Source organism: Cupressus sempervirens, chromosome 2, assembly GCF_028749045.1.
Source record: "Cupressus sempervirens isolate cs-2001-9-10 chromosome 2, ASM2874904v1, whole genome shotgun sequence".
In the NCBI taxonomy this organism is placed as follows: Eukaryota; Viridiplantae; Streptophyta; class Pinopsida; order Cupressales; family Cupressaceae; genus Cupressus; species Cupressus sempervirens.
In genome coordinates this window covers 246,097,234-246,236,946 of record NC_143119.1, presented here as the reverse complement: position 1 = coordinate 246,236,946, position 139,713 = coordinate 246,097,234, and the positions used below count along the sequence as shown (strand labels likewise).

General features: G+C 34.3%; 1 protein-coding gene and 1 pseudogene across 1 annotated transcript; both read right to left on the bottom strand.

The window, feature by feature from the left end:
- Positions 1-2,088: 2,088 nt before the first annotated feature.
- LOC149571961 (GDT1-like protein 4) lies at positions 2,089-3,349 on the bottom strand. Its single transcript, XM_089815753.1, has 4 exons — positions 3,203-3,349; positions 2,976-3,074; positions 2,739-2,811; positions 2,089-2,171 (listed from the first exon to the last, which is right to left on the bottom strand). Exons 1-4 carry the CDS (start codon positions 3,347-3,349, stop codon positions 2,089-2,091), a joined length of 402 nt encoding a protein of 133 aa, XP_089671879.1.
- Positions 3,350-30,780: 27,431 nt separating this feature from the next.
- Positions 30,781-86,789, bottom strand: LOC149571960 (plastidial pyruvate kinase 2-like; annotated as a pseudogene).
- Between the last annotated feature and the right edge of the window lie 52,924 nt (positions 86,790-139,713).

Here is a 139,713-nt window from a genome sequence, read left to right as displayed (position 1 = left end):
AAAATTCAAAGATAATTTACTGAAGCTAGTTGTTCACTTCCAAGTAGTATCATCGCAATCACCACCACACATGTTCACTTGTGCAATTGTGTAATATACCCAATTGTTATTTCTTTAGTTACATAGTGAAAATTATTCAAATCTACATAGTGATTTCTATGTGAGATCACTCTTAAGGAATTGTGCATTTTCATTCAACTCTAGAGCTAGTTTTTTGTCATTAGCTTGAGTGAACCGAAGCCCCATTCTCCAACAAGGAGTAGATACTAGAATCAGACTAAAAAACAAAGTCTGCAAAACACAAACATTTTTGTTAACTTGCTTGCGACCTATTATTGAGACAATAATTTATAAATAAAGGAGGAAATGACAAATGATCTAACACTCTCAGTGCTTCCAACTATGGAAGCTCATTTTTACTGTTAGAGGATCATTTTTACTATCAGATTTAGACAATATCACTGGTTGATTGTCATAAAACAGTACTCCATATTTTAATGTATAGGTAGAGGTTATTGACCCTCCCATAACCAACACTCATAATTCCCCATCTTAGATATAGCCAACCTTAATATTTATAAGAATACTACTGGTAGCTACTAAAATTCCTTGCAATTTTACCAATTTAGGTAATTTTGATAGCAATGTTCCATAGGGATACATGATCCCTAAATCTCATCATTTCTAAGAGGAGGGGATCCTCAGAAGGCCAATATGCCAAGGAAATGCCATCTCCTCTCCTGGGATGTGTTCCTCAAAGAGGGGATATTTCTGAGGTGCCCTCCCCTAATGACAATATTAAAAAATAAATCAGCAATCAATATGATAATACAGTTGCTTTTGCAAGTGTGTAATACTGGTGCATGGAGCTAGATATGATGAGGAACAACAAAGAGCAAAGAATACTTAGGAAAGACTAGTGGAATGTTCAAAATACAGACAAATGAATACTTAGTGCACAAACTTTTTTACATATAAGGTGCAGAAAAAAATCTAGATAGCTTGGAGTGTTCCATAGACCCATAGAGCTTCGAGTGCATGTACATCATCTTGTACAGTGTTTTTGGTAGGAAATTTATATAACAGTAATACAAATTTATCATTCTTACTAACTATTATTATATATTGTAGATTATAATTTATTTATTTTATTATCATCATTACCATTATATATATAGTGTGTGCCACTGTCGTAGTTTACGTCTTTGATTCCCCTTCCAACCATGTCCTCATTGAGTGGAGCTCTACTTGGCAGTTTACCCCTTCTTATAATTAATGGAGAAGTCATATTGAATTTTGTTTTTATAAACCCATCTTGGAGAGATTTCATATTCAAATTTTCATGATATATTGTTGTAAACTTAGGACCAAGTAAGTATATCAATGCATGCATGATTACCAAAATGTAATGTTTACAAAATGATCCTCTAACAGTAAAAATGAGCTTCCAAGATGTAATGTTTAAAAATGTTTTAATAGTACAAGAGAATTATTTAAATTGAATTAAAAATGCCTTAAAAGAGGAAAACAAATATTTAACCATCAGCTTATCAAGCAAGTACAACAAAAGTACAACTGCTGTAAAGTGTAAATAGCTAGCAACATGTGAAATAATTCTAAAGATTTTTTATCTTGATCATCAAAAAACATAATGATAAGAGTAAATCCAAGGGACAACTTACTGCAATTGTGGCTATTTGGCTATGATCTCCCCACTCCACCAAAAATGTCAAAATAAATGCCTGCACCAAACACATTAAAACTGTAGCTGTCACAAAAGGAAAACCAGTAGAACCCATGAAAACACATAAACATTGCTAATGATCTCATGAGCCAACAAAACTTATAAACTACACGTAGAAATTATACAAGATTTAAAAAAGGTTGGATTGCAGAGATGATGTTGAGTTACAAAAAATGTGGAGTATATAAATCACATCAACAGAAACTAAGATAAAAAATGTTTTAAATAATCCAAAGTGCTATGGCAACTTAATTTCTTAGAAAATCTATTAAAAATGATCCTCTAACCAATTGATATCAAGAGTTCATAGTCTAGTAAAGAGAGAGAAAACACTAACATACCTCCTACATCTCTTTTTTTTGTGAATTCTTTGAGTCTAACCTCCAGGCAATATAAAGTAAACTCAAGCCAAAAAAAGCATATAAAACTGCAAAGAGACATCACTTGTTAACAATCATAATATAATGCCATATATTAGCTAGTCGAACATGACCACCACATACAAAGGAATAAAGTCTCCATATATCATAGGACGTAAATTTTGCTAGACAGGGTCTTCTACATTCTGAGAAAGAATGTGAATCCAACAATTATCCTTCTTAATTTGTTTAAGATCATAAATCAGTCAAAAAGTGTAGTCACAAAAGAATTCTGACCAATTTCTAACTCTGGTTTCATTTCTGACATTTGATGGAAAATGTTTCCTCTATGATTATATTTGTGATCCTCTAACACCCACTGCATTCAAATGGCAAATGATGAATACCACAGGACATAGGTGTCTTAAGTTTTTTGAAGGAAATATCAAATAAGTAAGGAACACAGAGTATGCAATCAAACAAATAATAGAGAACTAAGTATAATAGATCTCTAGACGTGGTGAGATTGTAATTCAGAGCACTAAGAAATTCTGATATGATAAAATATTAAAAAAGCTCTATGCAAAAAGGAAGTCGAATAGTATCTCATCGAAATAGTATGTACACTTCCCTACCTGTAGCAGCACTTTTTGTGTGCTTCCTTGAGATCAAATTTGGAACTATTCGCCCTAATCCAGTTGATAGCACCTTCACTCACAACATCATACAAATTAAATCAATTTAGTATTTTCTCAAGCCTGACCCTATATGAATGAGACAAAGATGTCTTTACCAAAACCACTTCCATTAAGAACACTGTATTCCAAAATTGAAGCTAGAAATATACAATGCTAGAGTAATTGTCTACTTACAGTAATAACAATAAGTGCACTAAGAGCACCAGACAAGACAATGGACTTTGGATGATGCATTTCCTTGAGTGCAGCAATAATGAAAGTCTCATCTCCAATCTTGTAGGGAAAAAAACATGTAATCAGCATACTAGAAGTCTTAAAACTCATACTGCAAGAAGCAATTATGGTGCAATGATCCCAGTGAATTCAATTTAAAAGCAAAATGTTCAAAAATAGAATACTACCTCACTAACAATGATCATAGAAAAACTTGCAAAAAAACCATCAAGAACACCCAGTCCAGGGGATTCCAAAGCACTGTTAATTATATCTTGCTTCTTTATAATCGAGCCCTTTTGCATAAAGTCTATATCCAACTGCAAAGTATCCATCACAAATCGCATTCAAAGGAAAGAGAAAAACAATGGTTTCAATATATCATCAACTAATATATGAAGGTAAGAACCTTGAGGGAACCTGCTTGTAGTCTATTTCATGCCCCCTTGGCATAGTAAATCTATCATCCTTCTTAAGGTTAGTGACTAGAAAAGAAGTAAGGAATTAGGAAATATGTATTATGAATCAATGACTGTTCCTTAATTTGATTTAAAAGCATAGTGACATACGATTACTCATTGGGAATTAGAATTTTCTACTAGGGAATGTGACAAAATGCCATTCCAAAGTGATCAAAAGCTTTTTTGTATCTGAGTTTCAATACATTCTATGCCTTTGCTCATGCAAGAGGCAGTAATAGAAAGAACATAAGAAAAATGGGAAACACAATTGCCTTATAGAAAGGTCTTCAATTGATCTGAAATGGAACTGAAGATTTATAGAGAGACCATCATCCACACAAACACCCTAGCAAACTCTATAATTGATGTAAAGGAAGAAGGCCCAGTCAAGTTTCAATAACTCTAAACAAGTATTAGCATACTGTAGAATACCATTTACCATACCCTCTACGACTTGTGAGGTTCAGTCATGAGAAGGTGGTAATGGCTACCTTTGGCACAATATAATGCAAAGGAGGCATCCTCTTATAGCCACCTCAAGTCTACAAATGCCTTCCAGTCAATCCATTTCAAAATTCAAGCAATATGTGAAGATAGAAAAACTAGATACATCAACCAAACTGGTGGCAAAAAATAAGGTAGAAGCCTTCTTTGGAGATACCACAGATTTAAGACTGAAAAAATGTCTTCAAGGCTAATGTTATTAAAATGCTTGACACCATAAACATAACTCTCAAGGAGCACTTACATCAACCACTCACATGTGCAAGTTTAACACAGATGTTTTATCAATGTTTTGTTGATCAAAAAATAATGCCATGGTAACTGATTTTGGGCTCCCTTCTATTAAAGTGTAGCTTCAGTAGAAGTGAAGCACACATTATATTAAGTATATGAAAATCTGTGACTACTACATATATATATATATATATATATATATATATATATATATATTCTCACTGTTATGTACTCTGGAATAATTCTCATATACTTATATTAATCATTATATAATATACAATGTACATTATTTCTCATTGTGAATCGATAGTTCTTGATCGGGTCTTTTAATTACACATTTGTTGGCTTAACTAATCAAGTTCATGGCCCCATAAGGCCATGACTCTACGTGGCCCAAAGGCCATGTAGAGTCATGTCCCTATGGGAACATGACACACACACACACACACACACACACACTCTCTCTCTCTCTCTCTATATATATATATATATCAATTGTTGGAGACTGTCATCAATAACAAAAGGTAATGCATTAGTCTCAGCAGCAATCATATCTACAACACAATTTGTCTACATTCAACTCACTTACATAATATAAATTATAGTTTGGAAGTAAAAGATAATATAGAATACCTTGAGTATTCATATAACTGTCATATATTAGAAGTCTGAATTTATTTCAGTCTTCCATAAGATTTACATTTCAGTGTCTTGTCTTTCATATTAATATTAAAAGGATATCACTATATCTCTATCAAAGATCCTATTGAACTTTTACACCTTCTAGTGTAGGCTTATATAAGAAATATAGGCTATGCAGCATAGCCTCCTCAAGTACCTAAATGCCTTTTAACTGCTAGAGGTCAAAATGACACAATTTACAAACAAGAAGCTAAATGGGGATTTGAATTTCTCAAATATATACAACTGGAGCAAAACCCTCCAGCACTGATTGGTCCTTCACAATGGGCAAGGACACCATAGGCAAGAATGAGGACAAACAAGAACCGTAAAGCATAGACAACCAAATAAATGCTATAAACAAAAAAATGTGTAATGGGATGATTGTGTACAGATACTTCCTTTTAGATAGTACTTAACAAGCTATACCACTGCTAATAGTGTTGTCCATATGAAAACAAATACCACAATGGAGTTTTGCATTCTGGTCCCCCTCTAGATAGTTCATAACAAGCTATACAACTATTAATAGTGTTGTCTGTATTAAGACAAATATCAGAATGGAGTTTGGCATTCTGGCTGTCCTTAAGGGAGCGACCTTTTCTTTTATACTTCTAACAAAGTTAATGGCCCACTGCTCATAACTGAAAACAAAAAAGAAATTAGATATTAAAGTTTATATAAAATATAACAACTTCCATGACCAATAGCAAAACAATAAATACACCAAGGCAGCTATGTAATGTACCTCTCATGTTTACATTATATTTGTGGAGCATAAGTATTGTTTGCCAATTTGTGTCCAATTGCAAACTTTATCCATCAAAATCATCATGAGACATGTATCCAACAGCCACCTCAAATGAATAAAAGCCTCCCAGTCATTCCATTTCAAATTTCAAGCAATTTGTGAAGATGAGCAAACTGTATACATTGGTTAGACTGGAAGCAAAAAAGAAGTAGAAGCCTTCTTAAGGAGATACCATAAATTTAAAATTGAAAAAATGTCGTTATGGGTAATGTTAAAATGTTTCACACCATCAACATAACTCTAAAGGAGCACTTATATCGACCTCTCGCATATGCAAGTTTAACACATATGTTTTGTCAATGTTCTGTTGATCAAAAAACAATCCCATGGTAACTGGTTTTGGGCTCCCTTCAAGTGTAGGATTATATGAGTGATATGGGTTGTGCAACATAGCTTACTCAAGTACCTAAATGACTTTTATAATAATTGCTAGAGGTCGGAATGACACTCTTTGCAAACAAGAAGCTAAATGGAGATTTGAATTCCTCAGATATATGCAACTGGAGCAAAACCCTCCAGTACTGATTGGTCCTTCAAAATGGGCATAGACAGCACAGGCAGGAATGAAGGCAAAGAAGAACCATAAAGCATATACATATAAATAAATTCTATAAACAAAAAAAATGTACAGTAGGGCCATTGTAGGGGGTAGGGGAAGAATATTGGCTGGTGCCCCGAATGGAGGAAGGTTCCAACACCAATAGAAGGTGGGTTCTCGTCGCATTAAATGAAACTTCCAAAAATTGATTTTGTTGAAGTAGTGAGCGTGCTTATGATGAACTTGCAATCCAAATTTTACTATTGAGTGTGCTTATGATGAAATTTCTTTACCTACTTCATGGCCAAATCTTAGGCAACAAAGACTATGCAAGAAAGGTATAATCACTAGCACACAATGGCTACATACCAGAAAGAGTGGATACAAGCATAGACTATGACAAGCTAGATGATCATAAATGTCAATCCTTTAGGTTTCCCCATGAACAATCAAACCCTAGATGAATATTTGTTGGAGTTGATAATTGATGTACTTTGTGCTTGCTTAATAAGATATCCAAAATAATTTTGCATTGCTGTGGAACTACGTTCATCTTAGATCATATAACCATTTTAAAGATTTTAAAAGAAAAAAATTTAAAAAGGCAAGAAAGGACTGAACCACATCATATTCATCAAGAAGATCCTAATGTGGTTCGTCCTTAAAAGACCAAGTGAGTTATCTCAGAAAAGGTTTCATAAATGAAGGAATATTACTGCAGTCCTTGATTTTACTAGTCGATCTTAAAATTTTCATTTTCTAGGTGTCCTAAACTTCAGTTCTATTTTGTATACCATCCTCTCGTTAGTTCTACTTTATGTTGCATTATTGCAAGCATGAATGATTGTATTTTGTACATGGTTCAGTAAATCATTTAAGAGAACTATAAACACAAGTTAAGAAAAATGTTCAAATATGAAACTCATCATTCTTTAACACTGATCATAAACAACTCCCATGTTTTTTAAGACACAACTCACAACAAAATAACTAAAGCAAAAAACCAAATGCATCAATAGGTAGTGCTTATCATGGCACAAAATATACTGCTTTATTGAAGATTGAGTTAGTAGCAACTATTAAGAAAAAAAAGGTCTGAAATCTAGCTAGAAACAAATCCTAGACGAGGCTCCAATATGCAATTAAATACCACTATAAATTAGTAAATTACACATGGATAAATTTAAGGGGATGTTGTGCAATCCATCAATGTGAGATTAAAAAATCTAGCATAGCTATGTTATACAATAAATTGAGGGAGATACCTATAATCCACTATACTAAAGAGTAAATACCAAGCAATTCCACATAATTTCTGCCCAGAGTCCATTAAAATACTCACCAAAGTCCATTAAAATACTCATGAAATGAATATAATGCTTGAAATTTCACATTAGACATGATGGAAAGGTAGGATATACATCAGTTGAATGCAGAATCAAAATCAAAATCAAGTTGAATGTAGCAATTAGCTGAAATTCCACCAAAATTTTGGTATGACCATGCAATATTATTTGAAAATAATCCCTGAAGGTGCTACTATTGGAAACAATAGGCCAAAAATAGGAATTGGAAATCCAAAGGCCATCTATAACATTCATACATGAGAATCATGTTGCGATACCATGGATTTTAGAAAAAATTAGTTGTACCACAGATTTTCTCCAAAACTTGCATTGTGGCTTCAAATGGATCTTCAGGTCACAAGAAGGTCAAGCTTAGGAGTGAACTCAATCGGAGAGAGGAGGAAACCTTTGCACAAAGCCAGATCAAATCATCAGAATGAAATTGGAGTGATAGTTCATTACACAAAAAAGGATAATTAGGGAACTTGGTCCAATTTTCCATAAATACATAAGTTTGGCAGTAGTGAAACTTGCATCCATTTTCCTCAAAATTTGTGATCAAGCACAAGATAGTAATAAATAGACAGACAATGTAGATATGGTGTTGATCATGTTATTGATAGTTATTATCATTTTGAAAGGACAACTCAAATTTACAAATAGTAACAAACGGACAAACAGTGCAATTTTAGCACTGATTAAGTTCTTGAGTTATTGCCATTTTTTTAAGACAAAACTCAATTCAAAGATTTTTGACATTTGATTCTTATGTATGGTGAAGGATGGCTGGCATTGAAATGGCTAATGGGTTTGCAACACTTATCAGCAACCTTGTAAAGTTAAATGCAATGAACGTGTGAAGGGTCTCTTTGCTCTTATGTATTGTATCGCTAATGTGTAATTCAAGATTAAAATTCATTGATTAGTCCAAAAAACATAAACTTGACTCTTATAAGTGCAAGGTTAAGTAAGGACTTTGAAAGCTCACCGCATTACTGAATGAGGAAATAGCAGGCTCCATGTTAGCTTCTGATGGAAACGAAACAAATCCGTAGCCACATGACTTTCTTGTTTGCGGTATGCAAATGAATTTTCCATCTAAAACATTCCCCTTCTCCACAAATTTCTTTTTCAGGGTTTCAGTGGTTACAGTCTTTGCCAGATTACCAACGTATATTTTATATGGGCTTTCAATGAATGGGACTTCTTCTGTCAACCGATTTAAAGTGGATATATCCAACTAAATTGAGTTTACGGTGAGTTTACAAAGCAATTTGGGGTGAGTACTTGGCATCTATGTAGGAGAAATTCATGCATGCCAAATTATTTCCAAGATTTTACCAAGTTTTGAATGTAAATCTTTTTTAAAGTTGCTGAGCCCAAGTCAATTTAGGTCAGCCAAATTTTTCCTGAGTCTTTGGGAACCATGATTTCCTCACAACTAAATGCTCTTATTTAATGTAGCACTGTTGGAATGTTTATTACTATTATCATTTGTGATATTTTTTTGCACAACATTTTCTGAATGCTCTATATATGGCATAATAGAAGCTAAACAAGGATGACTGTAACAGAAACCCAGTAAATAAAACTGCTTGAACCAGAATAGTACATTATCTACATAAGACGTGTTGAACTCTTGAGAGATGGGTTCTTGTGAGATATGGACCAAAAGATCAATTCAAAGCTACACAGAAAGCAAAAATACCATATCATATAATTTGATGCACTACAGAAACACCACGAGTAACATTTTAATTATTATATATGAACGTCCATATCTGGCCTCATGAGAGATGTTTTTTTGTCAAATATGACCTAAAACTCAAAACTACACAAATGAACCACAAAAAACGTGTCACAAAAGTTGATGAGTGTAGAAAAACCACCTATGTCATTTTTATTGTTATTATTATTTGGTCATGTTACATGATCCCCTTGTTGAGTTTGTATTTTCAATATAGGTAATGATAATCCCTCTAACATTTTGTTTGAAATTTCCAATTTGTAGTCATCTTATTTTGATCCTCTTAAAAGGCTTGAGAATTTGCCATCAACACACTTCCTTTGGGAAGACCACTAGCCAACTTTGACCTTTAAGTTGTCCCTTTCATCTTGCATTTCAATAAGTTCCATTTCTAACTATGGATGATATTTGGTATATAACACACTATATGCTTCAATTCCTCCAACCTTTCCATTAAATCACATCCCTCAACTTTTCCAACAACCCACTTCACAGGTCAATTAAAATTAATTTTGCAGGTATTGACAGGTTATAGTTTTACAATGTGACTTTTGTAACAAAGTTCCATTTTTCCACATATTGTTATGTGCCTCCAGTGTACTTTCATGAACCCTCACTTGAAAAAGCCCTCTGGTAAAATGATCTCCAAGATGCTTATATCCCACTCCCCCACTCTCTCTCAACCCATCAATCAATAGTAAGACACTCTCCCCACTCAACTAATTCCTAGCATACAACCTCTGGCTTTTTCCATCTACAAAACTTGTAGTAAATTTTGAATTAGTGAGATGGAGATATGTAAGGGCTGTAGATGGGCACAAGAGGATGTAGAGGGAAGAATGCTAGCGTACGAATTTGCCTGATCAACTAGATCGCTACTGGCAACTGTAGATGGTGTCATCTCCCCCTACTATGGTGCAAACTCAGGTAGTTTATTCAATATTTGTTGCTTCAGAATGCATGCACAAGTTGAATGGGAAGGCCATAGCCATATGGTAATACATATCGAGACCTAGAGAAAGCATAAAAACCTTTTACCTCAACCAGTCGATGAGGTTCGGGTACAGATGATCGAGAGGAATCATTTTGCCAGATTTAGAGCTAGATGCGAGAGATGAAGAGTCCAGTATTCCAGATGAGGAACCAGTGGCGGGAAAGCAAGGTTCTGTAGCTCCATCTCCTTCGTGCAACAATGGAATAAAAAATGATATTTCATTTTAAAGTTAAGTCTGTGTTGGTCGAAATTTTGACCAACACGAGCTTAGATTTTATTTTATTCCTTCTACAATCCGACCAACCTAAACCATTTTAATTGATGGTCAAAAATTTTGGTAGAAAAATGAGGTCAAATGTAGTAGTGCACTTTTAGTGCTAGTCAGCTAGTGATACACCTCATGGCCACGTGGCGATTTACAAACATTTCCAATGGTCTTGATTTGTTTGAAATGGATGATTTGTTGATATTTGGTGTTTTGACATTTTTACCTATGGGTTGGTGTTAAACACATGGTTTGACTTGGCCATTGGTTTTTAACCTAGCATTGGCCCTTTGATCCGACTCTTATTTCCAATGGTTGGACTTTTTCTCCAGTAGGGGTCTTTTTTTGGCATTTTTTTGCCTTGATAGTCATTTGACCATCAAATTCGAGCTTGTCACTTGCTGAAATTAGCGCCATGTTAGCATTGCATCAACATTTTTATCACCTCTTTAGGCTCTATTTGGACCTACCTTCACATTTTTGCTCATATCTCGAGCATATAGACTCCTTTTTCCAAAAACAAGATATTGTCGTAAAGCTGATTTTGAGTCGTCATAGTGGCACTGGCAATTTTTAGTTTTGATGCCTTTTTTATGGCTTTTTCTTCTATCAAAGTCAAGGGTATAACTTTACACTCTGGGAGACATATCTTGAGCATTTCGATCTCTAATTTGGGAATTCTTTATATTCTTGGAAAGGTCTTTCTGATCTCTTTCCACTGATGCTAATTGTTTTTCCATATTCTACTCCAGACACATTCTATTCAGTCTTTTTCTTTTTTACATTTTGGTAGATATCTTGGTTGTTTCAGGTTTGGGGATCAATTTCATTGCCTTAGATGATTTGTCATGACTTGTACTATCTATTGTATTAGTCTTATGTCTCTTCTGGTCTATTTAGACATCATTTGTATGCATTCTTGCAAACACACTGAGATAAAGTGTCATATTGCATCTGTATTTTTATTTTAGTTGTTTGCCTTATTTTTCCTTTTGATTCGAGTAGTGTCATCTTAGGACACTCATGCAGATTATTGTATTCTTGGGATTCACTATATCTTGTGCCTTTTTGTACATGCACTACTCTAATTAAAGTGCCATGAGTGGGTTGATGTTTTGCCTTTGTTTTCCATCTTCCTTTGTCTAATGAGTGTCCCTTCCATGACATTAGCCTCATGATGTGTTTGAGACTGATCACCTTAGTACACACATATGTACTCTTTTGTGCATCTTGATCGTGGTTCCTTGACATGTAGTTATTTTAGCCCATTTTTTAGTTGCTTGTCAATTCACCCTTATCTGCATTAGGGGGGGAGGGGGTTCTTCTGTTGTTACTCATGCTTCCTTGGTTCAATTGATCAATTCTTCAGACTTTGGTGTTTCATGTCATCTATATCTTCGAATTTAGTTGTTTGCCTTTATGTGCCTCTTGATTCGATGCTTATCAGAGTCTTCTCTACTTGGTCAGGTTGTATTTCAGTGGAGGTTCTTCAAATTAGTAGTCACTTTTGATAAATCTTTGCAACTTCTACATGCTTCAGTGGTGTTCTTCATGATCATCTTTTGTTCCTTTCTTCTGGGACATTCCCTAGTTTGGAGGCTTCTTTAGTCCTTCACTAGTTTCTTTCAACATGTTTTTCCATCTCTTTTTGGAGTAGGGTTTTTCCCATGTGGGTTTCTCTATTTCTCCTATTTTTAGAGATTTGGTTGTGCTTGGATAGCTCATTAGGCCTTGTTTGTCGAGACCCAATTCTACTTTGTGTAGTAGTTTTTGGGTTTTTAGTTGCTCCCTAGGTTTATCTTAAGGGGGGTGTTAGATTAATTAGATATTTCCTAATTAACTCTAGTTTACTTAAGCTAAAATTTAGACATCTAATAATTAATTCTTTTATTAATTATTATAATGCAACCTAGGTTAGACCTTTTTAGGGTTTTGATCTCCTTTATAAGGATGATCTCTATTTGTAATTCACTTTTGATAATAACAATTTCTCTTTTTGCTTATTAAGAATGTCTCATCTATGGATCTGGCAATTTCAGCCTCCATAGCCTTTTGCTTCTCTCTTTTGTGACAAGTGTTTGCATGCAGGTGATTCTTGGGAGTTGTGGGGTTGATCCTTTATCAATTTCAATAGTGGAATGCTTAGGATACTCCCCCAAAGGAATACCATCAACATTCATGTTAACAATCTCCCCCTTTGGCATTGATGACAACATAGATGAAAAACATCTAAGTTCCAAGAATACAAAATAACACTCTACTGTTTCTCTTTCTTTCAAATCCTCTTCATTGCTCAAATCTGAAATCCTTTGGAACACTACTCTGGTGTGCATACTAAACAACTTGCATCAGTTGTTCACACAATAATAACTCTCAATTTCTCCCCCATACATAGGAGATCTCAATCTCTCACATGGTACTACTCTATGTAATAACTCCCCCATAGTACTAAGGATAGGTTTTTTTATGCATTCTCTCCCCCATTGACATCAATGACAAAGGTTTCATTATGTCAATCATTTGCTCCAAGTCTTTAATCAGCTCAAGTATCCAAAGATACTATTCAAGACCAATTACCAAAAGTTATTAATGACTCTGCTCATCTCAGATACTTCCCCATACAGGAAGCATCAACATTCAGTCCAATCAAACAATAGTGCTCTATACCACTAGACTGATTCAATCTCTACACCATCTACTTAGAAGTAGGCAGGGGCATAACCCCAAGCATGCCTCTCAAGTACTCAAATTTATCTTTAGGGAAAGGCTTTGTAAATATATCTGCAATTTGATCTTTTGTACTGACATACTCCAATCTAATATCTTTCTCTGCAACTTTCTCTCTTAAAACATGATACTTAATAGATAAATGCTTAGTCTTAGTTCATGCAATACAAGATTCTTAGACATACTTGATGTATTTGTGTTGTCACAATGTATGAGAACAAGATTTGAAAGTTCTATCCCTATATACTTCAGCATTTACTTCATCCACATGATCTGAGTACAATTATTTGCTGCTACTATGTACTCTACTTCTTTTGTACTATGTGAAATATAATCTTGTTTCTTGCTTAGCCAAGAAACCAATCTTCCTCCAAGGAAAAATGCTCCACCACTTTTTTATTTCATCCATATTTCCTGCCCAGTCCACATTAGTATAAGCACATAAAATGAATTCACTTAATCTGTGATGCTGTAATCCATTATCAGGTGTACCCTTCAAATATCTGAATATCTTTGTCATTGCTGCATAATAATGCTCTTTAGGATCAACTTGAAATCTAGCTATGATCGCAACTACATTTTCTATATATGGTCTAGCATGAGTCAGATATTGCAAACCTCTAATCATTAAACTATACTTCTTCTGCTCAATTGTAGACATCTCATCTTTGCTAGATAACTTGTGACTAGTTACCATAGGCCTACTAACAAGCTTACAATTTTCCAAACCAAATATTTTCAACAAGTCTTTCAAGTACTTAGTTTGTGAAATGAAAATACCATCACCGCTTTGTACAATTTGTAAACCTAAGAAAAGCTTCATCTTGCCAATCATGCTCATCTCAAATTCATTCTTCATCTCTTTAACAAACTTATCACTTGCTTCATCATTACCTCCAATGATTATGTCATCAACAAATATCACAATGATCAACAAACCATTCTCAATTTCTTTCAAATATAAGTTAGCATATGTCATACCTTAAGTAAATCCAAGTTTTTCAAAATACTTATCCAATATTGCATACCACATTCTAGGTGCTTGCTTTAAACCATATAGTGCTTTCTTCAGTCTGCATACCATATCCTTGCCTTTAATTATAGGAAATCCTTCAGGCTACTCAATGTAAAATTTTTCTTTCAGTTCTCCATTTAGAAAGGATGATTCGACGTACATTTGATATGCTTGAAGTTTTTATTTGCTGCATAAGCCAAAAACTTTCTTACTACTTCTGTTTTGGCTACAAGGGCATATGTTTCTTCATAATCTATTCCTTCTTGCTATGAGTAACCTTTTCATACTAGTCTAACTTTGTTTCTCACAACTTCACCTTGTTCATTCATCTTGTTTTTGAATACCCATTTAGTTCCTATGATATTCTTGTCTTTAAGCCTAGGAACCAATTCCCATGTTTCATTCTTCACAATATGATCTAGTTCTTCCGTTATTGCTTGAATCCAATGATCATCCTTGCATGCCTCATCTACACTCTTAGGTTCAACTTGAGAAATCAAACATAATTCCTCATTTACTTTGTTTCTTGGCATTACTCCTTTGCCTTCACTCCCAATAATCTATTCTACATGGTGATTCTTTGCCAAATTCCTATTAGGTGTAGGAGTTGCTATTTCAACTCTTATCTCTTCTCTTGGTTCAGTTCTTTGTTCTCCTATTTGCTAAATAATTTGAAGACTATTCTTCAAATCATTGTTAGTCTCAAAGAAAACTTCTACATTCTCTCTAACAATTCTAGGATTATCTTCTTCCTCATTAGAATTATAATCCATCATTCTCTCTTTAACTCCAAACTTTTCATGAACTTTCACATTTGCACACTCAACAATTGTCTTAGTTCTATGATTAAAATATTTGTAAGCTTTTCTTTTAAATGAATAACCAAGGAACATACCTTCATTGCTTCTTGGATCAAACTTACCAATATCATCATCTCTCTTTACGTAACACTTACTTCCAAATTTTTTGAAATACTTCACTGAGGGCCCATTTGGTTGCTGGAATATCATTTAGGAATTGGAATCTAAAATCCTTGATTTGGGATTTTGGAACTCGAAATCCATATTATGATTTTTGGAACTTATTTAGGGACTATTTGGTTCAAACCCAAAAATATTTGATATTCAAAATTTGTTATTCCAAGCATGTTTGGTTCAAATTATGAATATATGGTTCAAAAAATGAATATAAAAGTTATAGTGAGAAAGGCGATTCATATCTCCAATTTGTTCAAGGACTTGTTAATGGTGCTTCCAACTCCACACATGTCGAAAATGTTGATCTTCATTGCAAAATAAAAATTTAAGAAAAAGTTAAAAGAAAGATGAAAGAAATTAGATATGTGCGGTACTAGTTATTTTATTTAATCCAAACATATGAGAAGGTGCAACAATAGCCAAAAATTTTCCCCCAATTAAAAAAAATTGTATTCATACAATTTTTTGCAATAATATTTTTGATTTCTTCAAGCAACACCTACTAATTTTTACAAAATGGTGTTCAAAGGGTGCCTGAAGTAGATGCAAAGGGTATCATTTCTTGAAATGCTTCACTCTCTTGGTTACAACTCAATTAAATTTAAAAAATATGTGCAAAAATAGGTGCTACCAAATGGGCATCCAGATGTCAAACCCAATTAAATTTCACTTTAGTTGAAATCCTCATTTTCAAAAAATGGGAGTTAAAATGGGAATTAAAACAGGAATTCCAAATAACAAGTATTTTGAGGGGAGACCAGTTTTTAAGAGTTCTAAATTCAAATTCCTACTCAAATCCATGATCCAAATTGAGGGTGTATGACCAAACCATAATTCATAAGGAGTCTTATTTGTACCTTTTCTAATTTTCTCTTTATTCATGGTGTATACTGTTGTATTGACTACTTCTCTCCAAAATGTCTTGGATACGTCAATTTCAAACATCATTGTTCTTGTTGCCTCTGATACTGATATTTTTCTCCTTTTTGCTATCCCATTATGCTTAGGGGTCTTGGGTGATGATAATTGTCTCTTAATTCCATTTTCTTCACAAAATATATTAGACTCTTTAGAAGTAAATTCTCCACCTCTATCCGATCTCAAACATTTGATCTTTACACCAGATTCATTTTCAACTCTATTCTTAAATATCTTGAACTTCTCAAATGCTTGAAGTTTTTCTTTAAGAAATTCTACCCACATAATTCTAGTGAAATCATCAACAAAAAACATAAAGTACCTTTCTCCATAGAATCCTCTTATTCTGGTAGGGCCACTCAGATATGTACGAACAATCTCCAACTTCTCTATGGTAGTGAACTTCTAGCTGGGAAATGATACCTTTTTTTTATATTTAGCCATGATACATTCTTTGCAAACAACATTAGTAGGCTTCATGATTCTACGCAAATCTCTAACTGCAAATGTACTACTTGCCTTCACAATGTTATCAAAGTTTATATGACAAAACCTTCTATGCTATAACTAATTGCTATCCACTTTTGCAACCAAACAAGTCATCTCATTAGGATTTAATTGAAATACATTACCTCTGGATCTTGTACCTATTCCTATCAGCTTACCATCCTTATCTTTGTTAATACAAGTCTTCTCTATGTACTCCAATTGATAACCTTTATCCACCATCTATCAAACACTCAACAAGTTATACTTTAAACCATCAACAAAGTAAACATCGCCAATGTTAGTATTTCCATCAAGAGTAATAGATCATATCCTTATGATATGACAAGACAAATTGTTTCCAAATCTAACAATACCTCCATCACGATTTCTAAATTTAGCAAATTTGTTCATATCACCAGCCATATGATGTGAACATCCACCATCTATAATCTAATCATATTTATTTGTAACTTGAGAAATTAGAGATTTTTCTTCTCTAATTTCGATTTCAAAAATTTCTTCTTTTATAGCCAAAAATCCTAATTCATCATCACTTTCACTCTAAACTCTTTCCTCAAATTCATCATCCTCATTTGCATACAAAAAATCTCTAGGTTTTCTAGGCTTGGAATTTCCCTTATACGTTTTCTCACTTTTAGGACACTTAGAAGCATAATGACCAAATTCATTGCAAGTCCAACATTTAAAGATTTTCTTACCATCTGGTTCTCTTCTCATGAGCAAGATTATACTTTCTTCAATCTTTATGTCATCTTTAGATATGGATCTGCTACTGCTAGTATAATTTCCATGGGTACTTGCACTTCTGGATAAGGAAGGACAAGCACTCAAATCACTAAAAGCTGTCTCCACTCTTGTAAATTCTCTAGACTGCCTTAAACTTGATTTTACTACTTCCAATCTTCCAAGCAAAGTCTCCCTAGTGAACTTGTCAATACAGGGTATGAAAATCTCAATTATCTAAGCTACTTGCTTGAATGGTGGTGTCAAAGTTCTCAAAATCTTCCATACAATTTTATCTTCTTCTTTAAATCCTTTACAAGACTTAATTCCTATAACAATCTTTGATATTCTACTAATATAGCTTCTCACAGATTCATCTTCCATTATTTTAGCATTTTGAAACAAACATATCCAATTCTATAATCTCATTCTTTTTGCATGTTTATCTCCTTTAAAAGTAGATTCTAAGGCTTTCCAAATCTTATGAGATGTTTCAAGTGATTTTACCCGACTGTATTCATTTTTAGGAAGAGCTATTAGTAGGGCTTCTTTGGCTCTCATATTGCACATAAATAGATCTCTTTCTACTTCACTACATTCCTTAAGCTCACTTTCCTTCACAATTGCTTTGTTACTCTTTGTCAAGGGCCAATATCCTGGACCCATACATAGTAGACAAGTCTTCATCTTTTTCTTCCAACTATCATAGTTAACTCCATTAAACTTAGGACTTAATTTTCTGAGGTGACTTGCCATTAATCTCCTAAAGCTGTTAAGCTTTTCTTTCAAGAACCTAATGGTCAGATACCAATTGTTAGAATGTAAAGTCCACCAACATAACTAAGAGGGGGGTGGGGGTGTGAATTAGTTATACAACTATTATAACAATTATTAGCCTTATTAATCCTTAACCATATGAGCAATATAATTAGCAACCATGAAAAGATACTCATACACAATAACACCAGATATGTTAACTAGGGAAACCCTTAATCAAAGAGAAAATTTTTGTGGGGATGGTACCCACAAAATGATGTGCTAATATAAATATTCCTTGTTAGAGGATGGACCTTGTTAGGATTCAATGAAATAAAAATTCTCACACGTGCGACTCCAAACCTTGCACAATTGCTAACATCACTATAAGGCTATTTACTATCACTATACAACTTTGTATATCACGATTCCATCTTTGTTAGGAGATGCAATCCATTCATCAAAAACTACTTCTTAGATACTCTGTTTGTATACTACTCTCTGTAAATAAAGCATATCTTTTTCATGTCTTCAACTTACTTCATGCACATTTAACCTCATCATTGGGACATAGTGTAGAAAACATCCTTATCAATGCTTCACCAGATTATTTGTACATTATCTGTATGAATTTGTTCTTTGTTTGCTACTCATCCAGTCTTTACAGAAACCATACTATGTTGTCATCAATGAAAAACACAACCATGAATGCAACATGTTAATAATGCTTACAATCTCCACATGCTTTGGCAATGCTTAGGATACTCCCCCAAAGGAATACCATCTTGACATTCATGCTAACAGTGTCATTGCATGGTCAAACTACTTGAGTTACCCTAGAATGGTCTCTCATTAGACCTTAGAACGTCAAGAGTTGAGTTACCCTAGAATGGTCACTATGGACCCTAGACCCTCAATGTGATACATGAATAACCATAATACCCTATCATGAAGAAGAGGAAAACCATTCATACCTCTCACTAGGTATCATCCCATTCCCATCCTTAGCCTATACAAGCTCTCAAGGCATGAGCAAGATAAACATCTTTAACTTGTCTTTTTAATGTGTGTCTAAATATTTTAAATTACTATGTTATCACTTATTACATAACTTACAATAGGTTACCCTAATACAGATCACTTTGGGCCTCGAGCCCCTATTACAAGCCACTTCCATAGACATGTACCTAGACAACCTCCCCTAAGCGCATAAACAACAATTGTGTCCCATACCACAACATCCATATGTTGAAAATATGAGGTAGGCAAGGTTATTGAGAAGGGAGGGGTGAATCAGGAACCAATAAATTTTTATCTAACTTCACCTATTAATTTTTCATATACTATTCTAATCTAATTGCATACATGAAAGAATGAAAACAAATAAACATTCACAACACTTTGACACAAAATATGGTGACCCAAAAACCTTCAAATTAGAAAGTAAAATTGGGGTGGGATGATACCCACAAGCTTTAGTACTATAGTATAAAGTTAACTTGTTAAGGCTTACAATTGACCACTTCTAGTGATTTGCCTTGTTAGGAGCAATAAGGACTATGAGGTCCACCTCGTAAAAGGATTTACAAACATACAATAAGTATGCACTCGGTTAAGAGATTTAGCAAGTCTACCCTGTTAAAGGATTTGTTGATTCACTTGTTAGGATGAACTAGTGGTTGATCTCTAATCTATAACTCTGATTTGCTTGTTGAGATTCCTTGAATTACAATAATCACCTGACTGTGATAGATAATGCTTTGTTGTCCCGTATGCTACTTGTAGCCTTCTTTTAATTCACACTTCTACTCATCATATATTCTCCATATGTCTCTTTGGATATGATACAATGCATTACATATATACCAATCCAAATTATAACTTGCTAAAGTCAGATACAATACCAATTACATCATAATCCAAAAAGTCGGCCCAACTACTGTAACTCAGGTTCTGAAGACAAACTTGGTGATGTTTTGATACACGAAAAAAACTGTCAACACTTGGAAATGTTTGGTACTTGGTTGAACTTGAAGCTCAGTCCATACTAATCACTTCTAAGTGGCTTGAACTTGGTCAACACTGTGTGACTCAGTGAACTCTGAGAAACTTGGTAGCAACTGGATCACTTGGTTGACACTACATGACTCGATCAACACTAGATCCACTTCGTTAACACTATGAGCTCGGTAGATACTGTTGGACTTGGTTGACATTGCAGAGCTCATTTAACACTACGATCCTCTTCACTTCTACTGACTAGCTTGATAACCTTTGCTATGCTTAGTTTGCACTGAACTTTGTCTCTGAAGCTCGGTAAACACTAGGTAGCTTGGTAGACATTGCAAACTAACTACTTAGCTTAGGAACAACTAAATCACTTGGTTAACACTACAAAATGAATGATAAGATCGGTAGAAACTGTAGAGATTAGTAGCAATGTAATTAATTGACTAAGTGTTGAGTCACTGATAGACAATTTGACCTTAATTTCAACACCATAATAAATTTGATTCCTTAACAGGAAATCTGAGAGATAAGTTGGTTCTCTAAACCCAAGTAATCATAAATGCTCCACAAAGTAAATGTCATAAATGAAATTATCCATTTAAATCACAAAGCATGTCATGACATCCAGTCAGATAAACAATATGTAAAAGAAAAATGCAGAAGCCTCTAGTGTATGTCCTAGTTGACCAGCTAAACACTACACAACTTACATAAAACCATCACAAAATAAATATCACAAGGCTTTAATAAAATATAAAGAAAGACATAGTTTCAACCATATGATTTAATTCTATCATTTTTTTTATTGTTTAGTTTGTCCATAACGATGTGTTTAGCAATAAAGAATATGATATTTACATAAATTGTTAAATTAATATACTTATTTAAATTAATAAGTATTTAAATATCAAATTTCTTTGTTCATATAAAATGTCGTGCAATATTATCATGTTATTAATTTAAATAATCTTAAATCATAAATGAATTATATTGTTAGATTCAAAATTGATATCAATTTCATTTTTTTAAATATTAATTTGACTTCAATTTAAATCCAATATTAATAATTAGTTTCTTTTAATTCATAGTGCAACTACAACTAACTCAAACTTTAAATAATAATAATAATAAAATTATTTATAATTTCTTTCATAATAATAATTAATCTTAATAGGATGATTACATAGTGAACTCCACCATAACTTCTCTTAGAATATAACAAATTACAAATATTTATCTATTAACTTCTCATTTGCATTAATAAATATAAAATCTATTATGTGCAACTAATAGTTTAACTAGACTTAATAAATCATTAATACTAACATCCACTTTATAAATAAATGAGTAATATTTATTTAATTTTCACACACACACACACACACACACACACACACACACACACACACACACACACACACACACACACACAAGTTTTCTTTTTAAAATTTTAGAATTAATAAAAATAATAATTTTTTAAAATATAAATTCAAAAATTAAATAATATTTTTATAAAATAAAAATAAGCATGCAATTAGTATTTTCACATATCTTTGATCTCTGAAATCGTGCAAGCATAATATACTTATTTTTCTATCTTTAGTATATTTGTTTTCACATGCATGTATCAGTTTAGTTACAACACACTTTCTTCTCAATTAATCTTTTGCTTTTTCAATAAATTTTACAACTAAATTATTTTAGATATAAGAAAAATATTTATCTTTATTTAGAAAAATCATGATAATCATATGGTTCTAAAGGCAAATTTAAAGTTGAAACCCTAGTAGTTCAATTTGTTATTTTCGTACAATTTTCTATAATTGAATTTTTCTTATATTAGAAAGGGTTTTAAAAGAATAGAGTCATAATAATTTTCTAGAATTTTTTTCAATTTTTCTCAGTTAAGTTTTCTTGATCAATAAGTTTTCCTTTTCAAAATCTACAACATAATGCTTTATACAAAAATCAATACAGTAAATTAATAAGCATTATGCAAGCACTCGGAAAGACACGAAGTAGACATATCTTTCAATAAAATTCTACAATGAGTTTTCAAAGCCTGCCTCAAAATAACAACTAAAATTTAAGACAATCTGTAAATGCATGCAAATCCAAAATCTTCTAAAACTTTCAACAATTATTTTGCTCCAATTCCAAATTTTGCTCCCCAAAACTTGTATGTGAAATAATGAACCAAAACCTCTAATATAGAGCCCTAACTCCCTTTAGGGTTTTTATTTCTAAAAGCTCTAAAATATAATTATTTTATTTAATTAATTATTTTATGCATTTTTAACTCACTTTTTAATTAAAGAAGCTCTTTTATTTATTTTTCCCACTTTATTACTTAATGCAAGCATGTTAAAAGTAATTATTTATTATTTTAATCAATAAAGATAATTAGAGTTTTTTATTTAAATGCAACTCCAATTTTAATCAATATTAATTTAATATTCACACTAAAACAATATTTATACTTAATTTTCTACTTTAGAACTTTAAATTAAATCTTTTAAATTAATTATATATTTAAATAATTCCAATGAATTAACTATGAATCTTATTTTATTATTTTCCCTTTTTAAATCAAATAACATTTAATTATTCAAATATCAATGATTATTCAAAAAATCATGAACACGTATTCTACCAAGCAAATCATAGAGTCAAAGCCACATAAATCACATAAGGAAAACCAACCAAAGCGAAAGTCAAATGATGTATATGCAGAGAGAATCATGAGTTTAAAAATGATAGATGGTCAGATATGAGTCCTCCTTATAGTAAAAGTATTTAGACTATGACAGAGATTGTATCTAATCATTAACTTCCCATTCTTACCATTGAGTTATTGCGATAGGACACACTCATCCTGACAATTTAAAGAAGTCAATGCCTGGTACTTGCAACCTGCATAAAAGATGAACATATACACACATACACACATGTGTATTGATAGACATACATACATACATATATATATATATGTATATAAATATATGTATGTATGTATGTATGTATGTATCTATCTACACACACACACACACATATGTGCATGTACATATATATAGATATATACAGACATATATATGTATGTAAGTATATATATGTATATATATGTACATATATATGTACACACACACACGCACACACACATGCACATGCATACGCACACGCACATGCACACGCACAGGCACACGCACACGCACACGCGCACGCACACACACACACACACACACACACACACACACACATATGTACACACACACACACACATAAGCTAAACATGCAATGGCGGGGAGTGGTACATTATGTAGATCCCAAATCGTAAGTAATTATGATTGCCTCCCTCAACTACATCATACACATCAAACACAAAGTAAAACAAATGTACACACACCATACACATGCAAGTATGGCATAAGTACCATAATAAATCTTGTATACAGATCATTGCATAGTTAGATATACAAATACATCAACATGAATATAAAATAATCATCATTTAAAGACCTATCTTACGACATTATCATGAAAGCAACTATATTTACTAAGAATCATTAAAGCATCATTAATGCACAAGTAACCAAAATCATCAAATGACATGTTAACTATAATCAACTAAGTAATTATTTATTGATATATATGTAATCCAAGTTATGTAATAATGCTATATAACTATAAATCATATACCTCTAAAACTAACACATGCATGAAATAAGCCTAAAAGAGTTTGACAGATAGAACATAAAAAAAAACTATGGGTGGGCAAAATATCCACCCCCCCTAGAATTAGGCTTATCCGTGGAAGCCCACTACAATGACTAGGGTAACTAAAAGTCAAAATGTACTATCCACAATGTCAAACAAAATGGTAATTTAAGAAACTAATACAAATAAGTTGACTAAGTATATACTTCCAATCACTAAGAGCAATATGATAATGATTTAAGAATTAATTGAAAGTCATATTTATCTGACATACATCTCTATAAAAATTACTGAAATAGATCCCCTGTAATGCCCCAAACAAAATAACATCTCACAATCCATCAGAAAACATAAGGGTATATGCATAGACATAAAGCATGAGTCTAGAACAAAAGTGTTATGAGATTCCAAGTTTCATGATCAAAAGCTCAACTATTTTTAAATTTATTACTCTACTTTTTTTGATTAGAGTTTGATGTTGATAAATGTTTGTTGCTCAGTCTTGTTGCAAGTCTAACTAATTCTTTAATTGATTGCACACAATATGCCTAGAGTTCGCAGTGTTGAAACTCAAGCTCTGATACTAAATGTAATGCCCCACTCGGGAACCCAAGAGAAATTAGCCTAATATGTCACAATGTTTACTGAACCATTTAATTTTTTAAAAAAACAATATCAAGGTAACAGTGCAGAAGTGATATAAATAGACACATCAATTACACATATGCAAATACAATACATATTTCATTCCTCAAGGATTCCTTCATGTTGAGTCAAGTTTAAGAAGTTTATATTAATTAGATTAAGTATCAAGTACAATGCCACGATCACAAGGAAATAACAAATACATCATCTCATAAGAAAATGCATAAGTACAACCGATACAATGAAGTGCATCTAATGACTAACATTCACTGCACATTACACAAGGCATACAAGAATGGATACAAATACATCAAAATCCAAGATACATGATAATATAAATACATCAACTAAATAGAAGTCTCTAATATAAGAATAAGAATGATAATGATACAACTGCATCAACAAACTTCCAACATTTGTCAAACTAAAGGGGATCCAAATGGTAAGAAGTCACTACCTCCCAACCTCGTGGTCACTTAGTTAAGCTTCCACTCTCACCGTGTAGGAAAGACAATGAACCATCCATATATGAATATTCAATCATAAAACAATCCTAGGTAAGGAATCCTAATAGCCAAAACTACCTTAAAGGTACACAATTACTAGAGAAGAAAAGATAGTCAAAATAAAAAGGACATTCAATCCAATACCAACACCACATACCAAGTCAACATTTAGATACTAAGTATAACTCAAGTATCATAAAATCAGGAGATAAAATCAATGATAAATATCCACTTCAAGTCAAAAGCCACTCGTCAAAGTATCATAACTATCAATACACCAACTGCCATCAATGAAAGTAAATCATCAACAATAAATACATCTCATAATAAAACACCACCAATAAATACACCACTAGAGGAAAATACAAAATCTATGGAGGAGACTCTGGCTACATACTAGGGAGTGTCATCACATGGTCGATCTAATTGAGTTACCTTGGACTAGTCTCTCATTAGACCCCAGATCCTCAAGTGTTGAGTTACCCTGGATTGGTCACTCTAGACCCCTGACCCTCAATGTGATACATGTAAAACTAGGGTACTTCTAAATTGGTGTTAGATCTTTCATTTAGTATTGTCTTTTATTTCTTGTATGATGTATATTCTATTAGTTTTAAGCTCATATCATAAGGTTAGATCTCTTAGTATCTTCTTGCTTTATTTGTTGTATGAGCTTTATTACTTTTAGTCCTACTTATAACATTCCCGTTAGGAGAAGTTGTTTTAGAAACTTAGGGTATCCCATAGTTTTTCATGATCCTAATCTTAGTATGGAGCATGACTCTTCTCACTCATCTCACAATGAGGGTGAGGCTTTAAGATTTCCTCCTGAAAAAGTTGATAAACTTGCCACTGAGATTGATAAAATGCATGAATGGATTTTACAAGAAAATCACAATATTGAAATGATGCTCTTAAAAAAGTGATTTGTAATGATGAACGTGGTGTTAATATTTTGTGTGGTCTTACTCACCTTGTCCATACTAATATTAAGCCATTGACTCAAACTATCACTGAAGAAGGAATGACTCCTCCTATTTCTACCCTTGAGCCCATTCTGTCTACCTATGTGCACATCTACAGTGTTTCCACTTATGTCACTCCTATTATGATTACTTTTGTTTAGGTGTCTAATCCTCTTAGTGGTCTTCCTATTCCTTCCTTGTCTGTGAGTGTTCTGCATATTTCATTTTCGACTTCACAACGTTCTTATAATAGTGTCCCTTTCACTTATCTTAACCCTTCTACTATGTTTTTGAACATTCCACTTGTAGTTGCTTCCATTCTAGCTAATTCATACACTTTTCCTAGTGCATTGAATATTCCCATTCCTTTCATCCCTTCTAATGATTCCACTATCCTTAGTTTGGCTCAGACAATGTCTTCTTTGCAGCAACAAAAATGCTTATTCACTCAAACTAAATTCAATGTTCATACATGTGATATGGGTAGTCCTTTGTCTTTTGATATTATCTGTATTGCTTCTCCTTTTCAAGCTGATATGCCTTGCCTTGATACTTATAATGGTAAAGGTGATCATGTGATACTTCTTAAGACTTTCCAAGTTCTATGTAGTGACTATGCTCATGACCATATAATTTTAGCTAAGTTGGTTGCTCACATTTTTGTGACAAAGATTTGTAATGGCATTTCTCTTTTCCACCTTATTCTTGTTGGTATCTCTACTTATTTTTGTCTATTTGTGTCAAACACTTAATTATTTACAAGGAAAAGTTAGACAGTCATCACTACAATCGAGCTACTCTATATAGGCTAAGTTATGTACATAAGTAAGTATGTACCAAGCTTTATAGGAGCTGAGTAAGTGTATGGTCACCGAAGATTTTCTATACTAGCTAAGCTCAACACCTACTGAGCAGTTTCAAACATACAAGTGTCAAGTTACATTTTATGTGCCAAGTATAATATAGATCGAGCAACAACAATGTCAAGTATTAGAAAATAGTAAGTGCCGAGCAATGCATAGTTTACATGAAAGTTAGAGATGATACAAATTTTGAGGTAAATTATTTCAAGATGACTTGGAAAAAGAATTTAATATATGTAGAGGTTGTTATAGAGAGTTTTATGTGTTTATGATGTGGATCATAGATCCCTATTTTTTGTGATCAATGGTTCAAATGAAGAGGAAAAATATGGAAGCATCTAGAAAACTCTTTACAAAATTATTTAAAGAGAGAATATCTTAACCTAGATTGTATGATGATGATTATTACTGTGGAGATGAAAGGAGAAGATTGTGTATGTACTAGTAAATTTAGCCCTAAATTTTGATGAGAAAAGGTCAAAATTATGACTAGAGTTGGTCAAATAGATGACTAAACCTGTCGTCAATCTTTTTTAGTTGATTTTTCATCACAGTCATTATGCATTGAAATTTTTACTTCAAAAAGGTTGACTTATCGACAAGAGGTTCGTCAATTTCCTTAGTCCAGCCTGAATTCTTATTTCCTCATTTGTGTCCATTGTTGGTCAAAATTTTGATGTACACCTCTTGACTTTTTCGATGGTGAAGCCAAACATTCGACAACAAAAATGACCAACTATCATCAAAAACTTGGTTGAAAATTTTCAGCATTGGTCAAAATTTAGACCAATGCTTGGTCGAAATTTTTTTTTAAGCATTCCATAAAACAGTTCACATGCCTTGCCTATGATTTGACATTTTGCATCATCGTTTTAGATCACTCTCTGTAATCCATCATCAGTTGGATGAGAGAGTATAGAATGTATGCAAAATGTCAAATCATAGGTAAGGCATGTGAGTTGTTTTATAGAATGCCTCAAAGAAATGTCATAAACTGGTCATATAGAGCTTAAACCTAAAACAAGGCAATACAAAGATCAAGCTTTGCATGGTGATAGTAAAATACTGCATAGCTTCATACCTTCCATATAAGCACACGTCTTGGTTGGATCTAGAAAGATAGTCACCACTTATAGAGGCAGATCCTTCATGTTGATTAACATTATTGTGATCATAACCCATTATTGGAAGAATGGGTTGTATAGAAGTTGCACTTGTGTTTCCTCTTGGGGATGAAGGAGGAATATAGAGATTAAATCCTTCATAGACACACCAACCATAGTTCCCACCTTTTGTTATCAAATCCACCTCCTCATATACTTCCTGCAAATGCATACCATTCAATGTTAGAATCAAAGACATTAAGGTCCTAAGATTTCCAAATATTCTCAGTAAAGAATGTATAATTTATTAATATAAATTTTCTCATCCTAAAGAAATATGTAATCATCCAATTCATATACACAATCTTGCTAATCTAAATTTTCATTGAACTTTTATGAGTGTTTCACACGATTTTAATATAGCTTTAGAATGATCTTTTTGAGGCTTTCATCAAGTTTAGTACACATCCCCTAAAGCTTAGTATTTAAGACTAATGTCCTAGAATATCTCCATATTATAGAGATCCATTCCTATTCCCAAAAGCCACACTACATGTACACTATGAAAACTTTGGCCAAAACATAGGCTATGAAAATCTTGCCCCTAAATTCCCTAGAATTTGAAATATTGGATCACAACCAATTAGTAGCTCTACATTCTAGCTTCACTTTTTCCTACATAAAGATTAGACCAAGTTTTGTCCCATGCTTCCCCCTTTCCCACTTCCCATAGATATTTACCTCCTAAAATGTAAATCTATATGCTTCCATTTCATGGGTTCCCTTGTATCCAATGTTCTTGTTTGGTTTTCAATGTATCTTCTTATAATAAACTTACACAATTAGTTTGTTCTTCTGCTCACTAACAATTCCATTTGAAATGAGAACCAAAAACATTTTGCTTCTACAATTTTGCTTTTGCGACAAGGAAATGATAGCTTCCTAAGACAAAATCTTCAAATTTCTTTAACTAAGTTTGAAATGCATTTGAAAACATCATATGGTAATAAGGCTTATTAAGCCCTGAGATACTACTTTCATTTATGGCACCCTAATTTTCTCCAATGAAGGCACTGAAGAATATCTAGGACTAGCATAATGCTCTTTTGTCTGTTGTCCATTACTCCATTTGTGTTTCACTGTGATGCTTCTTTGTGCCATTTTCATTCACCTGATACAAACAATTCAATATTGCTTTCTGGAGTTGGCTACTCATACCTTTCCACACAATCAAACTAGCTTTTTATGCATTATTTTAAATTTACATGAATGCCTTGGATAACATACAATTGAGAGGCTGCATTTAATTTCTCTGTAGGAAATATAATAGACCTCTTGAGTTGAGACAAGAAGCATGCATTGGTTGAAAATTTTTATTACTTGCCAACGCTGGCATCAAAGTGAAGTCACTATTTTTAGTCAACAGAATAATTCTTCATAGTAACAAAAGCTGTCAAATAAATATTTATGATAACTTCCAATTTGGAATGTTTTCAGTAGACTCCTTTATTTTTCCTGAATTGGAATTATTAAACACGTAGGTTCAAATCATAACAATTACAAAAGGAAAAGATAAGTTTACAACACCTGACCAATTTTTGCACAGAAAAAATAAGTTGGATTCAATGTATCAAAGCTGCATCACCAAGGATTACACACTAATTACCTTGAAGAGAATTTATTAGATCCACAAGGGTCACCCTTTGAAACATCCTACACTTCTATTGTTTTTTGTATCAATGCCACAAGCCAACTTGCCAGAAACCTTCATTCTGATGGATTTATATATTAGAGGCAGTGACAGTGGTAATTTGAAATGAAATTTCTTCAATTCATGAAAGTATTGATATAGCCACTCTTTTGTTTGAGCCCATATGTTGCCCAGGTAGTCATGATTTATCATGAGCCTTGTCAAGACAAATTCCATGGACTGAAATGCACTTTGGACATTACAGCCATGGCTACAATGCTGAGAATGAGAAGCCAGGGGAGAGCTACCTTCAATGAAGTGAACTGTAGCTTAAATATTGAGGGCATGTCTACATTGCTGAGATTGAGTGGTCATGGAAGAGTCACATTCAATGGAGTCCATTCTGCGACTATCATGGATCCATTGAATAGAAAAAACTTGTGAGCTAATGTCTTTTACAACTCTTCTGATATTTTTGGTACAGATGAATGGACATGCTTCACTACTATGGTTGCAAGCTGACGAACCTCGCAAGAAGAGTGACAAAGAAAAAAAGTGCCAGCTGTATAAATCTCAAGATATCAGCAAGAAATGACTATAAATGCTGCCTAGATTTGAGATTCATCACAAATAGCATAAACATCACAAATAGCATAAACACCAATCTTACTTGTAAGAGTTGTTTTGATTGTGTAGATTCTGCCACTCTAGAGATGATTGAGGAATTTGTGGCACAAAGAGCTCATATAAAGATGATTACAAAATGAGATGGATTATCAAAATCAATTTTCTAGTGGGTAGACTATTCAAGTTCTGCATTAATAAGGGAATTAATCTCCCTAATAGTGCAAAGAAAGAAACAATAACCCTAACAACCCACAACCTAATTAGATTAATCTAACACAAATTGAGCTATAATTTATCAAATTTTAAATTCCAATCACTTATACTTACTAGCTTTTGTACTAACAATTTTAAAGGATATTTGCAGAAAAGAATAGGATGATGTGGATTTATATTTTCATTATGACAACATGAGAGAAGTAGCATGGAGAAATGAAACTCATTCAAAATCTTCTTGAACTGTGCCTTCCAAAAAAGAAATCCAAAACTTCAATTTTGTCAAAAGAAATACACACTTTCCATGTGTTGTTTCTCTTGAGAGCATGATAGCATCTGCATCTTCTCGTACAACAATAACAATGTCTGAAACCTCTGCTTGAGTTGGCGTTGGGTAAATTATCATACTTTCCAACATGTTTGTTGCTACTATAACTGGCTTGCCCATGTTTCGACATATGTTAATTATTTCTTCCTACAAAGTAAAAGATAAATATTAAATCACCAATCCATTCTAATTAATAGTATATCAATATCCTCTCATAAGTTCAATAACATAGCAACCATGAAATCTATCTAGTTTGGCAGATTGATTTTTTGATATTAACATGAGACAAGAAAAGAATAATGTTGCATTCCTTTTTGGAAACTTGCATTGATTAAATTATGAAAATAAAGTTAGAAGGTTGGCAAGCAAAAGTTCCATTAGTTATAAAAGGGGGCAAAGCTTATATTTATCCAAAATAATGCTAAAAATATGCTTTTATGACACTCCTTCACTGCAAAATATATGAACAACAGTATAATATACATACAAATCTCTCCTAATGCAATTAAAGGAATATTACTTGAATAAGGTCAATTCATAGCTTTGAAAAATGTTCCTCTTGCACCATTCTAAGGGCTAAGTTAAAATCATTGTTTGAAGGGTGCCATGTTCTTTGGGGAGAAATTGAATAGCTGTCCCTACCAGCAGCTAAGAATGAGCAATTGGAAGCCAAGAAACTTTCCTTCATCACTGATACAATACTCTGTGGGTAAAGCTATCCAGAGCGAAAGTATACTTCCCCTTGTTAATCATTTGTGTTGAATGCCCTCCTATCATTATCAAAAGGTTAAAATCAAAGATCCAAAATAGAAATGGTTTTGGAAATAGGTGCCTTTGGATACAACCATCAAACACCTATTAGTCTCTTGGGGAGGGTTTGACCAGGCATCAATACTTTGAGGACTGTTTACAAGTTAGAAAATATGAGTATTGGAAGATATATTAGACACACTGTAACTATACACAACTTCTTTGTTTCAGTGATTATGGAGGGTTCAACTATATCATTTAAACTAGGCATTCAAAGATTGTTGTAGTGATAAACATGACTAGTGTTAGCATAACCACATACGCATAAGTGGTCAAATGTTACATCCCAATTTTTGATTTAGCTTGTAATATAGATGTTGAGGTTTAGATGAAGTCAATTGGCAGTTTAATTTGATATAATCTAGCGAAATGGTAAGTTAGTTGGTCGTTATGATTTCAAGTGCAGATGACATGTTAGTTGATCGTTAATTATGAATTCATGGAATTAGGATGGAAGGTTAATTGTTATGATTATTTATCGTTATATAATTTATAATTTAATTACAGAGAAATTCCTTGCAGGGAGCATGTCAAAGGGCTGGAAGCATTATTAGAAAAGAATTAGGCAGGGCATCACCATCACTAGGCAGACAGGTAGAGGACCTAGCGATTTGAAACATGATACATCTGTGGAACTGCATGAGTTATTTAAATAAATAATTTAATTAAATAATTGGGTAAAAATATATAAACATATCTCTAAGGATTTTAATATATCTTTCACCATATTATTTTAATTAATATTTATAAATGTTTGTATATGTATAAATGATTTGGCACCATTATATTTAATTAATAAGGTGATGTTGTTTGTACATATAAGATTTTAATAATGTTCATATTTTAACAACATTTGAATTATTATTTTTGAGTTATAATCTTTCAAACTCTCTCTTTCCATTATTTTATGCTTTCCTTGTTTTTAATTGATTAAATAATTGGAAATTAGAATCCATTGTAATCTTTTAACTTCATGCTCTTGCTTTACATCAAATTTATAATTGGAATTCGTATAGTTTCTTGTAACGGATAGAAGCCATAGAGTCGGGTTCTTTATTATTTTTCCTCCTTGTTTCTTTTTCATATATTTTTATAATTGTGATGCTTTCAAATGAGCAATTAATCTTCTTGTAACTGGTGGGAGCCTAGGATTCATGTTTGCTCTTCTTTTAAAGGAAGCCATGAGAGGAGCCGGGAGGATTATTATTCCATCCTTTCTCCTTCAACTTTCATTTCTTTTGGCAATCAAACTCCTTTGCGTTAGATGTCCCTATATTTGCAGAGTCAGTTGATAACATATTGTTCTCATCGATTAAGAAGATCTTAGAGCCGATTGGTAGAATTCATTCCAAACGCTACAGCTTCAATCAGACTATCATGCAGTAAGGAATGCCTATTTTTGGGCCACCAAATGAAATGCATCTCATTTAGGGAAGTAGTGCATTAGTTTACTTTGAGATTGTGTATTTGTTTGAGCTAAGTAAAATACTTGTACATGTACTTTGTATTTGAGATGGAATATGTTATTTACCATTGAGGATAAAACATGAACGTTTGTATGCATGAACATGTCTTATATTTCATATATTATTTGCTTGAACATGTCTATTAAGAGGTTAGTCTTGCTTATTAATTTGGTTTGCCTATGATTAAATGGTGCATAATTATTGGATTTGAATAATCAATTATGTCTTTGCTACTTTATTTGTGTTGCTAATTGTTGAAGAAGTTCTACAGTAGTATACATGGCACAAAACCCGTGAACCCTCTTTCATACTCCTTTTACTATTAAGTTTGATCATAGAGTTTATTCCTTAAGTCGTTGAAGATATGACATTGCTATATAGTTTGTGGTTTTTCTTGAGACATTGTATATTGCATAAGTTTGTCATTTTCTTTTAGAGTTTAAATCTTGTGCCGATAGATCATACATAATTTCATATAATATTAGTATGTGGAAGTAAAACTCGATTACATGTAAGACCACTGTCTTTCATTGCAAGGAATATCGTTTCTTTTCCCTATGGTATATGACTATGGTAAAGGCTCGAATCCTATTATTTATCCTTTTAAAAGTTGTCATGTTCTATGAAGGTCTGCCTTATTTAAAACACTACAATGATTTATACTTAAATCTGATGTCTTCTTATATCTGATTATGAAATTTCTCTAAATTTCTTTTAAAGAAAGTTATCTTTTCAAGTAAAATCTCTTACATCGTGTTATAAAATTAGATAACTAAAATTGAGATTAATGTAAAAAGCATGTCGTCCATCTTGTGAAAAGTCTAACATAATCCTTTTGTTGTTTCCATAGAAATAGTATGTCTGTGAATTCATGTTTTCATCTGATTTATAAATAAATAGTTGAAGTCGTTTATCATAGAACAATTGTAATCATGAAAGATCAAACCGACTGCCATAATGATTTGAGTTTTAATCAATTTATAATTATAATAGAAGATGCCATAAGGCAGTAAATCGTACTTGATGGCTTTTCCTTCATAGGGAAATTTAATATTCAAATTTGAATTAATGATTGATAATGAACTAAGTCAATGGACCAAAATACCAATGAAAATTGCTAGGCTAAGAGCCAGATTAGGGCGAATAAGGTACATGTCATATCAGTAAAGGCTAAATGTTCTAGCACCAAGGAATCACCAACCTGATGGTCTGATTATGGTGAGGAGGTGTAGATGAACCTATAAAAAGGAAAAACAAGAATGAAATCAGTAACCTATACTTTCATACATAAAAAAACTAATATATATTAGCTCATGCACATTTTTGTTATGGTGATCTCCTGTTGCCAAGTTGTATGGCGTGTTATATATCATGATGCCCAGTGGATGGAATGATGTTCCCTATCAATTTCAGGTAGGGAGGGCCTTTCTCATTAGAGATCGTGTGGGGATATATTGAGGTCCGAGGTTGGGTGGTAAAGCCCCTGACAATGTTCCACCTCTCTCAATATGTCAAACATGTGTCAGATAGAGATAGCTATGCATTCAATTGTTATCAAAAACAGGTAATATCATTTTTATTTATGAGGAGCTAAGATTAAGTTGAGCTAATTTATTGTTACTGTTAGATGCAAGATTTTAGAATTGTGAATGTTTTTCATTTATATGGATATCAAATATAAGTATATTTCTAATCTTGAGTTACTGTCACAGATAAGTAAACGGAAGGAAAAGAAATCTGAAGCCCTAATTGATTGGGTGACAGCTAGAGCCTTAAATGATACAGTGGTGTTGGAAGCCCTATCTGAATTCGAGATGGTAGAAGCCCTAAATTGAATCCATTGTCGCGAAAACCCTACATTGAATCCGTGGTTGTGGAAGCCCTTAAATGAATTCATGGTATTGAAAGCCCTAAGTAAGATAGCAGTATTAGAAGCCCTAAATGAACTGATGGTAAAAAATGCCCTAATTGATACAGTGGTATGTGATGCCCTAATTTAAAATAATTAGAAGTATTTAAATTGATAGTGGTTTTTAGATGATAATTGTCATATTAAATTGTTGTAGTTTATTTGTGGACTAACCCGGGTGGTTGCAGAAGCATCCTTAGTTTGATTTGAACTTAGTTTTTTGAGGTATGTGGTTTTTAATTTCTATAGTAACTTAATTTGATGGTACTTCAAGTATTTAGTTAAGAAATTTTGTTTAATGGATTTAAATGGTAAATCTTATTCACATGAACATGAATCATATGTTAGAAATATAAATTAAATTTAAAACTCACAACCCTAAACCTAAAAATTTGCTCGGCACATGAAGGTGCCAAGTGTTAGTTTTGCTCGACACTTGAAGATGTTGAGTCATAGATTGCTCAACACTTGATGGTGCCGAGTGATAGGCAATAGGTGCTGAGTGAGCTTGACACACAAGAGAGTAGGTGCCGAGTTAGCTTGGCACTCAAAAGAAATGCTCAGCAACAATGGAAATGCTCGGCATCTAGAGCTCGGCTCCAACTAAAATTTATAACTTAGAAAATATTAACAATAGAAGAGGATGTCGAGTGTTCTATTTCAAAATGGAAAAATTATAACTTAGGAAATTTGAATGTGAATGCTTTCACCATTAAAACTAGAGAGTTAGAATATTAAGCTTCAAAAACAAACTTGTCAAATGCAACATTCAAGGGAAGAGTAATGGATTCAAGTATGCCTGCTTGCTTTACTATTCAACTTGATTAAACCATTACAAAATCTGGGAGCATTCAGCTTCAACCAGAAAACCCTAAAATTAACCTAAACTGATAATACTTCAAACTTCAATAAACTTTTAAACTTGTAGCTCTAATGGTTGCATATAATGGTGCCTGGAGCAATCATTGCTTCAACAAGACAAAAAAAACAACAACCAACTCACAGAATGAACAGAGGAGTCATGTGCAATTGGAGACACTGAACATACTTCCTTCTGTCTCTGCAACAAGTGGATCTACTAACCACTTTCTTCTTCTTCCTTTTCTCTGTTCTGCTGAACTGAATCTCTGAATAATTTGACTGAATGAAATGAATGTAAAAACATTCCCTTTTGTCACATTCCATTTTTCTCTCTCATTTCTGATTTCAAAAATCTCATCCACCGTATTTATGTTTCTATCTATTCTGGACGTTAGGGGGGTAGGTGAGTGTTTGGCTCAAGGGACAAATGACCATTTCATTTAATATTCTAACACTCCCCCTTTGTCCTGAGACAAACAAACAAGGATCACAGCTGATTCAAATCAACTACACCAAGACTCTCTCTTAGGTGTACAAAAGTTCCAATGCCTAAAGGCTTGGTAAAAATATCTGCTAGCTATTGCTTAGACTTACAAAATTCCATCTTGATATCCCCATTCTCCACCAGCACTCTGATGAAGTGATATCTGATCTCTATGTGTTTGCTTCTCCCATGGAAGACTGGATTCTTAGACAATGCAATTGATGAGATGTTGTCACAATAAATTATGGTTCCATCCTCTTGCCTTTCATTCAAATCTGTCAAGATCCTCCTTAACCAAATAGCTTGACATGCTACTACATTTGCTGCTATGTATTTAGCCTCTGCTGTAGATTGAACAACAATAGGTTGCTTCTTGGATGCCTATGAAATTGCACCCGATCCCATATGAAACATGTATTTGAAAGTGCTCTTCCTATCATCTATACTTCCAGCCCAATCACTATCCGTGTAACCAACCAACTTGAAATCATCATTTGTAGTATACAAAATTCCAAATCCCTTGGTACCTTTCACATACCTTAGGATCCTCTTTCCCGCTTGCCAATGGGAATCCTTTGGTGTTTCCATAAATCTAAAAATTAAACTTACTGCATGCATTAGGTCTGGCCGAGTTGCAATCAAATACATTAAACTTCCAACCATACTCTTGTATAGTGTTGGATCCACTCTCTTGTTAGAGTCTTCCTTGCTCAATTTCAGACCTACTGCTGTTGGTGTGGGGGCTGCCTTACTATTCTGCATTTTAAATCTCTCCAAGATCTACCCTACATATTTTTCTTGAGAGATGAAGATGCCATCATGCATTTGTTTTACTTCTATGCCTAGAAAATATATCAAGAGACCTAGGTCTGTCATTTCAAATTCATTTTTCATGGCCTCTTTGAACTCACCAATTAGAGCCTTGTCATTTTCAGTAAAAATTAAGTCATCTACATATAAGACAACAATCAATACATTACCATCTACTGCCTTGATGTAAAGAGTGGGCTCACCATTGCTTTTGCTAAAGCCATTGCTCATCAAATATGAGTCAATTCTACTATACCATGCCCGTGGAGCTTGCTTGAGCCCATAAAGAGCTCTCTTCAATCTATATAATTTGTTCTCTTCAACTGCTACTTCATAACTAGGTGGCTACTCCACATATAATTCTTCCTTCAATACACCATTTAGGAAGGTGGACTTCACATCCATTTGATATACCTTCCATTTGTGCTGAGTTGCAATAGCTATGACAACATGCACGATTTCCATTCTTGCAACCAGGGCATAGGTCTCATCATAATCTCTGCCATACTAATGTTTGTAGCCCTTGACTACCAACCTTGCCTTATGCCTATCAATTTTGCCTTCAGCATTGCATTTGGTCTTATAGACCAATTTCACTCCAATCACTTTCTTCTTGGGAGGCAATTCAGTTAGCTCCCATGTCTCATTCCTTTCTATAGCATCTATATCCTCATCCATGGCTTTACACCATTTCTTCTCTTTGATTGCTTCTTCAAAATATATTGGATCACTATGAGAAAATAATGCAAAATTAACACTCTCATCATAATCTTCATACCTTTCATCTTGGTATAACTCCCTAGGACTCTTAGTCTTTCTTGGTAATAGGGAGGAGAGTGTGGGATCAGAATCTTCACTGCTGCAACATTGCTGACTAGCTCGGTCTTCACTGGTACTCAACACTGACACTCGATCATGCCTAGAGGAGCTCAGCAATGACTGAACTTGCTTTCCTTTTCTTCTATTTGCTCCTTCTTCTTGTTGTTCATCAACATCTTCTTCACTCATAATTGACACTTTACTTGAAGTGCTCGGTGACTCATCAATTGGACCATACTAAGACTGATTTTCAAGAAATTCTACATCTCTTGAAAGAGTCATCTTGTTGTTCAATGGGTCATACAATCTGTATGCCTTTGATTCTGAGCTGTACCCTATGAAGATGCACTTCACACCTTTGTCATCCAATTTTTGTCTTTTCTCTTTAGGCACATGTACATATGCAACACATCCAAACACCCTTAGGTGTTCAACTGTCCATCTTCCTCGTGACCATGCTTCCATTGGAATTCTATCACGGACTGCCTTTGTAGGACACCTATTGATTAGGTAAACTGTTGTTGCCACAACCTCTCCCCAAAATTTAGCCCCAAAATTTAGTTGGGAGACCTTTCTATTTCATCATGCTCCTTGCCATTTCAACAATGGTCCTGTTATTTCTTTTAGCCACTCCATTTTTCTGTGGTGTATAGGTTGCTATGAGCTCTTTATTTATGCCATGTTTCCTGCAAAAATTTACAAAAGAATTGGAGGTATACTCCCCTCCTCTATCTGATCTTAGGAATTCAATATAGTATCCACATTCTCTTTCAGCCTGGGCTTTAAATTATACAAATTTATCAAATGCTTTAGATTTATTCTTTAAGAAATACACCCATGTCCTACGACTGAAATCATCTATGAATGTCATAAAATAAGTACTCCCCCCAATGGAAGTAACTTGCATAGGACCAACTATGTCAATATGCACTAACTCTAATGGATATCTAGCCCTCCTAGAATTTTCATAATTAAAGGGAAGCCTATGTTGCTTACCCAAAATACAAGCCTCACACTTGTCACATGAATTTCCTATACGTGGCAAACCTTCTACCATTCTTTTATTTGACAAAAAATTTAAACCACCATAGCCTAGATGACCATACCTGAGGTGCCATAGCTGTGAGGGGTCTTCAATCACACTCCTTAGAGGTGATTGTGTGGGAGGTGCAACACCAACTTGAGATGATAAACATATCTCTATCCTCAAGGGAAACATTTTGTTCTTTGTCATTTGAACTGTGGCAAGTAAGTTCTTGCTCCCATCCTTTTCTTGAATGACACACCTGTCCTTCTCCATCAACACTTTGTATCCATTTTGAATGAGCTAACCAATGCTCATCAAATTGTGCTTCATACTAGGGACAAAATACACATTTTGTATTTCCTTCTTCTCACCTTTCTTGGTGTGGACCATAATAGATCCTTTGCCAACAACTGGTAGGGTTCCATTGTTACCCATCTTAATTTTTGATTTGAAACTCTTGTCAATGAATGAAAACAAGGTTTCATTACCACTCATGTGGTTGCTACATCCACTGTCGAGGTACCAAACCTCAAGGCTTCCTTCTTCACCAACATTACACATGAAGAAAGCAATGTCATTCTTTCCACTTCCCATGTTCACATCAGCCACATTTGCTTTTCCTGACTGATCATTTTGCTTCTTCCAGCATTCATTTGCATAATGCCCATATTTATGATAGTAGTAACATTCTACATTACTCTTATTTGAGTTGTAGTTTTTCTTACTTCCTCTTGAAGTATTTTGTGAGCTACTTGCTCCATCTGCTCTTCCTGAACTTTTTGCTGCATCATTCCTTTGTCCTCCATTACCTTGGCCTCTGCCTCTGGAGTTTCTACCTAAGCCATTTCTTCCTCTCCCCCTTCCTCTTGGATTTGACTGAGCCTTGAATGCTTGCTCTTGGGAAGAAGAAGATGTAGATCTATTGATCCTATGCTCATGGGTTTGAAGAGTACCCATCAATTCATCCATTGTCAAAATAGTGAGGTCTTTTGCCTCTTCTATGGTCATGACCAAATTGTCATATTTATGAGGTAAACTCCTCAATATCTTTTCCACTATCCTCTACTCTTGATAGTCTTCTCCATTTGAGTTGAGTTGATTAATCACATTGGAGGTCCTTGAACTGAAGTTTGAAATTGATTCATTTTCCTTCATTTGAAGGTTCTCAAACTCCCTCCTTATATTCTGTAGCTTTACTGTATGAACTTTATTAGTCCCCTTGAAATTTGTCTCAAGGATATCCAATGCTTCCTTTGCATAATTTTCTGCTGCAATCTTTGGAAAAATTGTCTCTGTCATAGCTACCTCAATCAAACTTAATGCCTTAGCATCCTTCCTCCTTGACTCTTTCAAATGAGTCTTTTGTGCATTTGTGAGAGCAACATACTGAGTTGGGTCTATTATATCATTGAACCCATTAATCACAAACTCTCATAAATCATTTGCAACCATAATGGTCTTCATCTTCTTTGCCCATGTATCATAATTTTGTCCATTGAAGGATGGTGGCTGCTGCCATATCTTTCCTATATCTACTACCATGTCAAATATCCCAAGAAAATAAATGCCCTAACTCACTATGGATGTGGGGCCTCAAAGCTCTGATACCATGTTAGAAATATAAATTAAATTAAAAACTCACAACCCTAAACCTAAAAATTTGCTCAGCACATGAAGGTGCCAAGTGTCAGTTTTTCTCGGCACTTGAAGATGCCGAGTCACAGATTGCTCGACACTTGATGGTGCTGAGTGATAAGAAACAGGTGCTGAGTGAGCTCAGCACACAAGAGAGTAGGTGCCAAGTTAGCTCGACACTAAAAAAAAATGCTCAGCAATAATGGAAATGCTCGACACCAATGGATGTCGAGAGAGCTCGGCTCCAACTAAAATTTATAACTTAGAAAATATTAACAACAGAAGAGGATGCCAAGTGTTCTATTTCAAATTGAAAAAATTATAACTTAAGAAATTTCAACGCGAATGCTTTCACCATTAAAACCAGAGAGCCAGAACATTAAGCTTCAAAAAAAAACTTGTCAAATGCAACATTCAAGGGAAGAGTAATGGATTCAAGTATGCCTGCTTGATTTACTATTCAACTTGATTAAACCATTACAAAATCTAGGAGCATTCGGCTTTAACCAGAAAATCCTAAAATAACCCTAAATTGATAATACTTCAAACTTCAATAGACTTTTAAACTTGCAGCTCTAATGGCTGCATACAATGGTGCCTGGAGCAATCACTGCTTCAACAGGACAAAACAAAACAACAACCAACTCACAGAATGAACAAAGGAGTCACGTGCAACTGGAGACACTGAACATACTTCCTTCTGTCTCTGCAACAAATGGATCTGCTGATCACTTTCTTCTTCTTCCTTTTCTCTGCTCTGCTGAACTGAATCTCTGAATAATCTGACTGAATGAAATGAATGTAGAAACATTCCCTTTTGTCACATTCCATTTTTCCCTCTCATTTTTGATTTCAAAAATCTCACCCACTATATTTATGTTTCTATCTGTTCAGGAAGTCAGGGGGGTAGGTGAGCATTTAGCTCAAGGGACAAATGACCATTTCATTTAATATTCCAACATGATATAATTTTCTTCCTATGAAACAAAATAGTAACTATATTCCTTAAGAATGTTAAATGTTAAATTAGACTCGGGAAATTGGGATGTTACATCAAAAGACATGTGATTGTTGAAGTTGGGAAAACCTCATGGAATATAATTGTGATTGCAATCTGTTAAAGGTGAAGCACTTTGAGATTATAATTTCTGAAATAATATCACTTTCATTAAAGAATGAACCACTGTCAATAAAGAGCACAAATACAACAAAAAGACACCTCTCTTCAGGCAGGACATACTTGTGTCAAGAAACATGCCCCTTCGTCCCTTTTAAAGGACATATATCGAAAGTCATTTATGGCCAGAGGAGTATGGATAAGAGCATGTAAGAAAGGAAATACAATTAATACATTTTTATTACAGCACTTGACAAATTGCAGCAGCATCCAAAGCATGGAAGGCAATCATATTGCAAGGGTCAGAAAAGCTACAGTAGCATTGAAGACCGCCAAAGTAACTCTACATTCCTTACTATCCAACAATGAGTATTTAGCAAGGGAAGAATACCAAGAAAGAGAACCAGATAGAGGATCTCATACAAAGAAAGGGCAAAAATTTGGGCAATCCGAAAAAGGGGACATTATGGTTTTTTGTCAACTTTAGCACTCTAGTTATCATTTTGTGTATAGATTGTCTCCAGAACTTGATAATTAAGCAGGATGGGTAGGGTAAACACATCTTATTTATTTTAATTAAATTTTATTGCATCAAGGCTCCATTATCATTCTGGCAGAGTTATTCCATAACAATGTTAAAGAGATTTATGTTACAACTATCCATAATCAGTGATCTCAAAATTAACAAGAAAAAATTAATATTTCAAAACTCACGGCGTGCAGTTTTTGCTTACTCTCATTTGTTTAACCTCTATGCGATTAGGATGGCTTTAAAAGTTTAAAAAATTAGTTATTTCTCTTATGATAGAAGATGGGGGGTGGGCATGGAGAGGAGGTATTTTTCCACATTTTTGAGTTGCCATTATGTTGCTCACTTTTTCCCTACTAGTATCTTGAGAAATTAAAAAATATCTTTATCATTTTCTATACTGAGAAATTACAAAGAAAGACATTTTCTAATCTGGACCAAATTATTGTTTATTAGAGCTTTATATAACTCTTTAGCTAACCTCCACATCATGAATCAAACCACAAGGATCTAAAGAACTAGTAGAATTTATATGTTATATAATATATTCTTCTTCCTTCATAAGAATGGTTGCAAATACAGAATTTAAGAAATGATTTTCATTGATATGTGTGACATTTTAACTGATGATAAAAAACTCTATAAAATTACCTGGAGTAAAGGAACTTCCTCGATAGGAAGCTCTGCTCCAAGATCCCCTCGAGCTACCATAACCTAAAGAAGAGGAAGGAAGAGACAACTGTTAGAATCCTAAACAACATACAAATACCATCAAAAAATCAATACATGCATAACTTAAATGAGTGTGGCTGAAAATGAAGGTGGCTATGATCTTTCACATGCAAGAAGTGTGTAAATGCTTGTCATAAATAAAATAATGAAAGAAAACATTCAATAATGTCCAAGGGACCACCAACATATAAATATCAAAAAACCTCCAAAGAAGTACTTTCATAAAATTGTAAGCTTATACAGCTATTTAGATCAGCAATTTCTATCCATTTATGAACTTTTCAGTAAACTTGTGCAAAAAATGAGTCATGAGACTTGAGCTCTTTACTGCTTCTTTAGGACATAAATTTTATAAGCCTTCATTACCATCATAAAACCATCCCCTTGGACTAGCAATAACCTTATGTTTAAAGAAACTAAAAATTCAAGAAAAAAGATGAAAGGGTTCTCAAAGCAAGCAGCTTATGCTACTGAAAGAACAGAAATTAAGTCTTCTTAAGTAAACTCGTAGGAGTCATGAGACTTGTGCTTCTTTATTGCTTTTTAAGGATAGCGTTTTTAGAAGCTCTCATCACCATCATATCACCAACCCCTTTACCAAGCAATAACCTTACGGTTAGAAGAAACTAAGAATTTAGGAAAAAAAGCCAAAAGGGTTCTCAAAGCAAGCAACTTATGCTACTAAAAGAACAGAAATTAAGTCTTATGTCTTAAGAAGCTACAGATTCGAACTAGGCCTAAATTTAAACCTTCATTGTATTTGACTACATTTAATCATATCTGAAATAAATCATATTATACATGATAGCGTACTCTAAAACCATTTCAGATTTAATAAAGATTCTAATCAATACAAAGTTAGGAAATGTAAAATGTAAACAAGTAAATATGTGCATGGATGTATGCACACATGCACATGTGTATGTGTGTGTGTGGGTGTGCGTGTGAGTGTGCGTGTGCATGTGTGTGCATGCACACACATGTGTGTGAGAGAGAGAGAGAGAGTATGCATTCCTCTGTATATTGTAGGTTGTAGTAGACAGAAGAAAAGGGAATAGAAACACAGGAACAAGGATCCAAGAAATTTTTTGTTCTAGAGAATCAACTGGAGCACTAGCATTCAAGATGGATGCTTCTGCAAGACAGAGACTAGGACAAAGATACACAACTTATATTCACCACTACAGGTCACTTGCACAATACCTGGGTGCTCCAGCCCTATTCCAGGACAGTTCTACACTCTAACACTGGTGTTTGGACAAATAGTGGAGCCCTGAATACTAAGAGATGCATTATCATTCATAGTTTCTTTAGATTAACATATAAACTACTAAATGGGCTCTAAACATCTAGAAAACTAAATATTTATCTGAATAGGGACAAAAGACAAGGGTGTTGTTGTTTGGGAGACTATCTTGGTTAGTCCGCTAGGTGGTATCTTTCAACCTCAACTGAGCCAATTGAATATTTGGGTGTGTGAGATATCCTAGAGAGTAGCCAAATAGTGTTAAGTGGTGTTTACGTGAGACAAAACAAAAAATCTTGTAAACCAAGTTCAAAAGAAGGTAAAAAATTAAAATTAACAAAACAATAAGATCATTGTTTCTTAGCTGTTGAAATCTAACTTGTAAGACAATGTTTCTTAGCTTTTAAAACCTAGCTTGTATCCTATGTATTCAAAATCTGGCATCTCATACCCAAACAAAAGGTGACAAGATGGAATCAGAGCTAGAATGAACCTAAAGCTAACCCTAAATTCTTCTCAAGGCAACATTGACAAAAATTATGGCAAACAAAAGATCTTTTCCCATGCATGGTATGACAGCTGCACAAAAATACCCATAGCCCTTGCACGCCACAACATCTCTATTAGGAATTGGAAAAGCGCATTTCCTCTCACAAAAAAATGTTTTAATTTTATACCATAATCTGACACTGAGAGAGAATCCCAACTGCTTCCTCTTCTGCGAGATTGATAGTTCACAACTTCTAAGCTCTTTATTGTGAAGCTAAAAGATGGAAAGGACAAAGATAACAAAGGCATAATTATGAGATTGAACTAATGTCAAATTTATGAATTATGACAGTAGAATCTGAAGAGAATGCCATGTTTAAATACATACATTAAAATTTCCTAAGCAGAAGATACCAACAAGTCTTGCATGGGAATGTACCTAGTAAAATCAATTATGAGAAGTTGTGATGACATAAAAATGCCCATCGGAAGCAAACAGTCTCAGAATGAGGAAGATGTCAAGATTTTCATAGTTGAGAGTTATGCCATTTTAGCCAACTTATGTCACATTTAGAAAAATCTCCAAAGGCTATATGGCCTCACAGATTTTACTCACACAGGAAAAAAAAATCACATTAATTGATTTAATGTGAAAATTATAGCATAAAAAATATATCTATCCCTCCTTTCAAAGTGTCGATTTAGATATTAGTGTCCACGTTTAAGTTTTTCTCTCTTGTTTCTTGATAGAACCATCCTGAGCTCTATGAGGAAACTAAAATTTGAAAACTCAATAGCTAGGAATCAGTCAGGCAGCTAAATGATGGTCTCATTCCAGTTAACTTCACTGAATGATAGACAATAAAAAAAATTGATTTAAAAACATCTTTACTGAAGCTCATTGTCCTTGCCAACAATTTAAAGAAGATTATAACATATTCACAAGTAAAGCTTTTATATTTTGTATTTTACATCAAAGCCATACAAAAACCATCAAAAACCAACAATGGCGAAGCACCAACATCCAAACAAATACATGCCTGACTAAATAGTAAACAAAGTAGCATGTGCATTTAACTTTCTATATAATGCTTGACAAGCATGACTTCACATAATTTATTAACCCCATTCAAAGCAATATCACCAATCATAAAGTAACAACTTATCCAACTAAAACCTCTGATCTAGGGAGACTATACTTACCCCATCTGATGTAGAAACAATTGAATAAAGATTTGGTATTGAATTAGCACTTTCAATCTTCACAGTCACATGGATATCTGCACCACAACCTTCACATAATTACAAATACAAATGCATTGATATTTTATCACTTTTTAAATTTTGATTTAAAATATAAGTTAAGGGAACATGCTATATCAAGCTCAAAACTATTTGCAAAGGATTATATTACACTGGAAAGTTAAAAGTTTGCTTCAAAGGTTTACTTTTAAACTAATCTTTCAGGTCATGCACCTCCTTAGCATATTTAACAAAGGAAACAACATAATAGTCTATGCCATTCTCAACTCCATATTTTATATCATCCCAATCTTTATCTGCAAAAAAAAAAGACAAGAAATAGATTTTATCAAATACCAAATTAAGCTATCTCAGATACTTGTGTTGGTCAAAACAACTCGTCACATATACAATCAATAAAAAAATACAAATATTACACATATTTCAAGATTGATAAACATATCATTCAATTATGTTCTAGGTAACTTCAATCAATCAATATTAGGTTAAAAAAAAGGGAAATCACAATGAAATCAAAGTCCTTGAGAAAGAAGCAGATTGAGATGTACATGTCAATAAGCAACAAAAATCTGATTTGCTATGCATGCCTAAGAATTGATAAAATGGTCTTAACCTGTAATGGAAGGTAGGGTAGCACTTTTTCCACGCACATTTAAGTGTCATCATGATTTAAACTCTCCTCAATCGATTACTTCACAAATTACTGAATCTGATGTTTTTGACTTCACTTGTAGTGACATCATCCCCCTAGAGAAATTTAAATAACAATAAGAAATAGAAAGCTATGAAAATGCTGTGAATAGCATTAGTAACTCTGTTCTTTTCAGCTAATTAATTAATTTTCAAGCCAGCACAAGAGAACGTACCATCAACAAGTAGTGTGTCTTCTTTCTCAACATCATTCACAAAATCATCATAATTCACGCTTCCACAGTCTTCAGAGCCCACTCCTCTTTTCATTGTGAAAGTAAACTCTTGGTCCTTTGTGAGCATGATAGGCTACGGTAGATCTCCACTTCTGACTTCAGGGCCCTGCAATAAAATGATATTTTAATTTATTTTTTGAGCAAAGGAATAGCTCAAAAGACATATTGAAAAGGGGGTTATTTGATAAATTGCACCTGAAATGCAAAACATGACTATTAATAATGTATATGTATTTTAATTTAGGATGAAAAAAAGAGTGAAACAAATTTCAAATCTACATCTTTTCTGATTGGCTAATAGTGTTGGAATATGAAAATAACCCACATTGTGATGTTTTCAAATAGTTAGTTCCATCAACAACCTATATATAATAAAGGATTTTCAACACCTATGCAGCTCTAGATGAAAGCAAATCTTGTATGATCCTTTTCATGCATATTGATAATATTGTCCTATTGAGTTTCAAATTGTAGTTTCCTATTCAATGATTCCAACATCAAGTTTCCATACGTTGAGTTGAAAAGAACTCATGTCAATAAAGAAATACTATCATGGTTCATAATACTTATACATGAATTTGATAATCTTAGAGTTTCTGTAATGGTAACACATCAATTACAAACTAATAGTCTAATTCTTGCTTTTTTTTTTGAAATATTCTATCATGCACTATAAACATGATTTACAACTGTAGATAATATAGGCATTATATCTATTTCCACATCAAATTTAACTACTAATACTTATCAAATTCAATACCAACAATCCATTTTTTTACTTAGTTAACCATGCCAACTCCACAGCAAACATTACCTTTCTATCCAACATTATGGCAATAACATTGTCTACATTTTGTGCATTGTATTCTTTAACAAGATCAATAAATCTCTTGTGAGATGCATTGTATCCATGAGACATATTCATACGAGCAACATTCATCCCTACTTCAGCTAATTTATGTATCATTTTAGGTGTGCTTGTAGAGGGACCAATCATGCATACAATTTTAGTCTTCCACTATTGAATTGGTTTTACCCATATGCCAGCTGACTTGTCTTCTACATCTACACTTTCCCTAATTGGAATTTCTTCTTTCCCCTTGAATAATGTAAATCCATCAAAAATCTAATTCTTGCATTTGGATTAATGTCAATCCCAATGAAACTAGTGCTTGATATTGATTGTTACATATTGTGCCCTCGCCAAATATTTGAATTTTAATTACTTTCCCGCCCAATGGTCACTTCCTAGTTTAATGTTATTTTAAACATCCCAAGAATATCAAAAAAATTAAATGATTGAACCTTATGATATTCTTGATCTCTTAGGTTTATTTTTGCGAGCTCACAGCTTCCCCATTGTCGGATCAAGATAGATCAATGGTTGGTGCTATCTTGCTATGGGAAATTGCTCGGAGGATATCCATAGAGACATAGCACCATTGTGCCATGTGGATCAGTGGGCTAGGTCTCACCAAGATGAAGATTCCAGGTTGTGCCAGGTGGTTTCCAAGTGGTTCGTGGGCCCAAAATTTTTAAGGAGATAGCATAGTAATACGATGAGTCTTCATGATCGTCAGATCAATCTAGATCCACTGTGGGTGCTATCTCGCTATGGGAAATTGCTTAGAGGATACACATAGTGACATAGCACCTCAATGACACATGGCAAGGTGGGGCCAAGTATTATGAGATTTCCATTTGGATGCCAGATGTGTACCAAGTGTTATGGGCCTGAGGCAAGAACAAAGCACATTACACGAATGATTGCTTGATTGATGATCTGGTGGAGATCAATGATTAGTGCTTTCTCGCAAGATAAAGTCAAGGAGGAGTTAAGTAATGCAAGAAGGCAGGTGGAGGACACGTGTCTCGGTGGCCAAAGTAACATTGATAGTTAACAATAGCGGTTAAAAAAATTACTACGGTTAAGATTAAGGTGGCACAGTTAGTCCATAAGGCGTGGTCAAATTCAAGAGGACCTACGAGGTGGCAAAATGAAATGAGCTCGTTGGTCCACACGGCTCATCCTGCTTACGATTTCAGTTTGACTCAATTGACTTGCTGATTCACGAGCTAAAAAGTGATGGAAAACCAAGGTTATCTCGTGAATCTGATCTTCATGATCAATTCCAACCACCAGAAGTGAATGTGAAGCATGTAGAGACACTCTACCACCCCGATCTAATCTATCTACTTGGTCAAAGCACAGTTATGGCGTCGCTTCTATCTTCTCAAGGACCTGTTTTAGTTAACATTCAAATTTTGTGGTACCTAAAGCTATACTTAAATCATATTTCTTCAGATCCCCATGACTGTTCTTGGTAGAACCTTGATGGCGGTGGTTGCAGGATAGTTTTGGAGGGAAAATCTCAGTTATGCCTGAACTATAAAGGCAATTTTTGTGAATTTTGAAAAGGTGGACCTTTCTCTATTTTCTTTGTTACTGCTCTGTAGATTCTCAGTGTAAATTCTCTTGTGCCTCTGAACTACATGATTTTCTTCCTTATCTCTTTTAGCCATTGGTATGAAAGTGTAAGAACTCTTTGCCTCTTACTGGTGTTTTGTAGAGATCTATGATTTGCATGACTGTATCTCCTTGGCCTATGAATGATAATATAAGTGAATCTCTCTTTCCTTGTGTCATTCATCTTGGTCTTCTGATCTGCATATGATTATTAGATTAAAGAAAGTTTGAATGTGTATATACTTAGTTTCATTCTAGTTCAATAGTGCTTATATGGGCAGAGATTGGTCTGAACACTCTATTTTGGTGCATCACCTCTTTAGATTAGATTAGGTAGATTTTCTTTCATGCTCTCCTTCTCCCTTTTCCTCTCCAAGAGTAGTTAGGTGCATCCTGATAGTAAGAGGAAGTCGGCCTTCTCTGGAGACTCAACCTCATAGTTCAAGTCCCACAGCTTGGAGTTTTTTTCCATGTTTCACGAAGTCATGCTTAGGTAGCAACTTTGGACAAGGGTGCAGACTTCAATGAAAACATTGATTAATGTCTTCATTAGGCTCTATTAGTGGTTTCAAAACACAACTGAGTGTCCTTAAATCCATCTTCATGCTCTTATCCAGTTTGGATGGAAATCCAAATCTTGGTCAAGGACAAAAATCCTTGGTATTGTCACTGTTGATTTAGGGGCAAAACCCCCTAATTAAGCAGATTTACAAGTATTTCCACAGAATTTACAATATGATTTACTTTGGGTATTATATTATGATTTATTGGTTTGACTATATTCATAAATTCTTAAATCTTTGATAAATCTATTATTGATAAGTAGGAGATAATTTCCACAATAAGTCAAATTGGGATATTGCTATCAAAATTTAACTACGTGATTTTAACTCAAACTCATTGATCCATGCTTCATGAGTAGTGATTCAACGTGAATCCATTTCTCTTGAGAATAAATGGAACACTTACCACCCATTAGAAAATATCCTAAAGAAGAAAACACATTTGCTAAATCGCATTCATATTGAAGCACATTATTCCTTAAGCATCTTAGAAATAGCCTATAGCACATTAATACTAAAAGTAATCTCACTAAAATTCTTTCAGATGTTCTATTGCTTCACTTTTTATAAAAAACTAAAAGTTATCTGCATTTATAAAAAACTCACACTTATGTTAAACAAAAGCTCTCACCTATGTTAAATAATAATGTTAGGTATAATACAAATGGACATGTTGAAGCATATCCTCACTGTTTTAAGCCAAAATTCTTTTCCATTAAGAAAGAAATATAATATAAGTCAATTCTTCACTCTAGAATCAATTCAAAACTAAGGAAACAACTACAAAATAAACTTCAATATTATATGTACAATAACTCATAACAGCTTACTTTCAAATAACATAAGCTTGCCAAGTACTATAAGAACTTAGAAGTCAAAAGTGGACCAATATTCGGGAAGAAGGTTTCAAGCCAATGCAACTTTTCATGCTTATGAAGGTCCTCTTTTGCAGTCCATAAAATGGGTTTTTTTGTTAGAGAAATTTGAGTATTATCTAATTACATCATTACCCATTTTGTTGGTTCATTTCCCTCCAAAAGGGGCCCCAATTACTAGATTTGTGAGTTTCAAACTCTACCATTCATGATCTTGTCTTGATCTTTGCATTAGATTGTTGGTTGTCAACCTACATTTGAAAATACCTTGTCATCCCTATATAAAAGCACAACTTCTATTATTCATGATGTCTAAGAAACTCTAAGGAGTTTGTTAATCTAATAAAACATTCTAATTCTGAGTTATTAGCATATTGAGCAGCAAGCTACAAGCATTCTCCATTTTAAGTATGGACTCATGTTTGACATACTATTGCATTAACACTTGCAGGACTTCCATAAAGAGCATTACATCCACAACTTTAGGCGAAACTTTATGGGAGGGTCATATCTATGGTATAATCATTTCATTTCAATGTTTCATTATTGCTTTATTGCCATCCTCCCTAGGACACACATTTTCATTATAATGGTTGTTGTGGAGGTGGGAACACCAACATTGGATTTGAGTTAGGCAAGCCCCCATACAACACAACTATTTTTCCCCATTTTTGTGAGCGTAGGTTCAGATCCGACAACAAAAATGGTACAACAACACAAAGAAGATTGTTGAAATTTGCAACAAACTTTGAACAAGCCAAAAAGCTTAAACTAATTTACTCAAAATCCCCATCTTGGTATTCTGGGTTGAAATTCTGAGAGACATCATTAGAAGCCTCTTATAGTAGTACAACTCATCTATATTTTACACTGAGGCATCTAGAATTTGTAATTTTTCTATTTTTGAATCACTTCACTCTTTAGATGGATCCTTCATCTTTTGTTGGTAACTATGTCAATAGCTAACATGACTTAGCAACATATTGTTTTTAAAAATGGAGATGTACAGACTATTTGATGAGAAGGTGGATTGAGGGTGGATGTAGAAAATCTCCACCAATGCATGTTGTGGGAATAGAAAAGGGTGTTTCCTAGTGGAAGAATTATGTTCCTTGGCATGAGGAGATGCCTAAAAATATGGGATGCCTATTACAACAGTCACATACACTTGCACTGACATAAACTATCTTTAGAAAAAAAAAAAGTAGACAACTATGCATCAATATGGATTTCTCAAAAGTATAATTATTGATTGATATTAGAGAAGGTGTTATCCTACATTCTATTTTTCTGCCATACGATTCTGATGTCTTCTCAACTTGGGTTTTGGCGAAAGCTTGAGGTTTTTGTAGTGCTGTGATTTTGTTTTTGCTCATTTTTGTCATACAAACTATAGCCTAACAATCATTCAGATCTATTTTCTTCTATGTTAGTTGGCTAGATACTAGAGAAGGCTACCAGAAATAGAGAAAAAATTATAGGTTGTTGATTCTTCAAGAGCATGCTCAATTATATCAATATGCCAATTTTTTTTCCATCCAATTAGATAAAACTTGACTTGCCTTGGATTTTTCAGTAAACCTCTTACCAAGCACATTCTGAGTACGAGTAGCTCAAATGATGATCTTTGTACGCATAGGAGTCACGTGGACATCCACACCTGAATATCCATCCTTTACAAGCTCATGCATGAGAACCTCATTCAGCTTAGAAAAAAACACTCCGTCGGCAAAAAACTGCAAGCAAAATGTGAAAACATAATTCAGTGCCACAAACAAGAATTTTCTTAAAACCCAAATCCATTTTGTCCCATTTCCCATCAATTTTCTGTTAGATTATGGTGATTGATCAGGAAAGTATTGTACATACTTCATAAATAGTGGGGTTCAGGGCATCACCCCAAAATTTTTTTTTGGGCCGTGGCTGACATGGTAGCCGACATATGGCCGACATGTTATAACCCTAAAGTGGTTTAATACTTGTATAAAAGGGTTTAGGGTTGGGTATTTTTCATTATGTTGTGATGCAAAATTAGTTCTTGTGGCAGTATTGAGCTATAAGGGATTACGGATTGTAATCAGGTTGTAATCAATGGATTGTAATAAGATCAAACTTGTTGTTTTGGTGGACATAGCCTAGGGATTGGGTGAACCACATTAAATCTTGGTGCCTTGTGTTCATTTTTGTGTGATCTATTAATTTTCTATTATTGGTTATATTTGCATGTAGTTTTTATTTCTGTCCGTGGTATATCCTAACAAGTGGTATCAGAGTGAGGTTGTCTTTCAGTTATCCTCTATAGGAAAGTCTCACGGTTGAGTGGGAGCGATGGCAGATGAGGGTAAGCTGAGGGTTGATAGGTTTAATGGGCAAAACTTCTAGTTATGGAAGATGCAAATGGAAGACTATCTATATTAGAAGGATTTATGGAAGCTGTTGGAAGACAAAGCCAAGAATCAGGGAACTATGTCAGAGGTTGAATGGGATATTTTAGACAGAAAGGCACTCGAAAGCATTCGATTATGCTTGGCACCATCGGTGGCATTTAATATTACAAAAGAAAAGACGATAGAAAATTTGATCAAAACCCTAGCGACATTGTATGAAAAGCCCTCCGCTTCAAACAAGGTATATCTCATGAAGCATTTATTTTATATGAAAATGGCAGAAGGTGGATCTATTGCAGATCATTTAAATGAGTTTAATACTATTACTAGTCAGTTATCTTCTGTGGGTATCAATTTTGATGAAGAAATTAGGGCTCTCTTGATTTTGTGTTCTTTGCCTAAAATTTGGAATAGCTTGGTAATGGCTGTGAGTAATTCTATTCCTGGATCTAGTACCCTAAAATATGATGATGTGATTAGTGTTTTTTTGAGTGAGGAAACTCGTAGGAAATCCTCAGGTGGATCTACATCAGGAAGTGCTTTGAATGCACAAAGCAGGGGCAGAACAACTGAGAGAGGAAATAACTTTGGAAATCATGGGAAATCAAGGGGAAAGTCAAAGGGGAGGAGGTCTCAATCACGAGGACCAAATGATTGCTGGTACTGTGGGAAACCAGGGCACAAAAAGAAAGATTATTGGAATCGAAAGAAAAATGAAGGAGATAAATCAGATGAAGACAAGGAGGAAAATGTGGTAAGTAACAAATCCGAAGAGGATGCTTTGCTTCTGTCTTTAGAGAGTGTTGATGATTCATGGGTTTTAGATTCTGGTGCTTCATTTCATGCTACACCTCATAGAGGTTATTTCATTGATTATGTCCAAGGGGATTTTGGGCTTGTTTATTTGGGGGATAATGAACCCTGTCAGATTGTTGGAAAGGGAAAAATTAAGATTAAGTTGCAGAATGGGAATCATTGGCTACTACATGAGGTAAGACATGTTCCAAGGCTGAGAAGAAATTTAATTTCAGCCGGGCAACTTGGTGATGAGGGTTGTGTAGTTACTTTTAATGATAAAAATCAGAAGGTTTCAAAAGGTTCCCTTGTAGTAGAAAAAGGTGTGAAAGTAGGCACCTTATATCTTTGTATAGGTCATATTGTTCCTACTACTTTGATTGTTTCAGAGAAAAATGAATGTTCAGGAACAATTGCTGAAGTTGAGTAGGGAGAACAAATAGCTATTGTAGATTCTGATACAACACTGTGGCACAACAGACTTGGGCACATGAGTGAGAAAGGTATGAAAGTACTTCATTCAAAGAAAGTTTTACCAGGTCTAAAATGTGTTAATATGGATTTTTGTGAAAGTTGTGTGTATGGAAAACAAAAGAGAGTGAGTTTTGTAAAGACTAGGAAGGAAAACAAAAAGGAAAAATTAGAGCTTGTGCATATAGATGTATGGGGACCAGCTCAGGTATCTTCCCTTGGTGGCTCTCATTATTATGTTACATTTATTGATGATGCAACTAGAAAAGTATGGGTTGATTTCCTTAGACAAAAATCTGATGTATTTCAAACTTTTAAGAAATGGAAATGCTTGGTTGAAAATGAGACTGGCAAGAAATTAAAATGTCTCAGATCTGATAATGGTGGTGAGTATTGTAGTCATGAATTTGAAGATTATTGCTCCACTAATGGTATTCGTAGACAAAATGTTTTTCCAAGGACTCCACAGGAAAATGGAGTGGCTGAACACATGAACAAGACTATAATGGAGCATGCAAGGAGCATGAGATTGCATACTGGGTTGCCCTTACACATGTGGGCAGAGGCTATCAATACTGTAGTATATTTGATTAATAGAGGTCCCTCTACTCCTTTGGGCTATAGTATTCCAGAGGAAGAATGGACTGGTAAGAAGGTGAGTTATTCTTTTCTCAAGACCTTCGATTGTGAAGCTTTTGCTCATATAGACTCTGAAAATAGAACCAAGCTAGAAGCTAAATCAAAGAAATGTGTCCTTGTTGGATATGTCATTAATGAATTTGGTTATAGGTTTTGGGATTTTGAAAATCTTAAAATTGTTAGAAGCCGGTATGTCATATTCAATGAGAAAGTGTTGTACAAAGATCTGTTGCAGCAACATGAGAGGAAAGAAGATGATTATGTAGTGCTAGATGATACTCCAAAAGCTGATGTTCCAGCCATTCCTCATGATGTGCAACAACTGCAACAACAAATACCACACACACCAATGAATGTTAGATAGTCAACAAGGCAAATTAGACCTCCACAAAGATTTTCTCCCTCTTTGTATTCTATTTTACTTACTGATGCTGGTGAACTTGAAAGTTATGATGAAGCTATGCAGGTGCATACTAAGATTCAGTGGGAGTCTACAATGAAAGATGAAATGGACTCTTTGCTACAGAATAAGATATGGGATCTATGTAAGTTGCCTGCAAGTAAAAAGGCTTTACAGAATAAGTGGGTTTACAGGTTGAAAGAAGAGGAAGGAGGTAAGAAAAGATTTAAGGCTAGGTTAGTTGTAAAAGGATTTGCACAGAAAAAGAGAATTGATTTTGATGAGATATTTTCTCCTGTTTTTAAAATGACTTCCATCCATACTGTTTTAAGTCTTGTGGCTACTAAAGATTTGCATTTAGAGCAGCTGGATGTTAAAACAACCTTTCTTCATGGTGATTTGGATGAAGAAATATATATGGACCAGCCACGGGGATTTGTGGTCAAAGGTAAGGAGAACTTAGTGTGCAAATTGAAGAAAAGTTTATATGGCTTGAAGCAAGCACCTCGACAATGGTATCTAAAATTTGATAGGTTTATGCATGAGCATGGCTATAATAGGTGTCATTCAGATTATTGTGTTTATTTTAAGCGGGTGGATGATGATAGCTACATTATTTTATGTTTATATGTTGATGATATGCTTGTAGTTGGGTCTAACATGGATCATATTAAGGGGCTAAAATGCCAGTTAGCACATGCATTTGCTATGAAGGATTTGGGGGCAGCAAAACAAATCCTTGGTATGAAGATTTGTAGAGATAGGGAGAATAGAACATTGACACTATCTCAAGCTGGTTATGTTGAGAAGGTGTTGCAACGTTTCTCTATGGAGAATGCTAAAGCTGTTAGCACACCTTTACCTGGTCATTTGAAATTGACTAAGGAGATGTGTCCCAAGACACAAGAAGAGGAGGATAAGATGTACAAGGTACCCTATGCTTCAGCTGTAGGAAGCTTGATGTATGCTATGGCATGCACTGGGCCAGATATTGCACATGCAATGGGAGTCATTAGTAGGTATATGAGTCATCCGGGATTTGAGCATTGGAATGCTGTCAAGTGGATTCTCAGATATTTAAGAGGAACATCCAATAAATGTTTACACTTTGGGGGCTCTACTACTGATTTATAGGGCTATGTTGACTCAGATTTGGCTGGGGATATTGATACCAGGTGGAGTACTACAGGTTATGTCTTTACTGTTGGTGGGGCAGCTATGAGCTGGGTTTCTAGATTACAAAAGATTAATACTCTATCCACTACAAAGGCAGAGTATGTTGCTACTATAGAGGTAGCCAAGGAGATGATATGGCTTCAGTTCTTCTTGCAATAATTGGGACATCCTCAGAAGGATAATTATTTGTTCACTGATAGTTAAAGTGCCATTCATCTTGCAAAGAATTCAGCTCTGCATTCTAAGACCAAACACATACAATCGTGGTACCATTTCATTTGATCAGTTTTGGAGGATGGACAATTAAAGCTAGAGAAGATACATACCAATGAAAATCCAGTAGATATGTTGACAAAGGTTGTAACCCAAGAGAAGCTGAACTCCTCTTCAGCTTCGGTTGGTCTTTTAGACTAAACATGAATAAAAGAATAATAGAGTCCAGGGTGGTTTGATCCAGTGGGAGCCTCATGTGGTAGTGGTATTAGTACAGGATCAGTCTCCAAGTGGGAGATTGTTGTTTAGTGTGGAGCCTGATCAGTCCCCAAGTGGGAGATTGTTAGATTATGATGACATATTATGGCTAACATATGGCTGACATGTTATAACCCTAAAGAGGTTTAATACTTGTATAAAAGGGTTTAGGGTTGGGTATTTTTCATTATGTTGTGATGCGAAATTGGTTCTTGTGGCGATATTGAGCTGTAAGGGATTACAGATTGTAATCAGGTTGTAATCACTGGATTGTAATAAGATCATACTTTCTATTTTGGTGGATGTAGCCCAGGGATTGGGTGAACCACATTAAATCTTGGTGTCTTGTGTTCATTTCTGTGTGATCTATTAATTTTCTATTATTGGTTATATTTGCATGTAGTTTTTATTTCTGTCCGTGGTTTATCCTAACATTTTCTTATGGAAACCGAGCATAGCTAATTGATTAGAGTAGATCAAGCACTTAAAATTTGACCTTTCTCATATTTTATCGAAGCAATATTAACAAATTTTCTTAACAAAATAGAGAAGATTTGTTTAGAGATTGTGATGAATACAAATAAACTTATATACCATTATAAAACAAACTCTCAAACATTAGCAATAGAAAATGCTTCCTATTTAAATTACCTAGCAACAAAATAATCATCTCACATTGCAGATTAAAGCCCAGAAATAGTTATAGCAAATGCATAGAAACATATATGAGCCTAGATTCATTAAAACTCATTAGAAATGATGACTGATCAAGAACCCTAAAATTTCCACGATGATATCACAATCCCTGATAAAAACTTGATAGTGTAATTTATGATTTGAGGTCCAAATAGGATTTAACGTCTGGGTAGATGATATATATGCAACCATAGTGAATCAATACAAATGATGAGCATCATTATTATGGAAAAGAAGCCCCAACAAAACTACTTCCCTGACGCATGAAAGAACCCCAACAAAGCTACCTGCGTGAATGAAGCCAAAATTGGCCGCACAAATGAAGCCTCAGGAAAGCTGCAATTTTCAACATAAAATTCTAGCATAAGGTCATTTTTAATAATTTCATAATGTGATTTTCAAGTTGGTCAAAATTTTGACCAACTTGCAAAAACTTAAGTTGGTCAAAATTTTGACCAAATTGGGCAATTATTTTTAATTTTTGAGCAACATGGGAATGAAAAAAGAAGAAGAAAGAATTCATAGCTTTGGTCTAAAATTTTGGTAGAAAAACAAGTGAAAATGTACTAGTGATGTGAACAAGGAGTAATATGTAAATAGTGAAGTGAAAGATTAATATCAGATTAGAAGTCAGTGAAAGTGTTCTATTATCTCTTAATAGAGCAAGTGACCTAATTAGAGTAGTGAAGGAGGAGAAATGTATTATCATATCAAAAGAGAGGATCAATTAGCAAGGAGAAGACTTAAAATCAACTTACAAAGCATACTAAGAGTTAGGTACTGAATTAGTTCTAACTAACTTGATTCAGGGTAAATCTCTTAATAGAGTGGTCTTAACAGATCTTTGTAGATCTCCTAATAGAGTCCTTACTTTATTGTAAGTGTTAAATCCTCTAACAAGGTGAGGCCTAGTAGTCTCAAACACTTTTAACAAGGAAGACCCCTCATAGGGTAGATCATATATTATGATAAAATATTATAACCTTAATAGGTTAACTTTATTACTACAATAGTGAAGATTTGTGGGTGTCATCCCCACCCCAATTTTACCTTCACCTTGGAGGGTTTTTGGGTAATGAATATTGTGTTATGTGTATATTTTCATGCATGTGATAGATCAAATTTACATGTTATAGAAAGTTTATTATTACAAGTTTTACATGCACAAGTTAACTGGTGAATGTGTGAATGAATTGTTGAAAAGTAAAAGTGCTTAAGATTCTAATTCATCCCCCTCTTAGTATCTTGTTATCCTATTTATACTTCCATCAATCAATAATTGGTATCAGGGTATTGGTTCTTTGAGAGAAGCTTAATCACTTGGAGACTAGATCTTGGAGATTGAGGCTTTTAAATTAGACAAGGTTATTGACAGTCAGGTGATTGACATTCAACTCATACTGCAAAAAATTGAGAAAGCAAGAAAAGTTTTGAAGAAATCCTTGAAAAGAAGAAAGGAATTGGATATCTAGGATAAAAATATTTCCTATGAAGAAGTTGAGACTGAAGGACTATTTAAATCAATCAATCCAAATGACAACGCCTCTGCATATCTACTTGAAAATAACAAACTCCTAAATGAAGAAATAAGAGGATTGAAAAGAGAACATAAAATCCAATCAATAAGATTATGTGAAGTGACTGAACAAAAGAAGAAAGTTGAAGAAGACAGGACTATTGGCTACCAGGCTTGAAAAAAGTATATCAAATGTTCAAAAGTTCACAAACACACAACTGGACATGATGAATCAACTAATGCTTGCAAATCAGGAATTGAATCATAAGAATGTGGAAATTGAAAATCTGAAATTATAGAAGGACATATTGAAGAATGAATTGAAAACTAAGAAATGATCTATGGAGAGATTCAACAAACCAAAAGAGGCAATGAAATACTTTGAAGAACTTATGAAGTCATCTAGCAATACTGATGGCTTAGGACATTCATACACTAAGCAAGGAGAATTTTCTAGGAATGGAGAGTTGAGGAATGCAAAGTAAAAGAATAAACCAACATGCTATCACTATGGAAAACCTAGTCATATTGCAAACATCGGTTGAAGCAAACATGGTATGCAAAATCCTAAACCTATGTTTACTAGTTACTATTTTTACTGCAAGAAACAAGGAAATCAAATACATGAGTGTAGGTCAAGAATAAGGAACACATCTAATACACCTAGATTTGAAGGATATTGCTATAATTGTCAATAGTATGGGCATAGAGCATATGAATGTAGACCACAAACAAAACCTTATCGAACAAATCAGAGGAAGAGTTATGCACCTAATAATGCATGTTCCCAAGGTCACAAGTTTGGACATATTTGTAAGAATTGTAGGACTCAAGTAAATTTAGCAAATCAAATGAGAGACTAAGGTAAAGGAAAAGTAGACATTAAGAAAATTAAGAAGGAAATGAACCAAAAATGGAAAAAGAAAGCAAAATATGGAAATAATGGAGCAAATGGAGTTGCGGTCACCCAATCCAATGGAGAAGGTGATCATGTCATCTCAAACTAAGAAAGAAAGGTATGTATGGAACTGTATATTTAATTGATATATCATACATTAGTTCCTTACAAGAAATGTGCCAAAGTTCATATTTGCATATATGAAGATGCATAAGAACAAATTTATGAAGGGCTATCTAATGTTAGTAAAATTGTCTATGTTGACCAAGCATCACAACATGAATTGAGTACTTCAGAAGTGAAATGGTAGAAACTAAGTAAAATGGTAGAGACCAAGTGAGAAGGCAGAGACTAAGTAATATGGAAGACACTGAGTTGTAAAGCAAAGACCTAGTTCAAAGGTACCAATATCGACTGAGATAGCTAGCTTCCACATACCTAAGTACACAAAATTAATGGAGACCCTAAATTGATCAAAAGAAGGTATATATCAAATTTTGAAGACATTATCTCATACCTTGCATAAATATTTCAAGAGCACAAAACAATTTGAGCAACTAACCAAATATTTCAAAAGCAATTTGGATGAGAAGCCTAAACAAGTGAAGATCTGAACTGTGGGAAGTAATTTAGAAGAGAAAGAAAAGACTTCAAACCCTAGTAGATAAAATGGCAGCATCATCTACCAATAGAATGAGCCAAGAGGTTAGTAAAATCCAACTAGTGAAGAGTGCCGCTTATCCTCTAGCAAAGTTTCATGCTATTCCAAAAATTGCAATGAAAGGAGATTCAATGGGTGCGCTATCCTCAATACCACCCAAATTTATTATGATCCATGATGTTTGGAGTTGGTATATGTGTAAGATCATAGAAGTGGGAGACTATGAGATAAGATAAGTATATGAGAAGTTATGTAATGAAATAATCTTGAAGGATGCATTTAAAGATGTTGAAAGGAAAGGGTTAACTCGTGCCCTAGAATTTCAGAATGGATTAAAATTATTTTGAGAAAATTCAATGATATGAAGTTTTGGTTAGAGAATGGACCCATAGAGATCATGAAGAAAATGGTTCATAGAGTTATAGGCTATCCAACTCTAGATAAGAAGAAAACCATGCGATGCTTGAGTCGAGAGGAAATTGAGGCAAACATAGGTGCCAAGTGGAATGGATGAGGTCTATCCATTGCAATCATTTCTAATCAACTGATCAAATTTGTTGTGATGATTATAGCTCACAAATTTTACCAGTCAAATAGATTAAACAATGTGTCGTGTATGGGAGTGGATCAAGCATGGAAGATAGTGATGAAAGATCATGAATATGATCTTGCCAAGTTGCAAAGACTACAATTAGCAGAGAATTTGTCATCTATCAGAAAAACATATAGTTCAATGTGTAAGTTTGGATCCCTCATTGTATGTATTTTCTTTTATATTCAAAATTTTTCCTGGTGTTGGTGATATTATTTGGGAATAGAACAAACTACTGACTAGACAAATAAATAAATACATTACTCAATTAGGAGACAATTTTGAGAATGATATGGATTCTTACTTTTGAGAATGCCATTTAGGCATCAAAGTTGAGGAAGGCTTGGGTACAAAGTTTTGATTATGAAATTGATAATGATTTTGTGAGTGCAAACATTTTTGGACTATTGAAAGAAGAAGTAAACACTGAGGCTAAATCTTTTGGAAAATATGAAGAAGCTAAGGCTAGAATAACTATAAACATAACAATAGCTTATAAGGAGAAGAAAAGGAAAATAATGATCGAAGACCTTGAAGAAAAATTGGGCACCCTAGGCAAGGGAAAGGAACCATTTCAGATTACACAAGGTCTTGGAGAGGATGAGGAAAAAGACAGTGGTGATGAGGAAGAGGAAGAAGAAGAAGAAGGAGATAAGGGTAAAGCCCTAGTTTTTGTCACTCCACCAAGTAAGTGTTAGGATAAAACCACATACATAAATAAAAATTACATGAAAATATAAACAATAACACAAAATTATAGATCGCACAAAAGAGAACACAAGACACCAAGATTTAACATGGTTCATCTAATCCCTAGGCTACGTCCACCAAACAACAAGTCCAATATTATTATGATCTAATAATTATAGCTAGATTACAATCTTTAATCCCTTACAATTCAATACTACCACAAGAAGCAATTTTCACATCACACCTTATGAAACAATCCCTAACCTTAAGCCCTTTTATACAAGTAGTTTTTCCACTTTAGAGTTAAAATTAGTCATAACACGTCAGCCATAAAATGCTGATATAGTAGCTCCAAAAAAATGTATTTGGGGTGGTAGCCCCCAAACCCCCACTCAAGGCTTGGCCTGGCCTGACTCCGAACCACACCAAAAAATTATGGAGTATGTACAATACTTCCCTGATCAGTCACCATAATCTATCAATCTCCCACTTGGGGACTAATCAAACTCCACACTAAATAACAATCTACCACTTGGAGACTAATCCTATAACAATACTGCTACCACATGGGGCTCCTACTAGATCAAACCACCCTAAACTCTGCTATTCTTTTATTTCTGTTTAGTCTAGAAGACCAACCAAAGTTGAAGAAGAATTCAACTTCTCCCTTGTCACTACCTTTATAAAAATATCTATTGAATTGTCATATGTATGTATCTTGTCTAGCTTTAACTATCCATCATCCAAAATTGATCGAATGAAATAGTACCGCAACTGAATGTGTTTTGTCTTTAAATGCAAAGCTGAATTCTTGCAAGATGAATGACACTCTAACTATCAGTAAACAAATAATTATCCTTTTGAGGGTGTCCCAATTCTTCCAAGAAGAATTGAAGCCATATCATCTCCTTGGCTGCCTCTATAGTAGCAACATACTCTACCTACGTAGTGGATAAAGCATTAACCGTTTGTAACCTAGAAACCAAGCTCACGATTGCCCCGCCAATAGTAAATACATAACCTATAGTACTCTACCTGGTATCAATATCCCCAGCCAAATCAGAGTCAACATATCCCTGTAAATCAGTAGTAGATCCCCCAAAGTGTAAACACTTACTGGATGTTCCTCTCAGATATTTGAGAATCCATTTTACTGCATTCCAATGCTCAATTCCTAGATGACTCGTATATTTGCTAATGACTCCCACTGCATATGCAATATCTGGCCTAGTACATACCATACCATACATTGACATTCCTACAACTAAAGCATAAGGTACCTTATACATCTTATCCTCCTCTTCTTGTGTCTTTGGTCACATCTCCTTAGTCAACTTCAATGACTAGGTAAAGGTGTGCTGACAAATTTAACATTCTTCATAGAGAAATGTTGCAACACCTTCACAATATAATCAACCTAAGATAATGTCAATTTCTTGTTCTTTCTATCTCTACAAATCATCATACTGAGGATTTGTTTTGCTGCCACCAAATCCTTCATAGAAAATGCATGTGTTAACTGGCATTTTAGCCCCTTAATGTGATCCATGTTAGATCCAACTACAAGCATATCATCAACATATAAACATAAAATAATGTAGCTTTCATCATCCAACCTCTTAAAGTAAATAAAATGATCCGAATGACACCTATTATATCCATGCTCATGCATAAAACTATCAAATTTCCAATACCATTGTCGAGGTGCTTGCTTTAAGCCATATAAACTTTTCTTCAATATACACACTAAGTTCTCCTTATCTTTGACCTCAAATCCTTGTGGTTGAGCCATATATATCTCTTCATCCAAATCACCATGAAGGAAGGCTATTTTAACATCAAACTGCTCCAAATGCAAATCTTTAGTAGCCACAATACTTAAAATAGTCTGAATAGAAGTTATTTTAACAATAGGAGAGAATATCTCATCAAAATCAATGCCCTTTTTCTATTGAAATGCTTTTACAACTAACCTGGCTTTAAATCTTTTCTTTCCTCCATCTTCTTCTTTTAACTTGTAAACCCATTTATTCTGTAAATCTTGTTTACCTACAAGCAACTTGCATAAATCCCAAGTCTTATTTTTCAACAAGGAGTCCATTTTGTTTTCCATAGTAGACTCCCACTTAATCTTAGTATCCATCTGTAGAACTTTATCATAACATTTGGGTTCACCAACATCTATTAGTAAAATAGAGTACAAAGAAGGAGAAAATCTTTTTGGAGGTCTACTTTGCCTTGTTGATTGTCTAACATTCACTAGAGTGTGTGGTATTTGTTGTTGCACATCATGAGGAATTGCTGGAACATCATCTTTTGGAGTATCATCCAACACTACATAATCATCTTCTTTCTTCTCATGTTACTACAACAAATCTTTGTACAACACTTTTTCATTGAATATGACATCCTTGCTTCTTATAATTTTATAATTTTCAAAATCCCAAAGCCTATAACCAAATTCATCAATGCCATTCCAACAAATAAACATTTCTTTGACTTAGCTTCCAACTTGGTTCTATTTTCAGAATCTATATGAACAAATGCTTCACAACTGAAGGTCTTGAGAAAAGAATAGCACACCTTCTTACTAGTCCATGCTTCCTTTGGAATACCACAACCTAAAGGAGCAGAGGGACCTCTCTATTAATCAAATATACTACAATATTGACAGCCTCCACCCACATGTTTAAGGGCAACCCTACATGCAACCTCATGCTCTTTGCACATTCTATTATAGTCATGTTCATGTGTTCAACCACTCCATTTTATTGTGGAGTGCTTGGAATAATTTTATATTTATGAATACCATTAGTTGAACAATAATCCTCAAATTCATGACTGCAATACTCACCACCATTATCATATCTGAGACATTTTAATTTTTTACCAGTCTCATTTTCAACCAAAAATTTCCATTTCTTAAAGGTTTAAAATACATCATATTTCTGTCTAATGAAATAAACTCATACTTTTCTAGTTGCATCATCAATAAATATAACATAATAATGAGAATTACTAAGGGAAGATATCTGAGCTAGTCCCCATAAATCTATATGCAGAAGCTCTAATTTCACACTTTTAGTTTCCTTCCCAATCTTCACAAAATTCACTCACTTTTGTTTTCCATACACACAACTTTCACAAAAATCCATATTAACACATTTTAGACTTGGTAAAACTTGCTTTGAATGAATTACTTTCATTCCTTTCTCATTCATGTGCTCAAGTCTATTGTGTCACAACACTGTATTAGAATCTATAGTAGCTATTTGTTCTCCCTACTCAACTATAGCAACTGTTCTTGAACATTCATTTTTCTCTAAAACAATCAAAGTAGAAGGAACAATATGACCTATACAAAGATATAAGGTGCCTACTTTCACACCTTTTGCTACTACAAGGGAACCTTTTGACACCTTCCAATTTTTATCATTAAAAGTAACTACACAACCCTCATCATCGAGTTGCCTTGCTGAAATCAAATCCCTACTTAGACTTGAAACATGTCCTAACTCATGTAGTAGCTAATGATTCCCATTCTGTAACTTAATCTTGACTTTTCCCTTTCCAAAAATTTGACATGGTTCCTTATCCCACAAATAAAAAATCCCAAAATCCTCTTGGACATAATCAATGAAATAACCTCTATGAGGTGTAGCATGAAATGAAGCAACATAATCTAAAACCCATGAATCATCAACACTTTCTAAAGAAAAAAGAAAAGCATCCTCTTTGGATTTGGTACTTACCACATTTGCCTCCTTGTTCCCTTATGGTTTATCTCCTTCATTTTTCTTTCGAATCGAATAATCTTTCTTCTTATGCCCTGGTTTCCCACAGTACTAGCAGTTGTTTGGTCCTCTAGATTGAGACCTTTTCCCTTTGACTTTCCTCTTGATTTCTCATGATTTCTAAAATTATTTCCTCTTTTAGTTGTTTTGTCTCTGCTTTGTGCATTCAAAGTGTATGCACCCTAAAATGGTCGCCTAGACTATGGGCCCCATTATTCAATTTATCAAAATTCTTGAATCAATGGTTTGCAATATTTTATTAAATCAATTCAAATCAATTTTCTTGATCAAATTTGATTATTTCAATATTTTTTAAGGTTGATCATTTTATCCTAAGTCTTATCTAATTAAAAGAAAACCTCCCTTTTAATTATATAAAATAAGTCCTCGTTTAATTAAAAGAAGACCTCTCTTTTAATTAAATAATTCATCCGTATTTAATTAATTGAGAGAAAAACCCCCTTTTAGTTTAATTAAATATTTCCTATTTAATTAAAAGAACTTGCTCCCTTTTAATTAAATAAATCCCCACTTAAAGAGGAAATAAAATAATTAAAAATTAAAAATTAAAAATTCCTCTGTACTTAAATGCACATATTTCTAAGTGGGATTCTATTTAATTCTTTTCCTATTTTCTCATAGGTGGATCTTTATTTCACACAGATCATTCTTTCTCCACCCTTGATTAAATCTTTTTGCCTCTTAATCTTGATTGTCCAATCTTCTTTATAAGGGAGAGCCCTCTCCTCATTTTACATACACACACTCTATGCTATTGTTATGCTGCAGGTTTGGAGATTGTTTTTTGAAGGAGTTTGAATACTAAAGCTTTTTGTGGAGAAATTCTATCTTCTAGTCTTCTTCTCTCATGTATCCATGGCTTCCATTATCATATCTCATCCTTGCATTTTCATATTAGCTTAGATCTTACTTTCATAGATTAGATCTTGCATTGATAGATTAGATCTTGAATTGTTTTGCATTGTTATCATATATATTAGCTTTCATCTGCATTTGTATACATATTGAATCTTTGAATCTCTCATTTTATGGTGTACTTGCATGGGCACAAACTAGGTCAAATTGAGGTCCTCCATTAAAAACTCTTGCACTCCATGAATAGAGAGCTATGAGTCACCATTCGAGATCTCATTCTTGAGTAATCTTGGATATAATGACTCATAGAGGTGTGCTCACATTTTAAACATACACAAAGCACTTTCTCATCCAGATCCACCCGAGGTTTTCCTATAAGTTTCCTCACTCAAAATAACATCGATCACATCAACATATTTTAGGGTATTAGATTCAGAAACAAAATTACTCACAGCCATTACCAAGCCATTCCACCTTTCAGGCAAAGAACACAAAATCAAGAGAGCCCTAATTTCTTCATCAAAATTAATACCCATAGAATATAACTAACTAGTAACAGTATTAAACTCATTTTAATGATCTACAACATATCCACCTTCTACCATTTTCATATTAAATAAACACTTCATGAGAAATACTTTATTTGAAGTGGAGGGCTTTTCATATAATTTCACTAGGGTTTCCATCAACTCTTTTGTTGTCTTCACTTTTGTAATGTTAAATGTCACTAATGGTGCTAGGCATAATTGAATTCTTGCAAGTGCCTTTCTATCTAAAATCTCCTAGTCCTCATTTGTCATAGATCCTTGGTTAGTTTTTCTTGCCAATGGCTTTCGTAAATCTTTCTAATAAAGATAGTCCTCCATTTGCATCTTCCATAACTAAAAGTTCTACCCATTAAACTTGTCAACCCTTAGCTTCCCCTCATTCATCATCGCTCTCACTCAACCATGAGACTCCCACTCAACCATGAGACTTTCTTGCAGATGATAATTGAAAAACAACCTCACTTTGATACCACTTGTTATGATAAAATCATGGACATAAATAACAATTACATGAAAATATAAACAATAACATAAAACAATAGATCACATAGAAGAGAACACAAGACACCATATTTTAACGTGGTTCACCCAATCCTTGGGGTATGCCCACCAAATAAGTCCAATATTATTATGATCTAGTGATTATAACCCGATTACAATCCATAATCCCTTACAGTTGAATACCATCGCAAGAAGAAGTTTTTACATCATACCTTTTGAAACAATCCTTAACCCTAAGCCCTTTTATTCAAGTATTTTTGCCACTTTAGGGGTAAAATTAGTTACAACATGTTAGCCATAAAGTGTCGATATAGTAGCCCCCAAAACAATTTCTCGAGGGCTCCACCCTTGAAGCCCCAACAACTATGGTATAATAACCCTAGCTTTATTGGGGGCTGCCATCCCCAAACCCTTTCTTGAGGCTCAGCTTGACCCTGAACCCTGCTGAGGAATTATGGAGTATGTATAGTACTTCCTTGATCAATCACTATAATCTGTCAATAAGAAGGATCAAGGAACTAAGAAGAAGCTAGTAGTGATACCCCTCTCTCATCCACCACCAACTAAGCCAAGAACTAGGGTAGCTACTGTAGAACAAGATCTTAGTGTGCAAGGAACATTAACATTAAAGAAAACATTCAAAAACTAAAACTAAATTCTCATATAAGCTTAGAAAAAGAAAGCAAACAAGAAATGCAAATCTCAAAAGAGAAAACACTCCATGCTTCCTTGATTTTGTAGATGTGTCCTTTGATGTGGATGTATGCTCAATTGCTCAAAGTTGCTTCAATGGTGGAGATAGATAATAGCAAATTGGTAGCTTTGCGAGCTCTCAATTTGGCATTATAAGGGTATGGGTATGGCTTTTGGCTCTCAAAAGGGCATGGTAACTTTAGCTCAAAGATTGTTGATTTAAATGGCTTGGGATGGGATTCAATTTATAGGCTAAGGACTTGAGGGATGGAGGGCTTAGATGCAAGGATGGGGAGATGGTTAAGGAGGGCTAAGATGCACTCAAAGGGGAGCACATGGATTGTGCTTGTTTAGCACCAATGGGAAGGTGACACTTGTCACAAGGAGGATGAGTGTGAGAGGGTAGGGTAAAGGGTTGGTTAAAGGCATGATGAGTGGGGTTGAGTATGCAAGAGGGATGTAAGAGGAATGAGTGTGGAAGAGGGAAGAGTGTGGAAGATGGATGTAAGAGTCATGAGTGGGCTTGTAAGAGTCTTTTATGGTTTGTAAGAGCACTCATGACTTGGTGGTTGGGACTTTTGAGGGGAGACTTTGATTTTGTTTAGGAAAGTCTTAAACTTGTTTAGGGAATGTGACAACATTAGGGAGTGGATTAGGCTTGGGTTTAGGATTAGATTAGGAATGATAGAGATGTGCAAGTGGATGGCATTAATGAGGGTGGGTGAGTTAGTGGCTAAGCTTGGTTAGTATGGGTGGATGGGGTGGATTAGGCTAAATGGAGGACTAGAGATAGGTTAGGGGTTTTTGAATTTGAGGATTTTATTTATCAAATAGGTTTATTTAATAAATGGGGATTTTTGGAATTAGATAGAAGAATAGGATTTAATTGATAAATAATAGGATATTTTGATTTATCAATTAGGACTATAGATGATTAATTAAATTAATCAGCTAGGGATGACAAAGGATTAAATAAATAAGAATTTAATTAATGATTCCTTTAGAGATAACTAAATAGGATTACTAAAGTGGTGTAATCAAATTTAGGTGTCTACAGCTACTAATGCTAAGCAGATTGCAAAAAAAAGAGTAGTAAAGACTACTGAGCCTAGTGCATCTAAACCTAAGAGAAAAGATTGGCTAAAGGACCACCCAAAGGGAAAACTAAGTCTATTGAAGAGGTATGTGTAGATCTAAGAAGATCTTTAGGATTATCTAGCTTTAGATTTTTAAAATATGATACACTAGATAATACTAACAGAACCAAAATTGAGGAGGCTATGGTAGATATAATTGCTAATCATAAGCCATCTCCTAGTGAAATTGAGAAGAAGATACCCAAGGAATTACATGAGAGACTGGAAAGAAGATGAAAGAAGGAAAAAGAAGAAGAGAAAAAATAAGGACTGACACCTTAGTCAGAGTTATGCTTGATCTGTCCTAAGATCAACACAAAACATTTTTAGTAAAGTATAGGAGCATATTTGTTCCTAAGTATAGAATGTTTTTGATTTTACAGAATAAAATGGAACTTTTAGCATAATAAGATGAATTTATTTGGAAAATAATTTATGGGCTATCAACTAAAAAGAAAGAAATTGAAACTGTGACCATCAAAGATGGTCATAGCAGTGGAGAAAATTTAGGTGTGCCAATTCTGTAAGGCAACATGTCACCAGTATATGCCAACACCCCTGACACTCCAGAAGCTAAGTAATCAAGGCTCACAGGTACAGAGACAAGAATTGAGGTAAAATACACAAGTGTAGATAGTTCGACTACTTCAACACCTCACATTGAGGAGAATAAATAGATAAGTAGAGATGAGTTCAACCATTGTTGTCTTGAAAACCAATGCACTAGCATGAGTGAGTGATGAAAATCTCTCACCAAATCCCAAAATAGTACCAAGCAACAACTCTCTCTTTTTGAGAAGAAGAAAAGAAATAAAGGACACTTCACTAGATTTTGAAGTTAGTCTGGATGAAATAATTGAGATGCCACAATTAGATTTGGAAAATCTCACCTTGGAACAAACAATTTTTTTAGAAGAGATTTTGGCAAAAAAGAAACAACAAGAAGAGTTAAGCAGAGAGCACAAACAAAAGCAGGTACTTTATGATGTGAAAAATATTTTTGTTGATTCTTTTTATATTCAAAATTTTGATGAAGAAACCCTAATCATTACCTAACTTGTAAATATTGTTGAACAAGTAAATGTTGGTAATATGGAATACAATGAAAATTAATGGATTGGTCAGCTAGAAGTTTCAAGAATAAGGTTGTGGATAAAGTTTCCATAACAATTTCCAAGTAGAAAGTTCAATTATGAGAGTGTGTGCAGGTTATGACAGAACTAATACAAAAAGTACAACATTTGTAGAATATTTTGTCAAATGTGCCAATATTCACAAATGATATTCATGCACAAGATTCAAGCCGAGATGAAGAGATTGAGCAACATTATTTCATAGTCAACAAGATCTAGTATTGATCATTACAATAAGTTACTAAATGCTCAAGGCACATCGGTCAATCTTTGGACAATTGATTGCAACATGAGATCTAAATTGATATCTATTCAAGAAATGTTGATACGTCATTTAGAGGTAATGCAAAGGGAGATGCAAGTAGCCTAGGATCTTATCAAAGAAGATCACAATCTTTTAGTAACTGATAGCTTAATCAATTTAGTTGCAAGATTATAGTTGCATAATCACATTTTGGAAGCATCAAGAAGCACATGGGATCATGCACTATCCATGATCACCCGAGTTCATCAAACATTCATTGATAAATATGGTTTGCTTCAACTCATTCAATTCCAACAACTATGACATAAGTGTTAAAAAACAAGGGGGAAATGGATTTGTTGAAAGGGGGAAATGATTTTTCTATCGTATTCATTTTACATTATTTATTCATTATTCATTTTTGGCATTAGTCATAAGACTTAGGGGGAGAGCTCAATATCAAATTGTATTTGTAATGATGTAAATATGACAAAGGTTTTTTTCCACTAATGTCAAAGAGGGATATTGTTGGTATCTCTACCTATTATTGTCTATTAGTGTCAAACACTTGGTCATTTATAAGACAGAGTCAGATGGTCATCATTGCGACTAAACTACTCTATATAGGCCAAGTCATGTACATAAGTATGTATGTACCAAGCTCTATAGGAACCGAGTAAGTGTATGGTCACCAAACATTTTCTATACAAGTTGAGCTCAACACCTGCAGAGCAGTTTCAAACATACAAGTGTCAAGTTACATAGTATGTGCCAAGCACAATATAGACCGAGCAACAACAATGTCGAGTATCAAAAAATAGTAAGTGTTGAGAAATGCAAAGTTTACACGAATGTAAGGGATGATACAGATTTTGAGGTAAATTATTTTCAAGTTGACTTGGAAGAAACATTTAATATATGTAGAGGTTGTTATAGAGAGTTTTATGCATTTATGACGTGGATCACAAGTCCCTATGTTTTGTGATCAACGATTCAGATGAAGAGAGGAAGCATCTAGAAAAATCTTTACATAATTCTTTAAATAGAGAAGATCTTAACCTAAATTGTATGATGATGATTATTAGTGTGGAGATGAAAGGAGAAGAGTGTGTATGCAAACAAGGAGTAATATGTGAATAATGAAGTGAAAAATTGAGATTAGATCATAAGTCAGTGAAATTATCTTATTATCTCTTAACAAAGAAAGTGATCTAATCAGAGTAGAGAAGGAGAAGAAAAGTATTATCATATCAAAAGAGAGGATCAATTAGCAAGGAGAAGACTAGAAATCAACTTACAAAGCATATCGAGAGTTAGGTACTAAATTAGTTCTAACCAACTTCAATAAGGGTAAATCTCTTAACAGAGTGGTCTTAACATATCTTTGTATATCTCCTAATAGATTCCTTACTTTATTGTAAGTGTTAAATCCTCTAAAAAGGTGAGACCTACCAGTCTCAAACACTTTTAATAGGGTAGACCGAGCTCATAGGGTAGATCATATATTATGATTAAACATTGTAACCCTAACAAGTTAACTTTATTACTGTAGTAGTGAATATTTGTGGGTGTCATCCCCACCCCAATTTTTCCTTCACCTTGGAGGGTTTATGGGTAAAAAATATTGTGTTATGTGTTTATTTTCATGCATGTGATACATTAGATTTGCATGTTACAACAAGTTTATTATTACAAGTTTTACATGCACAAGTTAACTGGTGAATGTGTGAATGAATTATTGAAAAGTAAAAGTTCTTAAGATTCTGATTCACCCCCCCTCTTAGTATCTTGTTATCCTATTTATACTTCCATCAATAAACAATTCTATTGACTCATTTCATAAACTTGTTAATACCTTTATACAACAATTTCACAATAACATAGGTCCTTCTATTTCATTGATTATTTTGATGCATTGCAAACAAGGTCCTAAGGAGAATGTAACGGATTTTATTATTTAAGCATTTTGCATGCTCATAATTCTTATCATTTTCCTAATATTCATATACAACATATGTTTTTTGAAAATTTACAAAATATATTCAAGATAAGATTTTTCTTATCGAGTTTACCTACTTTTCACAACTTTGTGCAATGCTTCATCATTATTAAATACAAGTGAGTCAATTTGAGAGCACCACTACTCGCTGATAAGAGTGATGCCACACCTAATCCTAACAAATTTCACAAACCTAACTATGTCAAGATAAACAAAATCACCAATATAGTAGATTATCAAGTAGCTACTGCCTCTTAGAGTGCCACTACTTCTTCCTCTATTTTTTGGATGAACCATAAGTTTACTCATCTCTTTGAGTCTCTGCATTCCATTATGGATAGGTTGGTCAGTGCTAATATGATTATGCTTCCTCTTGTTAAACCAATTTTTCCTTCTACTACATCAAGTCCACATTTCAATCCTTAAGCATTTTGTCAATTTCATTGCCAACTTGGACATGATACTGAAGCCTGTTATTCTTTGAAACATAAGTTTTAGGATTTTATTGATGCTAATGCTTTATTTTTTGAGAGTCAATATAATGCAAACAAATATGTGGAACCTCCTAATTAGAATATTCAAATATATACTAATCCTTTACCTCGACACACTATAAACACTAGAGTTCAACATCATTCTTCCTTTGTTCCTCGTGAAGTGAATGTTTCTTATAATATCTTATTATAAGAGAATGATAATATTGTTAATGTTGTGGAATGTGTAGTTCAACCTCTACCTCCACCTAAAGAATATATTCCTTCTACATCTAATTATCAACCTAAACCAAAGCAAAAGCGTACTAGAGCCCTTACCATCTCAATCCTTGATGTCAATAAGTTTAAGGCTCCTGATGGTCCTCTTTATATCACTACTTGAATTGCTAAATATCCTTCTTATGAATGTCTTGTTGATCCTACTTCCATGGTTAACATCATCATTGAGGAAAATATTTTTAATAAGAAAAAACATCATGACTTCTATGATTCAACTGATACTAGGATTCAAACTTGTAATGGTTTCTTGTATCCTTTGCAAGGTTCCATCTCTTTTCCTATTGAGTTATGTGGTAAAGTGGTTAATAGTACCTTTGTTGTCATTCCTACTTCTGATTAGTTTCAAATGAAGCTTGGTTTACCTTGGTTAACTTCCATGCAAATTATTGCTTCTCCTATTCATCAATGTATTAAGTTTCCTCATGATGGTGAGATTAAGAAGATGAATCATAGTCTTTATCATCCTTCTAGACCTTGACATTGTGCTACTTGTGACTTCTTTTGGTTTTCTCTTCCTACTACTCATACTCATTCAGACTACATGTTTCATTTGTATAAAGAATAAAAATGCCAAAAGATTGTCGAGTCAAGTGTTCCTCATGGTCTTTTTTCTTCAACTTAAACACCTATCTCTTTAGATTCTTTCATTTCTAATGGGGAACTGCCTCTTGCATCTCCTAACCCTCCTAGTGTGGTTCATCCTACTAGCATGAACATCCCTTCTAGTCTCATTCCTCATGTTAGCCCCAATTGATATTGTAATTGATGATGTCTTGAATGTATGTAAAAGAGTCATATCAATTGTTATATTGTCATTGATGTCAAAGTCTTAATTGGCTAGAAATTATGCTAACTCAAAAAAGTACCATATCATTTGATTGATGAAGAGGGTTTGAAGAAAGTATAAAGAAGATATATATGATGCGTAAGGTATTCAATAGGTACTTGAATGAGCTGGACAATGATCATGTAATATTGGTTTGATTATTTTACAATCATGTATTGTTGTAATGTATTGAAGTTCACAAGCTAAACTGATTTAGAAGGTTAATGAAGGGAGACTGTACTCACCGACTGACTACAATATTGTTTGAGTGATTGTAAGGAGGATGAAGAACACAATATTACTTGAGAAAGTTAGTGTTAATCGACTTATATGTTTCCCAAGTAAATGTAATGTTTACTGGGTGATAGCCAGATGAACAAGTTTGAGAAATTAGAATTTGACACTGACTTTTGATGGAAATTTGGAAAGTTTGAGAAGGTCTATAAGGAAAATCAAAGTTTGTTGCAAGATCAATGATGGAGAAAAATAAAGAAGGATCTAACAAAGGAAATTAAAGAAGGACAAGGATGGACACAAAGTTAATCTATGTAAAGTCATATTTTCTATGTGTCTAAATTCATCGTATGAAGGAATTTAGTTGCAAACCTACGATCAATGGCTTTGATTAAGTGAAAAAAGCTAGAAGGGTCTGGAAGTATTGATATATATATATATATATATATATATATATATATATGTAAGGAGGAGAAAATGACAATTTTTGGTTTTTGGTTTGAGGTGGGCAATGAATTGTGTGTGATGCTGTTTGAGAGTTGATGAAGTTTAATCTATATGATAGAAAGTTGTAGACTGTGAAGCTATTGAAGAAGAAGAGCTAAGTGTTGAGCCAAGTGAACCAAGTCAAGCAAAGAGATGAAAAATAAGTTGACAAGTGAGCAAAAGAAAGAGATAGAGATAGAATAGAGAAATGATCAAAGTAAAGGTAGTTTCTATTTTCATAGATCACTTTATATTGTTTATAGTTTAACCATTGGTGTAGAAAATCTTGGAAGCACTGAGTGGACCTAAAAAGTCTATGAAATCCTACAGTGTAACATATATTAGTGGTGTTTGTAAGTCCTTTAAATTAGGCCATTCTTTTTGGTACTAGATAGGGAGTGATAAGATCTAGATGATCTTTTGGTGAAATTGTCTAACAACATCCCTTTAAGAAAGTGTATGTAATCTTTAGCAAGGTTGTCTCCTAACAGAGGTCACTTTAGAAGAGTGAATTTTTGGGTTGCCGATCCTAGGTGGTTTTTCCCTTAATAGGGCTTCCACATTAAATATTGGTTTCAAAATTATGTGAGTGTTATTTGTGTTACAAGTTGATTTATACGTTTTTATAGTTTATTGGAAATCACTCATAGCTAAGTTATCACTAGGTAATAGCTATAAATTTACTGATAATCGGTGATGCAAGGTACAATTTGATAAAATTTTGAGAAGAAGTTGATTTATGAGTTAAGTTCTATGTTGGATATGTCTACCAAGTGATTGGATGTATTGAAGTGTTGTTAATGAGCCACCAAAGCTAAACAAGGAGAACTTTTCCTCATGGCAAGACCAAATGAAGCTATGTATTTTATGTGTTGGAGATGATGTTACATATTGGTTGGAAAATGAATATGTCACACCTATTGGTCCTCTGACTGTGGATCAAATGACTAAGAAGAGGAATCATAACAATATGATGATTGCTATTGTATCTGGTCTCACTGATGCTACATTTGATGATATTAAGAACTATACCACCACAAAGAAAATGTGGGAGGAATTGAAACTAGTCTATGGAGGAGATGACAATGTTGGATGAGCTAAAGATGAAATCTTGACAGGTAAGTATGATGACATGAGAATGAAAGAAGGTAAAAAATGTTGCATAGTATGTAAAATGAATCAAAGATGTTGTGAGTGTAATAAGAGTTGTAGGAGGACAAATCTTGGAGTATAAAATTTTAAGTGAAATCTAAAGAACTCTTTTTCCTATCTATGCTATCAAAGTTTCTGCTATTCAAGAATTAAGATCTATGCATGGCGATTTGACACTTGATGGTCTAGTTGGTTGATTAGTTGCATTTTAGTTGAACAACTATGATAACAATATGGTTACAATTGGAAATTCTTTTAAGTATTCAATACTCATTGACAATCCAAAGAAAGAGAAGAAAGCCAAAGAAGAAAGTGAATTTAAAACTGAAGATGATCTTGATGAGATTGAAGCATTTCTTGCAAGAAGGTTATTAAGAGGTAGAGGTAAATACAAAACTAAATTGCCCTCGATATGTTTCAAATGTAATGAGGTTGTTCACTTTGTTGCTAAATCTCCTAATTGAGGTAAGTCTAATAGAAATGACAAGAAAGATTACAAGTACATGAAGAAAAGAGATTGCAAAGACAAAGATAGGAACTCATGCTACATTGTTGAAGAAGAGCATATTGAGATAAGTTCTGATGATGACAAAGAAACACATGAAATGGTCTATGTTGCAATCGAGGAAGAGCCAAATAGTGAAAGGTATGAGATAAACTACCCTTATTTCACATGTTCCAAAAAATGATTAATGGATTATTGATAGTGGTTGTTTTCTTCATATGAATGGTGATCTAAGTAAGTTTAAAAAAATTGGAGAAGTCGATGATGGTGGAACTATTAGGTTTGGTAGTGATGTTCTATACTCGGTAAAAGGTAAAGGATCACTAATATTGAATGAAAAGATCAGATGCGATGATGAATATTGGGTTCAAGGACTCAAATATAATCTATTGAGTGTTGCACAATTGAATAACTCAGGTCACAAACTTGAATTTGAGAAAATGAAGGTCAAATTCTTTGATGATGAAGGTAATCTAATTGGAACAAGAGTGCAAATGAAAGGTAACTTATTCTATCTTGAGCCTATGGTTGATACATGTTTATTACCAGAATTGACGATGTGTGGTTATGACATAAAAGGTTGTGTCAACCAAACTTTTAAAATATGGTGAAAATCAATAGAAAGAAAAGAGTAAGAGGCTCACCAAATTTGCAAAAACCTAATAATGATATGTGCAAATAATGTCATCTCAGTAAGATGAAAAGGTATAGTTTTTCTAGCAAGTCACACACTTCCAATGATATTTTGGAATTAGTGCATATTGATTTATGTGGTCCAACTGGAGTTGATAGTTATTATGGTGATATGTACTTTATATTGTTTGTGGATGATTATTCAAGGATGGTGACTATAATGTTCATGAAGGTGAAATCACATGATTTTGATATGTTTAGATGGTACAAAGAAAGAGATGAAAAGGAAATTAGAAAACATTTAAAATATTTAAGATCTGATAGAGGTGGTGAATTTATGTCTTCTAGATTCACTAATTTTTGTTATGAGAATTATATCAAAAGTTAGTTATCTGCACCAAGGACACCACAAAAACATGGTATTGATGAAAGGAGAAATAGACATATCATGGATTGTGCAAGGAAACTTATGATTAAGAAGGAGGTATCTCATATATTTTGGAGAGAAGAAATCAATACTTTTATTTACACTCTCAACCAAGCACAATTGAAGAAAGGAAAAAAAACAAGATGATGTAACACCCAACCTTGCTCTCCTTCCCCAAGTACTCTAAAGGTTTCCTTAGGTACTATGCTTGACCTACTAGGGCTCTTCCATAGCCTAAGCTTCCTAGGACCTTACTCAAGACATCCTAATCCTTCAGTTGGGTTGCATCAACACAATTCCATCACATTGCTTACTAGCCTGCTCCATTCCACACCTAGCCTCAAGCCCATCTTTGATCCCATGGGTGTCAAACAATCCTCTAAGGTCTCCTTAGACCCCTTAAAACAAATAAATCCCAAAACATTACTGAGATCATGGGCCCTTTCTTTTCCCAAGGTTTTTAAGACAAAAAATGTTGTAACAAGGGCTACTAGGATTAGCCTTCCAAGTGACTCAAAACTGAGATATCTTGTAAATATCCTTAACAACCCCACAAAAAAGTTAGCATTATGGATACCATTTTCATCCTAAATAGAGGTTTTGTGACTCTCCAAATGCCAACCTATTCATACAGTCAAAACACTATTTTAGGCTTGAATTAAGGGTTTCAAGGGTTTGATGACTATTGGCTTCAGAAACCTCCTTAGGAAACTTTCCAAGACACCTCATTTGGAATGGATCTAGGTTAGAACTCCTCCTTACTTTCCACATGCCTAGATTAAAGTATCCACACTCTCAATCTCCTCCATCACTTGCTTTCTGATCTGTGATCTCTAGCCAAGTTGCATTCACTTGCCTAGGGCATCACCTTATAGAAACTTGCTAACATTTTCCAAGGCCTTGCTTCTTGATACATAGATTACATAGAACCTATTTCCAAATCCCAAAATACTATAGGAAATAAATGGTGGGAAATGGCCCTAAGGTCCCATACTTGCAGCACTACCCTGTTCAGACCAACATTTTGGCAAATCCAAAAGAATTTTCTAATCTACTACAAAATAATTAAAATGAACAAAAAAATTGCACACACAGATGCAAAAAAAAAATACAAAGCTTCTCCAACACTTAAATCACACTCTTCAATCCATTCCTATTCAAATGCCTTCAAAAACCAATAACTAGCAATCCCAAAATGCTGCATACAATCCGTACAATCCTTTTCCAACTTGACTAACCGATCAAAAAGGTTTTCCTCTTGCTTTTAGAGGTTCCTCCACTAGTTGAATAACTACTCCAAATAGTTAGAATCTCCTACACTTGAATTTGCAAAAAGTTTCTCTTGAGCAAGAAAATGCTGTCATGACAACATTTTAACAACTTTTTCCCAAATTGGAGTTAGATCTCCAAACTTGTTGCAACAACCAAGTGGACATGTAAAAAGAATGAAATGACCTCAAATAATGTGTTTAAGGCCATATGCACCTTATTTGAGAATTTTTCCCATTCTAGGACCTATGTTCCCTAGTTGACAACATTTTCCAATTTCTAGCATTTTGGCCATGTTGGGTTTTTCCAACTCTCCTAAGCACACCTAAGAACCAAATAGGACCTCTTATTGGACTAGTGATGTGGCCAGCATCACTACAAGCCAAAACAAAAAAGAATCCTAGGTTACACACTAGCCTACCTAAGTGCTCCTACACCACAAGACACCTTATGAGTTATGGTATGTTCATACACTAAATGCAAGTTATTTCAAGATATTTGGAAGTAGATGTTATATTCACAAGGATTATAGGAATGGTAATTTTTTTTAAAGGAGATGAAGGTATATTCCTAGGATATTCATCTAAGAGAAAGGCTTACAAATGTTTGAACAAGGCTACTAACAAGATGATTGGAAGTGAAAATGTAAGATTTGATGAGTTTGCAAAGAAGAATGACCTGGAAGAAAGAAGCACCTTGAAGACTACAATTTTTACCCAAGCACCAAAAATTTATACTCAAGTAGGAAGCTAAACTTCCATTGGGTGAATGAAACACTAAGAATTAGAGAACTAAACCTATACTAGCCAAGTATGTGCAAAAGAACAATTCATCTAAACACATAATTGGTGATAGAAGTGTAGGAGTAAAAACAAGAAGAAAAACAAGAGAAGGTACATGTTTACTTGCTGATTTTGACCCTAGACCAATTAAAGTTGTATTGAATGATGATTGATGGATTAATTTTGTAAATGAGAAGATTGGTCAAATTAGAAAGAACAACAAATGGACAATTATAATGAGACTTATTGATAATAATTTAATTAGAACCAAGTGGATTTTCAGAAACAAATTGAATGAAAATGGGAAAATGGATAGAAACAAGGCTAGATTGGTTTACAAAGGTTATGCCCAAGAAGAAGGAATTGACTATGGTGAGACTTTTGCACCTGTTGTGAGATTGGAAGGTGTAAGAACTTTATTGACTTATGTTATATACAAGAAATTCAAGGTATATCAAATGGATGTTAAATCTACATTTTTGAACGTAATACTTGAAGAGGAAGTCTACATTGAACAACCTGAAGGATTTCTTGAATGTAGAAAGAAAGAAATGGTCTATAAGTTGAAGGAATCACTATATGGAGTGAAACAAGCCCCAAGAGCATGGTGTGAAATGTTATACTCTTATTTGATTAAGATAGGAATTTCTAGAATAAGTGAAGATCATAATGGGTATTTGAAGAATGAATCACAAGACAAGGTGTTGATTATTGAAATATTTGTTGATGGCATAATATTTGGAGAAAATGATATATTGAGTAAGTTATTTTATGATCAAATGAGCCTTGAGTTTGAAATATCAATGTTTGGAGAGATAAAAATTTCATTGTCTTACAAGTTTGTCAAACACCAAGAGACATCTATATTTCTCCTATGTATGTGAAAGAAATCTTAAAAACATTTGGGATGGAAGAGTCTAAACCAGTCGGTACACCTATGGTGACTGGAGTGAAGTTGTAAAAGGAAGATACTACTCGTGAGGTTGATAAAAAACAATATAGATCTATGATTTGAAAGCTATAATCTATTAGACACAATAGACTAGATATTTCCCTAGCCATGAGAATTATTGCAAGGTTTTTATTTGATTTGAGGGAAACACATTTGATTGTTGTGAACATAATATTCAGATATCTTAAAGGAATTGAACATTATGGCCTATGGTAAAAACAAGAAGACAAATTTAATCTTAAAGCCTACATAGATGCTGATTGGGCTAGAAATTTTGATGATAGAAAAAGCACAAGTGGAGAAGCACTCTTTTTAGGATAAAATTTGATCACATGGATAGGCAAGAAACAAAGTTGTATTTCACAATCTACTGTTGAAGTTGAATATGTTGCTACTGCAATCAATTGTTTAAATACTGTATGGATCATACAATTGTTGGAAGGAATGCAAGCAGAAGTAACTGAGCTTGTCACTATTTACTATGACAACACAAGAGCTATAAATATATCAAAAAAATTGGTGATGCATGCAAAGACAAAGTACATATTTATCAAGTATCATTACTTGAGGGAGAAATTTCAAGAAAAAAAAGTGAGGCTTGAGTATGTCAAATCTAAGGAGAAAATTGTTGATATATTTACCAAGCTATTGTAATGATGGTACGCTCTGATACCACTTGATGAAGTACGGCTCTGATACCATGTGAGAGAGGTTTGCCCTGATACCACTTGATGAAGGGACACACCGCCCTTACCAACTCAAAACCAAGAATGCAACAATATGAAGACCAAGAGAAAATAAAATGCTTCCCAAAGAACACTTTTAATATACTTGAAAATCCAATAGCAATTACATTAACATTTTTTGCAAGATCTCTCAAGATCCAATCCAAACCCAAGCTAGTCCAGATCCACACTCTAGTAGAAACCTCTAAGATCTCAACTTGTGCTTGCAATCCACCAAGCAACCTCCTTGTTTCTAAACCACAACCACTAGCTCTTCTCCAATCTTATCCAAGATCCAAGTGTAAACTGCCTCACATTTGGCACTCTGTCTACACACTCACAACTCCATCACAATCTTTCTGTAAACTGCCTCACATTTAGCGCTCTATCCACAGACTTAGGAAAACTCACTCTTCACTTCCTCCTTCTCTTTCACACCTTGAAGCCTTCCAAGCTTTCCAACTTTCACACATTCAATCTTTTCCTTCCAAAGCTTTCACCTTCTTGAGCTTCTTCTTCTCGAGCTTCTAGTCCTCAAGCTTCTCCTTCTCAAGCTACTCCTTGAGCTTCTACTCCTCAAGCTTCCCCTTGAGCTTGATTTAGAAATGCTCATATGCCTTGCTTAAATAGGCACTTACCACCCAATACATGACTTATCCACAACCTTCTAGAATTCCTCCACAACCTTCTACAACTTCCATAACCTTCTACAATATTCATAACTTTCTAGAATTCTACCCACACACCTCGATAAATGGAATGAAAACCATTTATTTTATATTTTTTTCTATTATGCCACCTTTGTACCTTGAAAATAGAAATCCTCTTTTTCTTTCTTTTATCCTTTTTCCCTTTTTTTATTTTTTTTATTATTTCTCCTCTAATTTTCGTCACTTTCTCTCTCCTCCAAATTTTTTTAAATTTATTTTTCAATAATTTCCCACGCAAGATGCTCCTACATCATATTGCCTAAGGATGCTTTCGAGTAATTAAGAGATAAGGGTCCTTCCACTATCCAAAATTTACTAGGTGAAGCTTCATGCTACATCAATTCATGAATGAACTGAAATATCTTATGGAGTTGATGCAAAAGTGTTCACACTTTAGGAGAATTTCTGAAGATGTGAAGTTAACTATGATGAATATGATATAATCTATAGGTTCCAGGTACAAAGGTAATTACAAGGTTTTATAAGTTTCACATTTGGTATTGTTTTCAAGGGGGGAGAATAAACTATAAAAGGGGAGATAACCAAGAAGATGCACAAAAGGGGAGAACATACCCAAAAGGAGAGAATATGTTGAATAAAGAGAATAATCAAATGAATAAAATATAAGCCTATTCAGTAGACCAAGAGATCATAATCAATATGTGAGTAATGTTGAAGATGTTGAATTTTTGTTGCTGCTGAAGATACAAATGAAGTACCACTTTGAAGAACTAGAGTTGAAAGGTGTTGGAAATACAATAGGGAAAGTAAACTCTGAGGGGGGGGGGGGGGGGGAGGGAGAGGGAGGAGGTGAATCAGTCCTTCAAAAATTTAACCATAAAATCATTCATCACACATCCATCTCACAATTTGCATGAAAACTGAAATAGCTAGCTAAACATATTCATCCATACTATGAAAGTAAATAACATTCAATACATATATGACACAAGATATTTGGTTACTTGAAAGCCCTCCAATGAGAAGGTAAAATTGAGATGGGGATGAAAACTACAAATATTCACTACTACAGATGTAAACTATATCTAATGAAGGTTACAATGTTTGATCATAAACTATGATGTACCTTGTGAAAGATCTTCCTTGTTAAAGGCTTACAAGATTGTTAGATCTTATCCTGTTAAAGGATTTCAACACCTTATACAAAGTGTGCCTGATTAAAGGACTTAAAACTTATAATGAAGTAAGAACCCTGTTAAAGGATTTAGAACAACTTGTTAGGACTATTCTATTAAGAGATTTCATTGATTCACTTGCTAGAATGTCTCATCAATGATCTTGCAGTTAACACTCTGCTGCTAGATAACATATCACATCTTTCCTAATGTGCACTTGATCCTCTCTAATCAGATGTATCACTTATGTCCTCTAACTCCTTTCCTTTTTTCTCCTCTAATTGATTCCATAATGTATAACTCAATTCACAACTCCTTAGCTATCCTAAATGCTCTGTTTGCTAATGCAAACTTCTCTCTCTACACATAGAATGTTTAGGGTTTTCCTTCCTTAAGAAGACCTAGGTGACTTAGGGTTAGGTATGAATCAACGATTGTGATTCTCCCATTTTTCCACTTAATCCATCCCTTTTATTTATTGGTTTCATGTATTGCATATGGATCCTCAATATAGATTCATCCTTATCATCTAGAATTGCAAAACAATCCTTAAGTTAGCTAGAAAATGGTAAACATAGAAGTTTGTGCCATTACAAACAACTATGTCCAAAACTATTTTACTCAACACTTGAAGTCTTTGATTCTTGACATCCACTATATCTTCAATGCTATAACTCAACCTTTGAATGAATCAACATCCATTGATCACTCATCATCTGAATCACTCAACATCAACTGTCTGCTCGGCACTTGAGTGACTTGACACTTACTAGTTACTTGACACATATTGTATATGTTGCTTGAAATATACTATCTGAAAACCTATGATCAAGATACACTACTTTTTTAGCATGAAATAGGTTCTATCTTGTAAATGACTTAAGTGTATTATCACGCATATGTCAAAACCAATCTAAAATTAACAATCTCCCCCTTTGACATGAGTGGAAAAAAGACTTGGTCATGCATGAATATCCTTAATTTATGAGCATAACTCAGATAATCTCCATTTAGTACTTGGCTTACATACAAAATCTCAAAACTTCAAAATTTTGCAAAACTTGTGACTTATCAGTCATACCTCAAAATTCTATAACTTCCCCTGAGTTGATTATTCTTTTCTAGATTTGAATACTCCTGCTAAGTAGATCTGATGTGCTACTATGCTGACTTTGTTTATCTATACTGACTCCCCCTTTGTTTGGTCTCCCCCAAAACTTATACATTCTCCCCTTTATCTCATTCTCCCCTTTTTTGACACTTATGTCATAGGTGACACACCTATAGTGTATTTGTCCAAGAATGATTTATGGACCTCTAGTATTAGCTTTAAAGTTGCATCCCAGTTGTCACACACTACCTCTAAAGATTTGACTTGAATTGTGAACTCAATAGCAAGGTTAACTAGGCCTTCATGAGTAGAAAGATGGGGATCTTTCTTCATCAATGTTTCTGCAAAGGCTAGTTCCTTGTGTAACACCTCCATGTGAGGGGTCAACATGGAAAAGATGTTGATTAGTATAGCCTTGATGTTGGAATCTTGATCTTACAAAGCTACTAACTAACCTTGTGTTGAATTTTTTTTTTTGAAATGAGACTGACTTTGACCAGGAGATTGTTGTAGGATTTTACCCTATGACTTCAAATCTCCCTCCAAGTAGGCAATGTGTCTCTAGAGTTCATGTGTGAATAGGGGTACATCACATAACTTGGTGTAAAATGTGAAAATGTTCTCCAACACTTTCTTCACACCATCAATTTTGGTTGCTAACTCAAACTAACTATGTGCAATAATAGTTGATATCTTTTCATTTACCTTGGTATGAAATTTTTTCTCAGGCCATTCTAACAATTTGACATTTGTGTTTAGGTCTTCAACATTGATCTTCTCCATAATATTTTCCAATTTTTAAATGATTGGCTAGCCTTAATTAGGTGCATGTAGGCTGAATGCATCAATAAATATGTCCTTGATGTCATGAAGTTCTTATTTTTGCTTATGCTCCCTTCTGATTAGTTCTTGGTGTTTCTTTTTGGCTAAAGCATCCTACAATATGCCCATTTACACTATGGTGATTGTTGTAAGATCAAAATTTGTTAGTTCAATCACCTCATTTAATTTGATATCAACATAAGATGGAACTTCATCAACCTTAGATGTTCTAGGACTAGGCCTTTATGATTGCAAAGGTGTAGCTTCTACACTTGGCCTATAAAGTGCTTGACTAGGAATAGGTGTAACAATATATAGTAAGGTAACCAGTGTCAGAATTGCTATCTCTTCCTCTAGTTTCATAGTCAAAATTGAATCTTTAGTCCTATCCTTCTCCTTTTTTGTGACATTTGTATCACTTGGTGCTTGTGTTGTAGGTGCAAGACTAGCATCCTGACTTGTTTGGATCGGTGTCCCATTTTTCTCATCTATTGAAACTGCATGTACAAAAACATTTAACACCAATGTGCTGACATGTGTTGACATTGTGTCCTTCCTTTGATATATGACCATATGCATGGTAGGTTGCACTTCTATAGTTTGAGGGGGGACACTATATAATTCTTGAGTTTTCTCCCCTGTAGATGCCATTTTTTCCTTCTCAATCTCATCCACTCTCACTAATACATGATATCTATATAGTTTTTCCTTGGTGGTGGTATCAATCAATATCTTCTTCATATCCTCCTCTATTAAGGGATTGATGTTCTAAGTGGAGTTATCAGAGACATCCTTGATCTCTACTATTTTTGTTTGTTGATCCTCTTTGTCCACATGGGGTTGACTGAAACTCAGCATATGTACCTCTGGTACATTTTGTTCTTGTTTTCCCCCTTCCTTAGCTACAACCTTTGTAACTACTTCTTTTACTGTGCCTTCCTCATGTCCTTCCCTTACATATTCAACCTTTGTTATCTCAACAACCTCTTGTTCTACTTTGTCTTCGCCTACTTCCATGTGTCCTTTTGTTTTAATCATTTGTTTCCAACCCATATATCACTTTCCATAGCTTGGTGGTCTTTTGGACAACATGCTCAATATTGTTCTGTAAAATGTTAAAGGTTCTATATTTAGGAGCAAATTTTCCCTTATGCTTATTAATTTCCTTTGCCATTGTAGACTTTTCCAAGTCTGGCATCACTCTTGCTAGAGAAGTCTCTTTGATATTCCTTTCAATTGAGAGTATATACTTCCACCTTTTCTCAACTTTGTCATATAGAGTTTTGGGTAAAGAGTTGGCAATCTCAATTGGAGTAGTCTTGAAAGTTGCCATCATGACATACATAGATTCTTCTACTTTATTCATCTCTATCTTCCCAAGTTTATCAAATTCAACATGTGTGAACCCTGATAAATCAACATTGTTCTTGATATTATCACACAATTTGTCCAAATTAGAAGAGGGACTGTGACTTACCACTTTCAATTGGCTGTTGTCATTTGACTTGGTTTTCTTCTCATCTGATTCAGCTAGAGCAATGCATTTTTTCCTTTGCTTCTTCTTAGGTTCATCTTCCTTGGTAGCTATACTAGCTCTCTTGCCTTTAGGCTTCTCAACTTCTTGAGTCTTCTTAGTAGTAGCTCTTGTGCTAGCCCTAGTGATATGAACTATAGGCTTTTGTTGTGAAGGTTTCATAACTTTCTTGGGTTTTCTTGCTACTAGCTTCTTTTCTTTTCTCTTCTTCTTTTCTGTAGCTATAGGTACTTCATTGGCTTCTTCTCCCTCAATGCCTTTATCAAATTTTGCTTCTTCTTCTCCTTGGTCCTCATCTTGACTCTATGTGAGAGCAAGTGGTGCTTGGGCAGGTGTATCTTCATCATCTTCATCATCTTGTTCTTCTTCATATCTTTTTGCCTCTTCACCAAATTTTTCCTTGAGCTTTTTCACAATCTTGTTCTTTTTCCTCATCACAAAAGTTTTCTTCAAGTCCATTGTGATTTTAGACTTGGCTACACCATAATATCTAAATGCAATAGCATTCTTATCTACTTCCTTTGCCAGTAAAGCAGTGATGGCTACAAATGCCTCATCCACATTAAGTTCACAAGGCAATGACCTAAGCCATCTAACCCTTGGAACAATAGCTTGAACATAAGTGAAATCGACATCATTAGAAAAAAAACATCATTAAAAATTTTCTCTACTAGTGACACTGGTATCCTTTATCTTTGTTTCATTGACTTCTTTAAGTCTTCAAAATTACTTGTCATTATCGTCTCAAAATTATCTCCAAGTTGTTCTATGTATTCTCCAATATACACTGCAATAGACCTATTGGTCTTCTAAGAAAATTTTCTAAATGAGAGAAATGTGTTTTGCACATAGAAAAATATGTAAACAAGTATTGAACCAAATGTGCAGTGTGCACTTTTTGTCTTTCTCATGGCTCCCAAGTTTTATGATAACTGTTGGAGTTGTAACTTGGCAAGATCATAAGAGTGGTCCTTCTTTACTATCTTATAGCCTAAATTCATAGCTATACATGTTACACTATAAGAATTTATGTGTAATCATCCTTACTGCAAATGCAATTAGGGGATTAGTGATTGTATCTATGGTCATCCCTCTCTTATTCTACACTACCCTTGTATTCTTTTCAACTGCCTCTTTTGCATCACTCCTCATAGTCTTTGTTCTATGTAGGGTAGGATACCCTATTACCCTTTCAATAATTATCTTTGTAATCTTGATAGGGCTATCTTCTAACCATACATAGTTGTCATGTATCCTACAAAGAACTATCTTAATCCACTTTGTCTTGAATACGTTAGGAAAATCTAGGGCACGGATTAACCCTTTTCTTTCTACAATTTTGTTTTCCTCTTTTAGCACTCCATTTTCACACAATGTTCCATACAAATATCTGATTTCCATGTCTCCTATACTTCCTACCTTACACGTGTAGCAACACCTTACATCTTGTATCATTTAAACTTGTGGTGGTATCATAGATAACACACCAGATGGGTCTACTTTATATGCAATATCAAGAGTTTCCTGAAAATGTGGTTGTTTAATCTCATTAATAATTAATTGAAGATTTAAAAGTTCATTTCCTTCCTTAACCACAACAATAGAAGATTTAGACACCATAAAAATATTTAGGGTTTGCAAAAATTCAAACAGCGTAGCTTAGCACATGATAAATACCTTAAAAATTTTGATATTTGGTGTTGAGTAGCAGTTGAATTCAGTATGCAAACTCTTGAATCGATTGCTCTAATTTGCCTTATGCTCTTCATTCTCTCTTCAATCTTGAATGATAAAAAATGAGTTAAAAATTGACCATATAGCCCTTGAAACTGATGGCACTCAAAATTGCATTCCTATTTTGAGTGTCCACTCCAAATTTTGAATCATTGTGAGCCCTATAAATACATTTTCTTGCTTGTGTACTTGGTTGTCATATTAAGGTCTAGAAGGTCTTTTATGTTTCTAACAGCCTTCATTCAACCTATCTATGTGTTCTATGAAGATTAATTGACATTTTGAATCATTCTATGAAGTTCCATTTTGAGTAGTCTTCAGTTTTGCATTTTCTGCCTGTGTCAAACAACGACTAGAGGGCATGTTTTCATTTGAATATCTAATACTAAGTTAAGATTCATGACTCACCACTTTGAGGATGTTTTTTATGCATAAAAAATAACCTATGTTCCAAGTTTCAAGTCCTTTCAACATATTTTGACAAGGTTTTGAATGTCTCAAAGTTGGTCAGTTACCTTTGTTATAAAACTGCATATTTGTTCATAATTCTGGATAGCCCTGTTTGACAAGTTATAACTTTTGACCAGTTGACCCAAATAGGAAATTTCCTTTTGCATCATTTTCTAGGGGTCATAGATTTTCTATGTTCCTAATTTGCGATTATGACGAATTCGTTTGATCAATTTTCAAACATGATTCCGTTTGTAATTTATAAAGTTTCACTGGTAATCAGAAATGTAGATTGATTCATAGCCCTGTTCAAGATGACATAACTATGAATCTGTGATTTTTTAGATCAAATGGTTTATTCCCCTATATTCTACTCCAAAAATACTACAAGTGTGCCAATTTTCAAGTCTTGAGGAATCCGTCTGCACACATTCCCAGCGCCATTCCATTTGCAAAAAACACTTTTCTGCTTATCTCCCCAGTCCTACAATTCCAGGTAGCCTACTTTAGACCTTCGCCAAATGAGTCCTATGATTCATCATGAGTCCAAATCAAAAAATTACATTCTCCTCATGATAGTGAAATATTGCCCCAGTTTCCAGAACCTCAAGTGCCCATTTGTCTAGTTTTCAAAGTCAATTCCAAATGCATTTCTAGTTTTCTGACATGTTTATCTGCAGGCATTTTCAAGTATGCAACTTTGGAGGTCGATATCTTTTGAGCCTAATGTCGTCATGTGATGAGATTTGGTAGGCTTGTTGAATGTGTTAGAGAGAACAAAATTCTAGAGTTTTAGGGCTCGACCAAGTGTTTATATCAATTTTTAAAGCCAGGCAACATGCCTCCTCACACAATTTTCATAGTGGTGCATAAATGATTTAAAATGAGTTTTAATGATGATTCACTGCCCAAATTTGAATTTAGATAGTTTGAGGTGATTGATGGATTATTTTGCATATCAGTTGTTTAGAAACCATTTTTTTTTTTAGGCGGACCCACTTTGGGGTCCGATTGATTCCATCAGATTAATGAAGAGTCTATGCAAGTTGAAGATCATTTCTAGGGAGACAGATGTTAGTTTCAGAGGGTAATTCTAGAAATATTTTCTCTCCTATATATCTTCCTCTTTGCTCTTTGTAAGGGTTCCAGTTCTTGGATATTTTTCATTACAGTATAACTAAGTTGTGGTTCTAGTCTGGTTGAAAACCCTTCCTATTACTGTGATACCATTTTCTTAGTGTTCTTTTGTTATGAACAACATATTGTATTTCTTTTGAATCATTTCATATTGTATAGTCATTCATTTTGTATTTTTTGAATGTTAACATACAAATGGTGTATTGGTTTCAAGGAATTAAAAAAAATAGCTTCATTTTCTTGAGTTTAATTCTGATTTTTATCTCCTGCTTCTGTTATCTGTAATGTTTTGTGTTTGAGAATGAAGAGCTTGAACTCAGTTGCAATCCCTTAAGGTTTTATGCTAGAATAAACTTTCCATTGGAACAAAGAATCCAAGTAAATGCTTGTTTACATTGATAGGATTGTGGGTTACACTAGGAGGATATCACCATAAGTATGAGAGTTTTTAGGAAGATTGATATCTATTTGCAAGTCAAATAGATAGATCATATGTCTAAGTATGAGTATATTAAGATGTCCATTTGTGTGTTAAGGTTTAGTTGATGCCCAATGGATAAGGGATTGGTTAGCTTGGAGTTTACATATTCTCTATTGTTGCATACTCGGATGATGTTGAGATATCAAAATTATCAATTGAATATCTTTCCCTTTATGTTTAAGAGTTAAAAGAGTTTTACCTCACTTGGTTTATCAGGTTCATGTGCTCTGTTATTAGCCATTTCACCCATGAATTCTTGTATAAACATAAAAGATTAAGGGATTTTATCTGTTTTCCAGATTTAGTTGTATGCCTTTACACTGGTACCATTTAAAGAAATTGAGGTCCACTCACCTAGGTCTAACAGAGCCTAAAGAAGAAGAGGGAATTATCCTTGTAGTTGGCCCAAGACTGCAGTCAAGTGCATCCATCATAAGAATTTGCTAACCTTAGATGTATTGGTCTAGTTTCATGGTTATTTCCAAAATTGTTAAATCAAGAGCCAACAAAAAATTTGCAATAAATGCTCAATGCTTACACAATTGTAAGCTTGGCTCTAATTGAAATTTTGACTCACTCGACTTCCATGTAATTCCTTCCATGCTTGACAACCATAGTGATCTTGGCCAACACTATTACCTTCAATAGCTCGGCAATAACTAAGGTTTCACTCGGCAACAATAGTCAAACTTTTCATGCTCGACAATAACATGAAAAATTATAGGTTTCTTCTAAGTTCTAACCAATACTTTACATCTTACTTCATGCATATATGATATTTTTAGAACTAAATGCTTGGAACTGATGTATAATTGAACTTTGAAATATAAGTTCCACACATACTTCTTGATTTCCTAGTTGTGGGTGGTGTGATCACCTAATCCATTGGATGAAGTGAGCCCATCTAAACTTGATGTTCTGCAATCTTCCTTTTTCCTCCATGTCTTTTTCATCTAAACTTTAATTTCTTCAGCATCAACCTTTCCTTTTCCATTATTGAATTCATTGCTAGGTGCTTTTGACCTTGTTGGACAATTCTTAACCAGTCTTCAAACAACTAAAACATGTAGTTTGACTCAACCATATACTATAGTCACTTATGAAATGTGTTCTAATGCAATTTTCAACAACATGTCCATACTCTTGACAATAGTGACAACTATACCTTGTATTGTAATCCCAATTGCAGGATCTGTCAGTATGGTTTACCTTGGCTTGCTTTTTTGATGACTAGTTAGGCTTGGATCTGCACTCATATGCTCTATGTCCATAATTCTTATAGTTGTAGTAGCAGCCTTCAAATCTCTATGTGATTTTTGTCTTGGTCTTGCATTCATGTGCGTGATGTCTTTGATTGTTGCACTTATGATAATTATACATGAATTTCTTCTTAGGGTTCTGATTTGCATTGTTGCTCCTACAAACATTTGCTGTATGACCTATCTATCCACAATTATGATAAGTAGGTTTATAGTTCTTACCTTTGTTTCTTCTTTGTTCACCACTTTTAGATGATTCTCCTTCTTCAGTGTTGGTGTAACCCAATCCAATGATATCACTGTTGGATCTAGGAGATCTCATTAATTGCTCAAAATACTTGGTAGCTTCACTAGGTCTGTTGAAACTTTCAACAAATTCTTTTTCTCTTTTTAGATCATTTCTCAATATTTCATTCTGCAACTTTAGTGTTGTGATCTCAATATCCTTTCCATTCAATTCATGATTGGAAATTTATCATTTGATTCAACATTTCTAGTTGCATGTGAGAAATCCTATTCACCTCTAATGTCTTTTCTTCCAGTCTATTGGTCAGTATCCTTTTGTTATCTTCAATCGTGACTTTGTCTTCTTCAACTTTCTTTTTTGCTTAGTCACCTCACATAGAAATACTGATTGGACTTCTTGTTCTATCTTAAGGTTTTTGATCTCTTAAGTTAGGGCACCATTCTTTTCCAATAGATTTGCAACCGTTGCATCAAATTCACTTGAGTTTACATATGCAAACAATTCAGTAGTATCAATCTCTTGGTAATGTGTGTCATTGTCTTCAATAGCTATCTCTTTCCTTTTCTTTAGTGAACACTTCAAATAATCTCTTGCTTCATTCAGATGATGTAGGGAAAGTAAACTCTAGGGGGGTGGGTGTGAATCAATCCTTCAAAAATTTAAGCATAAAATCATTCATCACACATCCATCTCACAATTTTCATGTAAACTGAAATAGATAGCTAAACATATTCATCCATAGTATGAAAAAATATAACATTCAACACATATATGACACAAGATATTTGGTTACCCAAAAACCCTCCAACGAGAAGGTAAAATTGAGGTGGGGATGACACCCACAAATCTTCACTACTATAGTTATAAAGTACATCTAATGAAGGTTACAATGTTTGATCATAAACTATGATCTACCCTGTGAAAGGTCTGCCTTGTTAAAGGCTTACACAATTTTTAGATCTTACCCTATTAAAGGATTTCAACACCCTATTAGAAGTGTGCCTGATTAAAGGACTTAAAACTTAAAATGAATTAAGGACCCTATTAAAGGAATTACAACAACTTGTTAGGACTACTCTGTTAAGAGATTTAACTGATTCACCTGCTAGAATGTCTCAGCAGTGATCATGCAGTTAGCACTCTGCTGCTAGATAACATATCATCTCTTTCCTGATGTGTACTTGATCCTATCTAATAAGATGCATCACTTCTATCCTCTAACTCCTTTCCTCTATTCTCCTCTAATTGATTCTATAATGTATAACTCAATTCACAACTCCTTAGCCACCATGAATGCTCTATTTGTGCATGCAAACTTCTCTCTCCACACATACAATGTTTAGGGTTTTCCTTCTTTAAGAAGATGTAGGTGACTTAGGGTTAGGTATGAATCAATGATTGTGATTCACCCATTTTTCTACTCAATCCATCCATTTTACTGATTGGTTGTATGTACTATATAGGAATCCTCAATATAGATTAGTCCTTATCATCTAGAATCACAAAACAATCCTTCAGTTAGCTAAACAATTATTTACATAAAATTTTGTGCCATTAAAAACAACCATGTCCAAAACTATTTTACTCGACACTTGAAGTCCCTAATGCTTGGCATCCACTTCATCTTCAATGCTAGATCTTGGCCTCTAAATGAATCAACATCCATTGATTACTTGAAATTTGAATCACTCGACATCAACTATCTACTCGACACTTGAGTGACTTGGTGCTTACTAGTTACTCAACACATATTGTATATCTCGCTCCACATATATTATCTGACAACTTATGCTCAACATATACTACTTGTTTGGAATGAACTAAGTTGTATCTTGTAAATTATTTAAGTGTATTTTCACTCATATGTCAAAACTAATATGAGATTAACATAAGGTTGTGTTGTTGACAATGCATACATTTGATTATCTTATGTAATGTTTTGTAATGTAAAATCTTATGGTATGTGTTGCCATCAATGCCAAAGGGGGAGATTGTTAGCCCCAACTAATATTGTAATTGATGATGCTATGAATGTATGCAAATGAGTCATATCAGTTGTTATATTTTCATTGACATCAAAGTCTTAATTTGCTAGACATTATGCTAACTTAGAAGAGTACCATATCATTTGATTGATGAAGATGATTTAATTTATGAAAAGGATTTGAAGAAAGTGTCAACAAGATAGAGTTGATGTGTAAGGTATTCAATGGGTTCTTGAATCTGTTGGACAATGATAATGTAATATTTGTTTGATTTCTTTACAATCATGTATTGTTGCAATATGTTAAAGTTCACAAGCTTAACCAAGCCAAAAGGTTAATGAAGGAAGATTGTATTTATTGAGTGACAATAGTAGTGCTTGAGCGATTGTAAGGAAGATGAAGAATGTGGTGTTTCCCAAGAAATTTAGTGTTAACCAAGTTATATGTCACCCAAAAAAATATATTGTTTACCAAGTGACAACCAAATGAACAAGTTTGAGAAATTGGAATTTGAGGCCAAATTTTGATGGAAATTTGAAAAGTTTGAGAAGGTCTATTATGAGAGTCAAAGTTTATTGCAAGATCAATGATGGAGAAAAATAAAAAAGGATTTGATAAATGAAATTGAAGAAGGATAAGAATGGATACAAAGTTCTATGTAAAGTTTTTTTTTTCTATGTGTCTATATTCATTGTATGAAGGAATTCAATTGCAAACCTAAGATTGATGATTCTAATCAAGTGACAAAATATGGAAGGATCTAGGAGCATTAATAAACTTCTTTAAGGTGGAGAAAATGATAGTTTTAGGTTGAGGGTTCAAAGTGGGTAATGAATTGAGTGTGATGTTGTTTGAGTGTTGATGAAGTTGGAAGATATATGATTGAAAGTTTTTGTGGAAGGCAAATTTGTTGAAGAAAAAGAGCTAACTGTTGATCTAAGTGAACTGAGGCAAGTAGAGAGAAGAAAAATAAGTTTTTGAGTGAGTAAAAGAAAAAGATAGAGCTATAACAAATATCTAATCAAAGAAAAGGTAGTTGCTATTTCTTACAAATTACTTTATATTGTTTACAATTTAACCATTATAGGACAAAATCTTGGAAGCACCAAGTGAACCTAAGAAGTCTGTGAAATCCTATATGGTAACAAGGAGTGATAATATAGATGATCTTTTGGTGAAATCCTCTAACAAGGTCACTTTGATAAAATGTATGTGACCTTTAACATGGTAGTCTCCTAGCAAAGATCACTTCAAAAGAGTGAAATTTTTGGGTTGCTAGTCCTAGGTGTTTTTCCCCTTAACAGGATTTCTGAGTTAAATATTGGTGTCAAAATTATGTGAATGTTATTTGTGTTGCAAGTTGAATTACATGTTTTTATAGTTTACTACAACTCGGTAGTAACTAGAAATTTACTAACAATTGGTAATGCAAGGAATAATTTGATAAAAGTTTGAGAAGAAGTTGATTTATGAGTTAAGTTCTATGTTCGATATGTATACCCAGTGATTGGATGGATTGAAGTTGTTGCTATTAATGGTTATGTTGCTTTAATGGTGATTAAATGTTGAAGGGACTATGAGATAATAAGATATAATTGATTCACCCCCCCTCTCCCCTCTTAGTTATCTGACACCTCCTACTTTGGTTCCTTCTTCTACAACTTAGCCTTTTGTTGCTCCTCCTCTTGTGCCATCAAAAGGGAACAAACCTATGGTTGTTGATCCTCCTTCACCTTCTCAACAAATTTATAATAAAATTAAGTGTAACCAAAATGCTCGGGAACATCGAAAGAATTGTCAAGATCATGGCAAAGCTTATATGAATTCTTCTCACTAGCCCATGTCTCTTGAATAAGTCAGTGATACACATATTATTGTTTTAAATCCTATTGCTACAAATCTAGATGGGGAATATACTTTAGAGCATTAGATTATTGATATTGATGTTGATTTACCTAACATGTTTTCAGTTGAAGTTGATGAAAGATCAACCCCATAGCTCTTGAGAATCACCTACATGCAACACCTATCATAGAAAGAGAGAAGCAAAAGCTATATAGGGTGGAGTTACCAGATCCATAAATGAGACATTCTTGATGAGAAAAAAGAGAAATTGTTATTATCAAAAGTGAATGAATTGTTTACAATGAGAGATCATCCTTATAAAGGAGATCAAAACCCTAAAAAGGTATAACCTAGGTTGCATCATAATAATTAATAAAAGAATTAATTATTAGATGCCTAAAGTTTAGCTTAAGCAAACTAGAGTTAGAAAATATCTAATCAATCTAACACCCCCCCTTAAGATAAACTTAGGGAGTAGCTAAAAACCTAGAAACTACTACTAAAAGTAAATTTGGGTCCTAACAACAAAGCTTTATGAGGCACCCAAGCACAACCAAATCTTTGAAAAGAGAAGAAATAGAGTAAACCACATTGGAAAAATCCTACTCCAAAAAGAGATGAAAATAATGCTAAAAAGAACTAGTGAAGGACTGAAGAAGCCTTCAAACAAAAGATGATCATGAAGAACACCACTAAAGCATGTAGAAGCTGCAAATCTCTATCAAAAGTAAACATTGATATGAAGAACCTCCACTGAAATAAAACCTGACCAGGTAGAGAAGATTATAATCTTCATCAAATTAGGAGGCACACAAAAGTAAACAACTAAAATTGAAGATACAGAGCCTGAAGAGTTGATCAATCAGACATGGAAGGTTATAACCAAAGTAGGAACAAAAAGAAAAGTGTCTATATGGTAAATTATCAATCTCACCAAAATGCATAGGTACCTAGCCACTGCATCCACCTAGTACATAGGAGCAAATACTGAATACATAGCTCACTCCATTGAACCAAGGAAGCATGAGAAACAATAGAAGAACCCCCTTAATGCAAAAAAGGGTGAGGTGAAAAACAACTAAAAAAGTGGGCCAAAATAACTACATGTCAAGGAACCATGATCAAGATGCATAAAAGAGTACATATGTGTGTACTAAGGTGATCTTCTCTGACACATCATGAGGCTAATGGCATAGAAGGGGAACTTACTAGACAAAAGAAGATGACAAATAAAGGCAAAACATCAAACCCCTCAGTACTTGAATCAGAGTAGTGCATGTACAATAAGGCACAAGATATGGTGAATCCCAAGAATACAATAATCTGTATGAGTTTCTTCAAATGACACTGCTCAAATCAGAAAGAAAAACAAGGCAAATAAACTGAAATAAAAATATAGATGAAATATGACACTTTATCTCAGTGCATTTGCAAGAATGCATATAAGTGATGTCTAAATAGACTAGAAGAGACATAAGGTTAATCTAATAGATAGTACAACCCATGGAAAATCAACTGAAGAAATGAAATTGATCCTCGAATCTGAAACAACCAAGATATCCACTAGAATGCAAAAATGCAAAAAATTGAATAGAATGTGTCTAAAGTAGAATCTGGAAAAAAAAACCAACGTCACTAGAAAGAGCTCTAAAAGACCTTTCCAACGATATAAAGAATTCCCAAATTGGAGATTGCATTCTCAAGATATGTCTCTAGGAGTGCAAAATTGTACCCCTAACTTTGACAACAAGAAAAACCATAAAAAAAAGTATTGAAACTGAAAAATACCTTTACCACTATGATAGGCTCAGAAACATCTTTTCAATGATATCTTGTTTGGAAAAGATGGAGTCTGTATGCTCAAGCTATGAGCACAAAGCTAAAGGTAGGTCTAAATAGGGCCTAAAGGGGTGACATGAGTGTTGATGCAAGTTGACATGGTGCTGACATTAGTAAATGATGAGCAAAAATTTGATGGTCAAACGATTGTCAAGGAAAAAAAATGCCACAAAATGATCCCTACCGGAAAAAATATTCAATCATTGGAAACAATCTAGGAAACTAAGGGCCAGTGCTAGAAAAAAAATTTGGTGCCCAAATTGCATTGGTTTTCATGCTAAAGTGCCTCGATTTATGTGCCAAAAATATTAATTTTTCTGCCAAAAAATCTAGATTTCTATGTCAAAAAATCTTGATTTCCATGCCAAAAATTGTGACTTTTTGCACTAAAAAATCTTGATTTACATGCTAAAAACCCTTAATTTTTGTTTCAAAAATATCAATTTCTAAAATCTTAATTTTTGAGAAAAAAAATCTTGATTTCTATGTCAAAATAACCTCAATTTTAAGCCAAAAAATCTTGATTTCTGTGCCAAAAATCACAAAGTATTGCCTCAGGAAATGTACCAAATCTGGGAGCAATAATTTTTTTGCCTCAAATTCCAACTATGTCCAAGTTGGACAAATTTTATATGAAAATAGGCATTTTTGGGCACGCTGAGCTCAATGGTGAGGTTCATTTGGGCTCAAAGTGCACTAAAAAAGGTGACCCCTCAAATCTAATACACAAAAATTCTCAAAAATGAAACTCTCTTAAAGAAAAAATATAGATCTAAATGCCAAGCCGAACCTCTCATAAATAGAATAGGGGTATGAAGATCTGGATCTCTGATACCATGTTGAAGTTGATGAAAGATCAACCCTACAGCTCCCAAGAATCACCTACATGCAAACACCTATCATAGAAAGAGAGAAGCAAAAGCTATGTAGGCTAGAATTTCTAGATCCATAGATGAGACATTCTTGATGAGCAAACAGAGACATTGATATTATCAAAAGTGAATGAATTATTTACAATGAGAGATCCTCCTTATAAAGGAGATCAAAACCCTAAAAAGGTGTAACCTAGGTTGCATCATAATAATTAATAAAAGAATTAAGTATTAGATGCCTAAAGTTTAGCTTAAGCAAACTATAGTTAATTAGAGAATATCTAATTATTCTAACATTTTCTAAGCAACTTACACTCACATCTATACCTAAGCATAATGACTCTCCTAAGAGTCCTTCTTTGGATTTAGCTATTGTTCCTATTAAGTTAGACATAGCTCCTCTTGCAAGTTATCCACCTTCTCTTATTACTAATGACTAAGATAGGGGAGGAGGGAAACATGATTGAAGTGAGTGCTCAAGCATAGTAGCTTTTTGTGTGTTTTCTTTTGTTATGTGCTTCCCCTATATCTTGTTTGCTAATGTATGTTTAGATTTATTTCAATGAACCATCTTGTTTCTCTGTTAGGGCAAGGTGACAAAGAAATCACCATGTTGAAATATTCTTCTATTTGTCTCTTACTTCTTCTATCTATCATTCTATGTTATGTTGTAAATGTGCTATTGTTTCTAATTGTATTTTTGTGTTGTCTTCTTGGATTAATGACATGGTAGCACTAAATCCTTTTGGTCTCCATGATGGTGATTGAAAAAGACTCTTCATTGTAGCTCTTAAATATATTTATTTCTCCATGTTGTATTTTTACTTCCTTTGGGGGATGATGACATGGCATACTTGATATAATACTTACATATTATCATATGATCATACTGATCCTAGAGCTACTAGATCCCTTTTGTACTCTTGCATGTTATGTTTTCATTTCCCTTGATTTTTTCCACTACTAGGGGCATCTCATAGTACAAATATCCTTTGATGATTGTACACATACTTTGTTAAATCCATTACTCTTGTTAAAGTGTTAGCAATGACTTTAAAGTGGAGGCATATGCTTTCCTCACTCTTGCATCTCAATCATGGGGTAGTGAATACAGATTTTGAGTCTATCTTGAGGTATTTTAGTTTTAGCTGCTTGGTATGCTTCTTAAGTTAGCATCAAATCTATGCATTACTACTTCATCATTCTATTTCAATACACATATTTCATGAATCTCTTTATGGATCATGCATGATCCTAACGAATAGACTCTCTATGCACACATTCAATCTAGGAGGTGAGAATCATTAACATTGGGTCTCCCTTTGCTTTACATGTACATTTGCTAAACCTCATCTATGGGATACACATAACAATTTTCTAAAGTCCCATGTGTGGGTAACATATCCTTGTTAAACCTTAACATGGTAATACAAAGAACATTGACTTATGGGTGGGTTCTCTGATGGGTTGACTAGTAGGTTACGACCCTGTTAGGATATTTCAATGCCATCCTTTTCAATAGCTCTTTCAAGTGACTTACAGTAGGATGGGTGCTCTACTGGGTGAGATAACCACCTATTTTATTTTTGGTCAATGATCTCTCTCTCTCTCATTATAATTTTGGAGTTAGCAAAGTCTCAAACCCTTGGAGGCTTGATTCTTTCTCTCCTAGATCTTAATAAGAGTATCCTATGCCTTGTGCCTTTCTTTACCAAGAGTTTGGATCGATTGCATCCTCTTTCTAAAGTGTGGGCTAAATGCATCATCTTAAATTGGAAGCAATCCATTTTAATGATGGTTTAGTACCTATTTAACATGAGATCATCAAATTTTCTCTCTCTTTCATTCCTTCATCCCTTTTTTGTCCCTTTTCCTAGGTGGAATTGGGGTAAAACCTAATAAATCCTCTTTAAAGCTACTATTTTCATGGTGAAAATCTCAAGATAGGATCTAATTATCCTAGGTCCTTCCCTATCATCTAGCTTTCCACTTGGAATCTACCCCTGGCACCAAAATAAGGCTTCCTCAAAACTTGAACTTGATTTCTAAATTCCAAGACCTATTTTGGGGTCCCTAGATTATCCCCAGGGTTTGTGCACTCCAGGGGTTCATTGCACCCCTAATGAATCAGGGGCACATTGCACCCCTAATGGGCCAATCAAGGGTGCACCACACCCCTAATTAAGCCCTATTTTGGTCCTTTTTCTTTGGGTCCCTTGTTTTGGATAATCGGGGGTAAGGCCATGGTAATGGTTCCCACTTTTTGGCCAAGTTTGACACTAAAGTAGATATTTGTTTTAAAAACTTAATTTTCAAATGCATATTGCTACAAAACCATAAAGAACTTGATGATGATGTAAACTAGTGATTTAAAGCATTTTTAATCTAGTTTCTAAAAGTATTTTAAAATTTTTTAAACAAATTCAGCTAAAGTCCATTTTTCCATCTCCTTTGAGAAGTGGTTTTACATGAAAATTGGCATTTTCAAAAACTGACGAGTCATTTAATCAAGATAGCTTTAAAAAATGATAACGATTTTTTTTTTTCAAGGATAAAATAGCAACATAAATATCTAGCAAGTTTAGTTGGTTTCATTCAATTTGATTAAAAAATATAGATTTTATTTAGTGGCAAAGTGACACTAACGATAACTTAGACATAGCTTTTTTTTTTTTTATATCAATATAATTTGAGTTGTATTTATCAAAATGAATTTTTTCTTGAATTTATAGAAAGGTAGCATACATACCTTTAATGGACACATTTTTAATTTTTTTAATTTTCTCATTATCTATTTTTCCTCGAGCTTCAAATCTAGATTTGTCAAATGGCTAGACAACCTATATTTAATAAAACTAAAAACTAAACATCATGATAAACATAATATATACTAAAAATAGTCATTGGAAAGTTTATTCAGAGTAAAATAATTTTTTATATATAGTTTTAGAATATGAACCTGTTTAGCCCTTGTCTAAGCCCTCAAAAGGGAAAACATTGATAGAAATTTGAGTAAGTTTGTAAAATTTCTAATTTTGGGAGCTTTGAATGAAGGGGGCTTCAAATGAAGCCCTTTGGGAGGCTTTGAATGAAGGGGCTTCATTTGAAGCCCCTTAAGGGGTTATTTGGGTGGCCCTAGGGGGTTTGAACGAAGCCCTTGACCAATTTTTTGACCACTTGGTGGCCCTAGGGGGGTTCAAACGAAGCCCCTTGGCTCACTTTTTGGCCACCTATTGGCCCTAGGGGCTTTTCTTGGAGCCCTAAGGCTTCATTTGAAACCTATGATAGTTGGCACAAGGGGCTTTGAAAGAAGCGTAGGGCTTCAAATGAAGCCCCTGGGCCTATGACTTCAAATGAAACCCTAGGGGGGCTTCATTTGAAGCTCCTTAAAGATGATTTTCCCACTTTTAATCTAATTTCTTCATGATGAAAAGTGGGAACCATTATTGTGGCCTTACCCTTGGGTGAAAACTTCTATGACAACCAACCCATAGGAGTTAGTTAATTCCAATCTCAATATAAGCCCTTCCAATTTCTCCATTTCTCATCCATAATCGTATCAAGATATTTTTTCTCAAGTGTTCAAGGATCTACAAGCTCTAGCTGTCTAGTATTCAAGTTTATGCCTTCAAGCATTTCTCTTTTGAAGATTAAGGATTCAAGCACTCAATAAATTTAGGGAGGTTATCTTCAAGATCTCCTTCAACACATTCATGATCCTTTGGTGCATCTTCTTCATCCATTCATCTTCATCTTCTTTGTTCAAATTTGTTGGTGAAGTCAAGCACATTGCATTCAGTTTAAGAGATATGCCTTTGTAAGGTGAATTCATATATTTACTTTACATTCATGCTATTTCAATTCAAGGTTAATTCCTAAACTAGGGTTAACTAAGGCAAACTCGCCATCAATAATAAACATGTTGCAGATTTGAGTAACCTTTTTGGATTTCTTCAAAACTATTAAAAAAAATCAACATCGTACACAATTAATCATGGTCACACTGCACCCCTAATGCATCAGTTCACCCCCAATAAATAGCTGAAAGATTTTTTGGTGTCAACTATCATACAATTTTAGGCCTACATATGAAGATTCCCTCCAATTTTGATCCCTACAACAAGCATAAAACATATTTGAAAAGGTGAGTTTTTTCTTCCCCTTGGTCATTTCAACATATCTCGATATCCTATATGACATACACACATTGAGTTTCTTTAAGGAATTAGCTATATTTTCCCTATCCTTCCTAGATCTAGTTCACATTAGTGCTCCTATTTTTCTTGGTTAAGATTAATCTTTCTAGACCTAGTCCTCTAGAATTAGGATTAAAAGTGTTAGGATAAAACCACCGACATAAATAACAATTACATGCAAATATAAACAATAACAAAAAATAATAGATCGCACAAAAGAGAACATAAGACACCAATATTTAACATGGTTCACCTAATCCTTGGGCTACATCCACCAAATAACAAGTCCAATATTATTACAATCTAGTGATTATAACCTGATTACAGTCTATAATCCCTTACAACTCAATACTACCACAAGAAGCAATTTTTGCATCACCACAATATGAAACAATCCCTAACCTTAAGCCCTTTTATACAAGTATTTTTACCACTTTAGGGTTATAATTAATAATTACATGTCGGCCCAAAATCCTAATAAAATAGAGCCCCAAAGAATTATGAAGTATGTACAGTACTTCTTTGATCAGTTACCACAAACTAACAAGCTCCCACTTGGGGACTAACCATACTCCACACTAGACAAAAACAACAATATCTCACTTGGAGACTAATCCTATAGCAATATCTCTACCACATGGGGCTCCTACTAGATCAAACCACCCTAGACTCTGTTATTCTTTTATTCTTGTTCAGTCTAGAAGACCAACTGAAGTTGAAGAGAAATTCACCTCCTCCCTTATCACTACCTTTGTAAACATATCTGCTAGATCGTCATTTGAATTTATCTTGTCTAGCTTTAATTTTTCCATCATCCAAAACTAATCAAATGAAATGGTACCAGAACTGTATGTGTTTTGTCTTTGAGTGTAGAGCTGTATTCTTTGTAAGATGAATGACACTTTGACTATATGTAAACATATAATTATCCCTCTGAGGGTGTCTCAATTCTTCTAGGAAGAACTAAAGCCATATCATCTCCTTGGCTACCTCTATAGCATCAACATACTCTACCTCTATAGTGGATAAAGCATTAACCTTTTGTAACCTAGAAACCCAGCTCACTACTGTCCCACCAATAGTAAATACATAAGCTATAGTACTCCGTTGAGTCAACATATCCCTATAAATCAGTAGTAGAGCCCCCAAAGTGTAAACACTTAGTGGATGTACCTCTCAAAAATTTAAGAATCAATTTGGTTGCATTCCAATACTCAATTCCTGGATGACTCATATACATGCTAATGATTCTGACTACATGTGCAATATCTAGCCTTGTACATACCATAACATACATCAAGCTTTCTATAGCTGAACCATGGGGTACCTTGGACATCTTATCCTCGTCTTCTTGTGTCTTTGGACATATCTCCTTAGTCAACTTCAAAAGACCAAGTAAAGGCATGCTGACAACTTTAGCATTCTCCATAGAGAAACATTGCAACACCTTCTCAATATAATCAGCCTAAGATAAAGTCAATTTTCTATTCTTCTTATCTTTATAAATCTTCATACTGAGGATTTTTTTTTCTGCCCCTAAATCCTTCATAGCAAATGCATGTGCTAACTGGCATTTCAAACCCTTAATGTGATTCATATTAGACCCAGCTACAAGCATATCATCAACATATAAACATAAAATAATCTAGCTATTACCATCCAACCTCTTAAAGTAAACACAATGATCTGAATGACACCTACTATATCCATGCTTATGCATAAAACTGTCAAATTTCAGATACCATTACTGAGGTGCTTGCTTCAACCCATATAAACTTTTCTTCAATTTGAACATTAAGTTCTCCTTACCTTTGACCTCAAATCCCTATGGCTAAGTCATTTATATCTCTTCATCCAAATCACCATGAAAGAAGGTTGTTTTAACATCAAACTGCTCCAAATGTAGATCTTCAGTAGCCACAATACTTAAAATAGTACGAATAGAAGTCATCTTAACAACAGTAGAGAATATCTCATCAAATCAATGCCTCTTTTTTGTGCAAATATTTTTACAACTAACCTGAATTTAAATCTTTTCTTACCTCCATCCTTTTTTTCAACTTATAAACCCACTTATTTTGTAAATCCATTTTACCTACAGACAACTTGCATAAATCCAAGTCTTATTTTTTAGCAAAGAGTCCATTTTGTCCTTCATTGCAGATTCCCACTAAATCTTAGTATCCACCTACATAGCTTCATCATAACATTTGAGTTCACCAGCATCACTTAGTAAAATAGAATACAAAGAGGTAGAAAATCTTTCTAGAGGTTTACATAGCCTTGTTGACCATCTAACATTCACTGGTGTGTGTGATATTTGTTGTTGCAGTTGTTGCACATCATGAGGAATAGCTAGAACATCATCTTTTGAAGTATCATCCAACACTATATAATCATCTTCTTTCTTCTCATGTTGCTGCAACAGATCTTTGTACAACACTTTCTCATTGAATATGACATTCCTACTTCTTGCAATTTTATGATTTTCAAAATCCCAAAACCTATAACCAAATTCATCAATGCCATATCCAACAAATACACATTTCTTTGACTTAGCTTCTAGCTTGGCTCTATCTTCAGAATCTATATGAGAAAATGCTTCACAATTGAAGGTTTTGAGAAAAGAATACTCACCTTCTTACCAGTCCATGCTTCCTCTAAAATACCACAACCCAAAGGAGTAGAGGGACCTCTATTAATCAAATATAAAATAGTATTAACAACCTCTTCCCACATGTTTAAGGGCAACCAAACATGCAACCTCATGCTCCTTTCACACTCCATTATAGTACTGTTCATGCGTTTAACCACTCCATTTTCCTATGGAGTTCTTGGAACAATTTTCTGTTTATGAATACCATTAGTGGAGTAATAATCTTCAAATTTGTGACTATAATACTCACCACCATTATCAGATCTAAGACATTTTAATTTCTTACCAGTCTCATTTTCAACCAAGCATTTCCATTTCTTAAAAGTTTGAAATACATCATATTTTTGTCTAAGAAAATAAATCCATACTTTTCTGTTTGCATCATCAATAAATGTAACATAATAATGAGAGCCACCGAGGGAAGATACCTGAGCTAGTCCCCATACATTTGTATGCACGAGCTCTAATTTCTCACTTTTATTTTCCTTCCTAGTCTTTACAAAACTCACTTTCTTTTATTTTCCATACACAGAACTTTCACATAAATCCATATTAACACATTTTAGACCTGGTAAAAATTTCTTTGAATGAAGTAATTTTCTACCTTTCTCACTCATGTGCCCAAGTTTTTTGTGCCACAATGCTATATTAGAATCTACAATAGCTATTTGTTCTCCCTACTCAATATTAGCAACTGTTCTTGAATATTCATTTTTCTCTAAAACAATTAAATTAGAAGGAACAATATGACCTGTACAAAGATACATGTTGCCTACTTTCACATCTCTTTCTACTACAAGGGAACCTTTTGAAACCTTCCAATTTTTATTATTAAAAGTAACTACACAACCCTCATCACCGAGTTTCCCTACTCAAATTAAATTCCTACTCAGCGTTGGAACATGTCTTACCTCATGTAGTAGCCAATGATTTCCATTCTACAATTTAATCTTAACTTTTCCCTTTCCAATAATTTGACAAGGTTCATTACCCCCCAAATCAACAAGTCCAAAATCCCCTTGGGCATAATCAATGAAATAACCTCTATGAAGTGTAGCATGAAATAAAGCACCATAATCTAAAACCCATGAGTCATCAACACTTTCTCAAGATATAAGCAAAGCATCCACTTTGGATTTATTACTTACCACATTTGCCTTGTCTCTATCTTGCTTTTCCACTTCATTTTTCTTTTGATTCCAACAATCTATCTTCTTATGTCGTAGTTTCCTATAGTACCAGTAGTCATTTGGTCCTCTTGATCGAGACCTCTTCCCTTTTGACTTTACTCTTGATTTTCCACAATTTCTAGAATTACTTCCTCTCTCATTTATTCTTCCTTGACTATGTGTGTTCAAAGCACTTCTAGATGTAGATCCACTTGAAGTTTTCCTATAAGTTTTCTCATGTAAAGTAACGCCGATCACATCATCATATTTTAGAGTATTAGATCCAGAAATGGAATTACTCGCAACCATTACCAACCCATTCCAACTTTTAGGCAAAGAACACAAAATCGAGAGATCCCTAATTTATTCATCAAAATTAATACCCACAAAAGATAACTAACTAGAAACAATATTAAACTCATTTAAATGATCTACAATAGATCCACCTTTTTCCATCTTCATATTAAATAAATTCTTCATGAGAAATACCTTGTTTGAAGTAGAGGGCTTTTCGTACAGTTTTGCTAGGGTTTCCATCAACTATTCTATCATTTCCACTTTTGTAATATTAGATGCTACTGATGGCGCTAGGCATAATCGAATGCTTCCAAGTGCCTTTTTGTCTAAAAGATCCCTAATGTCATTTGTCATAGATCCCTAATGCTTAGTTTTTCATTTCAATGACTTCCATAAATCCTTTTGATAAAGATAGTCTTCCATTTACATCTTCCATAACTAAAAGTTTTGCCCATTAAACTTGTTAACCCCTAGCTTACCCTTGTCTTCTATTACTCCCACTCAACCATGAGACTCCCACTCAACCATGAGACTTTCTTGTAGAGGATGACCGAGAACAAAATAACCTCACTTTGATACCACTTGTTAGGATAAAACCTCGAATAGAAATAACAATTACATGCAAATATAAATAATAACAGAAAATAATAGATTGCACATAAGAGAACATAAGACACCATTATTTAATGTGGCTCAACCAATCCCTAGGCTACGTCCACCGAACAAAAAGTCCAATATTATTACAATCTAGTGATTACAACCTAATTACAATCTATAATCCCTTGTAGCTCAATACCACCACAAGAAGAAATTTTCATATCACCAAAATATGAAACAATCCCTAACCCTAAGCCCTTTAATACAAGTATTTTACTACTTTAGGGTTATAATTAATAATTACATGTCAGCCGCAAATAATTATGATGTACAATACTTCCTTGATTAGTCACCACAAACTAATAGAAAGGTTTCTCTTTCTTATTTTCACCTCTTCTATATCACACACTTATACATATAAAGTAGGTTATGTGATGAAGTTAGGTTTTATACCTTTGAGTCATATTTCCTCACCTATACTAGCATATCTATTGTAATGTCTAAGAAAAAGTATACAAAAGTCTTTTAAGGCCCTGTAGCTAGATCAAATATGTAAAGGACGATTTATACCAATAAGGAAAGTCCATAGAAAATAACAAAAAAATAAGAAACACATGCCTAAACATTGGCCTTTTCTTTCTCCTTCTTTTCTAGCAGAAATCTAGCCCACTCATCCACTAGAAACCCATACAATTTCCTTGAGTCCTCTCCACCAAGGCCATCATCCTCATTCTATTGGTATTATAGTCGGAGAGTAGTGGAAGAAGCATGAGTCATTTTTAAAGAAAAATTAGATAGAGTAGTGAATCTCTCATCCAAAGCACTGAACTGGACACTAAGCACCTTCATATCCTATTTTGTATCCTTGACCAAACCAGATAGCTGCTGACACCCAACACAACTGCCTTTTTCCATATCCATATCTTACACTTGCATCACCATAAGGTTAGTAGAATACACATTCTTTTCTTTTTTCTCCATCCTCATAGGGGAGGTAGCCATCATTGACGAGGTATCCTTAGCTTTCCCCAAGGAAGTGATAGCATTAGATGTGAAGTCCACTTCATTCATAGTGAAGCTAGTTGACACATGAGAAATATCTTGACTAACTTTCTTCTTTTTCTTTATTTTTACCTCCTCCAAAGTAGAGCTATTATCCTCCATCCCTACTCACACATCTTCTTCCTCTTTTCCCATTTTTTTCTCATTCCTCTCCTCCTTCTCACTGGCCTCTGACTCTATCTCTTCATTAATTCAAAATTATATAGACCATCTATTTCATTTTGGCCCTAATTTTGGCCAATCTCATTGATCTCCTTTAGCCCTTGTGACTATCATTCTCAGAGTTAACAAGGTCAATTTCCTTCAACTTTTTCAATTTTGGCTTTTTCTTGTTTTGTGTCCCATTCAAAATATTAGAATTCTTATTAGGGTTACTAGAGAGGGTGGAAGAAGGGGAAGTCTAGGGAGTGGGGACTGCCTAACAACCCGCACCATTACCAAGAGGATAAGGCAAGCCTTGTTTATTGACAACACTACAGGGTGGAGAAAGGACCAAGTAGAAATTATAGAGGTGAAGGATAAGACTTTGATGTAAAATAGTATATTTGTTTCCTTTTTCCATCTATCCTTAACCTTAGCAATAGTAGCTTCAAGATCATGTAAAAGAAAGAACATAATAGAAACTTCATCATGATGCCTAAAGTGATTAAGGAGTGAGCTATGGTAATAGTAATAGACATCAAATCCACCTAATAGGGTCAAATACTTCATAAGAACAAAACATACCTCACTCCATGGAGACAAGAGGTATTCACAGTTGAAACCACCCATGAATCTCACATGTTCTTTATCTTTTTATAGAACCTATTTAGACTCACTTCATCAGTGACCTTTATAAGCTTCAACCACTTTCGACCATCCATAGATAAGCCAATAGCCATGGTGATGATATCCTCATTCACATAGAAGAAACTTTCGTTAATGGTGACCTGTCTATCTATCTAGGAATCAACAAAATGTGATGACACATTATCATCATATCCTTCAATGACTTCCATAAAAGGAACTAGGCCTCCCTCATAAAATGTCATCTAGGTGCAGGGTTTTCTAGCATAAAATTCAATCCTAGATGGCTCTATGCAGACCATGTCACCACCCATTTCATAGCCCTTGATTAGAATTCTCCTAAAAATCTAGGCTTCCAATTCTAGAAAAGTCCTTACTATCTATTTTCTACCTTATATATAGTTTTCTTGATGTTTTCTCTATAATGAAGTTAAAGGAAAAATACAAGCTACTAAAATTATTACAAGGAGTATCTATAAAAAATGTCCCTTTAGAAGAAGATAGATGTGTGTGCTTCCTACCATGCCATCACTTGAATGACAATTGAGCCTCCAAAGATCATGCTTGATAAAGAAAATTGAAAGGTTAATGAATATATAATTAATATTCCTACCATGTCTTCATTTGAAACAATTGCAGGTATAATATTTTCTATCACCCACCCAATAAGTTTCATGATAGTTTCTTAGAACATTTTCTAATTCCCCACCTTGTCATTAATATTACACCCTTAAATACCTTTGTAATTTAAATAAAAGTTCAAAATAATATCTTTCTTAAATGTAAGCACTGCCCACATAAGTTAATAATAAAATTGTTCATCATTCTCCTTGTCTAATATTTTGTTCCCCTTTAATAAGGGCACGAGCCTCAAATAAGAGGGAATAAGTTATCCTCCAATACCTTGAGCCTTGGACATGTAGCCCAAAGCTTTCCATAGCGTCAATCATGACATTTCCTTCCCTATAAGTGTGTTGTAAATCATAACTATTGAGCTTAGCAAGGAGGTGCCATATAATGCCCTGCCCATAGATCCTTGGAACAAGGATGAAATACAAGCCAAGATAATTTTTTTTTACAAGTATAAGTGCCCACAACATCATACATGGATCAAAAAGATCACAAAAAAATACTTAACCACCATCTTGACAACCAATGAATCTCCAAATGCCACTACTTGAACTAACATGACCAATTGAAGGACAAAAATCCACTATGATAGCAGAACCTAAAAACTTGAAACTGCAAAAGCAAGGAAACACTAGCAAACCCAAAGGGTACTTAAAACACCAAAATGCATTTCCTGAATACTAGTGGGGATACCCCCTATTTTTTGCACGAGGACAATAGATTGACAAAATCTCATGCAAGGAAGTGCAACACTACCCACGAGGATTTGCCTTTTGTGTGAGGAAATGCATCAAAGGGCACGAGGAAGTACTTGGCCTAGTAGCTAAAGTACCCCAATACTAGTGTGGGCTTTCATGCAAGAAAGTGCCAAAAGACACACGAGAAAACCCCGCACACCATGCGAGCTTTTGCATTCTCGCGTGAGAATGTACAATTTCACGTGAGAATCCAAAACAACAATTTAGAAACCAAAAAGTGAAAAACCTAAGAAATAAGATTCCTCTACACTAGGGAGTATTGGATCTAGATATCAAGGAAAGACACTCGATCAAATAACCGAAAGGCAGAAAGACAAAATTTGAATCTAAACAGTTAAATATAGTAGTGAAGGGAAATAACTAAAAACAACATCATAGTGAATTGAAACAATAAACTAAGTGCGTGGTTCCTCCCAACCATAATGGCATCATGAGACCTTGAAGGTCCTAGCCATCCCTTGCGCATAACATCCCAAACTTCCAACTAGATAGTTGAAGCTATCTTATAAGGATATCAATACTAAAGTGTAATAACATCATAAGAACAAGAAATATAACATGCTAAACCAAAAGCAATAGATACTCCAACTAAGCAGACAACACCATCTATCATATGCTAAACATCATAATAAGGGAATGCATCAATAAAATAACATCATCTAAACATGATATACAAGCATTTGAATGAAAGCATAAATCATGAGAAAGCATACTCCAGAATTTGAAGTACCAAGAGAAAACATCTAGTAATGGTTGCTCTTGGATAATAGACCATCTCTATACAATGGTCCCCAACAATGATGAAGGTAGCTACACCTCCCAACCATGTGAACCCTGTAGGTTCACTCCCACCATGCTGATAGAGATAATGGTCCAACCAAAAACACACTCAAGGAAAATTTCCATTGCCAACACTTATGCCAGATAGTAATGATGACTAAAACTAAGATCATGAGATAATACAAGTACATTAGGTCCTGGTCAGACACTCAATGGGATACTATGTAGGGGCTAACATCATGGAGAGTCACTTGGCATCGACAAGCCCAAGATAGTATTGGCCACAACACTACCCAACGAAAGGCATACAATTTGGGAAATGTAGTGCCCACCCATAGTTTATTTTTCTATTATATTTATTAAACTCTTTTATGCCTATTTCATGGATGTGTTATTTTCAAGGATATTATTTCATAACTTGGACTAGAGATATATCAATGATGATTACTTAGTTGACTATATTTCATGTGTTGTTTAATGATTATGGTTATTGGTGCATTAATGATGCTTTAATGATTCGTATTTAATAAATTTGATTCTTTTCATAGCAATATTAGATGATGCTTTAATGATGATTACTTCATATTCGTAACGATGCATTATTTTATCTAATCATTTAATGTTTGACTTATAATTATTATGGTACTTACCCCATACTTGCATGTGTATGGTGTGTGTGTCTATTTTATCTTTCTATTTGTCATGTTTCTTGTGGTTAAGGGAGGGAGTCATAGTCACTTGCTAGTTAGGATCTACACAATGTACCACTCCCTGCCATTGCCTATTTAGTTTAGATATATTTATATAAATGTACATGCTTGTCTTTTATGCATAATGTAGGTACTAGGCATCGACTTCCCTAAATTGCTAGGATGAGCATACCCTATCACTATAACTCAATGGTAAGAATGGGGAAATAAAGTTTAGGTCCAACCCCAACCATAGCTTAAATACTTGTCTTGCAAGGAGGACTCGCAACTGACTTTCCACCCTTTTTGAAACCTGTGAATTTATCTTTGTCTGTGTTGTTTGATTTTGAGTTTTGGTTTGTTTTGGTAATGTTGCTTTTATGTGGATTTCTTTATGTGATTTATTTGGTAAATGATTTAATTAGAATATTTTGGTTAATCATATAATTAAATATTAGTTGAATTTTTTTAAAATATTAAAGTATGAGAATATTTAATTAATTAAAAAACTAATTAAATATGTGCTTTAATTTAAAAGTCTTAATTTAGAAAATTGGTTAAAGAGAAATTAGACTATGATGATATTAATTATTAATTAATTAAGTATACACTTTAGTTTAAAAGATTTAATTTAAAAGTCTAATTTAAGAAGTTGGACAAAAAGAGAATTAAAATATTAAAGATTTAATATTGCTTTATTATGATTATTTATTTAATAATAATTAAATTAGAGTTGCATTTAAACAATGAGCTTTGATTATTATTATTAATTTAAATAATAAACTATGCTTTAATTAGTGCTTGCATTAATTAATAAATTGGAGGAAAAGAAAATATAAAAGAATGAAACTTAAAGATAAAGTTATGGTTCTAATCGAGGCATAATTATATTTATTTAATTTAATAATTATTATTTAGGATTTTTATTTTAAATAATAAACTCTAAATAATATTATTAGTTGAATTAATAAATATATTAGTAAAACGTCTTGTGAATTTATTAAATAAAAGAATTCATTTAAACATAAAGTTATAGTCTAATTATGGACATGATAATATTTATTTAATTTAATAATAATATATTTAGGAGTTTATTTTTAAATAAATGCTAAATATTATTATTACTTAAGTTAATAAATATTCTATTAAAAACCCTTCAAAAATTAATAAGAGAGAGTAAGAAATTATTTAATAAAGTTTATTTAAATTAAATTGCATAAATTGTATGCATGAAATTAAAATATAATAAATTAAATTAACAAGAGAAAGCTAATTAATTTAATAAATAATATTTTAATTAAATATCTAAAAAGTTGTGCATGAAAAGGTAAAAGTTAACAAGTAATAAACAATAATTGATCAGTGAGTTCCCTCTCGTGATTGCACAATCAGAGCCCTAATTTAGGGGAGAACTCTTTATTAGAGATCTAGAACTCATTTTACAATTACAAAAGTTTTGGAGAGCAAAATCTAGAATTGGATCAAAAGAATTGTTGAAAGTTTTAGAAGGTTTGGATTTGCATACATTCACATATTATCTCAGATTTTAGTTGTGGTTTTGAGGTAGGATTTGAAAACCCATTGTAGAATTTTATTGAAAGATTTGTCTACTTCGTGTCTTCCTAGGTGTTTGCATATTGCTTATTAATTTACTATATTGATTGTTGAATAAAGAATTATGTTGTAGATTTTGAAAAAGGAAAACTTATTAATCAAGAAAATTGATTGAGGAAAATTATAGAAAAACTGTAGAAAATTATTATGACTTTATTCTTTTAAACCCCTTTAGATAATATAAGGAATATTTGATTATGAAAATTAGGAAGAAAATAATAAATTGAATAGTCAGGGTTTCAACTTTAAATTTGTAATTTTTTTTTTTTTGAAAAAAGGGGGTAAAAACATTATTGAAGATTAGAAAGCACCATTACAAAGAAAGCAAGGGCTTGAGGTCCCAAGGAAAAAAGAAAAGCACAGTTCCAAATAAAGATAAAACAACCAACACCATCATCTGTCACCATTCTCAACCCTATCCTCATCAAGAATATTCATTAAATCAAGACAAAGCTCTTGAGGAACCAACTCCAACTCCTCAATTCTCCATCCCTCAGCATGCTTAGAAGCCCATTTTGCCAAACAATTAGTTTCCCTATTCCACTCCCTTGGAATATGGACAAAAGTCACCATTTCCATCAAAGAACTAATCTGCAAAATTTGTTGCACAATCCTAGCCAACTGTCAACTAACATCAACCACTTTGTGTTCAATAAGTAGATTGATTAAAACTTGGGAATTAGATACACAAACTATCCTTCTCCACCCTAAAGTGTGAGCTCTCTCAAGAGCGGAAATAATAGCCAACCCTTCCACCAGGTTAATGGTTTGTATCCCTTTATAGATCAAAAAGAGAAAGATCATTAAGCCCAAAGAATCTCTACCAATCCTGCCAATACCAGCCGAACCTGGATTGCCCCTTGAAGATCCATCAGTATTGATCTTCAAGATGCCATAAGGGGGAAGCTTCCATTTACCAACCCTATCAATTTTTTGCTTCTCATGATGCCTTCTCTTAGCCCTAGTCAAGGCCAAAGAAGACCCTAGATTCCCCAATATCTCCACCAACTCTGTATCTCATTTCCTCAAAGGGAATTACACTTCACACTTAGCCTCCACTATCTCTTGAACCATGGCCAATAACCTCTACCAAATTTGTTGCACTAGTTTTAGTTCTCCATGAAAAATCCTTCGATTGCACTCTAGCCAAATCTGCCACAATAAGAAGACAGGCTCCACAAACCACACCTCCTATAGAAAGTGTGCCACAGAAGGAGGCCAACCCATCATTTACCAAAACTCAATCAAGGAGGAAGCATGAACACAAGGAGTTGTCCAAACACCCCACCAAAAATGCCAAAGCTATAGGGAAAAAGAGTAAGGAAAGAACAAGTGGGTAGAATACTCCTCATTAGCCCCACACATAAGACAAATAGAAGGATCGCAAAATCCTCTCTTTCGAATATTATCCCAAGTCAAACACTTATTCCAAGCCAACATCCAAACAAAATAATTACATTTTGGCCAAGAAAGCTTGTTCCATACCTTTTTTCACCACTGCATTTCATGCCCAACCAACTTTTGAGACAATAACTTGCCATAATTGGAAGCTACAATATAGGTCCCCATAGGATCGGGAGACCAAGAAAGCATGTCATCTTCTTGGAGAGAGAAAAATCTTCTAGTGGAGAGGATATTTTGTAGCACAACACATTCCTCTTGCAAACCAACAACTAACCACTCATCTAGGGACTTCCATTTAGCCATCTCCATCTGACCACAGGGGAAAAAGGAATTAAAGTCACTCACCTGTGACCAACCAGCCTCCATAAATCTTTGAAAAAGAATCAATAGGTTGGGAAATTGAGAAGTGATGGGAGGATAACCATCCCAAGGATTAGACCAAAATTGGGCCTTTGTCCCTCTCTTTTAGATCTAAAATAATCCATCCTTAATAAGCATAGCCCCTTTCTTCAGGGTGTCCCAAATCACAGATCCCTTCTGCATAAGGGGATACTTAGAAATATCAGGATGAGGGATCCCTAGGAGATACTTCTAAGAAAGAACCTTGGCCCAGCTCCTATCCTGGTCATTACACCACCACCAATAAAGTTTAGTAGCCAAAGCCTCCCTAGTCAAAGTTGACTACCTCAAGCCTAATCCACCATATCATTTCAGACTACAAACCACTTCCCATCTAACCAAACTCCATTTGGAGGACTCCAAGAAACCATCCCATAAAAATTGATGCACCACAGAATCAAGATCCTTAAGCAAGCAACTACCTAGAGCATGCATCTATAAATGGGTAGGGCTGCACAATTGACTTAATCAACTGGACTCAACCAGAAAAGGATAAGCAAAAACGAGTCTAGTGATTAAATTTCACCAAATTTGTCCAAAATAATTTTCCAAGACTCCCTAGGTAGTCTACTCACTGAGGTGAGAATGCCAAGATATTTCAATGGAAGATTCTTAATTTGAAATCTCAAAGTGTGAGAAATCCTTTGCTGAATAAAGCCCAAAGTATTGAAGAACAAGATCGAAGATTTTCCCTCATTAATATACTAACTAGAGACAAAAAGGTAAGCATCAAAGACCCTTCATAGATTAGAAGCTTCCCTCATTGTAGCCATCCCCATCAAAGCGGTATCATCGACAAATTGCAAGTGAGTTTTTCGAGGTAATGTGCCACCCCACCTCCAATCTTGGATAAGACTAGACTCCACATTCTATTTAATCCATCTATCCAAGCCCTTAGCCAAAAGAATACAAAAATTAGGGGAGAAAGGGTCTCCTTTAAAAAGCTCCCTTAAGGCCCCAAAAAGCTAAGAATGACTCCCATTGATAAGCACCAAGAAAGAAATTGAAGTAACACAACTCCAAACCCATTAGATCCATTCTTTTGTAAAGCCAAAAGCACTAAGAACCTGTTGAAGGAAGGACCACCTAACTCTATCATAAGCCTTAGCCATGTCCAGTTTGATAAACATCATTTTTTCTTTTGATCTGGCCATAGAATGGATGACCTCAGTTACAATGACAATTCCATCTAGAATTTTCCTACCAGCTACAAAACCACTTTGCTCTTTAGAGATCAAATCTTAAAGCCCCTTTTTCAACCTGTTAGCAATAAGTTTAGAAATAATTTTATAGATTACATTGCATAAAGAGATGGGCCAAAATTGGCTTAACCTATTAGCCTCCTCATTCTTGGGGATAAGAATGAGAAGTAGCATTTAGAGCCCTTAACATATGCTTATTGTGTTGAGACTCATGAACCACAACCAAGAGATCAAATTTGATGATATCCTAGAATTCTTGAAAAAAATCAATTGGGAAAGCATTCAGACCCAGTACCTTCCCCTTCTTCATATTAAACACAATCCCTTCAAGCTCTTCAAGTGAGAAATATCTGATGAGCTACTGATTAATATCTCCATATACAAGGGAAGGGATACAAGAAAGAATTTGTACTTCCTCAGGAGACCCCCCTTGCGAGTCCTATCAAAAGAGAGATTCAAAATATTGCACTGCCTTCCTAGAAATTTCTAGGAAGGAAGAAACATGGTCTCCCCTATCATTCACTAGACCAAAGATAGAATTTCCATGGTGACTGGCTTTCACAGAATTGAAGAAAAAAGAAGTATTTTTGTCCCCTTCCTGAAGCCACTCAATCTAAGCCTTTTGTTTCCAATATATTTCCTCCCGTAGTTCCCATTCTTCCAACATTTTTACAACTTGAGCCTCATCCTAAAGCAATTCAATTGTGATCCCATCCTCCCTTATCTTCCTTGTAATGCCATCTAGATCTTCCTGTGCCAATGCCTTTGCATGGAAGGCATTCCTGAAATGCAAATTATTCCACCATTTGAGCTCAAATTTAACATATTGAAGAATCTTAGCAAAGTAATACATTGATTTACCGTAGGCTGGTCTCCCCTTCTTCCACCAATCAGAAACCAAATCATTCAAAGATGGGTCCTATAACCACATGAGTTGGAACCTAAAAGAAGGCTTACAAAGCACCCAAGTTGACTCTGTAACCAGCTTCATAGGCCAATGGTCTAATCCTCTCCAATCCAAGATCTCAGAGCGAGATGACCACATCCCTTCAACCTAGTAACAAGAAACCAGAAACTAATCTAACCTCTCTGCAATACAAAACTCACTGACCTGATGATTGTTCCAAGTGAACTGGCCATTGTTAGGTTTGATATGAACAAGATTCAAGGTATTGATATTGTCTCAAAATAGTAGTGCAGAGGGCTCCAACCTTCTAGTACCACCACATTCTCAGCCAACTCACAAATAACATTGAAATCTCTACCCAAAATCCAAGGATGGAAAGGCATCATGCTACGGACCAATTTGATGTGGGACCACAAACCTTGTTTACCCTGGAAATTAGTAGGACCATAAATATTGGAAAATAATATGACATCCCTTGTCTCAACACTAGTAGCAATCATAGACATAGAGGATTTAGAGGAAATCCTCCAAAGAGGTTGGACTCTTCGAGGATTCCATAAGAATGCCAGACCCCCAGAACCTCCATGAGCTCCAATGCACTGGAACTCCCTATTTCTCCACAACTTAGGATTCAAACCTTGTGTACTCTCAATAGATAACTTAGTTTCCTACAAAAAGACAACATCAAGACCTTGCCTTCTGACTAACTCATGAACTGCTTTTTGTCCAGGGCTACTATTCAAGCCCCGTACATTCCATGATAGAACAATCATTTCAAGGGGCATGATAAAATAGAATCCAGAGGATTAACTACCCCTGACTCCACCAAATTCTCACTAGCTAGTTTAATCTTTTCCATATCCTTTTTTCTACCAGGTTTAACAAATTTCTCTACACTACCCTTCTTAATATCTTTCTACAAAATGCCCAATTTGGGAGGAGGTTTAGTCTTCGTTGTCAAGTCTAATCCAATGTTGCTTTCGATAGATGAAGATTCCACTCCTACTATAGTAACAATGGCCAAGGGTTCCTATATCTCAAAAATTCCCCTTTGCTGATCCACTTCCAAGTGTCAACACTCATCCCCTTGTGGGTCCATAGAAGAGTCAAGAATAGGATCCTCCTAAGCTAAGCCCACAAGCCCTTGATCCAAGTTGATCAAACTTGGGTTTACATCCTATTGGCTAAGCTCATCTAAAACCTTAAATTTGTTGAAGGTACCATCATCATGCCTTTCTTTAAAAGGCCTTTTTTGACCCCTATTCTAATTTTAAGCCTTGACCGGTGCAAAACCATTAGAAGCCCCTACCTCATCCAGAGAAATACTCTTCCCTTTATATGTTTTAGGAAGATTTCTCACACGCTATGAAGGTTGGGTCTCCCTAGACTTGAACCTTGGGCAAAGACTTGTACCTTGGGCATCTCCACTGCAAATGACCATATACATGACAAAGCTGACATCAAAAGGAAGAGTTTCATAGTCCAAATGATGCACCCAAGAATAAGTACTCACACACATCTCTATTGCATTAGGTAAAGACCTACTTAGATCAATTTCAACAAAAATGTGTGCAAAAGTCATTACCTTTTTACCCGAAGTCTGCAATGAAGTCCCTACAGTGTTACCAAGCATAGAGGCCAAAAGGTGTAGCACATCCTCTTGAAAACATTCCACTGGAAACTGTGGTAAGTGAATCCACATCAGGACATGATTTGGAAGCTCCTTTTCAAGGTTGAATCCAACATGCCATGGCTTGATAAAAAACTCTACCTTATTATGAAAATAAGGACCTCCCTCAAATACTCAATTTCGATCAGTAGTGCAATTAAAAGTAACCATGAAATAATTGTTTGCCAAAAACATAATCTCTATTTCCCCTTTTGGCTCCCAAGTCCTCCAGGCCCAAACCTCCAAAAACTTCAAGGAAACCCTCATCCCTAATAACTTACAATATAAGAAGTGATGTGAATAATACTCAACATTTTCAGCAATCATCTCAACTAGAATAACCAATTTTGGCCTCTTCTTGCACCTCTTGAGATAGCCGTTAGTCTTTGTAATCCTTGAGCCATTAGATAGTCCCAAATTAACAATCTTGGAGTTTAGAGAAAACAAATTTTTATCGAAGGTCTTCATCCCTTGATTTGAAAATTTTGGGCCTATCACTACTTGAAAATCCAAGTGAGGGCTCCTCACCAATTTCTCACCCTTAGAATTTTCCATTATGCCAAGAAAAAATAAACTCTGAAAGAAGGGAGAGGGAATCCTCCCCCCACCCTTATTCTGAACCTCTCCCAACACCAAATCCTACACCTTTAGTCCTCCCTCCCCATGCAGTAGAGAAGAAACTAAGGCTGCAGATATTCAGACCACCAACAACAGAAAAAACTACCACTCAAGATGCAGCAAAGGATAATGCAAAAAAGAATAGGCCGAAACCCGTGCACAACCCAGAAACTCGCCCTCTAGAAACTCAACTAAGACCAAAGCATGGGAGGAAGAGCCAAACCAACTCCAAACCCTGCAGGCACCAAACTCCCGCCTACACAGCGCAAAGAAAATTAGACAGAGCTAGGGCACAAATGCCCTAGCTCGAGATGCAGAGCTCCGCCCATGAACCATCCTTCCCCAATAGTAGAGATTTGATCATTCTAGTTTAAATTTGTAATTAGAACCATGAGATTATCATGAATTTTCTAAATATAGATAAATATTATTCTTATATCTAAAATAATATAATTGTAAAATTTATTGGAAAAAGGAAAAAGATTAATTTAGAGGAAAGCATGTTGTAACCAAACTTATCCATGCATGCTAAAAATAGAAACTAAGCATAGCATGGTTACATGCATGTGAAAATCAATATGCTAAAAATAGAAAGATAAGTATAGTAAGGTTACATGGATAGGAAAATAAATATACTAAAATAAGAAACTAAGTATAACTAATGGTTACATGCATGTGAAAACAAATATACTAAAAATAGAAACTAAGTATAGTATGGTTACATGCATGTGAAAACAAAAATGCTAAAAATAGAAAGCTAAGTATAGTAGGGTTACATGCATGTGAAAACAAATATGTTAAAAATAGAAAACTAAGTATAGTATGCTTGCATGATTTGAGAGATCAAAGACATGCAAAAATACTAATTGCATGTTTATTTTTATTTTATAAAAATATAATATAATATTCAAATTTATTTATTTAAAAATAATAATTTATTAATTTCTAAATGAAATAAATATTATCCACTTAGTTATAAAGTGAATGTTAGTATTAGTGATTATTTAAGTCTAATTAAACTCTTAGTTGCATATAAATGATTTTATATTTATTAATGCAAGAGGGAGGTTAATAAATAAATATTTAGAATTTTATTATATTTTAAGATAAGTTGTGGTAGAGTTCACTTTGTAATCATTTAGTCAATAACTATTTGAGTGTATGAGAGTAATTATAAATAATTAAATTAAATTTATAATTTTATCTCTAGTTGCATTATGAATTAAAGGAAAAGTAAATATTAATATTGGACTTAAATAGAAGTCAGATTAATATTGTAGAAATGAAATTGCTATAAATATTTAATCTAATAATATATATTTATGTTATTAATTAAATCATATATGATTAAGATTATTTAAATTAATATCATGATAATATTGCATGATATTTTATATGCACAAAAAGATTTGACTATTTAAATACTTATTGTTTTAAATAAGTATATTAGCATAACAATTTATATTAACATATATATTCTTACTTTCTAAACACATCCTTATGACCCAACTAAACAAGAGAAATTGGTGGAACTAAATCATGTGCTTGGAAACTATGTGTTTTCTAATATTCTATTTATAGTCTTACGATTTATTTTCTTGATAGTTTTTCTTTGTGGGTTGTTTAGTTGGCCAAGTTAGGATATGCACTAGAGGCATTTTTGAGATTTCTTTTATGATTATTTGACTAGATGTCATGATGAACTTTATGATTTGAATTGAGATTTATATTTTATAAGCTTTATGCTTTTGAGCATTTATGAGAACTTGGGTTTTGAGAACCAATATTATTTTCGAGTTGCCTGTTAAGAAACCAGATTTGATCAATATTACTTTTTGTGGTATGGGACACTATTGTGGTTTGTGATTTTTGGAAAAGTAGTCTAGGTGCATGTCTATGGGAGTGGCTTGCAATGGGGTCCAAGGCCCAAAGTGGCTGCCAAGGTAACTCATTGTAAGTTGTGTAACAAGTGATAACATAGTAATTAAAATATCTTGCCTAACCCTTTTCCTCGAGATACATTAAAAATATAAGTTAGAGTTTTTTCCTCATCCATGCCTTTAGTGCTTATATAGACTAACAAGGAGATGAAGATGATACCTTGAAAGGTATGATTAGTTTTCTCGTCATCATGAGAGGGTATTCTAGTTTTTAATAGAGTCACTAGGGGGCTGGGGTCTTGAGAGACTGCTAGGGTAACTCTAGAGTTGGCTCATGTGATGACACTATAGTATGTAGCCTAAGTATCCTTCATGGTTTTTATTTTTATTTGCATCCAGTGGTGTACTTGTTGGATATTACTTTTGATGGTGTATTTATTGTGAGTTGTTACTTATTGATTGAATGTCATTTATTGTTGACAGTTGACTTTTATTAATGAACGATCAATTATTCATTGATTGTGTTTTTATTGTCGGAGTTAGTGATTGGTGGTTTACTTTTATTGATGACAATTGTTATCCATTGGTCATTGTGCTTGTGACACTTGACATTGATTTCAAGGTGGTTGTATATTTTTGGTCTTTGTATTTGTATGTTGACTTGGTATGAGATGTTAGTATTGGAATGAGTGTCCTTTCAATTTTTATTATCTTCTCTTCTTGAGTAGTTTGTGTTACCCTTTAGGTAGATTTGGCTATCAAGAGTCCTTCCCTAGGATTATTTTATGATTTGATTATCTGTGTGTGGATCGTACATTATCTTTCCTGCACACTGGGAGTGGGAGCTTGATTAGGTGACTGCGTAGTTGAGAGGTAGTGTATTCTTACCATTTGGGTCCCCCTAGATTGACAATTATTGGATGCTCCTTGATATAGTAGTACCATTATCATTCTTCCTCTTATCTTGAAGACTCCTATTCATTTGATGTGTCTATGTGTCATGAGTTTTGAAATTCTACGAGATATGGTATTGTATATTGATGTACATGTATCTATTTTCACATACTCTGTGACATGTGCAGTGGATGTTGTTCATTAGATGTGATTTTATATTATTAGTTGTATTTGCTTATATGATTATGTATGTTTTTACTCATTTTATGATTATGGAAATTGTAATTGAGACTTAAACTTATTAATAAAACTTTCTTAAATGTGAGTCAATGTTAAGGAACCCTTGAGGAATTGAAACTATATTTGTAATTGATTATGTGTTCTTGATGTGTATGTATATATTGCTTCCGCATTATTGTTACTTTGATGTTGTTTAAACTTTAAAAAAAAAAATAGTTCAGTAAACTTTGTAACATATTAGGTTTATTTCTTTTGGGTTCCCAAGTAGGGCATTATAGGCAACACACTCCCCAACAACAGGTGCACAAATCCAAATTTTAATTATCTTAAATTTATTGCCACCCAATATTTTATTTAGTTATGATTTATATAAAAATTCTCTACTAACCAACGATAAATAATCATCAGGTTGTGAGATGGAAGCCCCTCCATGTGCTACCCTACCCTACCCATGCTCATCCAATGATGAGTGCCTGTAGGCATGCATATTCCCAACCCAACCCAAAATGATCATAACTCCATCGAAGTAAAAATGGGAGATCGGGCCTCATAAGTTACCCAACAATGTACATGCATGTACTTGTGTGTGGCACACCACCGTCATGAAGATCATAACACAAGGACTAGATGAGAACACAAGCAAAATATCACTCCACTGAAAACAAGCTTGGGAGGACAGATGTGGTGCACATCCCAATGAAACATAAAAGTGAAACAATGGTCCAACTGACATCCAAACAGATGATCTAAGTCCATGACCAACATCATGACAAGAAAACTTAAGAAAATAGGGTGGCACACAAAATGAGGTAAAACCCCAAAACTAGACAACTTCAAAATTAAAACCCATTTGGTCTTTGGGCACAAAAGCCTCAAAAATCCAATAAAATTTGGGTTTGAACACCATATGGAAAAATGACAAGCATAATAGTGTGAAATGCTAAACCCTCATCACAAAAATTGGGAAAAAATTCATATCTGACCAACCGGGGAAAACTAGCAAACAAAAATAGAGGGGAACACTAGTTCTCAACCTCCTAACAAACAACTACTAGAAATAGATATAGAAACTAGGCTAAAACAAGAAAATGGGAGAGCCCTACTTGACAACAAAAGGGGTTGAAACAAGAAACAACACAGAAATAAATCACTTGCATAATTTGTCAAAAATCATGACACATCAAGGTCTCCTCAAATTGGATCCAATGAGACTGACCTCATGAATATCCCATGCCCATAGCTCTGACAATGAATAGAAATGTGATCCTCCAGAAGAGGATTCTCAAAAAATTTCTCAATTTTGTGTTTTGCAAAAGTGAGAAGTGAGGAAGTAAATTCCTCTTTCAATACTTATTTACTTTTCGAGAGAATAATTGATTAGAGAAAATATCTAGTTAGACTAGCTAGACTTTGAATCGACCCAAAAAAAAAGGGGCTATCCCTCGAAATAGGAATTTATCTATGGAAAGCAAACAAAAATTAAATTCAATAAAATTTAAAGCCCGAAAACCCAAAATCACAGAAATTTCCTTAACAAATTTTGTGACAATGCAAACATCTAAATGCATAGACATGCTCACTGGTCTAATCACTGAAAAGGTTTAATTAAATAATTAAAATAAGGATACATTGACCATATAGGGATGACATTGGTAAAATATGAATAACTGAAATACTAACTCCATGTGCCACTACCAGGATATAATTCCTACACACTAAAACACATGATCAAGTGCAATTGCATATAATATCATAGCTGAAGCAATAAATGCATTAAATAACTAATTTAACCATTTATTAAATTATACCTCATTAATCCATTTACATCACTCACGTTTGCATAAAGCATAGTGAAAAAAGAATGAAGTAAATCACCATAGCATAAAATCCATCACATAATAGAATCAAAGATATGTCCAAATACTAGATAACCAGATATCATCATAGACCTACTATCATCTCAAAATGACATCAACATGAAAATATGATAAACTAAACAACATAGTAGTATAGCATCTATAATATTGAACTCAAAGTATAACATCTAACTCTCTGGTCATCCCAAAGTAACATAACAAAAGTACAAGTATCTCTTGAATCAAAATATAACAAGGTACAAACTGCAAACATGAGAGGCACTACATAAATATCTACCATGATGTCACTTATTAATCAACTAGGGTATTAGCTCTCTTTAATAGTTTCCACCACCCGCTTGTAGTCACCTTCTATGATGACATAATTCCACCCTAAGATAACAATCAACTTTAGTCCCCAAAAGAGTGCCATAGCTTCCACAACATTGTTTGAAGTGTTACCTAAGTTACTCACATAGACGATCATCTATCTACTAGCCTGGTCCCTAATAATACCTCCACCTGCACCACATCCATTCCTAGTACTTCCATCAAACTTTAGCTTCACCTTGGGGTGAGTAGGGGGATTCCACTTAGTATTCCTTCTCACTATAGTCCTTGAAATGTCATACCAATGGAAAGACTCTAGGAGTTTCTAGTTCAAAATAATCTTGTGCTTATTTATTGATAGGGGACCTGGGGTCTTTTATTTGTTGGTCTCTAAATTCTCCTTTAGCAACTTAAAAATAATATTAACACTACATCCTCCTTGTTCTCTACTTCACAAAAAATTTGATTGTTCCTCTCTTTCCAAATTCCCCAACACACACAAGGAGGAATCATCTGCACATGAGTCTAATCAAGGGGTGTAAGAAGGGGCAATCCCAATTGAAAATAAATTGTTGTAGATTATTCTAAAAAACCCACTCCATAGGTAGCTTTGAAGAATAAATTTCTAGATAGCTAAGGTAAAGGGGTGAAGGAAAATGTGTTGAATACTCTCTTCCTCCACTTTACAAAGGTAGCATCTATTAGGGATATGAAAGCCTCTTTTTCTCAAGTTATTGTTGGCTATTTTCCCCTCCATTCAACCCATCATTAATATCTAATCAGAGAAACTTTTGATGAGTTATATTCTTTGTAGATGAGATCCAATGACTCTCATGTTTTAATGAGCTATCTACCCATCTTCTCGAAAGCGCAAGATGCTATCACATGTTTCCATTCTAACATTTCTTCATATTGCAATGCTTTCTTAAGGATCTGAGACCCATAATTTCACCACGTGATAGAGGGTCTGATCTTTGACACTTAGGTCAACCCAATATGGACATGCAAAGATTGATGAGGAAGATTCAATGAAATATTCAAATAGAAAAATGTGAGGTGCTACCAAGTGTCACCATTATGATGTTTCCTCATATGCTAGTGTCTTTGTGAGGCTCCATTCTCAAAATTGGATGAGATATTGCCATGCATCTCCATTCTGGTGCCTTTTCATGCTACATTGTTTCTTCAACACTATGGAGCCCAAAATTGCATCACGCTGCCACATGTGGCCATTCTAGCATTTCCTCACTCTGTAGTGTCTCCATGAGGCTCCAAAGTTCAAAATTGCACCATGTGGTGGGGTTCCCCATTTTTCATGTTATCTGATTCCTTCATTAGGAGGAGAAGATTACATCTTATCCATTTATTTCAAGGGGAAGATCTATATCAATGACTCATGTGTTTTCATGAGATGGTCTTCGCATTTCATGAAAATGTGAGATGTTGCCATGTGTCACCATTCCAGAGTTTCTTCACGCTACAATGCTTCTTCGACTCTCTAAAATCTAGAATTGTACCATGTGGTGGAGAGGATCTGCATTGACAATGGTTTCTTAATCTTTGATGGGATATTTCACACAACATCTTGTCTATCCATTTCAAAGAGAAGACCTTCATCGATGACCAAAACTTGTTTTTGGGGAAATCATATTCCCCCCATGGTCAACCCTACATGTTGTGGGTGGATAACTCGTCATGTTATCCCTCCCTATTTTTTCCCCTTGTGGCATGAATCATCTTTGTGCAACCATGACATGCTATCAGAGCTAATTCTTCAATGTCAAGGGAGTTCTTGGGCCTTGTTTGCATGAAACCAATGCCCTACATGCCTCTTTAATACATGAAATGATAATATTTTTGGTGATTTGATCTCATGCGGCTGGGTGCACTTGTTTGATCTCTTCCTATCACTTCCAACAATAGATTGCACTTCACAATCAAATTTCATTCTAATACTAAGTTATTACTTTCTTTTGTAACCTCAATTTCATTTTTGTTGGAGTTTGAACTCAAGGTTGTATCTAGGTTATGCCTGCACCCCATAAATGCAAGTTTTGTTATTATCCTCAGGATCTCTTTTCTCTAATCTTTTGCAAATTTATTATCTATAAATACTTTTGCCTCTTATTCAATGGAAATTACTACTATTTCATCAATTCTCACCTAGTTAAATTTGTGCAATTTGTTATGCTTCATTTTCTTGGATCTATTTTGGAAATTGTAGCACCTTATGATTATATTCATTTCAATTAACTAATCTGTTAAGTGAATTTGTTGTATTTCTTGCATGGTTGTGTTGATTTCTTGGCTTATTTTATGGTATTAAGGTTGAAAGAATACATAAAGTGGTATGTCTTGTAGGGTCTATTGGATTTTAGTGTAGTTATTAGAAGAAGTAGATAAACAATCTATTTGGTGCATTACCACATTTTCCCCCTCAAAATTTTGAATTTTTGTTTGCTTCCCCCTTTTCCCTCTAAGTCTTAGTTAGGTGCACCTAGATTGTGAGGAAGCTAATCTTCTCTAGAGATTAAATATCTAATTGCAAAGTCCCACACTTTTGAGATTGTTTCCATGTTACATAAGGTTGCCTGGGGTTAACATGTTGGGCAAGGATGCAAACTTTTGTGTCAACCATTTGGGTACAATCAATGGGACTACATTCAATCTTATTAAGAAGTCTACTAGTTTTTTGGTGTCAATTAATGGATTTCAAATTCTATACTAAGAAGATAGTGATGCTCTTAGCATTTCAACCTTCAAGAGGCTCACATTTAAGAACTTGGCTACTCCATCTCTACACCTTGGTTTTCAGACCAAAATTGTTGCAGTTAATGCCCAAGGTTAAAACAAGGGCATCTTCTAGAGGTAATTTTTAGTTTACCAAGCTTTTATTTTCAAATCCTAGAAGAAAAATACGTAGACTCTCTCAGCTATCACCAGTTAGGAGTTCAAAAGAAGCACATAAACCCACTAGATCTCTTTCTACTCCTCAAGTTGATAGATCACAACCTAGGGCACCATCTTTTCATTTGAATAGACTATTATTTCACATGAACCTCCATAGAAATAATGTTTTTGCTACATTTAATTGTGTCAATCCTCTTTTTTTAGCTTAAAGACAAGATATACTAATATCTTGTCTTAAGAGCCTACCAAATTTTATTGGTGAAACTTCAAATTCCCCAATAGAACACACTTAGGAAGTTTTGAATATTTGTAATATACATGGTATTACATAGGATGTTGTTGTTGTTAGATTGTTAGCTTAATCACTAAAGGGAAAGGCTTTACAATGGTATAGAGGGTTACCACATAAGTCTATCAATGATTGGGATGAGATAAGAGAAAGGTTGTGCAAGCATTTCAAAGATAAAAGTGACCATCTATCACTTTCAGAGTAGCTAACTACAACCAAGAGAGCACCTTATGAGTTTATGACAAATTTCAATTATAGATTCCAAGAAACATGGGATAGAATCCCCCCTATAGTGAAGCCTACTCTGGGTAATGCTTTCTTGCATTATCTTCGAGCTTTTAATAGTGATATTGCTACCACATTGCAAACCATGGGAGGAGATACTTTTCCAAATGCATATGAAATTGCTATAAGGGCAGAGAACACTCTAATCCAAGGAGGAAAGCTAGCCCCAAGGCCTCCAATGCTACTATTTCCTGACATGCCTACACACCAATCCACAATGGCTCCCATCCCAACTACAACTACATGTCAACCTCTTGTTATTGCTCCTTCAAATTCTACATCTTCAAATGGGATAGAAAAAATTGAGGCCATGATGTAGGTTATGATGAAAGATATGGATAACATATTTCAGGATCAAAATGCAGTGATGTAAAAAATGAGCAACAAGCTAATGACTTTAGAGAGACAACTAGCTCAAGGTAGCATGCCTTTCCAACCTAATTATTAGAATAATTCATTGAATAAGCAACCAAATCATGGTCAAGCTCCATAAAACCAAAATAGACTCACGGGTAATGCATCCCATGCAAATGCAAGTGCAAATCTAGTAAGGATGGTCATTGCTCAAAATAATTTGGCTCAAGAACAAGAATTTTGTTAATCTTGTAACCTTTGATATGAGAAATGTATATGCCATAGAGTAGAATCTTCTCAAGCTTTTTCTACACAAGAACACACAACATGACAATAATATGATGCTAATCAGCCCACTATTGGTTTTCAATCCCAACAACAAGGGGACTGCACTTTCATTAATTATCAACCTAAAGATTATTGCCATATAAATCATGATGGTAGTGATGACATAGCTCAAAACACTAGGAATAAAAAGAGAGATATAGAGAATACTCCATCCTCTTCATCAAATAAGGCTGAAACTTTGAAGGCTATTCCACATGCCACAAGTGCAAATATACAACACAATGTTTCTCCTCCATTGCAAAATCAGAATAACAAGAAGAAAAAAGAGCCACATGTTGCTTCCATTCACATACCAGTCCCTATGGTCACCAAGGTTCCAGCCAAGTCAACATAAACTCCTCTCAACATTGTAGATCAAATGAAGAGGATCAATATCAGTGTCCCTATGTAGGATTTTCATGTAATACCATCCTAATTAGAATTACTACAACAATAATTCAAGGCTATCAAAGTGTAGAATGGACTAGCTACTATGGATGGAGCAACAAGCTTTGTGTAACCTATAAGAGAAGAAGAAACAAGTAAGAATAGTAAACCTTCCCCTTTTACCTCTCTTTGATTATAGGAGATAAATTAGTTCATAATTTTATGATAGACTTTGGAGCTAGCAACTCAGTTATGCCAAAGTGTGTGGCTGATCTTCGTGGTATTAAATATGAACCAATGGCTAAAGGGGTTCTTTAGTTGGATGGTAGTTCTGTTATAATAATCAGAGTGTGTAAAAATACAAAGATGACACTACATGCATGTCTTGGTTGTATTGTTATACAAGACATATTAGTTGTTGAGCTTCCTCCACCTTTTGCTATTTTCTTATCTAGGGACTTCATTGCATAAATTGGTGGTTATATTGCCTTTGATTGGTCCTACATTTTCTTTAGGACTAGATATGGAACAAAGGCTTCAATAAAGGTAGAACCATTGGCCCTTAATCACGTAGAGAGTTATACTCCTAGCCCCATAAATATGAATTTCACAATCCATGAAGAAGATTAGGAATACACAACTCTTGAACATGATACTCTCTTAACAAAGGTTCCTGATTATCTTTTCGATGAATGGGCTAATGCTTTCCAAATTGACCCAATATGAGAAGCTACAGAGACACACCTCAAAACTTATTGTATATTTGAGGAGGGTGCTCCTATTCCTAATCTCATAAAAGCACAAGAAGTAACAAATGAATTGTGGAATATGTTCTTTGATGGCTCAAAGAATAAGAATGGTTCAGGTGTTGGTGTAATGCTTTTTTCCCCTAGTTTGGAGAAATATTAATTTTCATCTAGACTCTAATTCAAATGTACTAACAATGTGGCCTAGTATGAAGCCTTGATTCGAGGTCTCCAACTTGCAAAAAGAAGATGTATAAAACTCTTGAAAGTATTTGGGGATACCAAGTTGGTTGTGAATCAAGTCAGAAATCATAATATCACAAAGAACAACCTTCTTAAGTCATACAAGCATAGAGTTTGGGATCTACTTGAGGGCTTCAAGGCATTCAATACTCAAAGTGTTCCTAGAAGTAAAAATAAACATGCTAATTGACCTGTAGCAATTTGTGCTCACTATGATATACCAGAACATGTTGTTGATGCAAAGGAACAACAAATCTGAGTTTTTGTAAGGCCCATTGTCCCAAATAATTGCATGAATTGGAAAGTCTTTGATTATGGTTTGAAAATTGTTAATTTTCTACAAAATGAATTAGAGTTCTATAATAAAAACTAGTCTAAGCTACAAAGTCAATATGGAGATCAGATCATGAATCTTAACTCCAACAAGTTGCCTAAAGGTTTAGTCACTTTAGAGGGCATATCTAATTCTGATGATCAAGCGAGAAGAAAAGGCCCAAACCTAACTACAAGGAGGGGTGGCTAGATACTTATCACCATTGCTGGTGGAAAGATTCTTAACTTGGAAAAGGTAAGCACTGAGACTAGACAAGTGGTTTTCATTAATTTATGTCAAGAATTCAATGATGTTATTGCTTGGACTGAAGATTTAAAGAGACTTAAAGGGTTTTGACCCAAGCTTATTTCAACACACCATAAATTTAAACCATGATGCAAAGCTTGTTAGACAAAAGAAAAGGCCCTTTAACCCCAAGATTGAACCCTTGATGAGAAAAGAGCTATCCAAACTTATAGAAGCCAATATTGTTTTTCCTATTAAGCACTCTTCATGAGTAGCCAATGTTGTTCTTGTTAGAAAGAAGAGTGGAGGAATCAAATTATGTGTAGATTTTAGGGACCTTAATAAGGATTCTCTTAAAGGTCACCATCCCATTCCTTACATGGAACAAATTATGTCCAAGGTTAGTGGTTTAGAGAGGTTTTCTTTCTTAGATAGTTTTTCATGCTATAACCAAGTTTTAGTCCAGAAGTAAGCCTGATACAAGATAGTTTTAACCACTAAATGTGGTACTTATTGCTATTGTAAAATTCCATTTTGACTAACCAATGTAGATGCTACATTTCAAAAAGAAATGGAGATGGCTTTTAAGGGTGTGCTAGAAAATTTTGTGCTGGTATATCTTGATGAAATGACTATCTATTCAAAGCATGTAGTAGATCACTTTGATAATTTGAGGAAAGTATTCATAAAATGTAGAGAGTATGGTGCATCTCTACATCCAAAAAAATGCATATTTTCTACTAATCAAGGAAAGCTCTTGGGACACATTGTGTCAAGAGGTGAGCTAATGATAGATCCAAAAAGGGTGGGAGCAATTCTCTCTCTCTCTCTCTCTCTCTCTCTCTCTCTCTCTCTCTCTCTCTCTCCCACTTCCTAGCCACAATTGTAGAGTTTTCTTGGTAGGATCAACTTCATGAGAAGGTTCATCCCTGACCTTGTGTCTATGGTGAAGCCTCTCACAGCCATGTTGAAGAAGAATATGATGTTTACTTGGACTAAGGAAGGAAAGGCCAGTTTTCAGGAGATCATGAAATCAATTGCATTAGCTCCCACTCTTGTCAATCCCAACCTTGATAAGGATTTCATCCTATATTCTCTTGGAGGAGAATCAAGTATATCAGCTATTTTGACACAATTAAATGAAGAGAATTTGGAGCATCCCATTTCTTTCTTTAGTGAAGGACTTAAGGACTATAAGAGCATATATAGTTATGTAGGGAAGAAAGTTCTTGCTATTGTGAGGGCTCTCAAATTTTTTAGACATTTTCTATCCCATAACAAGGTCCAAGTCTTGGTTCCACATAAAAGTGTAAGGGAATTCCAATTGAACAAGGATATCAATGAAAAGAGAGTTGGATGGATCACCAAGGTCATGGAATATGACATAATTAAGATCACCAAGCTTGTAAGAGGCAAATGATTGTGTGAGAAAATGGTCTCATATTTTGAGACATTTGAGGAGGCTTCCCTTTAATACAAGATGAGAAACCAATAGAGAATGAAAATTAGAATGATTGGTTGCACAATATGACTACCTTCTTCGTAGAAGGAAGATATACACAAGGTCTAAATAGAGCTAAGAGAAGATAGTCTAGGTTGTAGTCTATTCCTTATGTCTTAATGGATGGAATATTATTTAGGAAGGATCCTAATGGAGTCCTATGGAGGTGATTCAACATAGATTAGATCAGCTGACTATTAAAATAATTCCATGATTACCCTACTGGCAGTCATTTCTTAGATAGGATTACAATAATGAAGATAATGAGGGCTAGCTATTATTGTCCAACCTTGTTCAATGATTCTCATAAGTGGGTGAGGAAGTGTGAGAAATGTGCCTTCTTCTTAGGAAAAAAATATTGGCCTCCCTTCCCCTTCACCCTATTCAAGAAGATCAACCTTTTTCTCAATGGGGTTTGGATTTCATTGGTCCAATAAACCCACCCTCTAGTTTTGGTCATAAATGGATGTTGGTAGGCACAAATTATTTCACAAGATGGAAAGAGGTAGTAGCTCTAAGAGATGAAACAAAGGCTTTAGTGGTTGAGTTCCTTGATGAAATAGTGACTAAATTTGGTGTTCCTTCAACTATCATATCAGATAATGCTAAATTTTTTGTTGGAACTCATATATATATGCTCTTGGGTTATTGAACATGGAATATATTTGAGAAGTTCCTCAAATTATTATCCCCAAGGAAATGGGTTGGTTGAATCCTCCAACAAGGACCTCATCAAAATAATAAAGAGGACAATTGAAGATAATTAGAGGTGTTGGCATACCAAGTTGAGGACTACCCTTTGGGCTAATAGAATTACATCCAAGAGAGAAATTGGAAACTCACCCTTCATGCTACTATATGGATGAGAAGCAAGGCTTCCTATTTCACTTGAGTTTCCCTCTCTTGAATTATCTCACCAATTGGAGCTAGTGGAGGCTGATGCTATGACAACCAAGCTGGCTAAAATAATGGAACTAAAAAAAAAAAGATAGCAAGCCATGCATACACTTGAGGCACATTAGTAGTTGGTCAAAAAAAAGTTTTGACAAGAAGGCCACAATTAGAGTCTTCAAGTAGAGAGATCTCTTCCTCAAGTGGATGTTGATAGAGCTAAGCTAGGTAGGAAATCCAAATTTGATGCTATGTGGAGTGGCCCATATATTATCACGAAGTGCAAATAGGCCAATGATTTTAAGCTATCCATGTCTGATGGTGAAGTTCTTGGAATCCAAGTCAATGGGTTCACCATAAACCTTTCTTTTAGAGGAGGTTAAAGGGTTTATCTACATATTAGAGTAGGTTTGTTGTCTTCCATGAAGTGCACGTGTACAATGTTCTTTTTCTAGAGTTGTTTCAAGCCCACTGGAGCTCCCTAGAGCTTTTATTTTTTTTGGTTGCAAATTTTTTGAAGTTGCAGGAAGAATGGCATCTTGTTATCTTTTGGTGACTCCATGCCCAATGGATTACTTAAGGCCACTGATCCTATACTTATCAAGAAAGCATCCCCATTGAGTCACCATAGATGTTGGCTATTTTTGCCTCTATTCAGCCCATCACTAATATCCCATCAGAGAAAATTTCAATGGGATAGATTCTTTACAAATGAGATTCGATGACTCTTGTGTTTTAGAAAGCTATCTTCCCATCTTCATGAAAGAATGAAATGCTTCTATGTGTTACCATTTTGGCATTTGCTCATGCTATAATGCTTTCTCAAGCCTCTAAGACCCAGAGTTCTACCACATGGCCAAGAGTCCCATCTCTAGTACTTAAGTCAACTCAATATACATATGTGCAAATCGATGATGAGGATTCAATGAAAGATTAAAATATTGCCATCTATTATGTCAAATGACAAAACATAAGATGCTACCAAGTGTTTCCTTTTTGACATTTCATCATATGTAGTGTCTTCGTGAGGCTTCAAAGCTTGAAATTGCACAAGATGATTCCATATGTCTCCATTCTGGTGCCTCCTCATGTTGCATTATTTCTTCAATGCTCTGAAGCCCAGAATTGTGTCACACTACCATGTGTCACCATTCCAATGTTTCCTCACTCCATAGTGTCTTGTTGAGGCTCCAAAGTCTAGAATTGCACCACGTGGTGGGGTCCCTACCTTTTTTGCTAGCTACTTCTTTTGTTGGGAGAAGTCTCCTTGCTACATCTCAGCTATCCATTTCAAGGGGAAGATCTACATCAATGACCTACATGTTTTCGTGATATGGTCTTCTCATTTTCCTAAAATACAAGATGTTGCCATGCATCACCATTCTAGAGTTTCTTCACACAACAATACTTCTTCGATGCTCTAGAATCTGGAATTGTGCCGCATGGCAAAGAGTATTTTCATTGACAATGGTATCTTAATATTTATTAGGAGATTTCTTACAACATCTAGACCATCCATTTCAAAGAGAAGATCTTCATCGATGACCAAAATTTACTTATAGGGAAATCAAATTCCCCCTCATGGTCAACCCTACATGTTGCAGGTGGATATCATGTCCTAGTATCCCTCTCTATGTTTTTTTTCAAGTAACATGAGTCAACTTTGTGTGGCCATGACACACTATCAGAGCTAGTTCTTTAATGCTGAGCAACTTCTTGGGCCTTGTTTGTTTGACGCCAATGCCCCCATGCCTCTTTAATGTATGAAATGATCAAATTTTTGGTGATTTGATCTCGTGTAGCTAGGTGCACTTATTTTGGTCTCTTCCTATCACTTCCAACAACATATCACACTTCATAATTAGATTTCATTCTGATATTCTATTATTGCTTTCCTTTGTAACCTCAACTCTATTGTTATTGGAGTTTGAACTCAAGTTTGTATCTGGGTTATGCCTTCTCCCCATAAAGGCAAGTTTTATTGTTATTCTTGGGATCTCTTTTCTCTAATCTTTTGCAGATTTATTCTTTGTAAATGCTTTTGCCTCTTATTCAATGGAAATTACTATTGTTTCATCCATTCCGAGCTAGTTAAATTTTCACAATCTATTATGCCTCATTTTCTTAGATGTATTTTGGTGATTGCATCACCTTATGATTATGTTCATTTCAATTAACTAATTTATTAAGTGAATTTTTTGTATTCCTTGCATGATTATGTTGATTTCTTGGCTTATTTTATGGTGTTAAAGTGACATAGGAAAAGGGTGAATAACTAGGGCCAATGGCTCACTCAACTATCCAAACCACCCTCTAAGAGTTAACGTAACAGAAGCAAACACAAGGAACAACAACCAAAGGAGGAAGAAGAGAGAAATACTTTTATTGATTCATCAAAAAATCTTCATACATGCCCAACTATAAGGCCTTCTAGGTTATGACTAATTAAAAATACATTCATATTCAAAGATCCAATTGCAAATTTGCACTTTCAGTTCTACTCTATCATCTGCTCCCAAAAACTTGCCTAATTCTAAGCCTAAACACTCTATATATACTTTCCAAAATGGCTTATAGATCTTTTTAGAAAATTACATAATAGGAAGGTCAACTCAATAATGGTTTGGACAAATCCCGAGAAAAGATCTTAACATAAATGTCATGATTGAAATAAATCCCACAAGTTGGCTCGTAGAATTCACATCCAAATGACACTTGGCATAAATAGGAAAACTCAGCACAAGAAGAGTCACTTGGCATACATTGAGTAACTCAGCTCCCACTAAGTGCTATAGTATGTTGGCTCCAACTAAGTGCTATGGTAACTCAGCTACCACTAAGTGCTATAGTTAGTCAACTCCAACTGAGTGCTATAGTAACTTAGCTCCAACTAAGTGTTATAGTAACTAGGTAGATGAAGGAATTTCTAGGCACATGAAGGACTACTAGGCACATGAAGGATCTATTAGGCACATGAAGGACTGCTAGGCACATGAAGGATTTGCTAGGCACATGAAAGATTTGCTAGGCACCAACTTGTAGAATGAACAAAAATTGTTGGAAATGATTGAAAAGATCTTTGAATGAAGAATGATGGAATTGGTAAAGAATTATTTCAATCATTGTTTTTTCATTGATGTCAAACTTGCCAACTACAAGAATGACAATTGCTTCAATGATCCAAATACTATCACTTAGTTGATTGACAAGGAGGAGTTGATCAACAAGATGTAACTAGAACACCTAGAGAAAGGTTGAAGTTATGATGTTGAAATGAAGTATAAGGATCAGCTAAGGCAATGATGAAATAATGTATTGATGACAGCTCTAAGACACAAGGAATGGACACACTCAGATACACTCAAAATGCAAAGTTTAACTATGTCATTTTTAAAGCATAACTAAGTTCATTTGTGGGAGCCAAGCAAGCTAGTTAGAGCTGAGAAAATTCTCAATTGAAGTCGAGCAAGTTCAACTTTAGTGTGTGCCAAGATTTTCTTCAAGTGTTTATAAATCCTTAAGGTGCCGAGTGCCATAGGATTATTCAAGTGTTGAGTAACTCGAGAAACTTCTTCAGGTGTCGAGCATCAGTAAATATAGCAGAAGTCGAGTAACATAGAAGGAGCCGAGCATCAGTAATCTAATGATGCCAAGTTTCTACATTGTTTGTTCAAACAAAAAGATTCACCAAATTAGTAATGATAAGTTTGTTACGTTGAATTTTTTGAATTAGTTGGATGATAAGGATGATGAGTAGATGTCACAGAATTATATGTAAACCATGCAAAAAATTCAAGGTGAATGCTGATGAATTTATTATGAAATTTTTGGAAGAAACAATTAAGAGGGAAAACAATATCATTTTCTCAGATCAATTCAAATTGATGAGCAGGAAGATTTGAGTGAGAAATGAAGAATAGAACTTCTTTATAAGGAGTCACAGGTCAGAGATCATATAGAATGAGTTGGTCATAAGTGTGGTCATGTGAAGAAGCCAAGAGAAGGCTAGTGTGAAGTGTCAAGAAGAGAACACAGTGAGGAGTAAGCACAGAGAATCAAGACTTTGAGTTGATCAAGTGACCATAGAGTGCATTAGCATAATGAGGGGAAGAACTCAAGGAGACAGATCTTGAAGGGTGAACAAGCTGTCAGCACTGCAAGGGAGAAAAGCCAAACAAAGAAAAGAACTGAAGAGTGATATGAAATCTGTAAAGTTGGAGTTGCAATCTTTATCAAGTTAAAACCTTTCTAATACTTTTTTACCATTGTATTAGACATTGAAATCCTATATTGCTAGGTTAGCTTAATAGCTAGGTGGATAAGCCTTAAGAAAATGATAGAAGATCCCCAGGAGAAGGATAGGAGATCCTTAGGAGTAGGATAGGAGATCCTTAGAGAGTGATAAAAGATTCTTTTGAGAAGGTGACTGTAAATCCTATGGACTTGGGTGGGCTTAACAGCTCTATGTAAATCCTTTAATAGGATGGCATTCTAAGTTGAATGTTTTTAAGTCCTCTAATAGGGCACACTCCTAACAAGGTGTAGAAATCATTTAAGAGGGTCACATCTAACAGTGTGTAAAGCCTTTGATAGGGTAGGCCTTTAATAGGGAAAACCATCAGAAGTGGTTGAAATCTATTGCATAGTAATTTTTTGGGTGTCATCCCCACCCCAGTTTTACCTTCTTATTCCTAGAGGGTTTTTTGGTCATCAAAATCTCAAGTGTTATGGGGTGATGTATGTTTACTTTTCATGATTTCTTAATGTTTAATTGCATGCACGATAATTTCAATTATATGTCACTAAGGATTTGAAAAGAAAGTAAAAAGCTAGTACTTCTGATTCACCACCAGTTTTATTAAAGTTTTTTATTGGAAATTATTGGACCTTGAATAACTGATTCACCCCGCCTCTGAGTTATTCTAAAAGAATTCTAAAAAAAATGAGTAGGATAACAAGGCAACCCAAGATGCTCCTGCATCAAACAATTGGGGTCGAAAGAAATTATTCTCTTGAATCATTGAGATGTCACAACCTAAGCTGAATCCAACTCAAATTGAGAAATCCATGAAGCATCTTCAATAGGTTTGTTCTTCCACTTCACCAAATATTCATAGTAATCTTTTCCTCTTGTGCTCTTGCCAACTCTCTGATCTAATATCTGTTCAACTTCTTCAATGTGCTTCTTAGGATAATCATCTGATACAAAAACTTCATCCTCTGACTCATGATACTTATATAAAGCAGCAATATTGAATATAGGAGATATATCCATGTCATCAGGTAACTCAACTTCATAAGCATTACCACTGTCAAACATCTTCAAGATTCTAAAAGGTTCAATTTTTTTCATCTTCAGCTTACTGTATGTTCCAACTGGGAATCTTCCTTTTTTGAGATGAGCCATCACCTCATCACCAACTTGAAAATCAT

Bases quoted from the DNA above. Each gene is read 5' to 3' on its own strand.
- LOC149571961 (XM_089815753.1), bottom strand. From the start codon at position 3,349: ATGGATACTTTGCAGTTGGATATAGACTTTATGCAAAAGGGCTCGATT. The intron at 3,075-3,202 runs GTAGTATTCTAT...TTTCCCTACAAG, and splicing joins CTATGATCATTGTTAGTGAG to ATTGGAGATGAGACTTTCAT. The intron at 2,172-2,738 runs GTAGGGAAGTGT...GTCTCTTTGCAG, and splicing joins CACAAAAAGTGCTGCTACAG to TTTTATATGCTTTTTTTGGC.